Source organism: Labrus mixtus, chromosome 6, assembly GCF_963584025.1.
Source record: "Labrus mixtus chromosome 6, fLabMix1.1, whole genome shotgun sequence".
Classification (NCBI taxonomy): Eukaryota; Metazoa; Chordata; class Actinopteri; order Labriformes; family Labridae; genus Labrus; species Labrus mixtus.
Window position 1 is genome coordinate 16486901 of NC_083617.1, and position 144179 is coordinate 16631079.

Consider the following 144179-nt stretch of genomic DNA (forward strand, 5'->3'; position numbering starts at 1 on the left):
AGTTCCCCTCAAACACCTTAAAACTAACTTAATAGCAGTTTTCGATCCTTTTTTGTTTGTTCTAAGTACTCTATACTAAATAAATGATCGTCACATTACACTCATGGAAATGTATGCTCTGATTTACCTGGTGGCAGGGGCATGTCCAGAGGGGTGACCAGGGGTGGCATGGGCCCCCCTTCAAATCTGAGTTGCCAGATTACACTTCAAAGTCCTAAACTGTTGTTGGCTATTTGCCCTGTCAGGGTGACCCTTATGTTAAAATCAACTATTCAGTATAGCAAAACAGGCTAATAATTTTCTTAACATGCAAATTAAGCATTTTTTAGTACTTAAAACTGTCAATTAAAACTGTTCACATCTTTTTCACTAAAACTGTATGTGTAGAAGGATGAGTCCATATATTCTTGCAAACAAACTTCTGAACACTGTCTTCCTCACGATTTATTAATTTGCAAAAAAAACAACCTATTTTTACATTTTAAGTGTGACGGTGTGAAGTAGTTTGCATGCAAGTCATTTAAAATTGTAATTGACTTTAGACATGTGTCTTCTTTCCGGTTCTTAAAGAATCAAGTGAAGAAGATTTATATGTTGCCATTCCCTTGTGCTACTTAGAAGCAGACATGAATGCTGGAGATAGAAAGGGTTAAATACATGAAACTCATTCCTTTGTGTGTGCACACAAATCATAGGCTGTATATAAACATGGGCATAATCTCAATGAAATCTTCCATTGGTTTCTGAAGTGGAATTTTGAAGCTCATTAAAAGAATTTTAAAAAAGAAAAGAAAAAAGTGAAATAATGGAATTTCAAACAAGCAATAATCTTGATTAACTATTAATAATTACCTATAAATCCTGATTTAAATGTGTAATCGTTTGACAGCCCTAGTTATTATATTTCTGTATAAAATATATCTAATATTTAAATCAATGCCTTCTTTACTCTAAATGTAAGAGCCTATACTGAAAACCAGAAGAACAACTAACGATGCTACGGTAGTTATATAAACACTGTCAGTACATTCACATCTACTTAGCATGCTGTGCATTTTAGAGAAATTAGAAAATGTTTAAGATCTGGAAAATAGCAGATAATGCTGCTGTCACTATGTTGACATTATGAAAAGTTACATGAAGGTGACATGAAATGTGCAATGTTTTTTTCCCACTTGGAAGACTGTAGCCTCCATACATGGGGTGCACGCTCTAACCACTGCGCCACCAGCGCCACTATGAAAGATTTTCAGCCAGTCCCCATTATTTTAGGTCAGTTATGCCATTTACACTATTTGGTAAGTAAGTGGACACACTAAACTTCAGCTTTGTTTTTCTGAAACAGATTTTCTACCTTGCCTGAAATCGTTTACTGATTTCTCCCAAGTTAAAAACCATCTTCATTTACTCTAACCTTTCATTGCATCCCCATTATGCCTGTCTACAGGACACAAGCCATGTTTGTCTGTTTCGTATATATTTAGGCTGCAACCAGCCTCCCATTCAAAGGCCAGTGTGTGTAACAGAAGTGATTTGAGGACTTTAATGAGCGGAGCTTGTTGATGTGTGGGTGGAGTATCCCTCTGAAAAACAAACAGGTTTTTAAAGAGCTGCTGTGAAGAGGCAGTTTGCAGACGAGAGTCACTCTACTACTGCTTCAATGTCCACGTCTTTTTGTTTGTTCATGTGCCAGATTGAACTTGTGTGTCTGCACCCACTGAGGGGGATTTCCGTAGAAACATTACCTTCTTACAGGAAACCAAGTGGTTTCTCTGTAAGATAGAGTGGCTGTAAGGGCACATGCAGGTAAGAAATACGAAGCAAAATGCCTCTCAACAGCCTCCTGAGCTCCTTTTGACAAAAATAATAAAAAGTTTGAATTTTAGAAAGGGTTTTATCATACACTGTAAAAAAAAACAAAAAACCTAGTTGTTATAACTTAAAAAAGTTAGTGTCCGGGCTGCCTTAAAATTTGAAGTTAACTGAACTAAGATAAGTTGAGATTAATTTGTGTCCAAAGAAATACAATTTTCTAGTCAAATAAACTTGACATCAAGTCAGTTGTACTTAAATCTTTAAGTTAATTAAAGTTCCTGTGAAATGAACTAGTTAAGGTCAAATGGTCTTTTCAAAAATTCAAAATATTTTATCAAAAGTATAATCCACCTAAAATATTGAGTTAAATGAATCCATCAATTTAAATTGAATACATATATTTCTATTTTAACATTCAACTTCCTTTCAAATAAAAATTAAAAAAGGTATCATCTCTACTGTTGTCCTACAAAAAAAGCTGAGCTGAACTGTGACTTTGTGCAGCCACAACGCTCTCTAAGGCAGAGGACGGCCAAGCTTGTGATGACTGTTTACTCAGCCCCACTCTGACCGAACACTGGCACCATTCATCCTACGCCAACACTCCAGAGGACCAGCGGAAAACTGGACACACATACAGACGACTTACAGAAACATTTGATTCTCAACAATGGCATTCATCTGTGATGTTCATTGTGAAGGGTCCTTTATCTATCTGATTGAAAAGAAAAATATCTCAATACACAGTGGAGACACATTAACACTGCATTATAGTTACAGGCCTTTGTGTTTTAAGCATATATTTTTACCTAGACTGTTATTTGAACTGTTCGGTGTTCCCCTCTGTAAATCCTGCTCAACAGGTGTAATTTCTCTCTCTAATCTCTCTCACAAACACACACACACACACACAAACACACACACACATGCATAAACACACAAGACACGCACACACTAAAGTACACAAACACAAAGGGGAGTCTGTACCTGGTTGGCTGTGGTGGAAAACCGTTGAACTTCTAGAGCGCTAAAAATGGTAGAGGGTAAAAAATGACACACAACAAATGAAAAACTATTCAACAACACTTTTTCAGAGCTTGTCGGTTTGAATAAAGGTCAAATACTTTTACTGCGATTATTGTTGCATATCAAGGTATTCATTGAAAAAGTAACAATTTCCCTTCATGGCATTGTGCTATTTGAAAATAGGGTTGATATACTGTACATTAAATACAGTAAAATAGCAGAAAGCTTCTCATGTCAAAAAAATGAGAACAGCTCCACCATGTGGACCGATGTTGCATTGCACAAACTGCCTTTTAGTAAAGATCAGGAAAACTGTTATTTAGTATTAGTTCTGCTGTTGGACTATCTGGTCATGTCAGATATCAATATCCCTGATGCGAGTTCTTTAAAAAAAATAAGATAGAATGCCATGATACACAAGTTTGATTCATTTTTTGTTGGTAGATTCCAAAAATATCAGGTTGATATTGCAGATTTAAGTTTATATTTCAGACTGGGCGTGAAACTTTTATTGTCCTGAGGTGCTATTCGCAGTGAGACTTAAAATAAAGACGAAGCATTTTCAAGTCAAAAAAAGACATTGAGAAAAAAAGGGTTTTCAAAAGGAAGAAATGCATCCAAAATTAAAGTAAAACTGTTAAGCATATTACTGAATGTAAGTGCAAAGCCATGTTAAATAGCCCACCCAGTGATGTCATTATTAGAGCATGCGTGCCTGCGTGCACCATTAAGAGGTAATGTGAGCATGCGCAGAATAAAACGGTCAGAGAGAGAGTTCCCGGACCAAAAAGAGATGGTAGCGGACGTGTTTTTCTTCTGTTGATATTAGCCACTAGATGGTATTAGCTAACCACTTTGGATGACTGTAGGGACGCGATAGACTGCTGCAGAAATGTCTAACGTAACAGGTTATGGGCCCAGTCATGCAGGCCAAAAGTGGTTCAGACTTTTATTCGACGGTGATGAGAAAAACTACGAGCTCTGGGAAACGAGGTTCCTCGCGCACATGGAGTTACGCGGCCTCAGAGGAGTCATCATGGAGGACCCGCAGATAGATGAGGACGACGAAGAAGCCCTCGCGGAAGATGAGACAAAGAACGGAGAGGCATATGCAGAGTTGGTGCAATGTCTAGACAACAAGAGTTTGTCATTGGTAATGAGGGACGCGAAACGTGATGGAAGAAGAGCACTTGAGATTCTTCGCGGGCACTATGCGGGAAAGGACAAACCCCGCGTTGTGAGTTTGTATTGTGAACTTTCCTCGCTCCATAAGGCTAGCAATGAAACTGTAACTGACTACATAATTCGAGCAGAGACTATATTCACATCATTGAGAAGAGCAGACGAGCATATTAGTGATGGGCTTCAGATAGCAATGGTAGTAAAGGGGCTACCTGATTCATACAAGCCATTCGTCGTGCACATCACCCAGACAAATGACATTGTAACGTTCAGCGAGTTTAAAACAAAACTGCGAAGTTATGAGAGTACTGAAAAATATGGGAAGAGTGACGGAAATGTAGACGAAGACAACGTGATGAAGACTAGCGGGGCAACAAGGGCACGTGGAAGAGGAAGAGGAAAGAAAATTAACCTGGCTGATGTCGAGTGTTACACATGTGGTAAAAAGGGGCACATGGCAAGGACATGTCATGACGGATTCCAAGCGAGAAGGGAAGAACGAAAATGGGACACACCACAGCGAGGAAGGGGACGCGGCCGAGGACAAGACCGTGAATATGTAAAGAAAGCTGATGGAGAAACTGAGGCAGAGCCGACATCGTTCTGTTTCTTTAAAATAAGTGACTGTCCGACACAAAGAGGAAACAAGAAGGGTCTCATGGTGGACTGCGGCGCCACAACACACATGATCAACGACCCCAAAAAGTTCCAGACAGTTGATAAGAGCTTCAGACCCGAAGGCCACACGATCGAGCTTGCCGACGGAACAAAGGTGAGCGGGATGGCGAAGATGAGGGGAGACGCCGAAGTCTACTTGCTGGACAGCGAGGGACGACAAGTGAAAACAAGGCTCAAGCAAGCACTCTACATCCCATCTTTTCCTCAAAACATCTTTTCAGTAAAAGCAGCGACAGCCAACGGAGCCGAGGTCCGCTTTAAGAACAATGATGACTGGCTGATCCACAAAGATGGTACCAAGTTCAAAATGGATGTGTATGGTAGGCTGTATTACCTTAACACAGTAGAAGATGAAAATAGTGATGATGTGAACGGGTGCTATGACATTCAGACGTGGCATAAGATACTTGGTCATTGTAATTTTGATGATGTTTCAAAATTAGAAAAGGTGGTAGAAGGGATGGCGATAAAAGGGAAACATGACAAGTCTATTCAAAATTGTGAAATATGCACACAGGGCAAATTTACACAAAACAGAAACAGACAGACAGACACTAAAGCTACAACCGTACTAGAATTAGTACATACAGACCTATGCGGTCCAATAGAACCAGCAGATAAAGATGGGTACAGATATGCTATAGCATTTACTGATGATTACAGTGGGATGATTTTTCCATACTTTATCAAAGCAAAGAGTGACACGACAAAAGCTACTGAAAAATTCATAGCAGATGTAGCTCCATATGGAAAAGTAAAGTGCATAAGATCTGATAACGGTACAGAATTTACCGGGCAGGAGTTCCAGTCTTTACTTAGGAGTAACGGGATAAGGCACGAGACGAGTGCACCCTACTCACCTCATCAAAACGGTACGGCCGAGAGGGGTTGGAGAACCTTATTCGAGATGGCACGATGCATGCTATTGGAGAGTAACCTCCCAAAGCAATTATGGACATATGCTGTACAGACAGCAGCTCAGATTCGTAACAGGTGTTACAGTAAGAGACTAGAGCAGACACCTTACCGTGTTTTCACAGGAAAAACACCTAACCTATCTAACATGAAAATATTTGGCTCTGAATGCTACGTATATAAGCAGGATAAGAAGAAGCTGGATTCTAGGTGTGCAAAGGGAATTTTTGTTGGCTATGATAAATATAGTCCAGCATATAACGTGTACTATCCTGAGACAGGAAAAGTCCTAAAACATAGGCTGTTGAAATTTATCACCAAAGGTAATGCAGATAGCCAGACTCAGACAGACTATAACATGGGGGACGACATTGAGTGTTATGGAGATACACCACCAAAGATAGCCAACCAGGGTCAGGAACAGCCAAAGGGGTGTAAAGAGTCCAGTGTTGAGACTGCTGAGACAAGTCCTACTCAGACAGTTAGTACTCAGAAAGAACAGGAAGAAAGGAGGTATCCTACCAGGCAAAGAAAGGCTCCAGAATACTTAAAGGAGTACCAGTGTAAAGCTGAGTGTAACAATGATGAGAGTGAAAATGTAGATTATTTCTACAGAGTGACTTATGGTGTACCTAAAACACTTAAAGAGGCTATGGACTCTAAGAAGTCAAAAATGTGGGCTGACGCGATGAAAGAGGAGATTAACTCTTCAACAGAGAATGAGACTTTCACTCTAACCCCACTGCCACGGGGCAAGCAAGCAGTGGGAGGTCGCTGGGTATATGCAGTAAAAGAGAGCCCAGATGGATCTGAAACTTGTAAAGCCAGATATGTCGCAAAGGGGTATAGTCAAGTGGAAGGGATTGACTATAAAGAGACTTTTTCACCGACAGCCAACATGACCTCTGTCCGAGCATTGATGCAGGTGGCTGTACAAGAGGATCTTATCCTACACCAAATGGATGTGAAGACTGCTTACCTCCATGCTCCGATGGACTGTGAGGTATACATAGAACAACCGGAAGGTTTTGAAACCAAGTCAAAAACAGGAGAACACTTGGTATGTAAACTCAACAAGTCACTGTATGGTTTAAAACAGTCTGGGCGTAACTGGAACATGTTATTGCATGATCACCTTACAGAGAATGGTTTTGTACAAAATGATGCTGATCATTGTGTCTACAGCAGAGAATCTGAGAACGAGAAAGTGATTCTGTTAGTATGGGTAGATGACTTAATCATAGCTGCAAGTAACAACACCTCACTCAGTGATGTAAAAGAGATGTTGAAGAGAAGGTTTAAGATGAAAGATATGGGTCCACTTAGACACTTCCTGGGTATCGACTTTAGACAGAGTGAGGGAGAGATCAAAATGACTCAAAAGAGACACATAGAGAAGATGTTGACTAGGTTTGGAATGTCTGAATGCAAACCCAGATCAACCCCATGTGAGCAGAAGTTAAACTTTGATACTGAGGGTGAAGTTATTGACTCAACAGGGTACAGGGAGATAGTAGGTAGCTTCATATACATTATGACATGTACAAGACCTGACCTGAGCTGGGTTGTGAGTAAATTATCACAATACCTAGCAGAACCAAAGCAACAGCATTGGGCTACAGCAAAACACCTACTGAGGTACTTAAAAGGTAGTATAGATCAGGAACTACACTACAAGAAAAGTGAGGAAGACCTACAGCTTGAGGGATATAGTGATGCTGATTGGGCAGCCGATCAAAATGATAGGAGAAGCACAACTGGATACTGCTTCAGCTTAACTGAAAATGGTCCAGTTATATCATGGAAAAGTAGGAAACAGCCAACAGTGGCACTATCAACCTGCGAAGCTGAGTATATGGCACTAGCAGCCACTACTCAGGAGAGTATGTACCTTGTACAACTACTTAAAGGAATAGACAGCAGCAACCAGCATGTACCAGTGAAGATATACGAGGACAACCAGGGGGCGATAGCTTTATCCAAGAACCCAGTATGCAGACAGAGAAGCAAACATGTAGATATAAAGTATCACTTTGTACGGTCTGCACACACAGAAGGGAAAATAGCTATAGAATACTGTCCTACTGCAGACATGGTAGCTGATGTCCTTACCAAACCAGTGATGAAGGTTAAGGTTGAGAAGTTTAAGGGGTATTTGTTTGGAGAGTGAAGTGTACTGACAGATGTAAAGTTTTTATTTTTGTTATTAACACTGTCAATATGCAAAATGGTTATTTTAGAGTTCTGTAATTCTGTTTTTTTTGTTTACCGCTATAGAGAGCTATAAACATGTCTTTGAGTGGGAGTGTTAAGCATATTACTGAATGTAAGTGCAAAGCCATGTTAAATAGCCCACCCAGTGATGTCATTATTAGAGCATGCGTGCCTGCGTGCACCATTAAGAGGTAATGTGAGCATGCGCAGAATAAAACGGTCAGAGAGAGAGTTCCCGGACCAAAAAGAGATGGTAGCGGACGTGTTTTTCTTCTGTTGATATTAGCCACTAGATGGTATTAGCTAACCACTTTGGATGACTGTAGGGACGCGATAGACTGCTGCAGAAATGTCTAACGTAACAAAAACCAAAGCCACAAAAGCAGAGAAACATCTCTGTACTCACAAGATATCTTCAATTATCGTATAATATTAGAAAGGATACAATTACTAGTGAGCCTAAACTTTTCTGTGAAACATTTCAGTTCTTCAACATATTATATTCTTAATTGTGAAGGATTGCCCTTGAGCTCTTTCCTTTTTCTTCTCTTGTTTCTCAATGTTGTTTTTTTTCCTCCAACGATCCAATGTGTTTAACTCTTCCTTGTCTTGCAGTTTATCTCCATTCTCCTCGTTCTTTGTTACTCCTCATGTGTTTTTGTTGTTTTTCTTCCCTTCCTTCACACCCCTCTGTCTCACGCTCTCGAGTAGATGGATGGGAGATGAAATAAAGGGAGACAGGAGACAGATGGAGAGACAGAGAGTTGCTTTTAGCGTGCGCTGAGGACTTGAGAGGACTTGTAGTGACAGTGATGAGAAACTTCAGTAAACAGATTAGCACAGTGGGATCTGGAATGTCACCACCCATCAAATCCTCCAAAAAGAAACCTGCAGCTGAACTGAGGCCAGGCACTCCTCCCTGCAAGAGTGTTTAGAAGCTTAAGGACTGAGAGCTTGTATGTCACTGGAGCAGCTAGGTCAACAATGCACATGGTTTTTTTTTAATGATAAAATAAACTTCAAGTGTGATTACATTGAAAATTAAGAACATATTTTTTATTTTATTTCTAATTGATTTTTTGCTCTATGATTTATATACTTTGAGTCACCGGTGAGGTGCCCTTAAATGTCTCCACCTACGCTCATGCAAACATTTTGCAAGCTGCAACAGGTGCAGGGTACTGTTTGCAAACACTTTATCAAGAAATTTCCTATAACCTTACAGGCACTTCCTTTTTTTTTTTTTACTTACAATTGCATGCATCGATGCAGGCTCATGGTGTACCGTGGGCCACAGATCTTAATAATCACCCTCTTGAATTAATATTAGGCACAAGAGGTAAAAACAGTGGCATTGTCTCTGACCTTTATAAATATTTAACAGAGGCCTCCTTTAAACCGCTACCGCTTAACAACCTGTGGAAAAAGGACATTAACTTTTCTCAAGATCTGAACTGACCCTCTATTTGGCTGAACATATCTCTGTCTTCTAGGAATTTAAACCATCAAATGATTCATTACAAATTTGTTGACAGGTCATATTTCACTCCCCGAAGACTATATCAAATTAAATTCAGAGATAATCCATATTGTGACTTCTGTCCAGACAATGTAATTGGGACTTTCGTTCATATGGTCTGGCTTTGTCCGGATGTGGAGAAGTTTTGGTCAAATATCTCAAGTGCATTTCCTCTATTTTGGTTTGCTTCTGCTTAATGACGCCTCATCCTTGGAGTTTACCACAAGTGACAAACGCCTCTTGTAAGCTGGTCTAACAGCTGCTAAAAAAAATGGTTGCATGTTGTTGGAAGCAGCCGCATGCATTGATAATGAGGGAATGGCTCTCCACTTACCGAGATATTGCCCAAATGGAGCAGCTCGATTACATTGTGCCAAATCATTAAATATTACTTGTTGGTCAAAGCTACTACAAAACATCTGTGGTTTGCTATAGTTATCTGTAATTAATTATTTATATGAGTGTGAATGTGAATTCTATACTTATACTGTATATATTATGTGACCCTCTTTGTTCTGTCCCTTTGTCTCCTCTTATACAAACATGTTATGTACTATTTTCATCACTATTTCTGTGGATATCATCATCATGGATGATGGAGGAAATCTGAATAATAATCCTAGTAACTTTTGCTTGCTTTAATGGTCTTGTTCATGTTCAGATTTATTAGGGGATCCCTGGGCTGTGTGGTGATGGGGCTGGGAGATTTAGTCTGTCTGTTTTATCATTATTATTATTATTATTATTGTTTTTCTCCTCCATTTTATTTTGTCCTTTTACTGTGTTGTTATTTTTACTGTCTAGTTTTTAAATGTTTTTCTTTTCTTTTCGTAGGTACTTAGGTCCATGCCTTATCTATGGCATAGTATCTAGTATGCATGTATCATATGATTTATATACTTTGAGTCACCGGTGAGGTGTCCTTCAATGTCTTCACCTATGCTCATGCAAACCTTTTGCAAGCTGCAACAGGTGCAGGGTACTGTTTACGAGCACTTTATCAAGAAAGTTAATCTTTAAATCAGATTGGGAGAACCCACATGGACATCTTTCTGACTTTGAATGTTGTCCTCAGTGAAAAGCCTCTGGACCATATGGGCCATCTGTCCAACACTACCCCTGACAACAGTAAAGTCGCTTCTCCTCCTTATGGTAATAGGATAAAGTCTTCCGTATGTCTGTGCGTGAGTTAGTGTGTCAGTGCAGTGTCTGCTAATCTTTGCTGCTGTCCTGTTATCATTCACTAGGTCAGTGTGCAGACTGGGAGACTGCATCAGGCTGCTCGAGGAGAGACTTTTGTTTGGAAAAAAATAACTAGGAAGATTTCAGCCATGTACCGATCACCCTCTCTGGAAAACAAAGAATTAATAGCTTTGTATGGAGGGGATAGAGAGGATTTCTTTGTCGGGGACGAAAACTGTGGCATTGAGGTGAGGCTTTAAAAATAGGCTAGTTTGTTGCAACGAAGGGGGGGATTTAATATGTAATAATATTCAATATATTGGCATTTTAGTTGGAACTTTACTTCAGCAAGTTTCAGCAAAGTAAGTATTTTCCTCTGCAGACAACTTCCTCCAAGTCAGTGTGGTTCTTTCTTCGGAAAAGCCACAGTTTCTTTCAGTATCTTTTGAGGTTCCTGATATTTTATGACAATGTGAAGATGATGTGCCAAAAGCATGTGTAGTTTCATATCTGCATAAGTAAAGCCCCAACACAACTATTTGTGTCTGTTCTCTGTCTGCCTTGTTAAAGTGTCTCATGTGCAGAGCCAGTTTGTGTCCTGTTCATCATTTTACAGAAAAACAAAGTCTTGCAAGTTGAACTGTTTTTACCGACTACACAAGGAAGTAGCCTATTTCCTTATTAGGGAAACCTTTAGGACAAGATGCTGCATGTTTGTCATTTGAGAACAGGATGCTGCTGCTCTTCTGCTATAGACTAAAATAACAACTTTATTCTTTTATTCTTTAAAGACTTTAAGAGTTCTACTTTCATCATTTTCGCGCAGGCTGGTCTCGAACTCGTTCATTTACGAGATTAAACTCGTAAATATACGAGTTTATTCTCGTAAATGTACGAATTTAATCTCGTAAATATACGACTTTAATCTCGAAATAAAAAAAAAATATATTTTTTTAACGTGGCCCTAATCCTCCGTCGTAGTTATTACATCAAGGATGCAGGAAATCGTTTTGCAAATCCTACATAATGTCTTCAAAAAATACAAGAACATAGTTCTTTTCCTTTAGAATTCACAATCCCATTGAAGACAATAATATAGAAAAGATTGCTAAATTATATTTCTGCCTTATTTCTGGTTTATAGTGAATAATTACATTGTAATGTTTAATAACAATTGGGTATTTTAAAACTGAGAACTTTTTCTAAGGCTTAAAAAAATTCCTGTAAACCGCAGAATTAAAGTTAAAAACTCTATAAAATATGTACCAAAGTGAAATGAAACATTTTGAAGCGTTTTCTAAACCATTTTGTTGATTTTACCAATGATGTTTATTCTACTGATAGTTAAACAGCAAAGGGTTATAACTTATGATATAGGATGCTGATGACACTGGATGCATCCTCCAAATGTTAAGTGTATAAAACGTCCGCCTTTCAGAACTATGACCTGAGATCAGAGTGCAATGAGGAGGCAAAAGGGTGCAGGAGGGTTCGCAGGTCTCTGTCCCTGGAAATCTACGGCCTTCAGAGGGAGCAGCATGTGTTCTTCTCCAACCAGGAGTACTACAGACGACTAGAGGAGCTGAAAAGTGCTCACCTGAGGAACATGGCCGAGCTGGAGAGGATGTACATCAGCCAGGGCCGGGGGGAGAACGACGGGGGGGTCGTAAGAGGAGAGAACAGTGAGGCCAGACTGCCAGTAAGGTAGATAATGGCATACAGTCTCTAAATGCTGCCTTTACATGACCCACTATCAAGTGTTACATTATCAGTGTTACTTCAGAATGAATATATTAAGTTTATTATTTTTGGAAGGTTAAAATGTGTCTTTTTGCTTATGAGCACAGCCACTTTACAGAAGTGTAATTCTTGTATTTACTCCTAAAGTAGCGGCTCAGTGAGGAAACTCCAGAGGATCAACTCCCAGGAGGAGCTGGACTTCCACGAGACATCGAGCGGTTCTGACCAATCAGAATTCTGTGGGGCGGACAGCATGGGGGAACTAGAGCTGGACAATCCAAGAAGATCTCATGACTGGGACCAACCCTTTGGAAGGTTGGTGAAGTATATGAGACAAAAATACATCTGTTTATTAAGCATATTCACACAACAGCCATTTTCATCCGGCAACACTCTTCGTTTGAGAGGCTAAAACGCAGCTGCCATGTCATTGGGCTGTATTCAAGGTTGCACATGTCAGAAATGTATGGAATCTGACAAATTATCCATCAATAACTTTACTCTTTTATTTTTTCTTCCAGAGAGATCCTTCTGAGCCCTGAAGAATTGACAACACAGAAGCAGTTTCGGTTCCAGCCAAAGGCCTCCTTTTCCAATTTGCGGGAAAAAAAGTCCCGTCAAAGTGGGGTCAGGGTCCGCTCAAACTCCAAGGTCACCGTGCCCAAACCCTTTCAGATGATGCTGAGAGAGGAGGAGAGGAAGAGGCACCGGGTGCGGACCCGTTCTGAGGTCGAGCTAGAGAACACACTGCTAAGACAGGAGTTGGAAGAGCTCAGAGAATGCCAGAAACAGTTCAGGGCATCACCTGCACCAGCACACATACATGTTCCTCTCTTCAAAGTTGTCAGCCGCCGCTCCAGTCAGCGCTCTTGCCGAAGCAGAAGTGACAACAATAACAACAACACAGACAAAAGCAACCAGGGATCGAATTCTTCTTCGCCACAGCCTTTCCATTTCCTAGAAAGGGAGAGAAGAAAGAGGGAGGTGAAGATTGCAGCAGAGCTGGGGAAGCAGGGACCCAAAGAGGAACGGCAGGCGTTCAGGGCTCGGCCCATGCCCAGCTCAGTGTACGGCACCAGACACAAAGCGGACAGCAAAACAGCAAGCCGCCAGACCCAGTCTCCAGCCTGGACACAGGAGAAGGATGTCACTGAAAGTGATCCAAACTCTGACATGGAGCAAGACGTGCTCCACTCTATGTCAGATACCGATCCTGATTCTTGCAGGGCCGAGAGATGTCCATACTCCAAGCCGGTGAAAAAGCAGTTAGAGGTCTCCATTGAAATGGTTAAAGAAAGGGAGTGGTCGTACATCGATCCGCTATAAGCCACTACCAGCAACACTGTCTCGCCTCTGCAGACAAGTGGTGCTGAGTCCCTGCTGACTAACAACAGTGTCTACATTGTACATTATATAAAAAAGGTTCTATATAAAAAAATGAAGGAATAATGTCAAAACGAAGGGAACAATTACCCTTGTTTTAGGTTAGTCTGCTAATGAATAATGACTTATTGTACAGTCATTCTTTATCAAACATGTGGTTTAAATGGATAGATAAGGTTTTGTATATCCAGTAGCAAGATGTGTGTTGTTTTCATAACTGCTATGTTGAAATATTTTTGAGCTAATTAAGATAAGAGGACTGCATTTATAAAGCTCCTGAATCCAAAGTTGCAGCTTGACTTTTATTGAAAGAGTCACACACACACACACACACACACACACACACACACACACACACACACACACACACACACACACACACACACACACACACTGAGTTAGCATTGTTGTCATACTCCTTATCCAAACATATTTTAGTAGCCCGTATGCAACACCGAAACATAAATATTGAAAGGTGTGTGTTGGAAACCTAAAAAGAAAAAATCCTGGCAGTGTTTGTCTATGTTTCCTTTGTTGGTGCTTCATTTCTTGGCACATCACTGATGACAGAGTTCTCATCAAGAAACTGTGGAAGTTGTTTTGAACAACCAGGATTTAGATGTGTTATAAGTAATAAAAACTAACTGAATCATCCCACATAGTTATACTTAGTTTCTCAACTTTAACCACATATTCCTTGTGTTCAGGGAAACACTTTAGTTGTTTTGCTAGCAATGACAGTAAATATCTATTATATTCTATTCATCCTGCCTGTGCAGAATGTGTAATTATGAAGAGGCATTGAGTGACAGGGATTCTAATGATAAAGTAGGCTACTTAAGAGCTAAGCAGGGCACCTTAAAAATGTCACTTCAAGAGTCTAAAACACAGTTAAAGATGTATTTCCTGGATGGTAAAAAAAGATACTGGAAACTTATTATGGTAAGATTTGATCATGACTGTTATACCACTGTCAACCAACAGCTAAATACTTTATTAAAGGTTCAATAAATTAATAAATGCAGGGTTTATATCAGGTAAGAACTGTTCAATTTTCAATTGAAAATAAATTATTATAGGCTACCCTCTTCCAGTATAATATGGGGTGGCACCTTTAAAAATATCTTTTGAATGCCTTTGTTTTCAACACTTTTTGACATTTTTAACATTTTATGAAATGTAAATTATACCCTATGACATATTTTGTAGATTAATTAACGTTTATTTCACTATTACGGTTTTACTGCGTATATTCATAGATGGTATTAGCACCAAAAGGTTGTTACTGTAATTAAAGTGTAGGTATCACTAACTGCCGGTAGGTGGTAATGAGACACCATCTCATGATAACAACACAACCTGCAAAAAGTGGGTGATGTTTTCACAAACTGGGGGAATTCCATTGTATTAAGGCCCTCCCATAGGCCATATAAAACACCGTGAGCCTCTGTGTCCCGGCGTCTTCTGAGTATTTCAAGGTGATTGTCGTGTCAAGCACTGAGATGCGTGGACTTTACATGTGGATTCTGCTCCGTGAGTACCCTACATTTTTAATGAACTCATCAGCGGCACATTGGTTTTACAAAACCGACACCTCAGTGAAATCCCAGCAAGGTAGACTGCAAGCTCCCGGCAGCAGCCGGCTGTGGCTCGAATGACTGCGGTGAAGCCACACCAAAAAGGACGCGTATTTCGAAAACTTGTCATTGAATATGAAATGAAAATAAAATACAAATTTAATTACAGCAATTATAATAGCCCTTTACATTTTAAGATGTTTTTTTTTCTGAAAAGTTTTTGAGATAATCTAAGTTTAATTCTGTTCAAATTTCAATGAGAGCTTTGATATTTTAGTAATATTCAATATTTTATTTTAAAAAATCTGTGACAGGTGACAAATATCTTTCAATGGATTCTTGTTCCTCATGTCCCTGCCTGTCATAGTGAGAATTCTTTAGCAGATTTTACTGTATAGTTTTTGAGACAAATAAAGGTAAATTCTGCTCACATTATGCCTAAGAGTGTTTTAGCGAATAAAAATATCATCATCTGGAACATAATCTAAGCTCTGGTAATGGTTTTGTCTCTTTATCTCTCCAGTTGGATATCTAAAGCTCTGCAGTGGATATGAAGTTCCCTGTAATGTTTCTCGTGATGCTGGAGGGGTACTTTATAGTGTCCCAGAATTTGAGGCGACTGGTTGTAACTACAACTGGAGCAACAAAACTGTAAGTTAAACAAGTCAGAATTGCTCAGTTTGGTATTTTTAACCGTTTCTGGAGGACATGACACATGTTGCACACACATGAAAAGACTGCAGCTATTATTGCTTTATAAGTTTCACCTGTGTCTTACGTCAGATAAAATATGTATTGTTTAACTTAGCGTGAACCCTCTGTCATGTACAACGTGTTTTGAGGAAAATGCTGGTGGAGATATGTGCCTGAAAGTCAATGTTTAAAACACCTGGCAATCTCAACAAATGTTCCTATTCCATTTCTTTCTTCCTGTTTCAAATTCCCAATCCAGTACCATTAGGCTACTATAAAGAAGTACACATCATTATTTGTTTTTAACAGCTGGGTATCACTTACCTTGTATATGCCAGCTCCCAAAACTTTTATGCAAAATATAGCTAAATTAGTGTCATCATACTAGCTTTTGCTGTGGTTAAACTGGCCACTTACACTGCACCATTGTTGTTACTCAGATTGGCGTAAGGTTGTTGGTTACATAACAACTTGAGGAGAAATTCACTGAGAATATCTGTGTTGAAATGAATATAGACCTTTTCTATGTGGATTCATCTGAAACCATCTTTCTTCTGCTGGCTTGGAAGATCATTCAAACACTAATGGTGTCATTGTCGGTCTTATTTTAAATTAAGCACCACGTGCTAGCCAATCAGAGAGGGAAGATTGAAGAGCAGGTGGTGATGAAAACCAACCGGACTCTTCTCCTCAAAAAGTGCCAGGAGCTGATCTACTACTCGAGGAACTGTTTCTCTGAGGTAATGCAACCCTAGTGCACCCTGAGAAACATCACATGAAAGATTACAAAGAAGAGCCATACACTTTAGAATAGCAAGATACATTGTTCTAGACTATACAATCTTTATTTATATATTTGTGCTTCTCGGATGTCCTTGCTTAGGGTGGGCCACGCAGAGGGACCTGCAGTGGTACGTATGATCACCTGTTGGACTTAAATGGGAGGGGTACTTAACATCAAAGTTTCACATCAATGATCTGACTTTTGAATTTCCTCATTTTGCAGTATGCTGTACTCAAAGTTCTGACTGGGTTCCACTCGGTAAGTACAAGTGTAGTCAAGTGTGAATGAAACTTATTGTCAGTGTATTACTTTTTTTGCATTTAGAATCTTGGACGCAATTATTAAGAGGTTTCCTGGTGTGACTCAACCTGCTGTTCACTAGCGTGAATAACAACTTTCTTGTCGTCATACTAGAAAGCTATTAGTTTTCATGTCAGAAGTTTAAACTTAATGTTTTGCTAAGTCACTTCTACAGTATGAGGAACAAGTCCTTTGTGGTGATTTTGCACATTCAACCTCTCAGGCTTCCTCGAAGCTCTGCCTTGATGAGAAGACCTGCAGACACTGATCAACAATGTATATACTGTAAACACCACTGCACAAAAGAGGAAATAACAATGTTTCATATGCATGTCTTCATGTGGGAACAAGAAGTAGTACTCGGAGTGAACCCACACACGCACTGGGAGAAACTCCACACAGAGAGGCCCTGGTACGTTCTTGCTGTGAAGCAATAACCACTGCACCACTGGCAGCCTGCCATTGCTTTACTTCTACTAATTTATAAAAACAAGAATTAACTGGGTTAATAAAGGTTTGTAATAAAATAGAAAAAAACAGAGCAAAAAATAAGTTACGCTAAGAACTGTGCTATTAGTAGACACCACAGATGGCCAACAATTTTCAATTTGTGGATAATCTGTAAAATTACATTCTGTAACTACACAACATACAAACATGTCTTTCCTGTTACACATTGTCTACTGCTTTTGCTTTTAATAAAGCAAATTTAAGTTCAGACTGAACATGAGGCAAAATCCAGGCGTGGCGCAACTGCATACAATACCTAATAGGTGTAGGTGGGAACTTTGAGCAGCAGATTTGCCCCAGGCTGTGTGACTTAAGGGAAAGTGACATGACAGGATACTTTTCCCCAAGTCATGGGAAAAGTATCTTCAACAACATACAGAGACATGGGCTAAACGGTGAACACCTGGATGTAAGAAAAAATAAACAGAACAGAATGTGTCTGAGAACAATCAGGCAGGATACACACACACACACACACACACACACACACACACACACACACACACACACACAAACTCCTCTCACTGGGTTGGTGGGTCCATTTCTAACTAGCTTACAGTTTTGTCTGTGCAACTTTTTGGCTTTTGATGTTTAGGACTGCAGAAAAAGTCAAACTTGAGCCACTAGGAAACTCTAAACTTTTTACTCTTTCATGTAAGACATTACATCAACGGAGGAGAAGAAGTTGGAAAGGTTTGACACACAAGTCAAATAAATGACATGAGTGGAGTTCATTTTCTCATTGATCTCGGGGTAAAAAGGCGACTTTGAACCCTTTTGTTTGGATTTAAATTGTCTAAGAAGTGCAAACCAAACAATTGCTACTTTTGTTTTTCTTCGATGATAAGCCTTTAAACATCATTTGTGATAATACTTAAATTAACTGACTTTTAAAGGAAAAATTAAAATCTAATCAAGTGAGCTTGTCTCACAAGCAATTCAGTACTTATTCATGTCTGTAATATTTTGAAATGAGATGTTTATCTGGTCTTGTCTAGTCTTTGACTCCTACTAAGTGAAAGGAGAACCTTTTGACTAGAAATGATATAAACACTACAGTGTTTTCTTTTCTCTTAACAGCAAATCTGTCTCACAAGCTCAACTGGATACTGATTCCCATAATCATCACTCTCGTGCTGCTGCTCACTTCATGCATCATGTTCATGTTCAGAGATCGCATTTGCAGGTATTTTAAAATGACGGCCTTTTATAAAATAACAGTCACTTCCTATATCTGGTGCACGTTTTAATTCTCTGTTCTTGTTTTTGGGGTGTGACGCTGTAGAAATCCCAGTTGCTTCTACACTTCTGTGAAGATGCCGGAGGCTCCTGAAAGAAGGAGCAGCATGGACTTTGGCTGTACTTTCTCTACGGTGGATAGAGTTGATTCAGCTCATCTTCCCATTTAGCCAGCTGTAAGAGAAGACAACCCCTGTCTTGAACAGCTGGATTGGCTACCAGTTAGATTAAGATTTGACTGATTGCTGTTAAGGATACTGAAAGGGTCAGCACTAAGCTCTAATGCTGACCTTTTAACTGTTTATGAATGAGCTACAGCCTTAATACCATCAAGTACGTACTGGGAAACAGCGTGCCAAGGGAAGTTAGGCTAAAACAATATCAACCTGGTCTTCATACTGTTCTTTTTTCTTATGTACTGTATAGTGTCATACTTCAGTGTTTTGTGTCATGTAAATCCATTCAAGACGGTCCTGTGTATATTGACCTTATTTAGAGATGAACATTTGCTAACTTATAGGAGTTAAGAGTTCAGTTCAAAAACTCTTATATGACAGAGACAGATACAATAACAGGGATCCTCACACCTATACGCTTAATTTTGTTATTTCAAACAGAACAATCTTAATCAGGCTAGCTCTGCATCGCTGTCTAACTTAATGCTCACTGACAAAGACTCCTTTCTATGCACTTTCCTTATCCTATTTATTTAAGATGTGAGACTGCCACCAAAGATGTTTCGTCAAACTGAGCAGTTATTTTTTGGGAGTCTTTTTTTCTTTTCTTACCAGAGTCGGGAAAGCTAGTAGAGAAAATGAAGGTGGGGGAGATGAAGAAAGAAGATAGATATGTATTTGAGTGTCTGAGATGGAGATGGTGCCCTGCAGGACTCATCCTTAGTGCAATGGTGGGGTCAAATGTCCCCTGGTATTTTTCCTCGACTGATAGAAAGAATGAGGTGTTCAACGCAGGAGCATTTTGTCACGCCAGCTGTAAGCTTTTTCCAGCAAAGAAGCGAAGCAAGCATTTAAACAGTCTCATTTATGACGACAGTTGCACAACAAATCATTCCCTTTTAATAATAGGTGAAAAAAATAATTTATTTTAAGCTGTTAATGTCTAAGCTTCAGCTTCTGTAGCAATGTAGTAACTAAAACGTGTGTATGATGCAATAGGAGACACAATGTAGGTTTACTTTGTGATGTATTAGAATATTGAAGGTTTAAAGACAAGAAATGACCTTTCTCATTATATGCATCTATCATAAGTGTGTCTCTTAACCTTGTTTGCCTTATGAAATTTGTATGACCCAAATCCTGTATATTTGGTTTTGAGCTGTTTTAGCTCTTTCTATGTGATTTGCAATTGCAATTAGAGATTAAAGGTCTGCCTCTTGAAACCGAGTGTTTTTGTTTTTCTATCTGATTTATTGTCTCTGCATATACAGAGCAGTGGAAAGTGTGTTGTGTCATAGGAAGTGAGTCACGGGAAGCTCTCCATACTTACTGATCTTTAGAGAGATAAACAACAAATGCTTACGTGACATTTTGATAGTCTCATTCTGGCATATGAGCATAGAGGCAGTGATCAAACACAAAAAAAGAAGTGTATCAGTGTAAAGGATAATATGTCAAGATAAAAGGAATAGAGGGCTTTCTAACGCTATCTAAAAAGACTGAATGTTTTTTTTACTCACTGATAACAAAACAAAAAGTAAATGACAATTAAAAAATAAGCATTGTGCATTATTCTAAAAAACACGAGACAAGGTTTCAGAATCCAGCCTGAGTCATTCCATGTAAACGCCACATGTCATAGTCATAACCTTAAAGACAAAGAGGAAAGTCGTGTCAGCTTTCTAGTGTAACTGTAATCAGTGTGTATCTTAATATAGCGCAGCAGATATTCCCAGGGCGTGCCAAGAATACAGAAGTAGAGTAGAATGCAAGTGATCAACTTTGGTGGCACAGTTTTCTGTTAAAAACAATTACTTCACCATCTCTGTCCTAAACAGGAGTTGACTTTATGTTTTGAATTGAAACAGAAGAGAATTTTTGCTAAATGTCAGAGGTTCTTTGTTATTATTTTTTTAAACCTGTTCTGACTGCAGTGCAGCAGCTCTAATCAGTAGATTTTCTACAATAAGGCGGTTTTCAAAGTAAAAGTTCGCCCTGTTTTCAAACAAAGAAAGAAGCTGCAGCAGTGGTCGTGTTGTTTCTATGCTGCTCCACGAGATGCTAAAAAATGCCATGGATGCTATGGATTCTCTTTTTCTGATTATTTACTATCATTTTTAAGGTCAGCAATAGCAGATATAGCCAATTGGTGCTGTGAGGGACGTCTGCTTAGCCTGCTGCAACCGCAACCCGGCCCTGGATAAGAGCAAGATAATGGATGGATGGACAGTTAAAATTTTGTCCTGATAATGTTAGTGGAAAAGTCAAGAGATCATGAAATATTTTCATCCCGAGGAGGAAATGGAAGTCATGTTTCAAAGGGTTCTAAAAGTTGAAGAACATTTCACTCAACTGAAAATATGGACCTGCAGGTGGAACCGGATGACATCTTAGGGATCAAGACAATTTCTTGGCAAACCATTCACAAGTTGTCAAGACATTTAGGTGAACGAAACAAAACGTCTGCTGCGTTGTGGTGCTTTGTAAACAGTCAGAGAAACAACCTCAAGTGACAATCAATGGCTGTTCAAAATTTCCTGACAATCCATACAAAGGTTACTGACATAATGCCGTCAGTGGTCAAGTGACAGACTGAATGATATTAAGACTGGAGAGACTGGAGTCATAGGTGCAAAGAAGAAACCATTTAGCTTGTGGGCAGGGGCAAGTGTTCCAAGAACACCCTTATTATTTGTCAAAACACTGTGGCTCTCGTGACCAGTCACGTGTATGTGTGTTTGTGTGATAAAGATCTGAGCAGCTGTTGCTGAGTTCCTCCCTATATCCCTTGGAACAATGACTGGAATTCCTCTTTGAGCATCAGATGATCATGCTGTGTTGGTATGATAGTTTTGAAGGAGCAGAAACTCGCCATGATGGGAATATTATTCATTAATATGTTTTTATTCTGATTCAGAGTTGAGAAGATTTGTGTCATCTTCTGGCTATCGAAGTCTTCACCTCCTTTGCTTTGTTATTCATTCATCCATTTTTATTCACCTGCACAATCATGAGTTAACTTCCTGATTTACTGGCTAGACATGGCTTCATGTTAATCAATCTATCCTAAATTGTTTTCAAATCAATTAAAGAAATTAATAAAAAAATGTATAACAGGAAAACTTGCAGAGAATGTTTCAATGGGTCATATGTGGGAATATACTGAGCTCCTGATGGGCCATTGAGCAGAATACAATTGTTTAAAGCTGCACATTAGTGTTGTAGTCAAGACCACACTAACCGAAACCAAGACATACCTGAGTGCTCCGAAACCGAGACAAGACCAAGACATTTCCGGGTCGAGACCGAGTCAAGATGAAGACCAACGCAGTGCGAGACTGAGACAAAACATAGACCATAAATATCACTGAAAAATCATCATCTTGTGTGCAGCGGGTGTGTCCCTCACATAGACTGTAACACTGGGAAGGTTTTGGCCGTAACCGGGGGATAAAAATCAAACTACAAATTAATGATTTGTTCTTTTAGAAAGGGATGTTTTTCTTCTAATCAATCCTAGACGAGACTGAGACCTTCAAAAAGTGGTCTCTAGAATGGTCTTGAGATCGAGACTGATGGAGTACTACAACACTACTGCACATGTCCGACCATGTTAACATGGCAGACACTAAATGTCTTGATTGGAAGTGCTCACTGTGCTCTATTGTTTGAGACAGTTTGGCATTGATATAACTTCTGTTTGGATAGGACAGTGAATCTGACCTGCTGTCCTAAGTTGACATTCATCAAACTTCAGCAGCTAAGCTGGAACATTTCAATTCAAAGAAACTGTAGGCAGTCTTTTTGGCTGTAGAGAAATACAGCACTGCATTAAAGTTACGTAACGTTACAGCAGAAAGTCTTAGTCCAGATTCATCAGGCTGGAAGCTCTTAAACACACAGGCCCCCAAAGCTAACAGACCCTTATTTCACTGGTTGCAGCCAAATGTGCAGATACAAAGTAACTGATCTGCTGCAACGTGTAGACAATCACAAAGAAGAATTATTGCAAAAAATGGTTTCAAGGCTGGAACTAGTTTTACTGGTGGTGATGATTAAACAAACAACTAGTTTTTATCATTGCTGTTGTTACTCATATAACGTGTGAGTCCGATGTGTGGTGGATTTATCTCTCTACTTAAGAAAAACAGCAGCATGTAAACAGATAACTTCCTCATCAGCACTTTACTGGCAGCCACATTGATTCCGTTACACAACAATAACATAACTTCTTCATTTCTACGAGTTACTCGTCACATGTCTTGCCGTTAGCCGATCAGAGGCTAGGATGATTAAACTCAAGGCGTCATTAATACACATATTAACATATTCTACACATACCATACACCCTTCTCAATCCTTTCTTCTCCATCTCAAGTCCACCTTACAAAAGCATCATGTCTTCCTCCCCTTCTCTCTCTCTCTCTCTTGTCCCAAAAGGGAAATTCTTTTCCACAGCACCGTTACTGTCCACACAGACAAGTCCCACCAAAGAACATACATAAACAGAAAACAGAGTATAACACAGACAGAGTCAAGAGTTCCCACTCTGGCCTGTTCAGCGAGGCCTTTTGTTGAGGGCCGCTATAACCGCAGGGATCAGGCTCCTCCCTAGGCATGCCTTTCTGCACCTCATTGCTCTGTACCTCCATCCTGAGGGGAGTGGGTGAGGTGAGTGTTCAGTGGGTGTGTGATGTCAGGTTCTATTGAGGTTGCAATGCGTGTGATGGCCCTGTTATTGAGTTCTGTTAGGTTGGGTGTGGGGAGACCAATTATTCTGGCAGCTGTGGTTGTGATGCGTGTGAGTTTGGCCTTATTTTTTACAGACAACATATTAAAGAAGCAGGTGGAGCAGTGCAGTAAGATGGGCTGGATCATGCTCTGATAGAGCAGCAGGAGGAGATGGGGGGCAACATAGAGTCATTTCAGTTTGCGGATGGCTGACAGTCTTTGATGGCTCTTTTTTTGGATGACACTGGTGTGCTGTTCAAAACTGAGTTGGTTGTCTAATGTTACTCTGAGATATTTAAAACTGTTTACTATTTCCACTGCTTGGGTATTGATGAGAAGTGGGTGCTGAGGTGAGGGGGGACTGATTATTAATTATTTTGTCTTAGGGACATTGAGATGAAGATGGTTATTCTCACACCTCTGAGTGAAGTTTGTGATAGTGTTGTGGTAGTCCTGGACAGAGTTGTTGTCGATGTGCATGGCAATGATGGCTGTGTCGTCTGAGTATTTGAGGTATGTGGTGGTGGGTGATGGGCTGGTGCAGTCGTTGGTGTAGAGTGTGTACAGGAATGGGCTCAATACACATCTTTGTGGAGCTCCGTTGTTAGTGATTAGTGCAGGTGATGAGGTTGTGCCCACACGCACAGCTTGCAGCCTGTCACTGAGGAAGTTGTGAATGAGGTGGATCAGGCGGGAGGGGGTGTTGAGCTGGTGTAGTTTCTGGACCATCAGATGCCTTTGGATGGTGTTGAAAGCACTGCTGAAGTCCATGAAGAGGATTCTGACAAAGTGACCTGGGGAGTCTAGGTGCTGAAGGAGGAGGTGCAGCAGGCAGGCCACAGCTACCTCTGTGCCCCTCTTTGCCTTGTATGCAAATTGGAGGGGGTCCAGCTGTGGGGCAACAACTGGCAGAATGGTGTTCAGTAGCAGTTTCTCCAGGCACTTCATTATAATGGAGCTGAGAGCAACAGGGTGATAGTGGTTGAGTTCAGTGGGCCGGGGTTTTTTAGGTACAGGAATTATGGTTGCAGTTTTCCAGAGGGTGGGTATGGTGGCAGTCCGGTAGGATTCACAGAAGAGTGTGAAGAGTACTGGTGAGAGTTCGTGGGCACAGACCTTCAGCACCCTTGCTGGGATGCCGTCAGGCCCCGGAGCCTTGCCCACCTTGCATCAGCTGAGCTGGCGCTGTACATCCTCTACCATTAAGGGGGCTAACTAATATTATTCGGTTGCAGTTACTAGATGCTACTGAAAATATTATAACAAGTTAACTTTGTAAACTCAAATATGTAAATAGTTCACTGTATAAATGTTGTAAACTTATTTTTAACTCATAAACTTAAATACATGAATTAACTAAAATATATGAATTTACTTAACTTTTTAAGCTTACTTACTCATTTTATGTGCTGTTTGAAGACCTCTTGTATAAACTTATACCACGTTTACTTGAAATCAGAATGCGTTCATTATTTTCAGTTATTGAACCGTGTTGACAGTCAGTACAATATCACTCCTTCGTTGGGGTCCTGCTCAGTAACAAACAGCTCACTACTCACTGGCCATCGTTAAAGAAAATAGAAATATAATTTTAATGAAATAACATTTTGATGATTGAAATTAAATAATTTTATGAAACTTAAAAGGATTTAGGAACAACTCAAAACCACACTCAGGGTGCGGTCACACTGGCCATCCGTACCGTGCCCAAGCACGCTTCAAACCTGAAGTCCAGTTCGTTTTGGCGAGTGTGACCGCTCACTTCCTTGGCTTTGGCACACTTCGGAGAGGTGTGCTTCGGCACGGTACACTTCATGCACAAGCACAAGCACGCGGGTACACAACGCTGACAGCTGTCATTATCGAGAAATCCAGAGTTTCATGTCTGTATCTGACTAAAATGACACAATATAAGCCACAAAGTAGCTGTCATGTTCTCTGTGTTGTTCTCCGATGTGCGGCCGCGGACTCGGCTGCGAGTCTATTCTATTTTTGAATTTATTTATGGCTGTGTCTGATAAGAATGACTTAAATTAAGCCGCAAAGTCAGTAAAGTAGCTGTCATGCTCTCTGTGTTGTTCTCTGATGTGCAGACGCGGACTCGACTGTGCGTCCCTCTCTCGCTCTCTCTCTCTCTCTCTCTCTCTTGTCCGCCTGTTTGTCAACTGAGCACGCTTCACATAACGCATGCATGCGTTGTATTACGACGTTATGTACAAGAGGTAATTGTGCTTAGGCACGGATAGTCCTGTGTAGTGTGACCGCGGGCCGTGCCGGTCAGCGTGGGAATGGCGCTGCGGGGGCCAATCGTGCTTGAGTACGGCACGGTACAGATGGCCAGTGTGACAGCACCCTCAGATGCAGAGGAAAGTCCAGGGGCCTCATTCATCAACAGAGCCTAAACAGGAAAAATGATGTGTCGATGAATGTGATGTGTCCATGAACGTGATGTGTTGATGATTGGTCAACATTCATCTCTGGCCGTAACATCATGTTCACATGTGATTTTACTTCCTGTTTTCCTATTATGTGACTTGTCTAACCAATACATGGCATTCCTCCTTTTCTTGGAAATAAACCTAATCCAATAGTGTATTATTGTACAGAACTGTACACCAGAAAATATCCTTTGTACGTATTACTTTAATACAAAATCAGTGAGTCTTTCAGGTGCCCTCTTGACCCTCTGAGGTCTTGCCACTTTGAAAATCCTGTTTTGGTGTCTGAGTAATCATGGTAGGTGTGTCATCAGTTCCTAGTTTTTTCTTGTGTACGTTGTACTTCCTTGTAATTGTCCGTCTCGTATCTTTTTACATCTGTTGTATTCCTCCGATAGAGTGCTCAACGATTCTGTGTTGTTTTTTTTTAAACAGGGTTGTGAACTTGTCCACTTGATGTATGAGTACTGCGTCTCCAATATCCACATTTGGATACTGAGCTGCTCTGCGTTCATCTGCATACATCTGCTGTGCATACAATGTATACACAGCATCTCTGTTATGTACCTCCCATTATACTGTGCGTGACTCACAGATGTTTGGTAACTTTGCCCTTATTTTTCTGTCAAAGAGAAGTTCAGCAGGGCTTTTCCCAATAGAAGCATGATTTATGCTTCGATATACAGTCACATATTTCCTCATTTCACATTTCCAATCAAGTCCTTCTGCTTGAGCAATGTTTATTATTTTCATCAGTGATGCATTTTGGCGCTCAACTTCTTCTGTAACTTGAGTCAATTTTGGAGTTGTTCTGATGTGCTTGATTCCATTAGTTTCACAATAGTATTTGAATAATTCAGACTTGAATTGTGGTCCGTTATCTGACTTGCAGGTGATCCATGTCAATCCATGTCTGCTAAAGATTGTCTCCAGGCTGTCGATAACCTATTCTGCAGTTGTAGAAGTCAAAACATCAACCGCTGTAGCAGTCAACAACCACGAGTATTGAGTGACAGTGGTCCTAGCAGGACTATGGTAACATCCTGCCAGGGTTTGTCTGGTAGGGTTGTGGGTCTCAGTGGTTCTGGTGGGTCAGGTCTGGTACAATCTGACACCCGTGACATGCTTTACAAAATTTCTTAGCTGCTTTGTCCATGCCAGGCCACCACACTTAGGTTCTGAGATGTTTTTTGTTCCCACTATTCCTAAGTGTCCTTCTTGAGCTAACATGAGTGCTTGTGCAGCTTTTACAGCAGCACTATACAATATCCCTGTAATACTATGTATCCTATTACACACAGTTAATTTGCAGTGGGTCCATATGCTTTACGGTTTTCATAAAGTCCATCTTTAATTGCTCTGCGTACCTCCACTAGCTCCAGATCAGTAGCAGAGGCTTCCTCCACCTCTTTGGTTGTGAGAGCCCTTGTCGTTGCACTTACTGCCACAAATCTCACATATAGATTTGTGCTTTCGTGTCTCTTTTCGTGCTATCTTCCCCCCAACAATCGTGACAGTGGGTCTGCTATGTTTTGTTTTCCAGGAATGTGTACCACTCTGCAGTCATATGGCTGCAGTCTTAGGACCCATCGATCTGTGAGTCTTTCCGCTCACAATTGGTCAGGCTGTGATTCATATAACATATTATCTCCCCCTGCTGGTTCTACAATTCTATTCTACAATTCACTTTATCCAAAGCAACATACATCAGAGAGTAAGTACAACACAAGCAAGGATCTGTATGGAAGTGATTAGTGATCAAAATTCAAATGATAAAGCTAATTTGAAAATTCAAATGCATTAACAGAAATGCTTTTTAATTTTCAGAATATGAGTGTATTATTTGACTCAAAAATAAAATGATGATTAATTTATTTAATTTGAATTTTAGTTTTCGACTTCAAAAATGCACATTCTTTGACTAAATTAAAATGAAGAAGAACATTACATTTGCTTTATCATTTTCAAAAAATGCCCGGCTAAATTTGTATCATAATTCAAATGAAAAAGCTAATTTTAAAATGAAAATACAGTAAAAGAAACACGTTTTGAATTTCAGAATATAGGTGCATTATTTGACCTATATTTAAAATGAATATTTAGTCATCCAGTTTGCATTATACTTTTACTCTCTATGTATGCATATTGTATGACATAATTCAAATAAAAACGAAAAGGTCTTTGGCTTTTCGTTTTCAAACTTGCCGTGCTAAAAAGTGATCATAATTCAAACCAACTCTGGCGAGCTGGAAATGACGTTCGACTGCTTTTATGAATAGGACTTGCAACTGCTTTTACCTGGTTTGGAAGTTCTTTGTCAAAGTGCCTGCTTTGGCTTACTCATCTTTTAAAGCTTGAAATGCACGTTTTTGTTCTGATCCAAGTCTCATTACCTACCTACCTATGTGCGTACAATCGCTGTCCGCATGTTTGATAAATACGGGATTTTTGTATTTATGCGCATTCTAAATTTAATTCATAAGATAGAATTTATAACACTTTCAACACACTGTTGATAAACGAGGCCCTGGGACACAACAAGCTTTAGTTTAGTTTGATAACTTCTGTCTCCTCCCATCTTTTGCCATGAGCCGGGTTGTGCCATTCTGGAGATTGATATGATCCAGCGTCTGTAATGAGTCTATTGCCGCATTCCTAATAAAGGTTTTTTTGTAGAGATACAACAGACCTCGGAATGACCCTTAATTGACAAATCAGATTCAAGTGTTTAAGAAAGTCGCGTAATAATGCTTAAATAGGTTTAGATAGGAGGTGTTGTCATCTGGAGGATCAGTAGTGTGAGTTGTGCATTAGGGGAAAATAAAGGCTGCAGTCTGCTGCTGCCCAGGCCTGAGGGCCCAGGGTGTGGCCACTCTAGAATCACAGCAGACAGTCTGTTTTGGAGCCTAACAACATTTGGGACGCAACATTGGTTATCACATTACACCAGTGGCGTCACTAGGCTAAAGCCCCGGATATTATTTAATTAGCCCCGAATATAATTTTTTTGAAAAAAAGAAAAAAAATCAACTTTCCGACGGTCCTTGAACGCCCCTCGTTTAACAAAATCTCCGTATTCAACCACAGTCTATGATTCAACCGTGGAATTTCCGAGTGTCTCTGAACTGTCAAATTTACCGTCACAGTCTGTGGTCACAGCAGAGAAACCGCAGTTTAAATGTACGAGGAAAAACAATAGGTAAAGTGGAGAGTAATGGTTAAGACAGAGACACACTGTGCAAGATAAGAAATGAATGAAGAAAAACATGTAAAGAATACATACATGACTGTGTGCCTCATTAAACATCTCAATGTTTACGTTTGCTGAATGTTTACTGTTGGTGTTTCGTGAATGAGGCACTTTTGTGTTTGGGCAAAGGGAAGTTTGTGAATATTGGTATTTTTTACCATTGGTATTTATTGGTATATTTACTGGTAACCATGGAATGCATTCATTCAATTCAGTCTAGAAGTGATGAAATGATTCTAGTCACTAATGGTAGTTAGTTAGCCTATTTGTTGGATGTCCCGTGTGCTTTACACTAGAAAGAAACATGAGGATTCCAGGGGCATCTCAAAATAAAGTAGCCTAATCTTTCTGGCAAGAGAATAAACGGTTTAAAAACATAACCAGACTGTTTACCACCTCAAGTGAATTAACCTATCCTATCCCCAGTCAGATCCATATAGGGTGAATTCGCCTAATGTGGGACAATTTTTGCATTTAAGACTTCTGGGATGTATTAGCTATACATTAAAGCCACACCCAGTACCACTCTGAAATCCCCAGGATGTCCCCTAATCAAACCCAAAGAGAGAAAATCCAGTTATCACACTCATTAAAGAAATAGTAGACATATCAGTAGTCTCAGTGCCAAATTGTCTCGGACAATCTGCATTTCCTAACACAAAAAAAGGACAATAGTTTTGATGCATTTAGTAGAAAGACAATAGGCTATTATATCACCATATCTGACATACAGAGAAAGCAGAATGTAATGAACATTTTATGCATTCATTTATTTAAAGAATTGCAATGTTACTATGTTAAAATGTTAAAATATTTTCTATTCCATATGTCTGTCCTGTCCTGCTTAGCCAACTAACACCAATACTATTTTGTTGACTAGTTGATTAATTGATCGACAAGTCTTCAAAACTGTGTTTTTCCACATAGAAATATGCAACATAACCAATTTAATCATATCTTCACCAGAGATGTACTAAGGTGTCTTAAAAATATGTCATTCAGCATGGAAAAAATGACCAATAAGTCAACAAATAGCTCCACTAAACAGGAAACACATACAATCATAACAAGCATATTTGAATGCAAAAAACTGTCCCACATTAGGCAAATCATACTGTCCCACTTTAGGAAACATGTTTCCTAACATGTTGAAACATGTTGAAACATGTCAGGAAACATGTTTCAACATGTTGAAACATGTCAGGAAACATGTCCATCACAACTTGTGTTAACCCTTAGTTTTATTGACTTTCATTTGTTTTAGGAAGACCTACACCCACTTGAGCTTAGATGTCCCACATTTGGTGAATTCACCCTAGGTAATGTAAGGTCTGTCTCACTTGTCTCACTCATTTTACTCTGAAATAACTTGAATGGAACTTTAGATGTCTGGGGATAAGCAGCACAGCAGTCAGGTAGTTATTTAAAGCTATAATAAACTGTGTATTTTGTTTATTTAGGTAAAGCATTTTGAAAAATTTTGCATGCGCAATAAAGCATACAAAAAATTAGCAGCGCGCGCATTTGCCATTTCCATTTAGGCTAAGCCCCGGATGTTTCAGAAACCTAGAAACACCCCTGCATTACACTTTACTTGAGTAAATCCATTTTAGTTAATACTTCTGTTCTTCTACATTTCAAAGGCAATTATTGTCCTTTTCTATCACTTCGATTTTTCTTACATGATTAAAGATGAACGATTGACACATAATCTCCCCTACAATTTAAAGTACAGAGACATAGCTTTAATTGAGAAGACTGGTAAGAACATTATTAATCTCAAAGAAAGTTCTGGTGCACAATTGTGTTTAGTTTAATAACTGCTGTATGTACAAAGAGTTTTTGTGAGTAAGCTGATTGCAGCTTCAAAATTGACACACCTGACATTTCACTATTAGTGTTACGGCTAGAACTAAATCTGGACCCAAAAGCACGACTCAGACAGGCAGGATACGTGTACAAAGAGTTTATTCAAAAACGTGACTCAAAAATGTGCAAGGGGGAGGGGTAGAGTGAAGTCCCGAGGTCCCATGTGGCGGTGTCCAAAAATGCACAGAGCTGGATACCACACAAGCTGGTGAAACAAGGTGGTGGCGAGGTGAGGCAGAGGGAAGTCTTTGTAGCTGAGACCCTTGATCACCAACGAGCTGCACCTGGCGCCACCTGGGAAACGAAAGGAGTGCGTACTTTTCAGTCGGGAGTTTCAGTATACTGAACTTTTGTGGTCATTCAGTATGCATTTTTTGGGTCCGCCTCAGTATACTGAACATTTCAGCATGGATAGTAACTTCCGGGTTCTATGCAGTATGGATCGGATGCATCCTTTCAGCAAATGAATTTTATTTTACCACCCACAATGCTGTGCGAAGTTAAACGTAAAATGTCACTTCACGTGCGCCTCTAAATAAAAAAACAAACGAGCGTGGATTAACTGAATCAATATTTAATCTAGAGTTAAAGTCCCGACTGAAATCACTACTTTTAATTAACAACAGAAAATATAACAAATGTCTGCATTATTATAAAACCTTTCCCCCTCTATTTAAATAATGAAAATAATTTCTATATTTATGTAGGCTATGCGTCTTTATTGGTTTATTTGACTTTATATTCTGTATATTGCTGTTTTTCATTTGTACTTTCCGTTATGTACTGTATGCTATGTAGTTATTTAATCTGTCTTTTACTTGATTTACATCGTGATATATATTTTTTTACCTGACTGTATATGCGCATTACTCCTCTTGAATAAGAGTTAAAACATTTTTTTTTTTTTTAAAACGGGTGGATGCGGCCGGTTCGGGAAACGCAAATGACGCCACTTCCATACGGAATGAATCAGACGAAGTAGGAACAAATATCTGCCTACTGTGCGCGCCTACTGAATAGTAGGTACTAAACAGTATACACCACGGATAGTAGGTACTGTCTACTGACAGATTGAGTAGGTACTTGGCAATTCAAACACAACAAAAGGAGAAGGGAGGGCTACCATGATGTGAATCATGACAATTAGAGCTGTTTCAACATTGAATTGTAGTTCTAGTTCTTCTGCCTGCATGGTGTACTTCACTCAGCATTTCTGATGTACCCAACACAAAACAGTTGATGGAAAAGGTCTCAGGCATAGCAGCAACAAACATCTGCTGTGTTTGACTTTGTTATGATAAAAGCAAATGAATCAAAATTTAACGCATCAGCATCTTCAAAGTCAAAGTAATTTTTATAGTCAGTTATGCCATACGTACTGGACATACAGAAAAATCAAAAAAATGTTTCTCTCCGAGCCACGATGAAAACTGCTATAGTATAGAAAATATATAAATAGCAAATAAAAACACAGATATAGAAAAGTACAAGGTTAATATGCAAAAAGATGTTCATTCAAAACCAATAACAGCAACAACAACAGATGTGGCTTCGTTTGCATACTGGGGCCCGTTTCAGGAAGCAGGATTTATGCAAACCCTGAAATGACGGAAACTCTGGGTTATCCGTTTCAGAAGGGGAAGTCACTCAAATCCGAGAAAGAGCGGTAACACCAGTCCGTTCAAGAGAGAGTGGTAACTTTACCTCTGAGTTAGTTACTATGGTAACTGACTCAGCGGTAAAGTCAGGAGCAGGTTTTCTTCAGTGAACCCTGAATACTCACGGTCTCCTCCCTCTTTCAGAGCGCGAACACACACAACCCTACAGCGTGTAACAGTCGGTCTCTGCATTCTTTGAAGTGGCAGGTTATCTTTTTTGTGTATACCTTTGTTTGCTATCCTGATGCCATGGGAAAGGTTGGCCCTTGCTGTTCTCAGGCCAGTTGCATCTTGCACTCCACTCATCCAAAGAAAACCTTTAACAGCGTGGAGAACAACACGTGTGATTTACTGGAAACGCAGAGGATTCAGGGGAAGTTTGGGGGCCAGTTTGATGAAGTACTGAATCAGCAATATGTCTCTTCTCATGCAAACAAAATGCTGATTCAGCACTTTTTGTCAATGTGTCAAATTTGGCCAACTTCGTATAGCATACAATGTATCTGAACTCTGTGTTATATCGTATTCCCTGCTGACATTGTTAAAAATGTCAGGTCATCTCATGTCTAGTGTTCTATCAACTTTAGTTTTTCGTTGGGACATTCTTGGCCTCTACCGACTTTTCTTTTGTGATTTCATTTGCGTATGTGCACATTTTCTACGTTAATCAAGTACCAGGACAACTTTCAGATAAGGAGGACATTTGCATTGGCCTGTTGTGAGGTTCACAGTCTGAAACAAAGGACTGTTTAGACAATATAACCAAGCTGCTCTCAGAGGACAAAAGTACTTTGAATTAACCTTTTAGCTGACTTGGATCTGTGAAAGATTGCTTGTGTGTAGCTACAGTATGAACAGTTTCCTCTCACAGAAAAATGAAGCACTTGCTGTAGATTTCTAATAACCTACCTTTGTAGCAAAACTAGAATTATTTTGTGTGCGTTCATTTAAAAACACTAGAACTCTGGTGTGGACCCTTTAGTTAAGAGTTGAAGAGGTGCAAGGATGAAAAAAGTGTTTGAATGTTTTAGCAGTTCTTGAATTTATTAATACTAAAATTGATTTCAGACTTCTAGTTTTGGAAACGCTTTCAAAATATGCAGAAGCAGACTGAGGGCAACCTGGAGGAGCTAAAAGGGACTTGCCGGGCAGACAAGGAGAAGACAGGTATGCGTCTGTCATTGGGAATGGGAGCTTCCCCTTAGCATTATGGCATCTGGAATTCCCCAGCATAACACACAAGTTAATAAACACCACATCCCATAGTGATTGATTAGAGAGGGCAAATAACAAAGAAATTGTATAGAGCCAAAAGAACCTTCTAACCTACATAATGCACCGAAATTGAAGAACTAAACCACTGCTGCCAAGCAGCTGACTCAAAACTAAATTGTCCAGGAGACCCAGAAAACACTTAAAACCAAAGGCTGCCAGGTAGGCCTTAACAGTTAACACAAAAGGCCAGGGAATAGCAACAAAACTACCAAGAATCCCACGTTATTCACTCAGAGACTGCAATGGAAAACAAAAACACTGTAATTTCTTTGTTTGTGTTTATGTACACACAGACAACAAGAGAAAACACAGAGAGGAACCTAAAATAAATAAATAACCGAATTGCCCTCTGAGATGAATAAAGTTGTCTGAGTCTTAATCTCTGATAAATAGTCAGTCTTAATCAAAGCTTGATTAAAGGCCCTGACACACAAACGAGATCGTCGGCGGTGAGCAATTGTCGCCCTAGCTTTTGCGGTGTGTCCGGCTCCGTTGCTACCTGTCGGTTCGACATGTGTTTACCACAATATCTTTATACCAAAATGTATTCCCATACATTAAAAACATGTTATTGCTACTTTCATCATGTGTGATTTGATAGGTTGGAGGCCATGTTTAACACTGTTGAGGCTTATTGATGACTTCTCACTGCACATTGTTTACTTTAAAGACAGGGAATGAACACGGAAAGCAAGAGTGGAAGAACTGGTTTCAAATCAGAGGCTCTCAACAAACTGCTGAATTATCATGAATTTCCAATTCTGTTTAATGCACAATTAATCTGTTCATTTATTCTCTCTATGTAGGATTTCACGAGTCGAAGTCATCATGCTTTATCTCCTTTATCCTTAAAGTTTATAAAGACTGTTTTTTTATTTTGTCAAATAAGGTGCAAATTTAAGACCCACTTAACACACTTTTACAAGAGAAGTAGAGTTTCTCAAGAGCTGAACTATACTTTAGCTGCTGAACTCTTAAAAGAGATGGTTGGCAGTCATATTCTTTCTTCTCAGCTCTGTTACCTGTCAATCACCTGCAGCTCCAGAGGCAGCTCCAGCTGTCTGGCCCTTTTTCCACCAGCTCACCTGTCAGGTCCTTGCCTTAGGCAGTTAAACTAATCATTATCTGATAGAAAAACAGAGCTAACCATTACATTGTTGGTCTGGCCCCACCGTACCTCACCGACCTCCTCCATCCCTACAACCCGCCCTGACAGCTGCGGTCCTTAGCCACAAGCCTGCTCTCCACCCCCCTCACCAAACTGCGATCTTTTGTTTACACAGCTTTCAGTGCCTCAGCCCACACCCTCTGGATCTCTCTCCCCGCCGAAATCCGCCTCCTCAAACGCCACCTGTTCACCGAAGCATTCAGCCTCATCTAACACTCCCCCCAACTGAGCACCCATTTATTTTCTCCTTCATTTGTTTGTCTAGTGTTCCTATCCTTTCTTTTATCTGTTTGTGTTTTTCTATTCCTCTCTTGTTGTCTGCCTGAGGGAAGAGGAACAAAAAGACTGGCAGCAGGATGACACATGGGGTCCCTGGTAATGCTGAGGGCAGGTGACAGGAGTGACGGTGCGGACCAAATCTGGAAGTTGGTCTGGTAGCATGAGAGGCGCCAGGGCATTTCCCGAGCACTGTCGAGGTGCCCTTGAGCAAGGCACCGAACCCCCAACTGCTCTGGTGTGCTCTCTGCTTAGCAGCTTGTAGCAGCCCCACTCTGACATCTCTCCACCAATGCATGTTCACAGGTCCTGTTTGTGCATGCGTGTGATTCGGGCCTATGTGTGTGAGAAGCATGTCCCTATAAAACCGAATTTCCCTCAGGGATTAATAAAGGATATCAAAAAAAAAATCTAAATCAAAATGTCTCTTTGCAGCCTCGGGGTCATATGTATAGGGTCGTGCTCTGTCTGAGGGTGTGTCAACACGTAGCCTTTTATGGTGCGTGGTTCCAGTCTCTCCTGGAGCACAGTACACAATTTGGAGAGCTCTTCAGTTCAGCAAATGCAGGTCGTCCAGGCGGTTTTCGAAGAGGAGTTTCAGGGGTGGTGAAGGGGAGACGCCGTTGAGACATGTTCTTTAAGTTTAAAAAAACTGCGGCGCACTGCGGCGCACTGTGAAACTTATTTCACTCATATGACACATTCATGTGCAGAGTTCAGTCATTATGAGTAAATGTCTACATCTGCCCTTTCACTCTGAAAAAGACACAGTCATTTGCTGAGTACAGATTGGGTTGTTGATAAATCAGCTGTAGATTTCATATTACATTTCAGACTTATCAGAAAAAAGCTTAATAGCATTAGAGAGAGATTTCCTTAATTATGAACAACCATAATCTTACTTCTGAAATTATGTTTTACTCCTTTACTACTGTTTCTTGTTTGACTTGCAGACAAAATTAAAAATTAAAAATTTTAAATGAGTTAAGATTTTTATTTCCCTTCATAAATAAAGGCTTGAAAAAAACATTGAAACAATGTAAGTGTAAGTTAATATCTGACAGTGAAAATGCCATGTCACATCAATAACCCATATATAAATTAATTTAAATTTTAACTTCAAACTATGGCCTTTTTCCACAGCAGTATCTTTTACTCTAATATTGTACTTAATATTATAATGTGTGGTATTTTTGCTCTGCTTGTATTTTAGACATTATATAATCGTAATGCATTTGTACTTTACTATTGTTTGCAGGAGGACTCTGTGGCTGAGGGGGTCGACCAGGTAGAAAGCATTGAAGAGGGTCAAAGTGAGGACTATTCTAACATGGAAGATGTAGAGGAGCTCGGAAGTGAACCGTTCCCAGAAAAAACTGAACACTTACTGCTGAAAATTCTGGCCATGTTGATTTTGTCATGGCAAGCCACTTACAAAATTTCAGACAATGCTGTCACATCACTTCTTTTGTGCATCAAGCAGTTTTTGTGGATACTTGGTAATGTCCTTTGTGTTGATTCACTCACCACATTCTCAAGCAGTATCCCAAAGACTTTATTTTCATGCATGCATACATGCTATCTGAAATCTGTGCTCAGACGGGATGGTGAGAAGGTATGCAAGACGTCTAGCCACGTCCCATTCTACAAGCACCCACAGAAGAGGTCTGCTCTGAGGAGGCAGTGTGGCTCTGCCTTGCTACGGAGGGCAAAATCTTTGAGTGGCACAGAGTAGGTCTATCCAATACGATCTTACTGTTACAACAGTGTTATACAGTCTCTGACTTCACTCGTAAAGAGACCTGGATTTAGAGAAAGGTGTGAAGAATGGCGAAAGAGGGAAATACCAGTGAACGTGTTAGGAGATGTATATGATGGAAAGGTATGGCAGGATTATCAGTATGTTAATGGGGAGCCTTTTTTAGCAGAGCCATATAATTTGGGCTTGATGCTGAATATGGATTGGTTCCAACCCTTCAAAAAAATGCACCATATTCAGTTGGGGCCATGTACTTGGTAATTTTGAATTTACCTCGTAAAGATAGTTTTAAGGAGGAGAATATGATTCTTGTTGGACTGATACCTGGCCCAAAGGAGCCATCCTTAAACATAAATGTTTTCTTGGACCCCTTGGTCGATGAACTCCAACAACTTTGGCATGGCATCGTGTTTGAAGACGGCTCTCTCACGGGTTATCAGGTTTACAGAGCTGCTCTGCTTTGTCTGTCATCAGATATCCCAGCAACTTGAAGGAGAGGGGGGTGACTCACCAATCAGTTGACTGAAAGTAAAAATATGACAGAGTACAAACGCTGGTGAGCCTTTTTACACACCACGTCACAGTTAGCTTCACTAACTAGTTAGTTTCACTCTCTGGAAGAAGTCCGAAAATAACAGGCATGAGACCCATTACAGTCCGGATGTCTGGAAAGCATGTTAAGCATGAGTGACTGTAGCGCCCTGCACTCCTCTGTGAGGCCTATATGCAAACTGCATGGGATCCAACGCATGTTCGGTTAAACTCTGAATCTCAGACCTGACCAGTTCCTCCAAAGTTTTCATTAAAATTGAGGTCAGAGCAATTGGCTTGAAATCCTTCAGGGCTTTAGGGCAGCTGGGTGTAGGGACTTGGACAACCACAGCATCTTTCCAGAGATTGGGGACATGTTGTGTTTGCAAGGACTTATTAAAGATACCGTGAAATGCATGACTCAACTCTTTTGCACATGATTTCAGTAAACGTCCACAGATATTGTCTAGACCATGTTTTTTTTTTTCTTTCAACATCCATAAGGTTAATGTTAAAGTGCTGATCATCCTTATGGTTATGACTCAGTCCCTGAATTTCATTGCTAAATTCAAAGATATCAAAATGAAAGTAAAAGCAATGCAATAGCCAATTTAAACAGTGTTAAAAACTTCTAAAATGACAAGAGTGCTGTGTTCTGTATTTTGGAGGATCTGCTATGTTTTCATACTCGCCCTGGCTGAGCCAAGATTGTTTGCAGCCATCTTGTTTTCCAGTTCTGACTTGTAATTCTGCTTTACTTTTAAAATTTCAGCTACAAAAACAAAACAACAAAAACAGTCTCCAGCTCCTTAGTAGCTGAATGCAGATCGGATGCTGTTCCCGGTTTAAAAGCAAGTTTCTTTTTTTTTCAAGCAGGACTTAACAGATGTGGTTACCCAATGTTTGTTGTTGGGATTTATTTTTTGGCATTGCTTCAATTTTAATCAAATGGCGACCCATTTTGTGAGACAAGAGAAAGGTACTCTTGGCTTTTTTATAATAAAATAAAATTGAAGATTTGATTTACTGGATTGGTTAATATTAGATTTGTATCATATCATATCCAATTTCATTCCAGTGGGCCCTTTCTGACACCTTTTATTTTTCTATCACTGAACACTAAGGAGTATGACAGAGTACAAATGCTGGTGAGCCTTTTTACACACCACGTCACAGTTAGCTTCAAAGTTTGTATCAATGATACTCCCAAGGTCCGTATAAGATTGCACATACTCAATATATTCTGGGGCATCAGTCACGGGAGTTTTCTTTTTAAAAATCATTAATCATGTCTTTAGTTTTAGATATGTTCAGCTGGAGGTAAGACTCCTCACACCACTGGACAAACTGGTCAATTTCTGGGCCCTTTATGACACCTCTTATTTTTCTATCACTGAACACTAAGGAGGTTTGGCATTGCTTCAATTGTAATGAAATGGCGCTACCCTGTGTCTGAAGGAGGAAGGTACCCTTGGCTGTTGCAAAAAAAACAAAATTGGCTTAATGAAGTTAAATTGAAGATGACTCTTAGTTTATTGGATTGGTTAATTTTATATTATAAAATTATATTATATCTTTTAATGAAATCTATACTACAATGCAAACTCACCATTTTATTTAAAATATGTGCATTTAAAATACACTGCATAATAAAGTAGATGACCTTGTCTGGAACCTCAAACAACATATTTTCACCATTAATTCTCTTTAAAATATGCCTTTATTTTATATTAGTGAAGCTGACATTTAGAAATAGTTAGCAGTCTGATTGTATTCTACTGCTGGAGAAGTTACTTTTCCATTAAATTGGAATTATTCAGGGAGGATTTACTGCCTGTACTATCAAAATGAATCACTGGGGCTGCAAGAAGAACTGAATGGGCCTTTGCGCCTATACATGCACAACAGGGTGTGGTGCATGTTGGGATGAGGCGCGGACGCAGCAAAGTAAAAAGGCCATGAGTTGTCTTTTTTGCAGGTTTAGGCAAGATACATATGCCCACCATATTTCATAAATCTAGGTTTAATGTACTGCGGGGCTGTATTGAAGAAAAAAAATCGAATTTCTAATCCACTGGGCTCATGTCTGTACAAGTATTTTTAGCCCCTCAAAAAGTACTTCCTGTGTCATGGCGAACCATACATCACCATGGCAATATAGCATACCACACTTTTCAGGATTTGGTCAACTTAGTAGACTGGTAAGTGATATTACATAAGCAGCAACTTCCTGTTGTTTAGTGGGGATGCTGTAAGTATTGTGAACATTGTAAATATAGATGTTTTTTTGATAGGCAGTCTTGCATTTCACATGAAGTACAGTAAAGACATGATGATGTACAGCAGAGTTACAACAGAATATATTTAGATTTTGAGACACGGTGCTGAAACTAAAGTTTGCCATGCCGCTCCAGACACTCTCTGATGAAGCATCACTGATTCTGCTACAGAGCAAGAACAAGGTCTTAAGGGTTTGCCTTGCCCTTTGATTATTGTAGACAGATTTGATAACTTGATCATGAAGGCAAATGGCCAAAACAACACACTCACTTTAACTCATTTGTTCAAATTGATGGATTGGTGGAAACTCAATTTATAGACTATCAAGAGGCTGAGGAAATTTCTCTAGGTGGGTTGAAAATTAAGAGAAAGCAGCAATAAAGAGAGAGAGCGAGAGAGAGAGAGAGAATAAAATCAGAGTTGTCAAAGCAGACTAAAGGAAGAACACAAACCTTTTTGTGTCACCTTTGCTGTCTAAGCTGTCTGTCCTTCTCATCACAGCGCTCTTTCTTTTGAAATCATGAAAAATGAGAACGCCAACGCTGCTTTCAAAAGGTGACAGATGTTTGCAGCTACAACATTTCATTAGATGTGTGATGTCTAAAAGTTTAAAGGTAAAAATATGACACATTTCAAGCTTCAATGTCTTTTTCTGATGAGTAGATCCCCTCTGTCTTTGAACTCTTTACCACTGGCTCTAATCACTTCTGTCTGTCTTCACGCGGTCTTTCATGAATTCCTATGATACATTCAAGTTAATAATTAAAAGGTTGCTTTATTTCCAAAACAGATCACATCACTCAGAAGAAGCCTTATGTCAACTACTTAACTTTTCTATGTTACCAAAATAATTGCCAGAAATCAATGGATCAATTACCAATATGAACTTTCATACATGCTGCTGCTACCAATCCCAAACCAAGGCTCTAAGAACAATGATGGTAGTAATACTCTTCAAGGTAGCATGCACTGCACCCTTGTGGCCTGTATGGTGCACAACACTGAATATTAAAATACCTTATAATATAATAAATTTGTATTAAGATGCCTTAACCACAGGGACACAAAAAAAAAAGACAGTTTCTTCCATAAACGTCTGTGCTGAGCAGCAGAAGATGACACAATTTGTGCTTACTGTTTCCCATTTGTTAACTTCATTAGCTGTTAGCATGCATTGTGTGTCTCAGGTATAATACATTTTAAGGAGGTTTCAATATCTGTGTGAGAATAACAAGAACACTCTATGTGCAAATATGTAAAGACATCCTTAAAAATATGATTTTTGCTTGGTTTTGTTTGTACAGCATGAGTGTATGAACATCAGTACAGGCTGATACAGAAACCAATAAGGGTTTCTGATCATTTGCCTCCACGCTATCTTATAGTGTAGACAGGCATCACACAGTTACCGCACAGTCTCTATCGTATTTCTCTTCTGTATCAGCTTATCACTTGCTTATATCCCCACTAGAGGAAGAGCTCTCATCTGATTAATGGGGTTAATATTATTTTACATTTAACTTGGTGGAACAGATAGAAATTAGTCAGGGATCAATTCATCACCCTTAATTATGCTCATTTTTATCTCAATTAGTATTCCTGTCTTTGTATAGGCTCCAAACCACTACTATAAGCAAAATGTGAACACATTGGAGTACATTATCATACAAAAATTGCAATTAAGCAAGAAAGCAAATCAACCAAACAAGCAATGCAGTTTGTGTGCAAGATGTGCAGGATTAGTTAAGTCTACTGCTGCCTCTATTCAGCGCATGAGGCTTATTTATTCTGAACAAATACAAATGAAAATGAAAAGCTAGGTCATTATAAAGTATATGAGTGGTATACAAATGGTAAAACGGATACAGGTTTCACACTGAAACAAAGGAAGAAAACGGGCAAAAGACACAATGATAAGAGACTGAAAAAAGAAAAAGTTCTGAGAAGATGATGGTGGCTGTTTTTCCAGAACCTGTGCCATAACTCACCTGCTCTGATTGTTTTGACAGAAACATCGCTCTCTCCAGCTCTCCAAACAGACAGAGCACATCACTGCTATAACATACCAACAAGATCAAACACATATAGTGCCAGGAATTCATATTAGCAAGAGGGCAACACAGAATATGTTATGGAAGAGAGACCAGCAGCTAGCTTCAGCTGTAGAGAACAAAATAGACAAAGAAAAAAGCTTTCCCAGCTCTGTGATGCTCTACCTGTAGGCACAACTCTCTTAGATTTACATGCAGGCTAACATCCTATCCAAATGAAGCAATCCAAACAAGTGAATTTTAGATGAAAATAGCCTTACCTGTGCTATCTCACAAGCTATGGGACACACCCCTCACCTTATATTTATAATTATAATTTTATACTTTATTAATCCCGGGGGGGAAAATTCAGCTTTACACACACTTTTTCATTTACAATGAACATGAACACACACATAGGCTGAAATACACACACATGTACAAACAGGATCCTAAGGACATGCATTAATGGAGAGATGTCAGAGTGAGGGGGCTGCCCACAGCGAGTGCTCCAGAGCAGTTTTGGTGTTCGGTGCCTTGCTCAAGGGTAGCACCTCTTCAGCTACCAGGCCAATTTCTGGACTTGGTCCGTGCCATACTGAGCTACTGCCGCCTCATATTTGATGAGGTTTCAGGAGGAAATGAATAACAAAATATCTGTCCATTAGTTCAGATATATATTTTTTTTCAAGTATTGTCTATGAAGGAATCAGACTATTCAATAAACATCAACAATCAAATCATGTGTTGCCAGATGAAAATTTGCCTTCTTCCAACGGATTTGTGAATGGCTTTGACAAACCTTAAGCATAATCCCAGACTGTCACTCCAAATATATCCCTGACTTTTATTGCAATGAATGGTGCAGGTTTGTGATTGTATGCCTTTACTGTGTGACCCATCTAACTGGCACCAGTTTACCTGGATTTCCAAGGGAAACACACAGTTTTATCCTACTTTCAATTTAAAAGTTAGAAGGAGAGGGGCAAGCTGGTAGCCAAGGTTAGTGCGCACGCCCTTGTATGGAGGCTATTGTCATCCAAGGGGGCAGTCAGGTTCAAATCCTCTCTTTCCCAGATGTCTGCCTCTATCCACTGTCCTATCTCTAAAAAATACAAAAAACATCAACAAATGGACTACAACTAAGGAGAATTAGGAGCTGTGTCTGTACAAAAGTGTGAAAACATCTCTTTGAATAGATGTATTTTTATGAGAAGTGTGTGTGTGTTGCTGAGCGTCTGTGTGTTTGGATCTGAGCCCCTGTTTTCAAAATCAATGCATAACGTCCATGATCCCTGCTTCTCCCCTTAGTGAAGCGAAACGAGTGGAGAGGATAAAAGAGATGTGGATCTCCTTCTGTCAGCTCAAGCAGCACAAGATTTCTCTTCGTAGTTTGCATTTGTTATGTTCTTGCTGTTGTTTAGTTTAGCTTGCTTTTTTGCTGTTTTTCAAAGCACTTTGTAAACCTGTGTTTTTAAAAGGTGCTATATAAATAAAGTTATTATTATTATTATTGGCCATATAGATGTATCAGTTGGGAGCATTGGCTCAAAGCCACACAGACGTCCCACCATCTCTAACAGCAACTTTCAGAGGACCCCTCTGAGTGTGTAGTGAATCTTTTGGCCCTTGATTCATTTATCAAACACAGCAAAACTCCCTCTGGGTTTTTAAAATGGAATTTAGGGCTGCGGAGTTAATTGCCTTTGACTCAGGAAGATAGAGATGCTATCTTCTGCTTATACCTGTTTTAAACTGTTGCTTACTCTCTATGAATGCTCAGAAACTCTTAGCTGGTTGGAACATTTCCAACCTAAAGTCCTTTCTTGAAGACTGTGTTGAATAAAGTAGGTTACATTATGTGGAGGAAACTAATGTTAGTCAGAGTCAGTGGCTAGTTCAGTTAAGTTTGAATGAACTGTAAAGAGAGATGGTCACAGGGAGCTGTAGAAAAACGCGTTGAGTTGAGCGTAAATCAATATATATATTCATGGTTACAGGATGTAAAGACAAAAGGTCTTTCTCTGAAAGCACCAAGTGGCAATACACAAACACCAAAAAAGATATGTGTTATTCTCAAAGGGGGCTTCTGGTCAAGGTCAAAGTCTCACAGTTCGATAGATGATAACAAGTGTTTGAAAGGAGGCTTAATACAGGGGTTCCCTGGTAGTACATTTTCATCCTTGATTTTCACTTAACTGATATGAAAGAAGAATGAAATTGTGCTCTAAAATGACATGGGTTATGGCTGTGTGGATAACTGAAACTGAAAGTAGTACAACTGAATGAAAAGAGAATTTAAACACTAATACTAATATAGAATTGCAGCAATAACTCGTTTTCCACCATTTTATTCTTTCAACAATTACTTTTAATAATCCCACAATTATTAATGGTTATATCTTGACAATCAATCTTGCCTATTGGTCACTAATTGGAGTCAGTTCTGATCTCCTCGGTTAAAGTCCTTTGTTAAACCAGAAATTAGACTCGAGTGGTACTTCCCCCTACTGAATTCTGCCGAAGCTTCAAAAGAGACCCAACTGTTATACATTCCAGTGTTTGTATAGGTTCATTTAGACAATCAGTGGGGAAAAGCCATTACTGCTGAGTCCAGGCATACATGTTTACCTCAGCTGCAACTCATTAGACAAATGGGCAGAGGAAGAAATAAGGGGGGTTGATTGTGGCAGGGAGGGCAAAGTTTTCCTTTAACAGCCAAAAGATAGCAGTTTCCTCAAGGGGAGACACTTCATTTATCCTACAGGATGTTGAGAGTCCTCATCAGAGCACCACACTTAAGAAAGTTCTGAGGCTATTTATCCTTCAGGCACACTGCGCTGTCAATAAGGACTCATTTCTCGATTTGCTGAAATCTGTCACTGTCATGCAGAGTTCAAGACTCTGGAAAACAGTAATCCATCACTGCCTCTGGGCTCTGACCTTGAGCCATGAACAGCATCACTGATGTCTTAAAGCAACTGCGACTGAAGGGTTCCATCAGAGGACCTGGCCTGCTCATCGATGGCTCTAAATATGGATTGAGAGGTGTGATTTGAAACACAGCTTTCCACACAGAGCTGCCACCCTGAACCCCGACCTGTGTATAATAATTATGTACCTTCCTTGCAACAAATAAGAGGGGAGAAGCTCAGAAGGGATGACTTCTTGGGCGTGCTACAGTACAACCATGTTTCAGTTAGTCTGGTGATGTATACATTATGTTGGGTCAGAGACAGTGGTGTAGTGGCGCCTGAAGAACTGAGTCTACTCTTCATTTTTTAGCCCAAATGTCTTTTTTTATAATCTGACTGTTATAAACAGTGACATGTCAGACTACTCTTGCACATTTAGTTATTGTGTACTTACCAATTAGAGACAGAGTAGGGAGGCTCATCCCTTCACCATCCTTGGAAAAAAAATTGCAGCGCAGTACTGAATATTGTCAATCAATCAATGGTGTGAATCCAATGGGATTTAAAAGCTTATGGAGATGGAAAAATAAATGGGTATACTCCATATGTTGGCTACAGTAAGCCAATGCTCTGTTTTTAAATTGTTAGTTAGAAACGGAGAAGAAATCCGATTTTATTTTTAGTGACTGCAGAACAAACAATTCAAAGAATAACAGCTGATCAGTCTGTGTAGTTAGTAGTATACAGGCTTTTACTGTTTCTGTTACTCTGACCGTTGGTGGGACGTTGCTGTTGAATAGTTTTGGTTAATCAAAGAGGCTAAGAAAGCAACATCAAACACAAATGAGCAAAGGGTTAATCCGTGTATCAACATGAAATAGTGAAGGTTGATAATAAAGAAATGAACATCTTTACCTATTTATTTTAAGAGCATTTTAAGGATGACTTGTGCAAAATCCAAACCATGTCTGAACCATTTCAGTGAGTTTAAAGGGAAAAAAAAAGATTCATCACGATGCTGTATTCTTCAAGAATTTGACAACTCCCCTTCCCAAAAAAATTGCATTATTATCATCAGTGTTTAATACATTACATTGTGTATGTACAAATAAGGATTTTCCCACTTCTTAAAAAAGGGAGTTAAAAAGTGAGGGAGAAAGGTGTTGACAGTCAAACTGTCATAGTGTTGCACTCTTACTTTGAATGAAGTTTATGAAAAACAAAGCATCCAGTATTAAGAGCTAACACTGAAGGAACAACCTGATCCTGTGATTCTAGTGCTGTGTGGCCGGTCGCTCTGCCTCTGTTTCTTTCCCCAGCTGACATCTGCTGCTTGAAAAAAAAAAGGAACAGGTTGTCATGAACTGAATTTGAGTCAGTGGGAGTTTCGCACGAGTGGTCCAACCTGTGTCCTGTGTGCCGCTGACCCTTAACGATTGCACTGTCAGCGTGCACACTGAGGCAGTGCACATGCTGTCAGCAGGGCTTTTTAACAGCAACAGCCAGCTGACACAAGGGACAGCTGGAACTTTAATGTGACACAGTCGGCAGCAGCTTACGGTAGAGAGTTTTTTCAACATCAATAAAAGTCAAATTTACATTCTGGATGCATTTTCCTGAATGATTATGATGGATGAACAGTCAGTGCAGAACCAGAGCTGTGAACTGCTTATGTTACTGCAGACTCATGAGATTACTAATCAGAACACAGGCTACGGTTAATTATCCACACTGCACAGCATTTGTTGAAGAATGGACATACAATAAATTCTCCTCCTTTTTTTGTTGCTGTTTTAAAACCCGACAACTGTAAGTGAGTATATTTTTCAATTTATATCAGCAATTTACATCAATTTAAATGTAGCTGTGGCTTCTTAAAAGGCAATGTAATGCTTGTGTGCACAATCTTCAAAAAAAAAGAAGTCATGTACAAGCTTAACAAGCGTCAAAGAGTGACAAAAAAAAAACAAAAAAAAACTCTTGGTAAGTTAGCTCCACCGATAAAACATTCTGAAAATGACAAAACTTGACAAAATTGAGATTCAAATATCTTATCGAAGACTTTAAGAAATCAGGAACAACACAACCTGACACACTGAAGAATGTCTAATCACTTTTCTTGTCTTAAAGGTTTGTATTCTCCCTTTAGAAATAACCATTTAACACACACTCATGTGTTTGAATAAATGGGTTGGGGATGTGCAGGGAATGAAGAATGGTGCACAGAGTATGTTTCTGCCCATTTGCCTTATGCTGACTGCAGTGTCTCATTAAAATGGAGCCAAAACAAATCCCATTAATTTCATCATTCTTCCAACTTTTGTTGGAAGAGTTGTTCCTCATGTTCCTGATCGACTTATTGTCTCCCATTCTGGCTGCTGCAGCACACATCATCAAAACATGTTCCCGTGTTCTCTCTAATGAGGCGTTATTGGAGGCATTGATGCTTTCCTCTCCGTGTCTAACACCTGCTGACAACTACACAGTGAACTGGATCATCTGAGTCCTGCCGGTGTGTCTGTGTATGTGCAAGTAAAGGGGGCGGACAGCAGGCTGTTCAAGGCTTCATCACACCTCACGGCTCTGTGTTGTGTGTGTGATTATTTCATATCCAGAGAGCCGAGGCGTACCCGTGACAAGAATTAACCTGACAGCTGCAGCACTTGAATGCTTCGCAAAGCAGTGGACAGTGAAGCTGTCGCCTTTCCGCAGACAAAAGCAAGTTGATATCCCTTCAATAGCAGCTTTAAGGAGTAACATGCTCAATGTACAAATGTATGGTAATGACATCTGAGTTTGACTTTAATTGAACAAAGGTAAAATTGATCCATTTTCAGGTTTCTGGACTTCAAAATCTGTTGCTTTCTGCAAGTCTTTAAAAGTTGTTCTCTGATCATCTTCAAACGTTCATGTTCATTGAATCACAGACTTTTTGGATAGTGCTGTTGGATTAGCCTGTAATGGCTTCAATGAGAACAAAAAGGTTAATAGAACAATACACGTGCACGATTGTAAGGAATCTGACGGAAAAAAAAAAGCTCAGAAAAGAGTAGATGTTTTATTATCTCTGAACATAATTTTGTTTCTAACTGAAATATCTGTACAAATGTAAATCAGTGAAAGCGAGTCACTTAATTAATACAATTCTACACACTCTCATCAACATCTGTATAAAGTTCAAAGTCATGTACAACTGGAGGACAAACTAAACCTTTTTCACCTGACCCAAAAATAATTGAAAGTGACATTCAGTAAAGGAAACAGAATACACTTGCTCCATTGACTCACATGACAGGGCTTTGTCATAACATAGTTGATCACCAGGCCAATGTGATGCATGTATATGTGGTGGAGTCCATGTTTTCTAACAGTAGGGAACCTACAGGGATAAGCAGTACTGCAGGTGAGTTTTTGGACCCTACTGGACCACACTTTTATCATCCTGACAATCTGACATACTATTTTGTGACAGGTTAATATCAAATATTAAGCATGTTTGAACATGCTTAATATTTGGGAGTATTTGGTATTTGGAGACTGTGGTATGACAACAAAAACAAGAGCTTTACCGTTCTGTTAGCTTGTTTGTAATATACAAAGACGTAATAAATATTTACTTAGATATACAGCCTTTGTAACATTGGTTGGCTGGTGGATGGGAGCTGAAGACACAGGTTGCAGTGGAGATACATGCTGCAGTCTTCTAGTGTTGTAATCAGCTGAGTAAACACGTCCTCCTGCATCATTTCCTGATTGTAACTAGCCAATCTCTCGTGCAGCTTTAACGTCATTTTCTGCCTTTAGTCTTTCAAGCTCACGTTTCTGAGCCTCACGTTTTTGTTTCCTACCAATATATTAAAATGTGCTCTCATTATCGCGTTAAACAAAAAAAGTCTTCAACACTTGTTTTCCATTGTTCTCCTACTAAGAACTACATGAATTTTATTTGAGTAATTTATTAACTTTGTTTGTGTTTAAGACATGAAATGTTCATTTGGATCAGAGCGATATGAAGCATTAATACTTAAATATGAGTCAAGCATTTTGTTCAAGCCAAACAATGTAAAACAGTCCTTGAGAATTACACGCAGAGACTTGGAGAAAATTACAAACATTCAATGGGAACCTAGAAGAATGGTTTTCTCCATGTCACACAGTAGGCACAAAAAACAAAACATCAAACTAAAGCTATGAAGACAACTGCTATTCAATCAATCACTCACTAGCAGCTTGTCTTAACAGCATGTGAGCGTCAGATGTTGAAGGACACCCAGTGTCCACCCGGCACCCTTTAAACATTCAGTTCTCTGCTCTGTGAATTTCAGTTCCCCCCTTGTAATAATATGACACCTGGTGCTTTTATTTTGAAAGTAGAGAAACGGAAGTGTGGTGATTTGTGCTCACCAGCCTTTGATAGGAGTGAGCCGAATAAGTTTTAACCCAGTGTTAACAAAATTCAAAGAAAGACATTTTAACCACGGATATAGTTATAATCAATGCACCACTTTTATATCGCCACTTTGTAAAACAATCTAAGAAGCTCTATTGAGTGAGAAAAGCGCAAGAATATCAAGAAATATTTTCTCTGACACTCACCACGGCTTGTCCATCGCCCTCATTTCTCATCCTTCTCTACACGTGCCACTTAAATAAAAAAATAAAAGGTCAAAAACACCGCAGGCTGTTAGGACCATAAGACAATAAGAGACAGCTGATGCTCACTTGAGCTGCATGTTGTTATAACACGATGTAAGACGGTGTTAAAACTTATCTTTGTTTAAAGAAAATGCATTCAAACCTCCCCCAACAGACAAATGTATGTTTACTTCTAGAAAGTTTGTCTTTTATTCATTACCAACTATTCAATAGGAGAGAGGAAGGACTGGTTAATGTTATTATTGTAACATTAACATCATAAAATATTTACAGTAATTGTTCAACTCTATTGGCATATTATAAACTCAACGAGTTGATCTTGTGTATTTATATACAGATTTTACAAACACAACCACAGAGGCTAAAATAAAATGATTAGAAGTGTTCTGTTCTGTTTGTCCTCCTGTCTTGTAGAGTCTCTGCTCCGGCTCAGTTTTTTTGGGGGTGTAAAGCACTAAGGCTTGACAAGGCATCTGTCTCTCAGCAGCAGGTCAGACCTTCATCTAAATGAAATATTCCTTCTGGCTCTCTCTCAGACCGTTCTGTGTACTGGTTTGGCTGCTGAATGCGAGCTCCGGGCTGTCCTCAGGTTTGACTGTTTTTGTCTCCTGGCTCTGACACGTGCCTTTCCTCCTGTACAGGACTCGGGCCATTACGGCTAATGCAGACACAGTCACAAAGATCACCACTGCGATCACACCTACAAGGCGGAGAAAGGAAAAAAAGTGTTCATGTGTCAGCAGTGGGAATGATGGCCTCCTGTACTCACATTTTAAGACCCTACTAGGTGAATAAGCAACAGTAAGACACATTTTTTCATGCTTTACTGTTTCCCATTCATAAATTACTTGATTTGTGATTGATTTGTGATCTTTCGACACTAATTAACAAAATAAAACTTTACATTCACATTGTGAACAATATCCAGAAGAATAATAAATAAAATGTCCAAAAACATCTAAAAACAGGAACGCATCATAGTAGAAGTCAGGTGATGTAGTTAAAGAGGGGGGTTCGATGGGTGAAAACATCAAGTGACTTTCATCCAGGAGACCTGGGATTGTGTCCCATGTGAGAGTTCAAAGGTCATCTCTATTTACAGTACTCCTTGACCGGACCTGAGTGTGAGGAATGTTTGGGTTTCTGTTGTGTGGACTCATCAAGGGCTTCCCCTTTCTTACTTTGCTGATATTTCTGTAAAACCTTGACTTACTTTGGGACTGTTGTTTTCTCACTCGCCCCGCAAGATATCATTTTTTATCTTCAACATATCTATGTTTCCCTGCATTTTTTAACCCCCCCACCATTTATCAAATCCATACAGAATAAGAGCACGGCACCTCTCCTGGTTGAAATGAAATGCATGAATTAGGTTTTATGTTACGGAGACAAAGTGAACAAAGAAGTCATAAAATATGAGTATAATCTTGAGTATAGTCTATAATAACTTTGATGTGCTTTCCAATAGAAGCCTCCTCAAGAGCATAAATGTGTTTACTTTTATATTTGAAACACTTAAAAATATAATTTAGCATGAAGGTAAAAATATTACTGAATCTGCTGTTACTTTTCATGCCTTATTTTCAGACTGGATTATTTAGAACATTGTGAAGCGAGACATAACAAAAGGAAATAAAAATCCTACTTAAACTGGTCAGCGGCCCTATAGGCAGAGAGACAGCATTAGAATGCTTTTCTCAACATCATTAGAAGTGCAGTCAATTTATTAATCTACCGACTCCCCGGGCTATATCAGCAATTAGGAGGCCTCTGTTCCCATGTTAGCAATGAAAAGTTGTTTTACTGTTGTTTTAGACGAAGTGATATGCATTGTAATTAGTTCTGGTTTATTTATTACTTGGACACAGCCAAGCTGTTAAGGTGACATCTTTCATATTTAAGACTAGAAGTAATGCTGGAAAAAATCCTGGATGTATATATTCTCATTTTTAGTTTTGATTTTTTTAGTGCTTATTTACTTTGTATTTAATATTATATTGTGTTTATTTGCTAATATTGTGTGTTTGGATAACCTGCTGCTGTAACGCCACAATTTCCCAGTTTGGGATCAATAAAGTAATTCTATTCTATAACAAACAGTCTACATTTAAAGTGCTACACAGCAAGCTAGTTTGATGAAAAAGGACAACATACTGTATAACCCAATAGATTTGTCAAATAAACAATTCACATACATTCATTGAAATTTGAGTTAAACATTTTACCTCCAATCATGGCTGAGTCACTTCTGATTGCATTCACTAAAGGCTGACCCCTTCCCACTGATCCAGACTGGTCTAGAGTAAAGAGAGACAGGAGAAACAGAGTAAAGAAAGAGGAGCAGAATTAAAGGTATGAAGGAGAGAGAGGACAAAGGCGGAGGAGGGGAAAAAAGTTGGGAAAGCTGGTGAAAAGATAAGAATAAAAGAGAAAGGAGAGAAGCACAGAGGTGCTTTGCAACATGGAAAATATAAATGAAGAGCAGCGCTGCAGAGAAATGCTCAAAGGAGGCCAACAGATATCATATATAAGCACCATATAATACTCTGTATGCATGACCTCATGGGACAGATATGCCAAAAGAAACTCATCCCCGGTCTGAATTAATTGCTTCATGTTGTGTCCATTATCACAGTGTCCTTACATTATTAGATACCCATTGGTCCTATTGTGAAGTTTGAGAGGTAGCACCCACACAGAGCGATGGACACTACCGCCTACGATCACTTCAATAGTTTTAATTCATTTGGTCCCCTTGAGAGAGTGGGTGCTATAATTGCATGGTGCCATAATGTCTGTAAATACGTTTCTGAAGAAACATTAAAGGTCTTTGGGTTTGCCACTTTGCTTTCAACGTCCCTCTAACTTATTACAGTTATTTTTATAGATTGAGTCAGCGGTAGAGAACTACAGTTCTGTTAACAAGGTATAGTTTTCTCACTTATGACCATACTGCAGGTTTTTATGCCAACCTTTTTCACTCTTCCTGTTTGTTTTTCTTTAATATCTAGATCAGGGGTGGGCAACTGGTTGACCCCCATCAACCCTCAACGTGGCCCTCGGGTCAATTTTTACATATCCATTAATTGGAAACATGAAGAAAAGATGACAAAATCTGCCATGAAACAAATGAAAACCAGAAATAAGTCCATAATAATATTTGATCACTGGTATATGTTGAGTTTAATTTGAGACATAATTGACTGTAATTGTTTTTCTATACTACAATTTGGCCCTCTGACAGTGAGAATTAAATGAATGTGGCCCTTGCTGTGACCAAAGTTGCCCATCCCTGATATAGATAATACAAAAGAAAACAGGTTCCCAGTCTTAAGACTCTGTTGCCTTCCATATTGCCCAACTGTCTAGTAAAAGGTCATATTTTTAAGACTATGAGATTTCATACAGTCATACCCCTTTTTCAACACGCAAACATGTCATTGGATAAATACTATTAACCAAGAAGTCCTTACCTTTACAGTATTCAGTATTTGGAAGCACTATTCCCAAAGTACATTTAGTTTTAAACTCAGAATGTGGAGACAGTCTGTAAGTCATTATTCAGAGCTGACAAGTCTCACACGTTGACTGTGAGAGTCCCGATATTGAGCACCTTCACTCGGTCACACGCTAATCCTCCTATTTCACACAGTGAGAATAACACTTTTTATATTTCCTCCTCTAATATATTCCTCTGAGCAAATATTGTGATGCCCTGATGTCTGTCTCCAGCGACAAAAAGTCCCTTCCCCTGAAGTCTCACTCCAGACTTTTGCTGAAACTGTATTATTCTTTTAGTGTTGTGGCGGCTATATCAGTTTTATTTTTGTATTAGACACTGAAATGACAACTGTAAATGGAGCTCATTGTGGAAACAGTGCTAAAAAAAGAAAACGAGAACAACGTCTCTCTGACCTGACAGGTGGTGTGTGGTTTCAGCTGTGTAAGAATAGGCAGAAGAGGAGCCACACATGGACTGGATCAGCGGTCCAGTGACAGTAGCGGGGCTGGTGTCTGGATGGAGCAGAGCAGCTTTCAGAGGGCTGATGGTGTTAAAGAGGACACCAGACAGACAGCCTGTGAAACCAAGAGAGGCAAGTCGAGACAGCTCCTGGTCCAAATCAGCAGAGTCTGCAGAAACAGAGAATCATGTTTATAAGTATGTTTAAATAGTTCTGGGTTATCACTGGAGAAACAATCGCATAGACTTTTTTTGGATATAACATATATCCTAACCCTGGGACTGCGGCGGCCCAACTGGGAAACCGACTTATGTAGGGGTGGCATGAAGTTTGTGCACACACACACAAATGCATTTCACATGTTTACCCTTTCTGTCCCCACTAATGATCTGTACTCGCTTAATTAGTTGAGGACTCAAAAGAAATAGAATAAAGTCACAATTTCAAGTACTAAAATTGCATGCAAACTCTTGCTAGCTGAAAATTATTTTTATTGGCTAGTAAGTGCTTTGCAAGTTATCAGTGTGTAAGAGTTTGCATGTAAACAGCCAATCACAGTTTGGGATTTTAGGGTAGCACCTGGGGTGGCCAATCAGATTTCAGGGGGGGGGGGGGGGGGGCATGCAACCCCTGGCCACCCCTCTGGACACGCCCCTGTCCTAACCCATATTTTCAATGGCTGAATTTAATTTTGTTGTCATTTCTTTTGATACAAAGTTCATTTTCGTGGTTATATCTCTTTGTTCTATGTCTCATTTGTTAAACAGACACATATATTTAGAAAGAAAAATGAATGCTAGAAATCAGAAAATGCATTGACCAAATCAGCAGTATGACTTTTTTAATTTGTCCTTGTTCTCCAAACAAGATTTATAACCATAACCTAACATTCATTGGCAATATCAAATATCATTAATCAACATTAACGTCCTCATGTCATTTCCCAAAGGTGCCAACAAGTAAGGAAAATCCCTCTGCTCAGCTGAGTTGCAAAATGACCCACACATAGACATTATCAGCACATCTTGAAAGCATCCTTTATGTGTGATCAACACGACATAGAAGCTGTAACCGACACTTGACATACTATTTCTGTTATACTCTTTGACTATTGACTTAACTTGTGTTAACAGGTGGACTTTCTTAGATTCATTTCTATTGTATCTAGCCTCTAACATTTGGAGAAGGGTTGGTCTGCATTTTTGTTTGTATGTTTTTTACAACATGCTTTAGACACATCTAATTAAGGGCTTAGCTCTCTCGCTTACCTTGCACTCTGCCAAGAACAAGCGACCTGATGGCGTTAAATTCTACATCAGATGACAGGTTGAAGTCCTCTTTGGAGTTCCTGTCAATCTAAAAAGGAAATATTTGTTAGCTAAAAAAACAAAAAAGAAACTTGATAATTAACTTTTTGCAAAGAGCTTCACTTTTAATGAATGCAGAAAAAAGCAATTTTCAATTATTGTTCACATGATTGCTGATGTAAATTGAACTGAGCCTGTCAAAACAAAACCACATCAAAGCGAAAGGACTGAATATATTTAAATGAGTACACATTTTTTATAATTGCGCTGTGCTTTCAAAAAGTACTAGGATGTTCCATGGCGCTAGCTGATCATTTGAGCTAGCGCCATGGAACATCCTAGTCTTATATTTAAGTGATGAAGCTTTTTATTTTTTTTATTATGACAAGAGCACAAGTATAAGACAAAGGACTTCAAATAATGAAGTAATTCTGACCTTTTCTCTTTCCTTTTAACCGCAAACATTCATCTTTTTCTAAACCTAACCCAAACTTTAAGAACATAATGCTGACACATAGGAAAGAAGAAACACATCTGCAAACCTTAAGATGACAGTTCCTAAACCAAACATCAGCACCAAAGCGTTTTCTTTGAACGGTATTCTAAGATCTTTTAACATCAAGAAAAGAGTGACCATGTGTTTTTAAGTAGAAACATAATTAAAGGTACAGTTTGGAATCATAAACATGGACGTTATTGTTATGAAGAAAACATTTTTATTGAGCCACTTGATTTAAAGATGTCTTGCCTCAAGGTTAGAGTGAGCTATTGAACAGAACAATTCTGAAGCCGTTTGGATTTCAAGCAGAACAGATTGGTTACCCAAAGCTAGCAGGCGTCTTAAAGAAGGAAAAGGCCCTCTTGGAGGAGTCTATGACATATCTGTGAGAACTTATAACATCAGCTCAACCTTCAATATTTGGGGATATTTTCAACAAGCTGTTCCCTGCTGCATTCTTGTTGCTTACCCTCTTGGTCTTATAATCTCCTCCTGAAGTCGACTTACCGTGAGGAGACAAACTAACAGGCTGACTGCAGGTTTACTACTGACTGTTACCTGCAGAGAGACAGCATCTGCTAGTCTGCTGATGGTCACGGCATGCAGCTGTCCGTTTGCGAGGTTCCCCACTTTGCTCCTCAGGATCTCTGCTTCTTTACTCCTGTCAAGTCTGTACCTGACCTCCAGCCTGTCTGCAAACACAAATAAGCAGAAAAACACACATTGATAAATGCCTGTGTGCTTGAAACAGAAAAACTATGACCGCCAGATGAACAAAAAGAACATTTCAAATACAATCTTTTGGATGTGTTCTTTAAACTTACAGTTTACATTTATCTAAATCCTTTGTAATTTGAAATATAGGTTTCTCCAATTAACAACAAAAAGAAAATACATAAAATAAAGGTTTTAAGTTGTTCTTGGGCTCTATTTAGGCACGCTGTAGTACTATTAAAAATGTTGAAAAAGTTATCATCTGCCATTCATGAGTCTTAAATCTTGCAGTCACTTTAATAGCTGACTTGAATTAATCAAATAACCATTTCAGTTTCATAACATCCAATGACCCATCCAATTTCTTTAACAAACAAAACAGATACTTTGCCAAAGCTGTCCTTGTACCAGTGATCATCGTTAATACAAAACTTATTTCAGAAAGTATTAATCTGTATCCAGAGGGAGCAAGATGCGCCACGGCAACAACAGATCAATAATTAATACCAAATGAATAAATATTAAGAAGATAAGGGCCAAGTTCTGCCAATAACCATAACAAGAATCAAGTTCATTTACATCACAGGCTATGTGATATGAAAAGGAGGAAAAGGCTGCACAGCATATATTCCATATTTTACCTTTAAAATGAAAATTAAGTATTTGATTTAAAATTGTTTATCTCTATGAATTCATTTGAGCATAGATATTAACTGTGAATGTGATTTGAACTTTATGACCTACGTTTCTAAATTTACAGGAGAAGCAGAAAGAGAGGGAGACAGGGTGAGCGCAGGACAATTTTTCTCAAATCATGCATTATTCATATTTTCCAGCACTGGTAATCACTTTTAACACTCGCCTTCTGTATCACACTTACTAGACGAGAAGAGATGGAGAAAAGTGAGAGGCAGCGAGTCATGCGGTGCAAGTGGTCGCACTGTAAGGACCACGATTAACAAGTCCCAGGAGGTGACTGCAGAGCTGACATGGAGAATGTCAGGGCGTTTGTAGGTGTTGACAAGCTGGTGACGGCTGAACTTTTCACTCTTAAACAGTTGTTAACAACACAAGAATTCTTCCTGTTGTTTTCCGACAGAGACTTTTAGTTATAAGAGCGAGAGTCGAAAACAAATTAGGAATTTGATTTAAAGCATTTATCCTCCAACCTACTTTCTGCCCTAGTCTATCCTAGTTTTACATCGTTTCTGGTCTTGAAGCTTATTAGGAAAATGTTGAGGGTAGTTCGGGTAGAAGACGTTATATCTGAAAATGCACACAGCAACATGTTTGGGTTCAGGTTAGAAACACTTGATTTGTATAGCACAGAATATAAATTCAATCCAATCCATAGACTTAATATTTTAACTTTGTAACTTTGTCAACAACAGTTTACGCATGAAATATTCACATGGCAATTCAAATCAATGGGCAGTTTTGTGAGGGTTTATTATAAATACTGGTTGACTACAAATAAATACCATGAGGGCATCCTCTACATGGCCTACATTAAACCTCATGTGCTTAGCAATAAAGTAAATAAGACAAAATATAGCAGTTAAGGGAAACATTTACCCTTGAAGAAGAGTAGTTTTCCAATTAAATGTAAATTAAAGTATAAAAAAAGATAAATAAAAATCTATCTATTCTTAATGTAAAAGATAAGACACTAGATTTGTGTATCTGTGAGTAAGGAATTGGTTATTATTCACATCCACCACACTGTTTTTTTAATTTGTCTGGTCAGTCATGGCTATGTATGTGGGCACATTTTCAATCTCAAATAGAAATTCCTAAATCGGACAGTTGTCATGGTGATGAGAGTTTGAAGTCTTGATTTAGGAGGTCCCTGGAATTGGAGTGATGTTGTGAAAAACAACCCCACACCCTCCTTTTTAAGTAACTTTTTAAGTTTTCATTTTACTTGATGGAGAAATTAACAAGGTTTCATATCTCTTCTGGATTTAGACAAAAAACACCACAATGATACTTCAGAGTGCAGGTGGGCAAGATTTTCCATTGTTTAGAAATGTTTCGAAATCCCACAAAAGAACAAAACTTTCCAATGACTTTTATTCTCTTTTTCCTTTTTTTTCTGTTGCTCCAACCCCACTATGGCTGAAGATCTTCAATGAAAGGTAACAAATACTATGATAAACTCCAACAAAATGTAAATCATTTCAGAAAACACAAAAGTTTTTTTTTATCAAACCTCATGCCTACAAATGTATCAAAGCAGTGCTGATATTCAGTACATCACTCCCTCTCGTGTAAATATGGAGCTCTATGTAACAGAAAATGAGGACAACACTTAATATGAGTACAAAATTCTGAATGTTTTTGGCCTATTGTATGGTTTGCTGACGAGATAAATAAAAGATCTCTTAAAGTAATGAAGGAATTACAAGATCAGCAATTTATACAATGTTAAACGTCATAATGACATCATGTCTACACAGGTAAATTAACTCCTAATTTAATGTCTAAAAACACAGTAGAACATTATTTCGCTGGCTCAGTGTCCTCATTGAGTATAATCACAAAAACAGTTTTGATGAGGAGCTTTAGATTTTTGTTGTTGTTGTTTGATTTAGATCTAATTTTGTGCTTTTGCCTTTATTTTTAGACAGGATGGGGGAGTAGCAAACCGGGAAAGAGATCGGTGAATGACATGTGGGAAAGGAGCAGCAGGTCTGACTTGAACCAAGGCTGCAGGCTTGGAGAACCATAGTGTTTATACATTGGGTACAACCTAACCGCTAGGCTGTTGTCACCCAAGTAGCTTGAGTTCTAATGCAGCTACCTGCAGATGACATGATCATCATGGTATCTCTAATGACCTTAAACCCATCAACTTCCTGCAGTCTGGGTTACGAAAGCAGCCTTTTCATGGCCAATCTAAGTGGAATCCTACTTATAACAGATTTATCAGCCTTCTTTGTCCTTTACAACTTCATACCCCACTTGCTACGCCTCTGGCTTACCCACGACAACTTGGTTAATTAAATACTAATAAGAATGGCAGTCGAGGAGAAGAGAACTGAAAGAGAGGAATAACAAGCAGAGCTGAAAGGGGACAGAATGGAGTTAGAGAAGGAGACAGGAAATAGGCGAATAAGAAGAAGTATTCCTTGATACAAACATAATGAAGATAAGAGAAGATGGGAGTGCTCACCATGCTTGTTGAGCAGCACAGCCAGGTACTCTTTGTGAAAAGAGCCGACGTAGAGGAGCAGAGTGGGACTCTGGCTGGTCCTGAAGCTCAGGGAGACATTTTCTGCTCTCAGGGTCGTGTCAGTGTAGATGGAGGAGGGCAGAGTGCTGCTGCTGCTCCTGTTGAAACCACTCCACATCTGCTCCTTGAAGGTGTAGATGATAGATGTTTCTGACTTGAAGTTGGCTGAAACCTCTGCAAGGAGGGAGATAATGTCAGACGTTTGATAATGGTGGGCAGTTATATTGCACGTGTGATGCATTTAGTTTTTGTCTGTTGAAAAGTTTTGACCACAGGTAAAAATTAGGGTTTACAACTTCATATTAAAAAATCAAAATAAGTCATCCTGTGCATCACTAACTTCAGATTTCAAACACATCAACATTGTCTTCCAGAGACGGTATCATTTGCATTTAAATTTGATTGAGCCAATACTGTTTGTGTTCACGTTGTAGACACGTTACGGCTAATCTCACAATGGGGCTCTTATCAGTAAATCATACTGTGGATGAAAAGCGACCCAGCAGCACTGACAAAAAAACACTAATTAGTGAGCTTGAGGAAATAGAACTGCTGCAGAAAACCATCTGACTGGTGAAAAATAATTCATAATGTAAAAAAATGATGTTTGTGAGTGTTGGAAATTTCCATCTGACAAAGACAAAGCAGCCGGACTCATCAGTTTACAACACTCTGCTAGTGTGCTGTTGTGATGAACTGAAGTCTTAAAACCGAATTCCTTAGACATTATGGAAAAGTTGAGAGCAAAAATGTACACAGCTCCCCCCCCCACTTGATTAGTGAAATGCCAATTATATATTATTTTCCAGCACTCTACAGACAGTGATATCATTAATACATAACATTTCAGAATATTTTATTTCTGTTTATTTCCTAATTTTCCATCAGTACAGGAAGTGATTTACTTTCTGTAACTACCATTAATTAGGTTCCATTTTAACCATATTAAGGTAAGCAGTGAAATACAATGTTTGTTTCTCCAGTACCATGATGCCACATGTAGTGACAGAAACACAAGGTTTGACCAACCTCAGCTTAAAAAAAACTGTTAAAGTGGCAGAGGTAGTGTAAAAAACAGACTGACACCAGCTGATCTATGTTACATAATATTTATAACATAGGGTGAATATTGCAATAAATAGTCCTATGTAGCGTCCACTTCATTTGGTTCTGTGAATGTTTCTATTTTTATTTGTTTTTGGCGTATAACTTGTCAGTGTGTCTCCTCGAGGTGCAGCTGTGAGATTAGGGACAAAGCCTGTACCTCTCTTGCAGAAGGCTCCAGTGAAAGCGGACGGGCCACAGTCGCAAGAAAAGCTGTTGGGTCTCTCCACACAGCGACCTCGGTTCTGGCAGAGTGAGCCGTAGCTGCTGCAGTGGCCTGGACACCCTGCCTGAACCCCGGGGGTGATGTTTGCTCTCTCCTCCAAGTCCAGAGTGACACCGTTCATCTGCAGAGAGCGAATGCAACCCCGGAAGCCCTTCTGCCTGGATGCCGTGCCTCCTGAAGACACACAAAGGGTAAACTTCAGCATGTATCTTCACTTATGCTTCACTTATCTATGTGTGGGATATTTACATGTGACCCTTTAGTTTTTGATGCCATGTTTATCATTTAGTCCAAAAAATTATCAAAAGCATCATTCAGTGTGTGTTTTTTTTTTGTCTTTAACAATTACAATGGTGTAACGCACAATTGTTAAAGACAGATATTTTGAGACAGTACTCTTATTTTATTCCTCATTTGACTTCGACAATTTCAGAAAAAAAAACTTTTCTTCACACTTCAAATGAGGAGTTGAAAAGATGTTCAAAACTCCTGCATGTTCTTTTCAGCTGCAAATCATGACCGTTAAACTGCTGATGATCATTTAAAAAAATAAAATAAATTCAAGCCCAATCCCTACCTTCCTAATCAGAAAAACAATAGCAGATCTTCTCAGCATACAATATTGCAACCCGATAATCTTTCAACAAATGAATGAAAAGCATATCATCTCTTTGACCCTCCTGGGGAACAACACTGACTCATATCTGATTAGAACATCAACAGGCAGAAATGCTCTGTCCCCCCACCTTCATGAATTTACCACCACTCTCATACTAAAGTTTTAAAAGGATGGCGTGATGAAGTTCTGTGTAACACAAACTTTCAATGGGTGGACTTTTCATGGGTTCTCTGTTTGTCAGGCCAGCCCCATGCTGAATGCTGATACTTGGAAAGTTGGTGAGCTGTCAATCTGTCTGACAGTCTGCTTGTCCTTCCTGGCCGGCTGACCGTAACAGGTTTTCTTTTCCCCCCTCTTCCACAGCAGAACTTAAACTCAAAAACGTATTGTGTTTCTTTTTTTACCTTTTATAATACAACCTCCAACTGTTCTCAGCTTTCAGGCAACTGCAACATTATAATTGTCAAGACTCCTCAAGCCTGCTGTGCTGAGATAAACAGCTTTCCACCACTGCAGAGATGATGAGGTTCACATCAGGGCCTGACTTTTCTCACAGGATGTCATGAGAGGACTTCTTTAACTAACTGGGTTCAAAATCATTACCAAGTTTACTCTGCAAAGAAACTGGCCACTATGGTGCAAATGCAAATTTTCCCTTTATCCACCTGGACCTCGTTTAAAAGAAAAATCTATTCGGGAGGATTTTCTCACAGTCTTATATGTGTAGAACGATACTGAACAAGGACTTCTATAAGCTGACTGACCTCTCTCTAATCTTTCAATTTCAGCGTCGATTAATATCCAAGGACAGCTTCGCAATCTAACCTCCTGTACAGGATGAACAAGGATGGGAAGCAGAAATGTAGTTGTGAGTTTTGCTCCAGAGTTTTGTTTCTGTCACAACCCCATTCCCTCCTGAGCAAAACAGATAAAGATGTGAATTCACCAGCAACCCCACGGCCAATAAATATGAACCGTACAATTCATTCTCTGTGTGGTTTTTAGACAGAAACTTATAGAGTGAGAAAAAGTAATAGCAACATTTTATAGCAGCTTAAATGTTGCTGAGTTATACAATTAAAACAAATGTCACACTGACAGTAACTGTAACACAACTGCTTATGTGTTTGCACAAAGATGAAGCATTGAACTGCATGGCTTTGGGAGGAGTAGCTCTGTCAAATGAGAACACATTTGTGCGCACAGACACAAACAGACCTATAAACAACTGGCTGTTCAGCTGCAGGTGGATGTGCCCATCAGAAGGAGCCTCGCGTGTAGCAGCGGGGAGCTCGTCCAGACGTAGCGACGCCTCTTTTACGTTGCGCTCGGCTCGGATGCTGTGCCACCTGTTGTTGTCCAGCGGGAAACCAGCCGTCGCGCGAACCTCCAGCGGGCCGTTACCCACATCAAAGGAGAAGACTACCTCAGTGGAGGCTGTGTCAGGTAAGGAGAATGAAGTGAAGAGTTACAGTACATATCAACACACATTCCTCTTCCCTTCTGTATATCCATGCAGCCCACGCCTCTCTTGTTCCACCTCGTCACTCAAAGGTTTGCTCAGGCAGAAACACACTATGCTCATGCTCCTGCCACATTTCAGAGAGAATACGATTCAATTGTTGTCGCTATTTTTTCAATGTTCCTTAAATCTTCCATTTTTTTCCAACATTAATAAAGTCAAACAATGTCACAAAACAGAGCAAGAAAGGACAAAAATGCAATGTTTTGAGCACGTGTAGTTAAAGCCTACTCTTTGATTGCAACTCTCACATTTTTTAAGGTTGAGAAAGACCGGGGGTAGTTTTTCAGGCAGATGCGTCACCTCCTGCTGAGTTCACGCTGGTTCAAAACCTTATTCCAAAGATGATCCTCCTGCTCAGGATGTGTTCACTTCCAAGGAAAGTCAGGATTAGATCTATAAACCGAACGGTTTTACTTACAGCTCAGTTCAATCCGAATGAAGTCTTTGATGCCCAGGTTTTCCAGAAAGACACCAGAGGAGGACGTTGTTTTAAACAGGAAGGAGATGTCGGCGCTAAGCTCTCCTTGAAATGTGGGAAAGTGGAGGTACGACGTCTCTTTGTCAAAAAAAGCAGCGTTCCAGACGTTCTCTGAAAATAAATGCAATCCTATAAATCCTGTTTCTCGAAGTTTACCATCATTCAGCAGAGAAATTAGTTTATATTTCAGCTTTTACAAAAATATTCTTCTTGATATTGCTTGGCTCCGGGACTGGACTTACTGTCTCCATGGCAACGCAGATGCCCCACCCTGTAGGCGCTCTCAGAGTCAGGCCTCTGGACATCCCCCAGCACCAGGGATCTAACAGGGAGGGTCTCCTTATGGGTCAGCAGGCCTGAGTCACTAGCCCTGAAAATGTCAGGATGAAGCAAAGGAAGAGGAGAAAGAATTAATTGAAAGAGGAAGCCAAAGGGTAAAGACATCACCAGCTAAAGAATTGTTTCCACAAGTAGATTACCATATGGATACATGAGCTACTTATTAGTCCAGCTGTTATCTTACACTTGAAACGGGCATTTATCTCAAACCATACAAAAATTCTGTCTGTTTTCTTCCTTTTGGTTTGAAGGAAACAAACAGTACCATTCGTTGCTGTCAGCATCACAGTTGCAGTGGCGTTTAAGGTCCACACAGTTCTCCTGCAGACCGCAGGCACACTGCTGGCTGCCTGGTGAAGCCCCGCCCCAAAAGGTCTGCACCTGTCCTGCACCTGCACCTCCTACCCACCAGCTGAGAGGAGAGCCGTCTGCAACACATGAAGACACTCGTCTTTCAAAACCACAACTGCAAGCACCTTAACTCAACCTTAGGTATACCCATAATCTCACTTGCTCTATAAAATGTAATTTCAGTTTCTGATTCATTTTTTTGTTAAACGGCCACCTCGCTCTCATTGACATTTTTTTCACAATAAGGCAAATCATTTTCAGTACATATAGAATGTAATACCGCCATTTGTTTGACATTTTAACAACACAATTCACACTCACTCACAAGTCCAATTATTAGGTTCTATCAAGTGTATTTTCAGCACCCATAAAGCTTCTCGGGATTAAAGAAAAATAATGAACGTTTTTGTGTCTGTTGAACTGTATTTTTTTTAAACTAATAGTAAAAAAAAAAAAAAGAGATGGTTTTAGAGAATATCATCAAGCCTTACCCGGTGTGTTGAGGCGTGACTTTTTGCAGTGATAAATCAGTTCCTGTTCGCAGTGCTCTGATTGGCTTATGATGGCTGCCAGCTGCTCCTCTCTAGATGTGTACACAAAGTGAGCCGAGTGCTGAGTCTTTCCCAGTGTAGGTCGGACTCGGGTCAGCTCTGTGTTATTGTGCTGGATTTCAATCCAAGTGTTGTCCTCTGGTGGAGAGAGAAGCTATTATTCCTCTTTTCTATGAGTATGTGTATGTGTGTGTGTATGTGTGTGTGTGTGTGTGTGTGTGTGTGTGTGTGTGTGTGTGTGTGGGGGGGGGGGAGGGGGGGATGGGGGGGGGGGGGCCTTTCCTCAGAATTAGTACTGCAAAAAAATTAAAAAGTGAAAAACAAGAGAGAGACTGAATGGTCTGCATGGTGTGGAATGATATGTGGGTGTGTTTGATGTGTGTGTCATCCACCTGTCATGTTGCAGTATATCAGCTGTGGTCTGATTGGTCCGCTGCCGTCCACATCGATGAAATAATAACCTGATGAGTTGCCTTTGTGTTTGTATGCTTCACAGGACTGCTCGTATATTGCTGAGAAGAGAGAGAGGTTCATCATCATCATCATCATCATCATCATCATCGTCATGACATAACAGTTATTTATAATAACTATATTCTGACAATACCATTACTTTTATACATAGGCAAGAGATTTCTGTTAGTATTAAAAAAATCTTGACTCTTTGTTTGATTAAAGTGTTACAATTTTGACAGATTTGTGCAACGATGTAATTGATGGGCACTGCTTTCATATCTCCCTTACAACAACTGTCACTCATACTGTAACCGGCATTTGTATTTTCCTTAAAACATTGGATGATAAGGAGGGGGAAAAACTCAAAATATTCTCTCTAGAGTGAAGATGCTTTAGGGCTGAAATTTTAGACTAATAAGGAGCCTATTTCAAAAGAGTCATACTTTCTTATTTGGCCCTCTTTTCCATATATTTTTTCTCCATTATTTTATTTTGTTTCTACTCCTATCTTAAGTCTTTAAAGGCTACTACAATGATGGACAGATGTTTGAGTTTGACCTTCTGCTACAGCATGTCTGCAGGGACCTCAAGGTGAAAGCAGCAGGTTGTCTAATTACACCACCATATGACCACAAGTGCAAACATATACAAGTACACACTACACACACACGGAGTCCGTACTGTGTGTGTGTGACCTTTAAACACAACAGAGCTTGTTGCCCTTACAGCTGTGACAGGTGGCTCCACTGTAGCCGGTACTGGAGCAGTTACAGTGGAAGGTGCTCCATGATTGAGTGCAGCTGCCTCCGTGTTCACAGTGACTCGGAGAACACCTAGGAAACAGAAACAAGCACTGATCTATAATTCATCTCTATTTAAATGTATTCTTTCTGTTCAAACTACAGCGCAGTATTGAAATCATTTGGCTACACCTTTACCAGCTGCAAAATGAAATAAATGCAGGCAAAATGTACCTTTAATATCCATCCAAATAATAAATCTCTGTTTTAATGAATTAACAGACAATAACTTCCGAATGTTTGGAACATATACATGTTGCATGAATATAGTAAAAATAAAAACAGAAGGGTTACATTGTCTTCCTTTTTCCCATAACTGCAGTCATGATGCATTTGAGGCCGACACTTTCCACGAGAGTGAACATGTAAAATTACATTTTTTTGGAAGTGTGCGTGCTCAGAAACACTTCCCTGCATCAATACATGCTGAGGCGAAGGCTCTCAGAAATATTTGTGTCATCTAAAGCAACTTTCTGACAACAGGAAAAGGAACAAGGCTCTGTTTACACATTTATTCACAATACATTACACATTCAGGATTACATCTTTCTTTCCTGTTCATCAACAGCCTGTTTGTGGAAACTCTTTCGTGATATCTTGCCTTGCAGACTGTCAGCATAACATGAGAACAGCTGGTTTCCTGTGGATCAGCAGCTTGTTTTGCAGAAACTATTCAGTGATGCCTCTGACTGAAAATATAAACCTGCAGCTATTTTGTCCTCAAACTTCATATGACATTTCAAATAGACTGAGGCATCCAAAATGCATCCAGCAAAACATATTTGACCAACTTTGCTGCTTTTAACCGATACTCTTTACTTCTCTGTTTCAGGACTCAGCTTGGGTGGCAAGAAAAACAAGACAGAAAGGAGGAGGAGGAGAAGAAAAAAGGGGAAGCATGGTTGTAGGATACAATGAGAAGAAAATACAAATGCTGGTGTAATTGCAGGGAGGGTGACAGAAAATGATCTCCAAAAGAGGGAATCAAGGTCCAGAAACAGAAACGGAGGAGAGAAAAGAGGGAGGGAGCAACGAAGGGTGTAAAGTTTGGGATGAATGGAGCTCAGCAGCGACTGGCTGAACATAGTTGGAGGGGAAATGAGATCAGCAAAATGTGACTGCAGAGAAACTGAAGAAGAGAGCAGGAAAGCTGCATGTTTTTTTTAATCTCTTACTCAGTAGGAAATTTAGTGATTGAAAACGCCTTGCTCAGCAGGCTGTAGGTTTGCTCCTTAGTAACAATTGATTTGCTTCCTTTTATTGAAAAGCAGTTGGGATGGAGGCAGGTGCACTTTTTGATTTATTCCACACATTTGGCAGTCTCTGGATAGGATGGCAGGCTTATCTGGCTTTTCTGAAATGATAAATATCTTATTATTTACAGTCTATGATAAATATAGAGGTTATGTGAGCAGTCAAGCTTGAGGCTTATGTCAGTAAAGGACACTGCTGGTTGGAGGTGAAGGGCTGGAGAAGTCAAATCAATTCTTCAAGTTGCCAAACTACAGCTGCTCAGAGAATAATGTGGAAGTCATTAAATTCATGTACAAATAGAGATGTTTGATTAAATCAACAACGTGGAGAAAGTAAAGACAGTTTGTAATACAGAGAGACATATACTGTATTAAGCTACCTCAGTACATGATGATACAGAAATGTTCATAGTATTGATCATGTCCAATGCTTGTAATGGAATTTGTCAGTTTATTTTTCAGTGTATCTGTTTTGGTTCAACAGGGATTTAGTCCCTGTGTGTTCTAAATGTATTTTGTCCATCAAGGGACAAAGACTTTTTGTATTAAATTGTGTTTAACTGACACTGCCATCATACGGCCTTCTACTGCACTGTACATATGTGTACATATATCAACCCTGAGACACAGGGCCCTCATCTTTAAATGGGTGTGTGCATCCTCAACCTTTTTAAAATACATTATAACCTCTATGACATTTTTTTTTGAAGACACGAACAAGGAAAACCACAAGGAAGCTGCATGTCTCTATATGATGCCCATAAAGGCAAACAAGACAACAGCTGGATTCTTTTCTTATAAAGGAATCATTTTAGTACATGTTGAGACTCTAATGTTGATCCCATAAATCCCTCTGTCTGCAATTTGCTGCTGTCTAATAATCCATATGTAAGCCCATTTAATTGGAAACCAGCCTCAGAGAAGATTTGCAGGCTTCACAATGGAAAAGTGGCAAAAAAAATCAAACCATATAACAAAATATCCTCTGTAGTGTGTCTCTTACCAAACGCACATTCCAAGATAAAGAAACAAATCCAATTTAGCAGTGCCATTGCTTTGGTAAATATCCCATGCGTAGATATTCCAACGGTTTTGCTCTGACCTGTCGATGATGCCACACATGTCAATCTGCAGGTGACTGTAGTTTCCCATCAGCCTCTGCTGCACCACGATCAAATCCACAGGTTTGTTGTCGACAGTCAGTAGACGCATACATCCCTGGAACGTCTTGTAGGGGTTCACACACAGCTGGCTGCTCCCTTCAGGAGGACAACCTGCAGAGGACAGGAAACAAATCCAGTCAGCTAATCAAACAACAGAGGTAACCGTGACGACCACTCTTGACAGTCAGAATAATGCATGTGAATTTTTACGTGTCGTACCTCCAAAGAAAATTTGACCCCCTGCGGTGATAAGGAATGAGGGACTGGCGTGGGCAGTGGCTCCTTCATCTCCGTCTACAGTGACAGTCAGATGTCCTCGTCTGGAGATCAGCTCCACAGAGTGCCACTGACCATCACTCAGTGCTGAACCTAAGGACACAGATACATTACGCTGTGCACAAAGATACACGTGTTGACTACATTTTAATATCAGAAAGTTTAGGACTGCAAATATTGCTTATTTACTACTGCAGGGAGATTCTCTATGTTGCTTGAGCAATCAATAAATGGTGACAAAACTTGACCCTAATATGTCTTTTCTACTTTTTCACGTATAACCAGTGCTCATGGATAAGGGACTTCAGCCTTTGACGAGCTTTTCTATGCATTTCGATGTTTACAGTCTCAGCAACTTGAGAAGTAGGATTGGAGTCAATGTTTAGAGATGAGAAGTCTAAAAGCTGACTGTTAGCTGGACTGTCATGACAACAGATGTCTGTTTAAACACATTCAGTCAAGCTAAATCATCGTTAGATGATTGCCACTGGACTCGGAGGTTGTTTTACAGTGGGCGCGTTCTAACCCTCTTCAAACTGATCATTTTCCTTCATACACCCAAAAGCAGCTGAAATGCTAGTAGAAAGTACTACTAAGAAATGCAAAACAAGAACCATTATGATACCATAGTTTGGTCCATATGGTGCCTTCAGATTCCAAATGAATATGCAGAGTCTGTTAGAAGAGACCAAACCCCACACCAATGGAGGCAATAGCATTGAAAATATTCTGATTGAAGTCTGAAGCTTAAGGTCAAACTGACCTACATCTAGCTCCAATGGCGCCCTGCCAGCTTTGTGGATCTGCAGATGGAGCGTTGCTTCGCTCAGGTACAACCAGACTGCGCCCCCTTGCTTTGTGAGTTCAAAGGTCAGCAGCAGGCCCGCCTTGTTCCACGTCCTAAACTGAAGCTTCACAGACACGCCAGTCGATGATGGTTCCGTCACCCCTGGCAACCAGAGGAAGCTCTGGGGACTGGTAAACGTCACGGCAACAGAAAGAGGTTCAGTGCAGGAAAAGGTCACATCACCCTGAGACAGATGAAAGAGAAGAGAGGAGGGAGCATGCAGATGGAGTAAGTACTTTAGCAAAAGTGGGGAAACACAAAACAATGTAATTTTAATTCATTTTTAAGGCTGTTCCCCGTTGCAGAAGTTGTCATTACCATGGCTAATTAAAAAGCATTAATGCATAACCATGATGTTGATATCCAGACTTTAAATAAGCAGCTGCAACATCTTACTGTAGGTCATAGAGTAAGAGCAGAGAGGGGAAAAAAGAAAAGAGACTTTGATCAGTTGGTCGCTGAGCAAGGCACCGAACCCCCAACGACTCTGGTGCGGTTCCTGCGTAGCAGTGTGTAGCAGCCCCACTCTGACCACTCTCCACTAATACATGTCCACAGGTCCTGTTTGTTCACGATTCGTGATTCGGGCCTATGTGTGTGAGAAGCATGTCTCTCAATAACGGAGTGAATCGCCCTCAGGGATTAATAAAGTTTTTTTTTAATTTAAATAAAAAAATCAAAGGTGTAAATAATTGTGTAGGTCCCATCGCCAATGCAATGTGAAAAAACCCTGTGCTCCTCGACATCATCCAAGTTACCTTTCAAAACAAAGTGCCATTACAACCAGGTCTTTAGGCCTACCACGAGCTATAGGTGTGAGATATCATTTCAGCTGGACAGCTCGTTAAATGTAAGTAGTATGTAAACTTCATCCTGAATTGCGTGTGCATGGATTGTGTCCCATTGAATCTCAACAGCACTCTTCTCATTAGCCTGCATCACTATATAATGCTTTAACTACGTCACAAAGAGCTTTTCCATTTGATCAAGTGTCTGTGTGTTGCATACTCCTCTGGAGATAGAAACCCAATGGGGACAGAGATATCTCTGCTGGTTTCCCTGGCAGAGAACGCACTCCAATTGCAACCACTCAAAACTAAAATTCTATAATATTGTATAACTACTTTAACAAGCGAAATGTCAGAAAAAGGTATGTTGTGCTTACTATAGAGCATGCATGCTTTTGCTCATGCACTCCAACATTTTTGTCAAAACTTTTTTCCTGATCAAATTTCTGCGATGACAGTGCAGATGTCCTAATGTAGCCTGTAACCACACAAACAAGCTTCTCATCAGCACACTGTGAGCCAGTTTACCTTCACTGTGACCCGCTGGTCTTTCTGTTTGGCGAGGTCTATCAGGTTCACGCCGTTGTAAACAAGATTTTCCAAACAGCCATGAAAGTTTCTGTGTGACCCGACTGACCTCCGAGAGCCGAGAACCTGCTCTGCTCCCACACTCATCTGTGCAGGGAAACAAACATGAGCACAAATACAAGTCGAGTTGAGTTGATGGCAAGTGAATGTTTTTGAAACTTTTACACCTACACAGACACAAACCCACCTGGTCATGATCCCAGTGGGTTAATCTTTGAGGGATCTGCACCCACAGTGTGCTTTTATCTATGGTGAGGTTTAGGTGAGTGCTGTGATGCTCCACTGCGAGGTGGTGCCAGTGTTGGTCATCTAACAGGCTGCCAAGAGACACCAGATGCTGGCTGTCTGCTGAAGAACTCCTGCCTGGGGCGCAAGAAACGGAGAGAGTAAGAAAACATATGAAGTTGCTGAATTTACTTTCTCATAACTGTAATCTTGATATGAGAGCTGCATTATGATCCTTGTAGAAATTCTGTCTTTTGTTACTTTTAAAAGTGTCTTTTCAACTTTGCAACTCAGGGAAGGCTATCTACAGTAAAGTATCTTTGTATTTTCCTCAGCGTAATAGGAAATGCATCCTTCCTTTCTCTAAATCCTTGTCTGTGTACATAGTTTACTCCTCACAAACAGGCAGTAACAGCTGTTTCTTTACTGGTTCAGTAGTGGCACCGTTTTCTGTAGGGGATCACTTCCTAGAACCATCAAAATAAATCTACATCTACAACTGAGAAAAAGCAGGAAAGGTCAGAGATAATGCATAATTAACGCTCAAGGGTGCAGAAAAAAGGATGCAAAGGCATGAATAAATGACTAAGGATATGTGTCTGGTTTGATACATTCCCTGTGTTAGCAGAAACAGAGGTGAGGATGGAGCTAAGTGCATGCAGTCATTAATATTAATAAGACATTTTTTTAATGGAGATAATGAAGTCTGTGTGAAGAACAAATAAAAGGAGAAAGATAAAGAGTGATGAGAGAGCGAGACATTCAAGGGTTCAGTCATTAATCATCATTGACCTGACAGATGTGGAAGCAGAGACACTGAGAGAGGAGGAGACAGACAGAGACTTCACCAAGTGAAAAGAAGTAAATGTCTTCAGATTCTTTTACTGCACAACAATTCTGTCTATTACCAACCTGCTGTGCTGGGATTAACTAGAAAAGCTAGTATGTTAAAAACAAGACATTCACCTTGGAGACATGTATGGTGTACCTTGAGAAATTGTGACCTTTTTCCAAACCTAAACAATATTTTTGATACCTTAACATATCCAAGTCAAATAAATGCAGGACAATTTAATCCTCAAATTCTATGCAGCTAATCAATGTGGGTCAAACATGGCATCTGTGTAAGTGGAGCAAGTAAAATAAAAACATCACGGAGAAAAGCTAATCTGTTTATCTACAGCCCCGTTAGACTGAACACAGCAGGGAAACAGTCCTATAAATCAGCAAGGATTGAGGAGAACAACATTGTTTGTCAATACTATTGAACACGGCAAACACCTCACGATCTATGAGACAGCTGAGCTCACTCAATGATGAGTCAATGATGAGTTATTCAATGGGTCAATGACTCATTCTGTAACCAGAATGAGTCATTGACCCAGCATCTGCTTTTTTAATCTACTGTAGACAGGGGATCAAACACATTCACACTTCAGATTTAATAAAGCTTATTTGACTGCTAAAAACAGCCTCTGTGGCTGATGATCGATAATGTAATCATTTCAATTTTGTAGTAAAATATTAATGTAAAAAAACAAACAAAATGTCCTTTTTGAGTCCAGCACATAGATAAACTATACGCTCTTTCAGTCCCTTTCATCTGCCTCATTTTGGCACAACTGTAATTCCCATTATCGACTTAAATAAATAGCTTTACATCTTTAATGGAACTCAGAGAAAATGAAACACAATGATAGACAACATAATGTAGTAAAGCATTTATGTCATTCATGCTAACTGTAGTGCAAAGGACTTTTATATATATATATATATATATATATATATATTTGTTGTGCAAAATGAAAATCAGGCAGTTTAAAAGGGAAATAAACTGAAGTCTTAACCTGTCCTCTCTGAACCTTTCAGCTAGAAGGCACACGATCAGTGAACATTTAATGCCAGTATATTTACTTTCACAAAATATTCCAGAAAGAAACAGAGATTAATAATAAGCCAATGGGCTACAGAACAGTACAGACACATTGTTGTGTATAAATGTGGGGGCAATGCCTGGGAGAAAGAGATCATTTAAGAAGCCAGTGTATTAATTCAGACAGTTTGAGTGTCTTCTGTCAGGTCCTGCTGAAGGTTACTACGGGGCAGGCATGAGGAGGGGACAAAACGGCGTAGTATGGTTTGGACTGGAGCAGCACGCACTGATGAGAATCAAATGCAAAACTTTTGCCTTTTTCTTTAATCAAACTTAAGGAACGCTGAACTTTTGTACGTTAAGAAAAACGTAATTTTAATTTCTTAAAACATCGATTTTTCAGCAATCGAAACTTCACTAGATAGATAGTTATCGTTTTGGATATTATCTACAAAATAAATGTTAATCAGTCCTGCTTCAGTTAGGTCATTTATGGGATTTACAAGTGTTTCTTTTTCTGCTAAACTGAGGCATCAATGGCCAAGCAGTCTAAACAAGCAAATCTTTTCTCTAAAAAATCTAAAATTCAAGATTTTAAATAAATCTAACATTAAAGTCAATAGAATAAATAAATCAGACTTGGATGAGTACAGAGCGGATATTTGGTGTTTAGGCACTTAATTAATAATTTCCCACAACCATCACACCAAGCTGAGCAAAGCAGAGAAAAAAGAACCCCATAAAAACACAGAGGCATAAACCAGCTGTTCTACTGCCTCAGCTGCAAGGTCAAACCAAGATCTTTAGAGAAGAGAAAAGAGAATACTAGTTCTACTCCAACGCCTGTGAGTATGTTTATTTATAATTGCTTGTCCTACTCGTAGGTACTTTATTATCATGTAAATCAACATTCAAAAAATATATACAGTATGTGAAACAACACTGAAAGACTTTTAGTATCTAATATGTCAAGTAAAAGAAAAAATGGATCCTTGATTGCCCTGGATTGTGTCCCCTTAATCTCTCTGAGATGCTTTTGTTTCAAACCTGATGCCTCTTTTTATTTATAGGCTTCCTTTTAAAAATAGTTGCATAATTTATTTTAATTTTTTTTTTTTAAGACTTATGAAATCTCAGTCCTGACCTGAAGAGAGAAAAACATTTATTTAGGATGAGTAATAGAGCACTTTACAAGTCATCTCGACTCCATGTGCAAACTTTGCAGAACACCCGATTTAATACTACACAGGTCAACCACAGCAAACAAGTTCACATATGCACCTACATGCAGTAAACACTTGGCACTGTAACATAGTCTTTTGAATCTCTACTAAGGATAAATCATAAAAATCCAACTACCAGGTTTCTTTAATTCCTTGCAGCACCAGCCTGATTTAGAGCTATCAGTCTGTCATGACATCATGTGCACAAGGATTTCACAGTCTTACCTTGTCTGAGGAGCAGGAGGAGCTTTCCTTTCTCTAACTCGAGCGTGAGGCTGTGCTCGCTCTGTCCCTCTGCATGAAGCAGTATCCCAGAATTCTTCAGGGTTTTAAATGTCACAGAAATGCTTTCCCTCGTCATCTGTCTCGGTCGGGGAGTCAACCTGAAGAGAAGGCTGTTGTGACCATCGAAGCTCACCACGTCAGAGTCTGAAAAACCACAAACCAGAGAGTTTCACTATTGATATTATTCATAACGAAACATTTCTTAACTGTCCCATGACTCTGCTTGTTTTGATATTATTCTAAACAGAAAAAAATGAAAAAGTGTGACGTGCTATAACATATCTAAAGACATAAAACCATTACTGCTGTGTTTGGATCTATGGTTGTCATAATACATGACCGGAAGTATTGTTCCTTTAACTTTTGAAGGTTTTCTGGTTTTAAGACTTTATAAAAACAAATTATTAACAATAATAAAAATCTAAAAGAAGAAAACCCTTTCTAATTCATTTAAAAAAGGGTATTTGTTATTTTTATTTTATTTAATCTCTATTATATGTTTAGTATACAATGTATTTTGACATTTGACACAGACAACGTGGCTGTGTAAGTGATTCAAAAGAAAACAAAATGTGGAAACTTTATTGAAAGCGAGTATTTGAACTTATTTTTGAACAAGTGAAGCAGTTTAAAGACTACCAAGCATCAAATTAGAAACGTCTGCTCAGATACATCAACTGCATCCAGTGAATTTCAGCCGGTGCTGCAGGCAGCAACAATGAAAAAGTGACTCTGAATGAAGGGTAAAAAAAACCAGAAGTACGTTTACTCTTCCTTACTATGAAACAATTATGATATGTAAGCATCATAACAGTCAGTGAGTCCAGTTTCTTATAGCTGGGAGCCAGTTTTATCCATCTGTTCTAAACCAACAGATAAACACACAAACACATAGTTCACTTATTCGACCTCAAATCAACTTTCATAGATAAGTCAGCCCAAAACAAAGTGTTTCAAAGTAACATTTGATTTTTTAAATGACTGTGTTATATTATTTGGGTTGTTTTACACTCCTTTCATGTTTGGATATGAAAATGTTATTTTATTTCATTTTATTTTTTCAACCAATGTTTTGTTAATTGTGACCTGCCTAATTTTGATCCTTACTTTCCCCTTTCAATTAACAGTATTGTCATTTCCTCATGGCCTTTCTCTACGTTTCTATTTGACATTGTTTTATTCTACAGGACAAGAAATACAATTATTTGAAGGCAAAGAATAATTAATAATATTTCAAATTAGGTCTGACTTTTTACTAAATGTTCCACTTACATTCATGTACATCAAACAATGAATTCAATTAAATTCAAAAACGTTATTTGTCCCGTGGGGGGCAATTTAAAGGCACACAGAGCAGTAAATTAGCGACAGTGCAGGTAGACCGCTCATTGCCCATTCCTCACCTGTCCAGCAGGTGCCATGTTGGCTCCTGCTGTTTCGCAACCCTGCTGCTCATTCCTAATCAAACCCAATATGCTGCCTCCTCCCCATCTGCTGTTTTATCTGTGTGTAGGCTGATGTGTTTAATCCTTCTTTAATGAACATTTTGGCACATTAAAAACTTCAGTATGACATGCTGGTTTGAGAAAAAAAGATCAAACTTATACTGAAAGAAGTCTTTACGTTTGGGTTAGGTTGGAGTTTCAGTCTTTCTGTATTGTGAAGTTGTACTAAAATGATGATGGATTAATGGTTGAGCTGCTTCAATGCCTAAGTTCATAAAAAATAAACAGTGACATTACGGTTGATTTCAAAAGGAAGGGGAAACCAGAAGCATGCTCTATGTCACCCTCTGCTCCTTTGTGTCAGCCATAGCAGCAGATTAGAAATGCTAAATGATACGGATGAATGAGAGAAGAAAAATTAGGTCATTGTAGTAAAATTGCATGAATGTCATCCGGTTAATGGAAATACCACATTGTATAATGATTAGTCTAAACTTTTTCCAGAAAGTAGACTCAAGAGAAGTTAGACTCTTAATTCAATCTGACTTCAGACAAGTTTTTTTTAACTTCTTCTGGATGTTAAATGATTTCTTCTCAAACTAGTTCATCCAGAACAGCCTGAATTGTTTTGGTTAATCATTTAACGATTTAAAATATACATTTGCATTCAGTGTAATCCATACTGCCTCTTTCACAACTATTACAGTCTGAGATTTAAAAAAAGGACCCCAAACTTACTGTAAGGACATCCGTAGGTCTCCAGTCTGAGTCCAATCCGCCCATTGGGATTCCAGTCCAGAGGGATCAGGCGGACGTAGCGAGAGATCACTTGGTGCTGGAGCTTGTGCTGAACCACACTGTCTGCGTTATTGTTACCTGGAATGGCCTAAAAAAAAACAAAAAACACACACACACACCCGAAGCAGCAGGTCAGCTGGGTTTTCCATTCTTTCTATCTACACGTGTTCTTTCTTGACACCAAGGTAACTTTAAGTCTACTCCTGAATAACCAAGCAGGCTCCTGTGAGAAGTGATGTGACTGTTTGACTCCTATTTGACAAGCACTGGTCTCAGTTGAATATGTTTCACACACTTTGGTAAACACTTCCATAGAGAATTTCTTTTTTTTTTTAAACTCTGTGACTCAGGAATTCTTTGTGAATATAATTCTCTTCTGAAATTCAAGTCAGACATGGCTGGGACATTAGGCCATTCGACTACGACCTCAGATCAGACAAGACAACCTGCTGAATTTAAGCATATTACTAAGCGGAGGAAAATAAACTTCCTGTTTAACAGCCCTAGTTTAACTAAACCAACAAAGGTGAACGTATTCTATATCCATTACCTCAGCCTCGACGTCTACTTTTGGTCTTCACTTTCTTGCGGCACACAAGAGGCCATATTTGAATTTCAAGATGATGCTCATAATAGAATCTTCTTCTGTCCTTTTGAGAAATCTCTGCTATACTTCCACTATCTTTTACCTCCATAACCACGTAAGAAACTATATTCCCTGATTACGAGAACATATATTCCCAACACCGTCTGCTCTTTTACACCTTTGTGGTGGAAGTGAAAAGAGAAAAAGTGGAGGAGAGAAGATGAGAGAAGAGGGGGAAATTAAAGAACGAGAGCGCATTAGTCAGCTTTACAAAGGCTGGCCTCTAAGCTCACAAGAAAGAGATGTCCTGGAGGACTTGTGACCGATGAAGCAGCTCAGACTCTGTTCCTCGAAAGCCATAATAAAGTTGGCTGACTAATATGTTGAGCTTAGGAGCAACTTTTGAGACATGCTGCGGATTTATCCTGATTCATCCTGGGGGGTGAAATCAACAAGCTTTTAAGCCGCGAGAAGCCTTTTTCTGCTCGCTCTTTTTGTGAAGAAGCCTCAGTCTGACATTAGCTTAACCTTCCCTGTGAGTCTTATTTCTCAAGATCAACTTTAAATTGATGCTGCTTCTCACTACAACATTGTAAAAGAGAGAGTTTTCAGTCTACGGCAAGAGCTGCAAGGTAATGCTTGACTGCCTCTACCTACAATGCGTAATGAGGTTAACAGAGCGGGCGAGAGAGCCTCTAGGTGAAAAAATATGATGAGAACAAGGGAGCTGTATGAGCAAATGAGATGCTTATTCCTTTGAATTTGATTAATTGGATGGATTTCCTTGAGATACAGCTTGAATTTTTGGCCGGGCATAGTGCACAGTGGAGGAGCATGTATGGGAAGATGTGCCCGCTGTCTCACTTAAGTTAATATGGTTTTAGTTATCCCTTCTGATAAACCAAACTCACTTTGTAAGAAGAGAGAACTTATGACAACTGGTAATCCACCCATTCATTATCTATAGAGCTTGTACTCTTCAGTGTAGCAGGTTGGGGCTGGAGCCGATCCCAGCTGTCCTTGGGTGAGAGGCGGGGTACGCCCAGGATCAATCACAGGGCTGACATACAGAGACAAACAGTCACACTCACGTGGCCAATGAAGAGTCACGATTTAAACTAAGGAGCATGTCTTTGGTTTTGTGCGGTGAAGTCGGACTAACCAGAGAAAAACACACGCATGTAGGCGCGAACATTCTCCACACAAAGATTCAAACACTGAACTTTCTTGCTCTAAGCGGTGACAGTCCTGACCATTGTACCGCGTGGCGGATGTCGTTTTAATGTCTGTGTTTGGTGATTAAAAAAATTGTGAATGTGTAAATTGTATGGTCACATTGTAAACTGCTGCCCCCAGGAAGAATAGCTTCTCGCTAAGTTGAAGCTAATGGGGATCCAAATAAAGAAACAAACAAAAAAACGGATAATAAAGAGCAGATCATTGGATGGGTTGTGTTCTTGCGGTCCATTTCTTCTTTTTTTCAGGGCCCTTATAACTAACTCTTTAACCAGTGTTTAATTCTGTCCAACATTTCAAATAATCCTGCTTTTAGTCAGGATGTAGTACAAATCTTTGTTATTTCTCCATGAATTGTAATTATTATAAAATTCTCTTTTGTGATTTTTAAGTAAACTGATGAGCTCATATCCTCTGAGTTGTAAAAAATGTAAACAACGTGGAGGAGATTTAAAACTTGCCTTCTTTTAAATGGTCAAGAGGGGTTGACTGTGGGCAAAAAAAGAGGTCTGAGTGCGTATTCACTAAAGGATTTTGAGGCTGACAGACGATCTAAAAGTCAAAACACATAAAGGGTTAAGTACACCCCTGACTGCACTTCAGGGCAAATAGCGTTTGTTGGGAATGGTACCAAAATAACCGATCCATTCAGACCTTCCTCATTCAGGCAGGCAGGGTTCAAATCCACTTTCCAGGATCTGTTATTCAAATGTTTTGGTGTCTCGAGCGTCACAGCGTGGCACTGTTTTAAATTCTGTATCACATTGGTCGTGCTATCAGTGCAGTTCATCGCTTTCTTGTGATATTTGCACTTCGTTTCTGCTCATCTCTTGTCTACACTATCACTCAAGATGCATTCTAAAACCTCAGCAATTGATGTAGCAGATAGAAGCCTCTGCTGGTGTATTGCAATGTTTTCATGTGATTCATAAATTGTCCATTTCTAAGAGTATTACAAGGTATTGTTAAATACTTATTAAAGATAAGTTTAAAGTTTAAATAACATGCACTCACCCCTATACTGTCCTCCTGTCGATACTGTTTCCAGTTGTGCCCTGTGTCGCTGAACATAAGCAGGTAGGCCGTCAGCCAATCAGAGCTGCCATAGCGACCCTGTGTAGCAACAGCAGTGATTTGTGTCCGTTCACCGAGGTCTACCTCCAACCACTGATATCTGTCTAAATCCAGAGGAGACCAACCCCCGGCTCCTGGAAGAAGAAAGAAATACCTCATTGTCATCAAAAGAAGTGTCTTCTTTTTCTCATCATAAACATATAGAAACAAATGTATTTTACTGCTAACCATGACAGATGTTATGCTATTTCAAAAGAACCATCAATTTATTTTTTAAATCAGCAAATGCACATCCATACAGAGTTTTTAGTAATTTATTAGAAAATCATATTAAACTGATTACATCAGATACAGACTTTTCCCGATGGAGATAGAATTGTCTCAAAAAGATTTATACATATCGAAATGATATGTATAAATATGCATACATTTATAAATATACAAATACAAATATAAAAATGTGACATACAAATAAATCAACTAATTTGTATATATATTTTCGAGATTTGAAAATAAATATGCTTGACTTTGTGTGTGGATTCTGCATTTGTGGATCGCTTTTGGGCTTTTCTATCTCCATATTTCCCCAGTTTAAAATCCCTGAGTGCAAAAGCTTTATCAACATATTTCTTTGATGTTTAATTTGGAAGAGCCATAACAGTTTCATCAGTAGCTTTAGGACTGTTGTGTGCATAATAAAAGCTGCAGCTGTGCCATTTCTGGTCAACACTGCAATCCTTATACAATATTAAAGTGGGCAATTCACAGCAGACCTTCCTATAATCTGAGCACTAGGGCAGGGGAACATATGAAGACACACTGAATAATTAAAAAAACTGAAGCTGTGTGAGTGCTAAGCTACACCAAAGTTACATTTTGCTGACAGAGAACCATACAGCATGAATTAATTTTGCTTTCGCATGCATTTTGACTTTTATGACAAAATGCACTCTCTGAACACCATGACCCTTTCCCTGATCAGCATTTGTGGTTCTTTTCATTAAGACTTTTACGTTTTTTTGTTTTTTTAAGTGTGGGCTTTCCCTCACTTTGAACGTACTTGTATGTTAAATCTTCATCTTTCACTTTTTTTCCAAGCTGTAAGCAAAGCCTCACTCACGGCAGTTAGTGTAGAGTACAACTTGCGGAAGTGACTCAGATAATATACAATGCAAGAAAATTATTTCAAAATGCAAATATTACACAATGTGTCCAACATTGTAGTTGGACCTACAACACCCAAAAGAAAGTTATTCCAGCAAAAAGACTTGAACTATACATTTTGTTTCCAGGAAAACTTTACAATGCATATGCAATTATCCCTAAAGCATTTTATATACATGGTATACATGGTATTCACTTTTTTGCTCACCAGCCACTGTGGCTAGTAGTTTTCCTAAGTTACTAGCCACTCAGCATTTTCACTGGCCACAATTTTGTTCCTGGGAAAGCAAAGCTGAGGGAGAGGGAATAGGGAGAGAATCGGGAGTTCAGCAAGAGAAGGGTTAAAAATAGGGAGATTCCTGCTCAAATTGGGAGTGTTGGCTGGTCTGCAGATACCTTTTGAGACAACTACAATACAAGAATTTTTTCAACCTGCCAAAGTGGCTAGTGGGAGGAACTGTGTTATACACCACTGCTGAAATCCACCTGCATTTGGTGGGTGTTAGTGTCAAGCCCTGATAGTATCCCTCTTACAGATGGTCATCAGCTTTTTTTTTTTTTTCCAGCCAAACTCCATTAAATGATCATCTTATCCCTGTAGCCTCCCTGGATTTCAAAAACACCCTTATACCTTAAAGACAGAACAGTTCAATTGCTGATTTCACCAAATTATACATATTACCGTTGTCCAAACAACATGCAAAATGCTGTGAAATCGCTGCAGTTTGTTCAAGTTTAACCATCAACACACTTTGTTATGTTCAAGAAAAGATCATGGTTAGGGATAAAATAAGCATCATATGTTCCATCACATATATTATTTAAATCCTGCTAGGTACTTTTGGTTTACAGATGTACAGCAGTCTCCTGGATGAGAGTCTTGTTTTTGATCCATCCGTCACATCTACTATGAAAGACTTTGTACAGGGCAAGGTAATTCTCCTTTGCTCCGTCATAAATATTACAACTACTAGACATCCACACTCAACAGTTAACATTAAATGAATGCTTTTATAGCTCTTTGCACAGACGACCTTTACAGCCATACTTTTCGATTTGCCCTCCCTTCACCCATATCATCACATTTTTATTACATCTGGACTTATTCTCCTAGTGTCAAGTAGCTCAAATATAGTCTGGCAAAGCACAGGTAGTTGGACATAAAAAACTAAATCTTAAAGGTCCCATATTATGCTTTCTGGTTTTAAAAATTCAAACTATTCGGAAACACGGCTTCTCCTACGTCCTCCCGTTAGCTGCAGCATTAGCTGCATGTAACGCTCGGTTCTAGCCCCCCTCGATAAAAATTTGTCAGTGCAGCGTCATTGTCAGTGTGAGATCACTGATCTAAGCCTATTGGCTCGTTGTGGCAAGCCCTGCAGCTCATGTTGAAATTTCCGAGAAGCGTGCTGAGCAACTGACCAATAACGACAGAGCGGATCGGCAGACCAATCAGAGCAGACTTGGCCCACGTGGGGTCTAACAGTGTGGGCTCAACAGAGTGTAGCTGACAGACTCAGAGCGGAGAGGGAGCAAGGAGGAGCAGTACATGAAAACAGACACTTTTTTCGGACTTTAGCTATTGTGAACGTACAAAAGTAGGTATATAGATTAAATATACGCACCCCAAAAAGGGCATAATATGGCCTCTTTAAACTAAGTTTGAACCTCAAAGGGTCTTGTAAAGAAAGGACTAAATGTCTTTTGGGAATGGGTGCTCACAAAGACCACCTTAAAAAAATGATACCTCTTATGTGTTAAGAAGGCTAATAAGGCCATAAATCACATTGATAGAACAAGGGCTGAGACATTTACTGAAATTAAAACTTCCTCTATCCGAAAAACAGGTGACTGCTCTCCTCTTAGTGACATTGAAGATGAATCTCTCATTAATAATGATAACCACAAACCATATCAGTGTCATTTGTTCTGTCTCTATATTTTCTTTTGTTGCGCCAGTCAGATTGTCAAAAACATAACGATGTCTGAACAAAGTCATTTTAAGACAAACTTTTCAGTTTGGCTTGCTGCCTATTAAACCACGAGGTATAGAGGGCGGAATTAAAGCTTACATAAAGGTAAAGATATCCATGTGATTTAAAAAAAAAACATTCACAAAGCCAAGTTTTTTTTTAACCAGCTTCCTTCCTATTGTAACTCCCCCATTGAAGTCATAAATTGTAGTATTGGTTCCCAACTTGGATGACTTACTACAGAACTGTCCAGAGATGAGTGTTTTGTACTCAATGGCTGTACTCAAGTATCAGCATGCCCCTATTGAAAGGTGATGAAAAGAATTACCTATGAAGGTATTTCTTATGACTGTGTGAGAGAGGCAGAACAAAGCCATACTGTAACACAGAAATGGTCAAGCTGACAGCTTCACTTCGAGTAGACAAATATCAAAAAGGCCTGTCTGCCATTAATAATGCAATGTTGATCTGACACACAGGCAGGGAGAGAGAGAGAGACAGGGTAGAGACATGGTCAGGGTGATGTGAAAAAAGAGATTGAGTGCTGAAGTAGCATAGTATGAACTGTAGGTGGTGAGGAAAATGGACCATTGGAGATATTTATTTTCTTTGAGGATTTAAACTTCAAAGTATATGTGAAATCTTAATGACTTTGTAGGCAATGTCTTTTTGCCCCTTTCATTAGTCAGGGGTTACACTTTATTTGCTTCAACAAATGCCTTGTCAATTTATATCACACTGGAAAGCCTGTTATAAATTACATTATTTAATATTTAATTTTAATATTTAATATTTGAATGGTACTATCTGACTGTGCAGGAGAAGAAGCAGAACTGTTGTTATTAGAATTGTGATATGGTGACCATATTACCTTGTTACAAGAATATGAATAATAGAAAATATTGGAATCTGGTTTTGCGGAAAAAATCAAGGCAACTCTCTATCATACTTTATTTATACTTTACTAATTATCCCCGTTATTTAATTTCTGGTGAAGATATGTATGATCATTGTCTAGAAAGCTTAGTCTCATTGTCTTTTCTTCGGAAGTGGCTCTTTTTTCAGGTAAATTAGGGAGAACTATTGTAAGAGAAAATGTTTTTGGAGAGTTTTTCCTCAGTAATATCTTGTTGGTGGGATTGTACCTGTGTGCTTTCTTCCATGATAGCATTCTAGCTAATGTTAGCTGCAGGGTCTGGATTAAATGTCATGATTTGGTCTTATTTAGTTTTGTATTTCAGTATTTAGGTTTCCATGTTTTGCTTTCTCCTGTTCTTCCCTAGTGTTGCTGCTTTTTCCCTTGTGTGTTTCCTAGTTTAGTCTTCAGTGTTTCCTGTGTTCTTTTGTAATTTCAAATCCTTGTGTCCCTCTCGGTTCTAGTGTGTCTCCATGTTTAACAGTGTCTTCAGTGTTTCATGTATTTGTCATAGTTGTCCTCAGTGTTTCTTGTATTCCTGCCTCTGTGTGTTTCCCTCCAGTGTTGATTGCCCTGATTGTCTTCACCTGTGTCGTTAGTCTCACCTGTGTCTGATTAACCCTTGTCTATTTAGTCTCAGTGTTTCTTCCCGTCTGTGTCAGTTCATTGCATGTGTTTGTTGGTGGCGGTTGTCGTATGTCAGTTTACCCGTGGCTCCTTGTTTTCTCCTGTTTGGATTTTGGAAGTAAGTTTTTGTTTGTCTTTTTGTAGAATAAATAGTTTTTGTTGATTCCTCATCTGGGTCCTCCTCTTAGTTTTCTCATTCTGTGACATTAAATACAGAAACACAGTTGGTATGTTTCCTTTTATATGTCATGGGCTATGGTGGTGCATGCCATGTTTTTTTTATGATACCTAAGATATTATAGGGAGGAGCCCTAAAAAAGTCTGCAAGGTTAAAGATTAGATCTGTAAATCCCTCATACTAAATTCTGGGCCTAACAAGGGAATGACCAATAACACAAGCAGATAGTTCGAGTCTGGCCAGAAATTTCTAGAGCAGAAAAACATGGCTTTGTATTTTATGGGTGTAAAAAAGAGTAAGTAATGTAAGAGACAAGTTTCTAATTTGAAAGTATACATGTATCGCAAGTTAACATTGTTAGCAATGTTCTCTGATTGGTTCATTCAATTAAATAGTGCTTCAGTGTGTTTTGGGCAGAGAAGAAGAAAAAAACTCTTGAACACATCTGTGTTTCCTCAGAGACTCTCTGCTCATTTTGCTGGTAAATTAACTCTGAATGAGGCAGCTCCTCTGAGGATGACTTCAGAAGGTGAGGAGTGTTAGCAGCAGCTTGAGATGAAAATATGCTGAGGTTGGTAATTTATTCAGTTATGTTTCAGAGAAAAGCTTGGAGAGCAGAATTAGAGCAGTTTGCATTTTATACCTTTTTGGTATATTGTGGATCCCTTGAGACTTGTTTTGTGAATTGGATTATTGACTTAGTGACTTGGCACATGTAAGATCGTTTAAGACAAAACTTTATTGTCCGTTTGCACAGAAATTTGTCTTGCGTTACAAGCTCAGATATCCTCACGTCAAGTCATATTTATTTATAAAGCACATTTAAAAACAGCAACAGCTGACCGAAGTGCTGCACAATACATTAAAAAAGAAAAAACAACTTGAGATCACAACGTCCACAGGAAAGAGAGAAATATATACGTATATGTATACATCTATAAAGAAAGCAACAAAGGAACCTGAACGAAACGGTCTATTCAGGACCAGAGGACTCAAATGCTAAAATATAAAAGTATGTCTTGAGACGGGACTTCAGAGTCAACAGAGGGTGCAGACCTGATGGAATGAGGGAGGCTGTTCCACAGTTTAGGGGCTTTTACTGAAAAAGCCCGATCTCCCCTTTAGCTTGAGCCGTGAGTGGGGAACAGCCAGGAGGCCCCATGTCTGACGATCTCAGGCGCCTAGATGAGGTGTACAGCCTGAAGAGGTCGGTAATATAAAGGGGGGCCAGGCCATTCGGGGCTTTAAAAACAAACAACACAATCTTAAAATTGATTCTGAATCGTATTGGGAGCCAATGAAGGGACGCTAGGACAGGACTGATATGCTCCCTCTTCTTGGTTCCAGTCAGCAGCCTGCCAGCTGGCAGACGGGACAGGGACGACTGGCTTATCCCAGTATATAAAGAACTGCAGTAGTCAAGCCGGGATGAAATGAGCGCATGGGTTACTGTCTGTAAGTCACTGAATGAGAGGATAGGTTTTAGCTTGGAAATTGTACGGAGCTGAAACAAACTGGATTTGACAACTGTATTTACCTGCCGATCAAATGTAAAGCCTAAGTCGAAGATAAAGGGGCCTAATGTGGCTGTATAAGTGACCTAAGCTGTTTGATGATGTTGGGGGGGGGGGGGGGCAAAAAGAACAGATTCAGTTTTTGACTCATTTAATTGTAGGTAGGTAGGTTATGGGCCAACCAGTGTTTTATGCATCACAATCAAATCACATCACACTCAAAAGACCAAATGTAAAAACAGCATAAGTTACATTTAAAATCACAGTTCAGGAGTGACATAAATACATAAATAATGTTAGGAGATTGTCCATGAACAATGTTAAAGTGCTCACAGTCCATGTGCAGCCCAGGTCAGGTACATGAATGATTGGTAATGTGTGGGGTGTAGTTTGGCCTGCCTCTGCTTTACTGTTTCTTCAGCAGTGATATGGAGTGAGGAATGAAAGAGTGTTTGTACTTGTTCCTCTTACAGTTTGGCACCCTAAATCGCCTCCCAGAGGGCAGGAGCTGATACTCCTCATGTAGGGCATGCGAAAGTTCCAAGGCCATGTTCAAAGCCAGTCTGAGGGGGTGGCTAGTGCAGTTCAGGAGGAAAGAGTGCTCAATACAGTGACCCACCATCTCAGAGTAGATTCCCTATTTCAACAACATTTCCCTCTGACTTGGAACAAAAGTCTTGTTTATCCCATAATTAAAAATGGGGACAAATACGACCCCAGTAATTACAGAGGAATCTGTGTTAACAGTAACCTCAGTAAACTATTCTGTAGCATTCTTAACTCTAGAACATTATTATCATATCTCACTGGACAAAATGTCCTATCTAAAAGCCAGAGTGGCTTCTTCAACCAACCATCAAATAAAACCATATCTACACTTTACACACACTAGTCAGAAACCACAGATCTTTTGTTTTGTAGATCTGAAAAAGGCATTTAATACACTTTGGCAAGATGGACTGTTCTTTCAACTCATTCAGTGTAGCATTGGAGGCAAATTATATGACTTAATCAAATCAAAATACTCTACAAATAAATGCTGTATAAAAATAGGAAACGAAAGAACAGAATTCTTTAAACAACTAAGAGTGGTACAGTGTTTCCCATTAATTAACTAGACTGTGGCGGTCCGCCATAGTCTAAGAATGTGTAAATCAGTGTACTTCTTGTGATGAAAGATACAACAGAAAACTCAAAGTACTTGGTCTTTTTAGATTCTCTGATTATCAACTATAAGAACTTTTTTTTTTTCCAAGTACATTTAAAGAACAGTTTACCAAATGTGATGTGTGGCTGCAGTAGCCTACACCCGAATGTGTGATTGTTTTTATGTCCGTTCCCTAAAACGGTCCGTACCTTGTTTACCTCCTGCAGATTGTTACAACTCACAGCCGTTAGGAGCTTTTCAATCGCTGCGCAGGTTTCGGAGGTTTTAAATATAATCAAAGACGTTTCATCACCCCGTCAGACAAAGCAGCATAACTAGTTGTAAACCAAGATATCGAAATTGAAGCTGAATATTATTTTTGAACCTGCAAAACAACAAAGAGCTGAACAAATCCACTTCGGCTAAAGACGCTCCGCTGCTCACCTGTTGTCTTGAAAAACTGCACTTAAAGTTTACTTATAAGTCTAAACATTAGATCAGACCTTTTTCAAGAGGTTCTCTTCCTCATTATGTAAAAACGTGCATTTAAAGATAAAGGTGGGTCCGTGGACCACACTTGAGAGGCAGAGAGAGAGAGTTATACGGGCGAGTGAGAGTCTGGAACGTGCCATTGCACATGTAAGTGGACAGACAGGAAACAAAAAGTTAAATAGATCATCTGAACTACATTGCAGACTGCAGTCTCTGTAAACAGACTGATGGCGTCCAAACTGCTCAATGTGCGCTGAATGGTCCTCTGTCTGTGCGTCTGCACGTCACCCTCCCTGCTTATTAAAAACTATAAAAACTGGTCATAAGCCACATCTGAACGTTTTGATTTTGAAATGTTCTTAAATCGTTTGCGCTGCTGTTTATACTCTAAATATTTATAATACTGAACATTACAATTAATTTATAAATATGCTTTTGCGCAGTAAATTGTATGACGTCATCAAATAGAAGCATGTTGTAGAGATGTGATCCAAATTTGGACAAGAGGCTGGAAAGGAGCGATAATCATAACTGAAAGAGGAGTAGGAACAGTATGCCTGCTTGAGGGTCTCTATGGGCCAAGCCTAAAGCCATTTAACTTCCATGGGCATTGGATTTTATGTTTTGACAATTTGTGCACTAAAAGAGCACAAAATTGTTAGAAGAGAACAAAGTTTTTATACATTTAACCTCTTAATTTTGCACAAAATTGATGCATCTAACTTTAAAATGTACATATTCTTCTCCTTCACATTTTTTTGGTGCATGCCCCCAGAACCCCCATAGAGGGCTCGGTGTCCTTCCACCATAGTCTCATGAAAGTCCGTGGGAAACACTGGGGTACATCAGGGATGCAACTTGTCCCCTTACCCTCTTCAATATCTAAACTAATAAACTAGCTACAACTTTTGAGCATCAAGCCCTGGATTAGATCTTCAAGGCAAATAAATTAAAACTGTCATGTATGCAGATGATCTGCTTTTGCTGTCAAAAATAGTCTCGCTGCTTATTTAGAACGGAGCAGAGTGGCGCTGCTGGCACGCTCCAGAGACTGACTGCGACACGTGCAGTGGAAACACAATCATTGACTCTGTATTGCCGCTGACAGAGCGAATGTTTAGAGTCTTAGCTAAATATTTAGAGTCTTAGCTAAATATTTAGAAATCGTTGCTAAATATTTAGAAGTCTTAGCTAAATATTTAGAAATCGTTGCTAAATATTTAGTTTATATTCTATATATTTAGCTTTGATTATAAATATTTACAATCTTAGCTAAATATATAGGATTAAAGCTAAATATTTAGAATGTAAACTAAACCTTTTAGAAACGTAGCTCAATATTTAGAATCAGGACATGTATTTTTAACATTTATATATAACATTTAACATTTAGATAAAACATTCAACATTTAGATATAATATTTAACATTTGTATTTGCAAATGAAATTATCTTACATTTTTATTCACAAAAGTAAATATGACAAAGTTCACAAATATTTCTGTGTGAATAAAAAGTGATTTTTTTAGGGCTAAATGTGGAGAAATGTTGTTGTTATTTGTAGTGTGCGCAACTTTACAATCGGCGCCCCATACCTGAGGATCCACCCAGAAAAAGAATAAAGAACTGATGTGAAAATATTAACATTTGTTAATAAGTTAAAACCTGTTAATATTTAAGTTTTAATAATACAACTATTAACATATGCCAGCAGCATTTACCATCAAAACATAGCAGCCTCTGCCTGAATCCACCAGGCTCTGCTTCCACCTGCACAACGTTAAGACAGTAGCCTCCCACGCCTTGAAATCAAGGAGCACCAGACACCTGCCAAATTCAGCCAACAGCCGAACCCATCCAACGTTCGCCAAACGCCGCAGCATCCGAGATGGCAATTAGTAGCTGCTTCCTCGAGCAAAGGACCATCGGCTGACTAGACCTACAACTGCTGCTAAAGCCTTTTTGATATACTTTATTAAAAGTAAACTGGGCTGCTTACTTCTCATGTCCTCTCTGCTAATACCAGCAGCCAGTGCCTAAAAAAACTGGTGTACGCCACTTCCCACCAAAGTTTGGGACCAGTGACAGTAAAGTCTGCGGAAACTGCCTCATTTTTTTTTAGGCAGGGGGAATGAATGACAGACAGTGAGAATGTGAACTGAAGCAAGCCTCTCCTTGGGAGGCTCACTTGTTGTGATAATGAGGTTGTAAGGGAAACTTAAAACAATCGGGAGTATTGTTGCGTTGCGGGCAAGCGGCAACCTCTGGTGTAAAAAAAAAAAAAGGAAACCAATGCAGAAGTGCAAAATCCTGCAGACTGTTGAAGCTCCAGAAGTCACTTACACACCAATTTGAGAAAGCCAGTTTTTGTGCAGTAATTAACATGCTTACATTGGGGGAGCAGGACAGAAAAAGTTAGGTGTTTGCACTTCTATCACCCAACCCCCCCCCCCCCCCCCCCCATGGTTTTGGCCACTTGTTCTGCCCTGTCACTACACTGAACAGCTGGGTTAAACTGCCCCTTCCTTCCTATTTCTGTCTTGTTTCATTATTTCCTCATATCTTTGTTTTTCTCTTTTTCTTTTGGGCAGATAAATAACTTATTCCTCTCGGATGTGTCTGATCATCCCTCTCAAGCATCTAATCCTCCTTCGCGTGAGAAGGAGAAAAGAATCAGACTCAGATCCGTAAAGCAGGCAGAGCAGGCTGGATGAAGTGAAGAAACAGCAGGTGTGTTTGCGCACAGCCTTTGGCATCAAACACAGAGGAAACAGAATCATGCAGGCTCTGCTTCCTGCCATCTTCCAGGTGGTAAAAATCACTCTGATCTTTTGTTGTGTCCAAAAAAAAAAAAAAAATCACATATCACTTCCATTTCATTTCAACTCGTCACGCCAGATTTGGCAAAAAAAAAAACGCAGTGTGTTTTCTCTAAGCCTTTGCAACTGAACACTGGGTTTATTTTCTTCTGGTGACAACAAATTTGTAGTTTGTGCAGAGTGTGACTGTCAGTGTGTGTGAAGCTAGCTGACACTTGCCTTTGAAGTTGTGTCCTGTGTCCTGCAGACACAGCCACACGACAACTAAAACCAATGGGAACTTCATTTTACAAGCAATTTATCTGCACAACCAGCTAAAACACATCAGGGGGGAAAAACAGTAAGACTGAAGTGCAGACTTAAGTTATTGATGTTTAACTGCAAATTTTTTTAATGAGAGTAAGGATGTGTAAAGATGAGAAAGAGATACAAAATAACCTACAGCTGACGTGTCACAGGCTTCACAGGTTTTCTTGAGATAACATCCAGTCTCTTGTTAATCAGTTTAAAAACATGACGTCATTTTATTCATTAATTTAACTTGAACTAGATAACCTTTCTTTCAGTGTATAATTACACAGTTTGCAATGTCAGTCTCCTGTGTTTAGAAACAGAAGAATCTGTGTGTGACTGAGGTTTGTTTTAGCCATCGAGGTATCAAACTCTAAACTCCATGAGTGATGTTAGTCGAAGGCTATAGAACTTTTAGATGCAACTGTAAATTGTATAAATCTTGGGAGGAAAAGTGAAATATCCTGAATTGTTAAAATGTCTTGAAGATTAAAACACAGAAAATGACTGATAACCCCCTGAACATTAAACATGCCAAAGGGACATCCCATTGTAGTGTATACTGGCCTCATAGTCTTAGCTCCTCTGGCCTAAAAAACTCTGGTCATCCAAATCCAAAGAAGAAATATGAATTTCTTTAGCTACTTGCTTCTATTCTTCTGCACTGCTTTCTTATTTTGTCTGAAAGTAGTTCTTTGCTGTTAAGACACTGGTAGAAAAAGGCTAAAGCATTCGGTATTGTTACAGGAGATGTAGAGTCAAATGTTAGTTGGAAAGCTGTGGACCTGCAGTGCAAACCCTCTTCTGTGGATGCAGTTATTCGAAAAACACTTCAGACCCACGTGTGAGAGGTTTCCTTCCCTGGACCTCTCAACACTACACAATAAGGAAGAACACCATGTTTATTCTTGCTGTGAATGGCTTGACCCGTGTTCCTCACTCTGAATGTTAAGTTTGGTATATTAAGCTAAATTAATACATTGTGCCAACACAGCAAAGTAGCTGGAGAAACAAAATACTCTGAAACACCCGTTTGTGATTGGCCTAAATTGCATTCTTGCAACTCATTTCAAGTCATTTGTATGTTAAAGAACAGCACTCCAGCTCTACAACTTTGTGGATTTCTAATGTTTATGCAAGCTACAGTAGCTCTTCTACTTTGAGTTTAGAATCCTGTCCTCCCTACTTCATGCCCCCTCCTGGTGGTCTTTGGTCTGACTGAAATTTTAAGAAATGTGCAACCTAATAATCATTTTTGTAGTACTGTCAGTAGTGTTGTGAAAAATTTCACAATAAATATCAATTAAACAAAACACATTCGATATAGAGATTAGTCCTATAGATGGTTTGCAGTATTCTTGTCACTCACCTTCTCTGCGGTTCAGTTTAGCGAAGCCTGGCCCATGGCTGCCCGACAACTGAGAGGAGCTTCTGAAGGAGGACGGCAGGAGATTGTGTACCAGCGGGCTATGACACACCGCTGTGAATCATAGAACAGAAGAAACAGTACATTTAAACCATCATATAACTTGTAGGAAATAAGTTACAGCTGTGGACCCTCAGTCTGCTCACAGTAACCATGCTCACTTAGATTCCAGTGAGTAGATTTATAGACTCCAATTTCAAAGGACTCACATCAGTTTAGCATAAACGGCTTTTTGACCACGAGGACACCATGCTGAATTAAAAAAAAAAAAAAAAATTCATGACAGCAGGATCGGGCAGAGTCTGACATTTACCCACTTGTATTTTTCTCAGATAACATCAAGAGCTTGTAAAAAGAGTCATAGTTGGATGGTCAGCTCAAAGCTTATAGTTAAACAAATGTTTTGTTCATTAATGTTTGATCTAATTAATTTTTGGAGGGTTTTTTTAAGTCATAAGGAGTTCTGCAAACTTAATGACCCAGCGGAGCTCGAAAGCTGAATCCCCCTCTGTTAATGGATGTTTTCCATATCACTATATCTCTTAAAGATATCTCTTGGTGAGACTATATTAATGAAGGCTCTGGACTGTCTTTACTTTGTTTAACTGAGATTGTATCCGGCTTGGCCTTGCTACTTTGATATTGAATTTCTGTCAAGGAAACCTTCACTGAAAGTTTGACTTTGGGTTTCTCTTTCATGAGACTTTGATTTGGCGTCTGTTCTATGTTGTGCGGTATTTCCAAAATGCTACATAATTGATTAATGCTGCAGTCACGGGGCAACCCTAAATTAATGTACACACTTGTGCTAATATTAGCCAGCCACTCCAAAGTAACATCAAGCCGGCTGAGAGGCCCGTGTTAATGTTAGATTAGCATGACTATAGCAACAACTACTCAGTGAGTGACCTGTGACAAACCTTAAGTATAACTTCATTAAAAAGAACGTCAAAGAATGTATTTTCAAGCCGAATAAAACACACATGGCCTATTTTTTTTACGCTAAAACATTTAATTCATTCAAACATGTCAAATAAATCTATGTGAGTCACCTGTTGCTCCACAGCTGTGTACTCCACTTTCACAACCAAAAAATTTCAATCTGAACCAATTTACGCCATTGGCTCATAAGGAAGTGGAACAAGTGGAAGGCGCCAAGTTTGGTAGAGGTGGAGGGGTGTTAAGGTTGCTGAGACTTGAAATGTTATTATAATGGCAGTTTAAGTATTTACTAAGTGAAATGCATTCAGAGAGTACAGAGCTGCAAGGGCCAAGAGCGGCATTATATAGTCTTTTCTTGTTTTTCACTTTTTGGATTTGGTTATTAATATTTTCTTGCAATTATTTTCATTTTTACATGTTCTCCAGGGCCGTCACTTTATTGCATTACCATGCTCTTGTTGTTTTTTCACTGTGAATAAACTTAACAACACTTCAAATTCTTATTTTGCATTATCTCTGCCTCTGGATTTTGATCTTATTACCTTTATTAATGAATTTCTGCTTGCACAATTGACACATGGGAAATCAAAAGAGGAAAGTCTCTTTATCAACCATGCATAGCTTAAAGGGTTATGAAAGACAATATAAGGTGTCAAGAAATAATTATTACAAAATAAATATTATATGTAATCAAGGCAGTGAGAGGTTGTGAGGGGAGTTATGGTGTTCTGGGCATCTGTCCCAGTTGCCTCCAGTGAGCCTATGAAAAGTGACAGCCCTGAAATTACATTTACATGGATCTGCAAGAGAAAGAAAACAAATGCACACAAAAATAACCAAACTAAATGTAATTTGTAGCTGCAAATTGGACTTTTGTCGACAAGTGTGTCAACCCAAATACAGTATGAGAAGCTCATAACAGAAAGCAGAGAAAATTTATCAACCAGTTTTACTGTCTCCACTTCATGAAGATATATCAAGATCAAGTTTCAGTTCAAGGAAGGAACAAAACAGATTTAATTTACCAGAAATTCCCTTCATTACTCAAGTAATGTGTTTTGAGCTGCACTTCACATATGAAAACAGTCATTTTCTGCATGGACATTTTTTGTTTTATGTTTCCTACACCGGCTTAAAGCTATGACCCCGCACAACATGGCCTGACCCACTGTATCCCGCTGTACCGATAATAAATTATAATTTTTGACCTAGAAGTAATGTGAGCACTTTTTTGCTCACTGACAGACACAACAACATTTATTTATGCAAGAAAAAGATTGTGTGGAGGTTTACGAAAACACAAATCTAATTATCTCTGCTAAAGTTTGGGTCACTGACTGAAAGCAGCAGAGCACAAAATACCCTCACACATCGGCAGTGGAGATAAATGTTGAGTATGAAATGAACTGCAATTGGAAAACACTGACCCTGATAGAGAAAATAATCCTGTAAAAAGTTAGGATTGGATTTTTCTGACTGTCCTAGGGGCTTTGCTGGCGTCTTTCTTCTGGGATCTCATTCCTGAAAGTTCTGTAATGAGAAGTAGGCTTTGAATAGTTTTTTCAAAAATCAGGAAATATATATGCATTAGATTGAAAGTAGCAACTTGCTGAGAAAATGGCAGTCTAAACTTTAAAAACTTTATTTTTTGCTGTATGCCATCTTTAGAAAGAAGCTATGAAAAAATCCAACGTCTGATCTGATGGCTGGGGCTAATAGCCTATAATGGCTATCAGTCAGAGATAAACCAATCAGGTTTCCTTTTGTGGAAAAATAAATATCAACCATTTACTTTAGAGATGTGTATAGTTTAGGGCCCATGTTTACATAAACATACATTTTTACAATTTGGGTTCTTATATCTCTTTTTTTTCAGTGACACTTAGAGTAAAAGCTACACATATTGAATTTGTGTTGTTAGATTTACTTTACTTTTTCTCAAACTTGAGGTGTTTGGAATCTCAATGAAGATAGAACTTTTTCACCTTCATGTTATTCCAGTTAAAGCAAACATTTCTATACACTGTAAAATTGTTTCATTGGCAAAAACATGACTGAGTGTTAAGGAGCTTGGTCATCCTCGGCCTACACAGAGATGTGGTAAATAATTTGTCTCTTTCTCGTCAGTGCTTACATTCAGAGCACTTTGAGTCTGATAGCAATATTACCTGAAAGACATCTCAGGTCTCTTTGTGTCCTGCACATCCACGACATGTCTGTAACTGTTATTCACCCAGCCTGCTGAGCTCCAAGTGTCTTCTGTCATGCATCCTCGCTTCCACCTCCACATTTACAGTGCTGCTGAAATAGCACTGTCTCCACAACATGCATGATTATATCAAGCTGATGAGCATCTGCCTGACAACATTTACAGGTTCAGAGCTTTTTAGGGGGTTCTGAACACTCGTGGTTCAGTGATGTTACCTTTTCAGCCATGCATCTCTGAGCACAGTTACAACATTAGTGGATGTGTGTGCCCTCAAACATGAACTACAGTACTGTAAATCTTCTAAGAAAGAGAAAAATCCTGCAATTAAATATACATATTACTTCTAAGACTGTACATGCCCTTTCCCTTCCATTGATGCAGTCATTAAAGTTTAAATATTGTCAAGAGAGCGAGAGAGCAGCATCAATTGTTCATGGCATTTTACAGTTTTGGTTCTTTTATGTAAGTTTACTCATAGTGACACTCAGATAGCCTGAAAGCATGGTGACTCTCCTCTCTAGCAAAGAGAAAGTATAGGAGAATGTTTCGGTCATGGATTGAAGAAACAACAGTAATGACTTTATTAAAAATAACTTTAATTACGATGATGAAAGCTGCGTAGGCGCTGCATGGGTGGAAAAACAATACCTGATATAATTAATCTGTGAATGTTTCTTCCCACTCCTTCAGGCTGTTTGTAATCCCAGGATAATGACTGCTTATAGGGCAGTCATTTATGATGTTCAGCTAAATAAAATAAAAAAAGAAAAGAAGGATTGAATAGTAGAGACATCATCTTAAATTGTAAGAACTAATTAATTAAAATACTGAAAACCTATAAGAGAAAGGTTTTCTGCTCCACTCAAACAGAACGTCTGAGGTTATCATTTTACTGACAATCAAGAGACGCTTCATTTTACTATGTGGGTTTTGTGGAGCTGCTTTTTGTGTCCTCCTTCTGCCTTCCTCCAATGCCTCTCTGCTCTGTGGAACAGCAGCTGAGTTGTAAGGATCCGCTCATCCTCTGCACTGGATGCTGATGAACAGAGACCGTCACCTATCAGTCATAAACACACCAGGCACACCGGCCTTTTGTTCTGACTCCAGCCCCCTGAGGTTTATCCAGTCACAAAATGTCACTTAGTAGCCTCAATGCTATGTTTTTTGTAAAATGTACAATGTGCAAAAAGTGTTCAGAGTGGTGTATTCAACTATATTAGAAACTGCAAATGTAAGTACTACTTTGTGACCTGATCATTCTTCAGCTTATCCAGTCAGAAAATGTCAGCAGTTCCATATTGTCTGTCTACAATATACTCACAAGCGGTTCTCCAAGATATACATTTTTACATTTTATTATTATTATACATTTTACTTTGTGTATATTTTGACATTTTTCTAGGATAACAAAAGTGCAGATATGGCCAACTGTGCAATTTAACTTTTTGTTGTTGTTGTTGTTGTTGTTGTTGTTGTTGTTGTTGTTGTCTGTATGCCTTTATTGTAGAGACAAGACAGTGGACAGTCAGAAATCAGGGCGAGAGAGTGGGGAACGACGTTCGGGAAAGGTGCCACAGGCTGGATTCTAACCCGGGCCGCCCGCTTCGAGGACCACAGCCTCCATACATGAGGAGTGTGCCGTAACCACTGTCCCACCAGCACTGCAAAATGTGCAATTTAAAAAGCATGGATTAGAGAAATCTATAGGGAAACTTGTGAAATCATCAAATTAAAGGGTATATGTTGGGAGTTTTGTAAAGCCCATAATGTACCTGAATAGTTTTAAATTTAATTTGATTTTTGTATGGTCTGAATGAATGTCACGTAACTCCATTATATATTAAAATCTTCAGACACACTGATCGTATCGAACACGATCTTATGTTAACTTGTGTAATGATGGGCCATTAATCAAATAGATGACGTTTGGCTCTACTAGGCTGTAAACACTTCATCTAAATTACCTTTAAGAGGAAGCCATGAGTATTCTATCGACTTCTGGTATCGGCCTCATTCTGAAAGGAATATAAGGATATAAGAAGGCAGGGAAAACAGGCACTCATTGTTTCATGGCCCTCTGGTTAAAAAAAATTAATCAGCAAATGCGCTGATATTTAACAGGAATGGGAGCACTGTTGTGCAACTGTGTGTGTGTAACAAGTGGAAGTGCGTTGTTAAGTCATCCATCTTATTGATCATATTAACAGGATCATACTGCACCAAAGACTTTTTGACATTTTTTCTTTGCTCTTTTCTGCAGTCACTTTCTGTGTTTCAGTATAGCAACACAACTACTTCCAAATCAACACACACAAATGCATTGCAAAAACCATGACACTGAGAGAGCACACAGAGAAACCTAAAAGAGAAAAAAAAGGAGACAAACTAGCTCCCCATCACAGATTAATGATCCTCCGGGCTTCAGCAACTTTGAGCAGGATCTGTAGTCTGCTCTTCCGCTGGGAGGGCCTGACCCTCTGCATGGGGAAGAATCTTAAGTTTCAAAAGTGTCTGTTCTTCATGCAGGATGTGGTAAGGGACAGAAAAGTTAGATGTTTTCCTTGTGGGGGCAGCTCTTGTGATCACTGATGCATGTCTTAAGTGTACTCACTGCCTCAACCACATATAATTTAGGACAAGGGCATCAGAGGAATACAGTAAGTAGCAGTGCAGGAGGCACATTGAGAGATTTCTCTTACACCACCTGACTATAGAAGGAGTACATTCATGGCAGCCTTTCAACTAACTGTTTTGTCTTGATAACTTCTCTCTTTCTACTCTTTTAAATCAGCCATATATTTTAAACTTTTCACCAGCACAAAGCTTCCAACCATTTACTTTTAATTATTCCTGACACATCAGATACCCGATGTACTGACATCAACACATAAACTTCATAGGTATACAAAACCCATTGTTCAGACTTTTTAATGAAAAGTTCTCGGCTTTAGATCCTGTCCTGCTAAATTTGACATGGCTGAACTTGAGGGGTTTATAGGTATGTTAAAATATAGGATCTGAGTGTTTTTGTGTGTGGATGTTTTAGGGAGCTTTGAGACCTTTTTTAACTTGTTGAAAAAAAGAGTATACGGGTCCTTTTAGATGAGCAAACTGTATTTTTGAATGTTCAACTTGTAAATCTTAAATCAAAAATACATCCTGAAATTCTGTGGACAAATGTGTACAGTATGAACCCAAGTACTTCATGCTTATGTCTAGATTTTACAATTTGTATTTTTCCAAATCTGTTTTCACACTCCAGCTTTTGTATTTTTTTTATCAGTCATCACCAAATTTGGACAGAATATGACGAGATCACACCAGGAACTCTTATTTTTTAATGTTTTATAGTTTTACTGAAGCTTGTTCTCAAAGTTTGCTCAAGCCTTAGACCATCAAAACATTGTCATATGCTGTATGTTTGTCTATGTCATACTGTAACTTCAATTGGTAGAAATGTGATATCTTAGTTGCAATGACAAATTTGGTATTATTTTTCCAATTACACTGTCATTCTGTACGTATGTATGGTTTTTTGTGTGTATGGCTCTCATGCATCTCATGCTAGTCTTCCATCTGATCTACCTCTCACCAGCATGGGTCCTCAGGACGTTCCCTGCCCCACATGGGTGACAAACATAATCACCTGTTGAAAAGTTCTGCTCTGATAGTTAACAACACTTCATTTCTGAGGAATTAATTCACACAGGTGGATCAGTGCGCAAGCTAAGCTATACTGATCAGCACTTCTGGGGTTGGCAGGCATTCAGTGTCACACACATGCAGATTTTAAAAGAGAGGCTTGCTGACACTAGGAACTCAACCCAGGCTTTCTGTTTGAAAGGGCAGACTCCTAGAATTAACCCGACTGTCTCCAGCCCATGAAAAGTAATGCTTCAGTGACATCCAACTTTAAACATATTATGTACAACTAATACAATCTTGGTTTGCAATCAAGGTATTAAAATGGACACTGAATAATTTCAAGTAAATCAATGATTAATAAATGGACCAATAACAGCGATGATAATTATTTTTATTGGTCATGACACTCATTTAGTTAATACCATCATGACCAATGTGTGAGCTATATAAAAGAACCACTCTGTAATTGATATGTTTTAGCTCAGCATAACATTTCCACAAATATGCAAATATTTGCTTATACATATTTAAAAGTACTCTTTCTCTGTAGAGCTCATTGGATGCAATTACTCAGTCACATTTTTTCTAAATGTACCCTTTGATTTGTGGGAAACATAGAATTAAGGGGAAGAAAAATCCTTTTTAACATTTTCCATGATATTCCTTTTCTTTACAATTAGGATTTTATGTCATTACTCAACACATTAGATGCACCTGTAGTTCCTCATGAATGAGATGAAGAATGTTTATGACATACATTTATTTCTCACATTGCCATATCAGAGAGGAACATGTGGTGACAAGTTATTTCAGTAAGTGATTTGCTAATATGTCTGGGGGTGCTATGAAATCGTTTTGATCCCCGCTGTTTCTTCCTCCGTGTGACAAACATTTGGTATTCATTTGAAATAATTAAAGTAATGATAAATGAAAAAAATAAAGAAAAAACTAACCACTTATGAGTTAGGCTAATTATCCAAATGTTTTCTAAGTCAATTGGTTCTTCTGGCAGCAGCGGGCATGATGTTCTATATCAGACCATGAATCAAACTACCATAAACATGAGGTGAACGTTCAACACCATCATCACCACACACACTTTTATCAGCATACACACCTTCATCATCATCACCATACTGACCATCATCACCACACACACTTTTATCACCATACTGACCATCATCACCACACACACTTTTATCACCATACTGACCATCATCACCATACACACTTATCACCATGCACACCTTCATCCCCATACACACCATCATCATCACTATACACAAAATCATCATCATCATACACACCATCATCATCACTATACACACCATCATCATCATCATCATCACCATACACACCATCATCATCACTATACACACCATCATCATCACTATACACACCATCATCATCACTATACACACCATCATCATCACTATACACACCATCATCATCACTATACACAAAATCATCACCACTATGCACACCTCCATCACAATACACACTTATCACCATACACACCATCACCATCATCACCATACACACCATCACTGTACACATAATGACCATATATGACCATTGCTACAAATATCATCATAGCCATACACATCATCACCGTACATATCAAGACCAACATCAGCGCCATAATCATCATTGCCATAGAAATAATCATCACTTTACACATCATATTGCCATTACTGTAATATCATCATCAGTGCTATCATCATAGTCATAATCATACAAATCATTGTCTTCATCATCATGCTCATCAACGCCATCCTAATTATTGTCAAAGTCTTTTACACTATTGTCTTCTTCTACTATTCAGTTAATCACTATTTCCTCATTATTATTTTCCCGCTGTAATGTTCATCCAGCTCTTTCTTTTCCATCCCATCATCGTTATCACCATATCCTTAATCTCTATTAATTATATCAATGCCATCTCATCATTTTAACAATCTACACCATAAACACCATCTTTATCATCATCATGATCACCATCATGTCCGTCATCTCCATCTTCCATTTCATCCCTATCATGATTGGCTTGATCTATGTTTCTTTAGTTTAAGATAAGATAAACCTTAATTCAACAGTCAACGGAGAAATTTACAGTCTTACAGCAGCAAAGGGCAAGGACAGCCAAAAAAAAGAACACTCAGTGCACACAATGCACAATTAAATAGGAGCCAAAAACAGAGCTGCAGTAGTAACAAATGTAGCCTGTACATTCAGTTATAAGAAAAACACTATGATGCACACAGTGAACATGTTATTGCACGAAGTAGGTTCCACATTATTGCAAATAGCATCAGGTAGTAGTATGTGGTAAATATCGTAACGTAAAATTATTGCATGAGATGGAGGAGTGACTTGTGTCCGGCTTGTGTGTGTGTTTTGTGATCTCCTAGGAGGCTTGGTTGACTTGCAGCAGAAAGGAAGGACCTGCCGTATATGTCCTTCCCACACCGCAGGTGGCGAAGTCCATTGCTGTTACAGTGTCATGTGTGATAGGTGTAATTTATTTGAAATAACTGATAAGTTATAAATAAATTCATGGAGAAATAAATATGATTTTAGTGACACAAAACAGCGAATTCTTGCAAAAAATGTCATAAAACAATTGTAGAAGTTCATTTAACGTCAAAAATGTGTGAAAGATATCAGTGTTAAAAACAGATTCAGTCTGAAGGATTTAAAACACTTTAAAAACAAGTTTTTTGTTTCAAACCTTAGAAATATACAGATGTGTCTGCCAAGAGTTATGAATCTGTGATCTACCTGTACTTTCTATCAAGAGATAATGCATGTGATTGATTAGTTATGCCTGCCGAGGCCGGAAGTGGGAGCTCTCAGCCACGATGCCCTATTCTGCATGACGCTGACAGAGGAAGCGTCGTGTCTTGAGTCCATTTATTCATTTTACCCTTTTTCAGGTAAAAAGATAATATATATCTGTGTTTATTTACAAAGTGTTTCTAGAGGTGTTTTCGTGTTTATTGTTAGGAACTTACAGAAAGTTTGATGTTTAAAACGGTATTATTTACATTTTATGAAAGTTCAGTGAGACACTAAGCTAGTTTAGCTCTGTGTTGTCTGTCGTCCACACATCACCACACGAGGTCAGTGTTGGCATGTGTATGTCCGGGTGTGTGTGAAGATTAAGAATGAGTGTTTGAGAATATTCATGTATAGCATATGCATTAGCATATATTTGTTTGTTAGGATTGTTTAACAGAAGAACGAGAAATAAGGGAAAGAAATATGAAGTAAAGTGATAGACAGGATATTTTGTTTGTATTTTCAGCACTGTTGATAATTTAATTGTATTGTACTTACCTTTTGTGTTTCATATTTGCCTGTGAAAAGATATGTTAAAAGAAAGCACCATTGTGACTATGTGGATCATTTTGAAAAGATAAATTAAATCATTCTGCATGACGCTGACAGAGGAAGCATCGTGTCTTGAGTCCATTTATTAATTTGACCCTTTTTCAGGGCACAACACATGCAGAGGGTGAGAAACATTCTCCATCAGCGATAATGGCTTTGCCATCATCCTCCTGTCTCCCACCACCTCCACAGGGTCAAGGGGGCAGCCCAGAACAGAGCTGGCCTTCACCAGTTTGTTGAGTCTATTCCTGTCTGCAGCTGTAATGCTGCTGCTCCAGCAGATCTCTCCTAATCATGTTTTCTTCTTTCAACCGAGGGCAGCCAATGAATAATCAGTAATTATGAAGAGTCCTATAGCTATATGTCGGGTCTTTTGTCACATAAAATGTCCTGTGCCTTGTAGAACTTCTACTTCTACATGCTCAAAAACCTTTCCACTATTTGAATCCTTTCTTGGTGAAATGCAGTTAGTACTCACTACTCCGCCTACAGTCAGTTTGACACCAGTGTTGGACCAACTACAAGTCCTCTGAGGTGATGACAGTGCTGTTTGATGAATGAGTGTGTGTTTAGGGAGTCAGAGCTCTAGTGGGAATCAGCCTTCAGCAAATATCAATGTGTCTCAAACTCAGATGGATGAACTGCCCGTCTCAGTTTGATCACTTAACCACTTGTCCCTGGGTAAATAAATCTAGATTCCAAGCTGACGGACACAACGTTACACCTGATGGCTGCCACTGCTATTATGTAGCCTTGACTTCATCAGATCGCATTCATAGTTCCATTTCTCTGAACACACATTCTCATAAATGACACTAAAGAAGAAATATGAGCGAGGGTTTCTCCTCAGCTTCGTCTCACTTTTAACACAAACTCCAGAGTCTCATGAATCTTAAAGGACACAGAGGACTTGAAGTAAGTACGCCACAAACACACTAATTAGATCCCCTTCATCCTTTGTGGAGGTATCAAATGACTTTTTATTTTCAAAGTGCCAAATAAACAACAAAAGTTATCTCATGATATCTTAAACAGACATGACCTTAGCCCACCTTGAGTAAGACCAGAGTAAAACACTGGACGATAACATTTCCTTCAGAAAGGCCGAAACATCAAACAGACTTATATGTGAACAAACATCTAATGGCAGAATGGGCAAAATGATCAAGACATTTCTTACAGCTCCATTCCCTGAAGTTATATTTATCAAATCAAATGAAAGTCTTAGGTGGAACTACAGGTCCAGAACTAAAAGGAAAGATACTTATTTTATTATACTTATATTGCTCCTAACACTTTTCTAAGAACTTCATGTAAAATGTAACAAGGTCAAGGGAAGAGAATCCAAATGCACCTTCAGGAAGCAGCTATTAACATAAGTCTGCCATATAACTACACTGTTCAGAAGATGAACAACTAAAAGCCCATCTTATATTCTACCTCTGCCTGCATTTTAAACATGTTGTTTACTGTATTCTGTGAAAACTCGTTTTAAATATGACGTCTTAGGTCATTAAAATAATGCATAATGCTCCCCAGTCAAAATGTTTAACCAAAAGGATTTTCAGAATTTAACTGGTTACACAGGGTCACTCTCATCTTCACTCATCATTTTTAAAACAGGTCAGGACAATTTTACTGAACTTCAACACGTCCACAAATAGCTAACCCAGTGTGATCGCCGTTACCTAGCAACTATTGTTTATAACGCTCGAGCCAAGAAGGAAAGAAAGCTTACCTGCCTAAAACCATATAGAAAGAATAGAAGACATACATTTGAATTAATCAACATTGAAAAGGCAGAATAGAGTAAATTAGGATCTGATTTAGAACAGAATAGAAGGAAATGTCAGGAAGGAGGAGGATGACTACCACAGAGGCTTTAGCCATGCTCCAGAGCCTTGATGAAGCAGAGTCTGATGGAGGCGCAGGTTTGGATACGGAAAGTGATGTCTCCTGGTCTCTCGAAACTTCATCTGACACTGGCTCTGAGATTGAACCTGAGAATGATACAGAGATCATTCCCATTCGCAAAAAAACACCGGCTGCTGTTTCCGTGGTTGTCGATAAACTATTAAAATTTTGAATTCATTGGAATTGAATGTTTGTGTCCTGAAGTTTATTATACCTTTCACAACATAACAGATCCATTTGAAGGTTTCTTCACTTCCTTGGCCCTGGCACGATTTTTGAAGAGGTGGGCTTGGGCACGTTGCAGTTGCTCATACACTAACAGAAGCACAGGAACCAAACGTGGACATGACGTATAATCGACTGTCGACCTGCATTATTGAGAAATCCAGGATTGAAAGAGAGTTGTATCTGAAGAAAATGACTTAAAATAAGCCACTAAGTCATTCAAGTTGCAGTCATGTTCCCATGTGTTGACCTCCACTGTGAGAATAGATTAGAGAAAATTCACTATGCCACTATCTTACAGTTTATGGCAGCTATTTGACAGCTACCAGACATTTTAAGGTGGAGTGTTTACTTTCATGTTGCTCACTGCGTGAGTTGAAGTCGTAAATCAATCAAGCCACCTTAAATATCAAAATGAACTACCCTCTCCCACCTGCTCAACCTCATTTACAACAAGTGTGTCCCTGACATTTGCAGACCAAATATCTACGTATCTGTGTCATCTTATACAAAGCTGCATTTTGTATGACACATGTTTTTTTTAAAGGTGGTCTTACGTGAAGGATCAGATGTAAATTATGCAATTTCTTTTTACAAAACATCATATAAATAACACAAAATTATTGTAAATTAAATAACAGGTAACTTTACCAAACCTGACATTAGACATTAGCTGTCGATTAATGTTCTATAATAATCATCTACTCTTAACACTTTGTCTAAGCAACATCATGATAACTTCAATTGAGACCGGCTGATGCCAATTGACTGCAATGGAACCATACATTGATTATTGTGACATTTATTGATATATAACGACAGTAACTGTCAAACAGAAGAATTCTCAGTCTTCTTTTTTAGGCTTGATGCAGCAGTAGAAAGCTTTTCCAAACCATTCGAACCAGCTTTGAATTCCAGACTCTGGGATCTCCTCCTGCACCACATCATTGGAGATTGTAAGAGCTGGTCTTCTGCTGGGCTGCTTATTTATCACCTCACCCCCCAGGACTGACACCATATATACTGGAGGTTCATCTGGTGGGGTTACATGCCGTGATTGAGTTTGTACCTCAGCAGACTCTGGTGGAGGCTCTTCTTGTGTAGTCTGGGTGACAGCAGAGGTTTTGTCAACATCAGCATCGGTTACATTAGGTGGCAGGGCAGGCAAACTGGCGGTTTCTTGGATAGGCTGCTTTTTCCAAACCTGACCCCACAGCACTGAAACCTTGACTGGGGGTTCATCTGGTTGGGTGTCAGGAGGAGGTAGTTGGGACCACATCCCAGCAGCACAGTATGGTTCCTTGTCTGGTAAAGGATCTTGTAGTTTTGCCTCAGCAATTACGCAGAGTTCATCAGTATCATCTACAATAAGCGCTGGAGCTTGCACCACAGCAGGTTCTTGATCTTGGCTGGGCTGCTTATCATTAACCTCACACCCCAGGACTGAAATCATAACTGGAGGTTCAGCTGGCAGGGTATCAGGAGATAGTGGCAACAGTGTCTCAGCAGAGTTTGATTCCTGGCCTAGTCGAGGCTCTTCTTCGAAGGCCTGACTGAAGGCAGAAGGTTCATCTGCTTTGGCTGAAGGAAGTGGTAGAGAATCAGAGAAGAGAGTCATATTTGGTTCTGGTTCTTGGTTGGGCTGCTCATCAACAACCTCACTACCCAGGACTGAAGCATTAACAAATACTTCAGGGGACATGGTAACATGAAGTGATTGAGGTTGCACCTTTGCAGGCTCTGGTTCAGGACAAGGCATTGCCTGTTGTGATTGTTCATCCATGCTGATGATGCCAGGAAGTTCAGCATTGCTCAGAGGGAAAGCAGTTTTATCCCGAGGAGTCAAAAAAGAGGATGGAAGGGCAATGTTTGCAGAGTCTAGTTCTTGGAGAGGTTTCACATCCATTACCTTACCCTCCAAGACTGAAGCTGTGACATTAGCTACAGAAAGCAAGGTTACAGGTAGAGCTGGGCTTTGTGTAGCCTGGCTTCTATTCAATGACCCCTGGACAGCAGTGATGGCTGGAAGTTCGTCAGCAGGTATGTCAGAGTGAGTCTGAGGCTCAAATAGCACACAGATGTGTTCCACTGCAACACTTGTGATGCCTTTCAACACCTCTGCTTCAAAGCTGTTCAACTTCCTCCTCAGAGTATCTGGAGGATACATCTTCCTGACCCTTCCCTCAATACAGAGGACCATATCTTCTCTTTCTGATCGGGAATAGGTGACCTGATGGTGTGTGGTAGACATTAAGGTGGTGGAGACTCCATCCAGAACAGCTTTGGTGACGCTTACAGCCATTTCAGAGAGCTTCTGGGAGGGCATGTCGCTGGATGTGGTTTTTTTAGGCACCCAGAGGCCCTGCAGGACTCTTGGAACCAAATCCAGAACCACCTCCTGTGGGCTCAACAGTTTGGAGATGGGAGGATCCTGTTGCTGCTCCACCAGGATCCTGGCGTATTCGTGTGCCTGGCTGAGGATCTTCTGATGTTTATAGGAGGGAGGAATGTCCTCTGGAGAGTCAAGCAGTCTTTTTGCTTGAAACCCAACATCTCTCCTCTGCATGCTGGTGTTAACCTCCCACACCAGCTTGAGAAGAGGCTTCACCTCCTCTTCGTCAAAATCATCCATCTCAAACTCCCAGAGCTGCACCCTCAGGCACTTTTTACTCTCTTCCAGCAGCAGGTCAGTCATGTCTTCAACAGTAAGCTCAGATGGAAGCTGCTTCTTCTGTTGAAGGTTTAACAGTTCAGCCACCACTGCAACCTTCACTTTAAAGGATTGAATGTGCCAACAGATCTGTTTGGCACGTTCATAAATCGGTGTGTCAAACAGCACCCTGATAGACTTGTAGACTCCTCTACTTCCCTCAATGAAGTCCATGATAAACCTGTTTCTGTATTAAAATACAGAAAAGGATAACACAGAACAACACGGACAAAACAACAAACAAACAAACAAGACCAAATAACTTTCGAACGCTTTGAATAAAACAATTTCTCTAACCACTCTCTTTCACAACTATCTCTCACGCCTATCTCAAACCCACAAACTCCAAAGTAGACCAAAAGAGTTGAAGCTCCAGTCATCGGAACAGATTTCATGAGATGCTGTGATGTCATAATCAACAACATAGAACTCATCAATTAGAACTCTTATCGCCATGGTAACACAACACAGAAGATTAACAGCAGCTGGAGATGTTTCCAAGGGTCTACAATTACACATTTTTTTAATCCTCATCTATTCCCTCCTTAAATTAGAGCAATGCAAAAATAAAATGGCAGTTTTTTGTTGACATCATCCTCCAAGGCAAAGTTGCATCATCATTAATATCAGTTTATGCACCAAAACAAAACATGCTAGATAGAAATTATGAAAAAGTCAGATGAGGTTGTTAATGATGTCATTGGAGATCAAATCCAAAGGAATATCACATATACAATATAAATCTACATCCATTCAATAAAAAAATATTTTTCTGTGAGAATATGTTACACCACAAATTATTCCTGCACTTTAAAGTCTGTGTGTGTTAATGTAGGGGATGGAAAACTGAATTAAGAATATTTTAAGCAGATATGAAGATAGTTAAACTGGCCCTCATATTTGGATGTCTGCTCTCTGTGATGTTATAATCTTGATGACTTTAAAACTGTTTTTTTTACACATTCATAATCTCACACTCCCAATATTCCCCCGGAGTCTCCTATTTTCTGCAAGCTGATTTGAACAAGACTGCATGCTAAAGTTAATCAAATGGAAATGAGGGTAATGAAGTGATAATTAATTGATTCAGCCCTCTCCACACTGAGCACGGACCACACAACTGCAGAACAGCACTGCTGGAGCTGGTGGGGATTCAGAGATTCGCTCAAGAACTGTTGAAGCATAACAAGCTACTCTCTTTACTCACTTGAAGAAGAGAGCTCTGCTCCCACTGTGGCTTCTGTGAAGGTGGTTTTTGTCCTGTCCACTAACTTGTGAGCATGAAGTCTTGATATACTCTCATAAAAGGGAGTTAAATACTTTTTCCAAGTTACGGGACGATCACCAAGACAGTCAATAGTTTAACTTTGATATGGGATTCAAATAATCACTTAAACATCAAAAACATGATCTCCTGTTCTATTTCAATTTTTTTTTTGATTATGCTTTTTTTTATTGTGTTTTTTGATTTTAACATACAACACAAATTCACAAATTATATGCAAATTTCAAAGCAAGAAAATCAAGAAAGAAAAAACAGGCAACCAAACATGAAAACAAAACGAGAGAGAGAAAAAAAAATTCTCTCTTTCTATTTTCACTAGCAAATGTATTTAAAGCTATGAGTTTGCTGACAAGGATTGACTTTAATTCTAATCCTGTCACATACAGCGGCGACTGGGGCTCAGTTGGTGGAGTAGGTCGTCTCTCAACCAGAAGGTCGGGGGTTTCGATCCTCATCTCCTACACTACATGTCTGTTGTGTCCTTGGACAGACACTTAACCCCAAGTTGCTCCTTCTGCTTGGTCAGTGGCATATTAATGTAGTAATGGGATGAGTTAATACTGATAGATACTTTACATACATGTAGCAACCTGTGCCATCAGTGTGTGAATGGGTAGGTGTGACCTGTGGTGTAAAAAGCGCTTTGAGTAGCCAGAAGACTAGAAAAGCGCTTTACAAACTCAAGTCCATTTACCATTTCAAATCCGAACAAATCAATTGGATTTGAGGTTTTCTTTCTTTAATATACACTATATTACAGTGTGGGGGTGTATGGTAGGTGCTCACTGGTTGCATAGCCTACAAATTGCACTGTTAATGTCAACTAAGTGCAAAGACTATCTCGATTTTGATTTTACCATCAATAGCTGAACTTGGAAACTCATTTTCATTCATTTTGACTGTGAAATAAAATATAAAAATTATATATATTTATTTATTATATAAAAATAATATGATACTTTTCAATCTTCTTTTTAACGTCTTTTTATTTCAGTGTCATTCATTTGGTTGTACAGTACCGTCAAATGTTCAGTAATATTGCAGAGGTGTATGTCTTTCTATGCTGTCATGTTTGCAGTCCTTACTTTTCATTTATTTATTTCATTTATTTTATTTATTAGTGAACAGTGTGCAATGATTGATCATTTATACAAAGAAAAATGAAATGATTGTCGCACCATTTTGCTACATTTTCTGTAGTCACACATAAAAGTGACGCAAGACATATAATATATCTCCACTTAAAAGACGACAACGAAGAAACACCTGACAACACAAATACAATGTCCATCCATTGTTTCCACTCATTATCAGCAGCCTTAAAGGGATAGTGTGGTATTTTTGAAGTTGGGTTATATGTAAAAAAACAACATGTGTCCTACCATTTAGCTTTAAATGAAATAATATCAGTAGATGGATGTATCTGGTATCTTTTCTGCCTGACATCACGTGTTTGTACGATGCAGCTCCGAGGCCTTACATGAGTCTCATTTGCTCATTAAAAGTATAATATCATTCTTTGAGAGAAAAAAAAAACATTCACATGTTATTTTTAGTCTTCTATAAATAACTAAAACACACCAGAATCTTTCTTCGGCGTCTGCACCTCTTACCTTCATACAGCTTTGGGACAAAACAGCTGACTGTGACCTGACAGAAGACAAACAACACTTCCTCTGTCGTCTCTCGTTAGAAGCAGCATCCGCTGACACAATGGTTTTAAATTGAGATCCTGTCCTCTGAGACCAGTGACTGTGACTGGTGAGTCAGTCGTTATCTGAACACAACATGAGCGCACATACGCACACCAGCCACATTTGTAGGCATTTGGTGCAAACACAGACCATGATGCTGCTCAGTATTCCCTTGCTCTCACCACATGTGGTTATTTGTTTCTTATCTCAGCATGCACCCTCACACACTAACCCTTAAACTGATACATGTGCACTGGTACACAGGTTCAGAGAGCAGAGATATAATCTGTCATTACAGCGCGCACTCCACTGACTCTGAATCAGCTGAGAGGAGAGATAACAATTCCAAGGAGGTCTTATGCAACCACACTGAAGATATTTTTAAAGAAAGAGTGACACACACACACACACACACACACACACACACACACACACAGAACGAAAGTCTCCTGTGCCTCTTTTGTGTGTCAAATATTGTGTTTGAATTTTCTCTGACAGCTGCCCACAAGCATACTTTTTCCTCCGCAGAGGCACATTCTGTATGTCAGCAGCGAGGACAGCTTCAACTTACTGCGTATTTGAGGGGGCCTTGTGCATATACTTTAAGGAGATACTGGCCATATATCCACAGCTGGACTTACAAGGTTCACACAATTTGTAATTGCAAATTAAAAACGCCTTAAAAATAGGTGTAGTGTAAATAAGCCTGTGGAGGAAGTTAATTATAACTTTTAATTTTAAAGGAGCTATATGTAAAATACTGCGTTTGTAGTGACGCTGCTGTTAGGCGAACTGCACCATCTGCTGCAGCAAGTTGTTGATCGTCTCAAATGGCTTGTGGTTGCTTTGTGAAGTGACTAGATGTCTGGCTTGAAACACAAGTGCCAAGCATTTTGAAATGTCATGATGCTGCCAATCCTCAGCCATCCTCTGCCCTGCATTTTTAATGGCACACAGCTTTGCCTTGTGATATATTGCTTCCACTCCAGATGTCTCTGTTGAATGTCAGCTCATATGTGATGTGTGTAGCGGTCTCTCATGTGATTCCTCGATCAGAAAAGAGTTAGTATCCAGGAAAGGCTCAGCTCATTTCATGACTAGAAATGTAGTTTTTATTTCTATTTCATCTGTTCTAGATTTAAAAAAAATTGACATATGTGGGACCAAAGTTGCCATAAGCTAAACTTTATATACACCGAAAAACAACATCTCTGAAAATGTAGTAAAGACTTAAGTTCAAACAAAAGTAGAGTTTGTGTCTCGAAAGCCAATTTATGTACTTCTATGACAGCTGTCAGTCTGTCTCTGTGTATTTTGTAGATCATCATCCTCCGGTATCAAGCAATTGTGAAGGCCTTGACTCAGTAATGATTATTAGGAGCAATTGGACTCTTTTTTTTTTAATCCAGTGGTGAATTTTCTTACAAAATGACGACAACCACAGAATGGTGAATGTTCAGATAAGACCCGGATAAGTAGTCTTACAAATTAAAAATTAAAACGTGTACTCCAGTCTCCTTCATGAAAGTCAAATTTGGTTCTGGTCCCTTATGAACCCAACATTGGTACTCAGCGTTAATATTGGATCCCAGTGAGGTGTAGATTAGCCCATTATTAAAGTAATGGACAAATCTTCCATCACTTCCATTATTATTATTTCTTCATTTTCCCATCTCAAGGATTTTTAATGAATATAATAAGGCTGCTCATAACGGCCTGTCAGCCATCATAGGGCTCAATCATCATGTCACAGAAGGCTCCCTCTGGCCACTGCTTCCCCTCCATTTGCCTCTCACTGTTTTAATGCTGGGCAGGGTCACCGTGACCATCTGCAGAATCTGAAACATCTGCCCTCTCATGACAGTTTTACCACCTCTGTTCACTCTGACAAATAGTTGGAGTCAGACCTTGCCTGCGGCTCTGGCTCGGCACTAACACAAAGTCAAATAAAATGTAAGGAGGAGAGGGCACCTGAGATTATTAAGTGGGTGATGTACTGTTTGTTTGCACTTTTCAGGAGGGTAAAAAAAGCTTCTCCAGGACTTGTTATTGATTTGAGAGAGACAGCTACATGCTTTTCTTCTTCAAGTAATGGTTTCTAATTGAGCTGGATCCAAACTATTTTCTCTTAAGGTGAAAAAAAAAACCCTTTATCTCCTTGGTTTTACCCTTTGACGCCCAAAATGTCCAGCTGTCTCTCTCCAGCAGCTTTTTTTATGTCAGCAGGATTATAACCCCAACTTTATTGTGCTCACACTGAATCTTTAGTTGTATTTAATAATGTCAAATATTATGAAATCTTATTGGCCAAGGCATGTTGACTGAGAACACATTTGAAATACATAAACATTTACCCGCTGGTGCTGACTTCATTCATTTCAGTATTGTCACTGTTATACAACTGTTTGGCTCATATAAACAGCTCCAGTGTAACAGCATAGCTCTGTTGACATTGCAATTAACTGTGCGCAGCAGCTTTAATGGACTTATATAATATACATGTGGCTCAGTCTCAATATTTTAACCACAACTTGCTAATGAACAAGTAATTAAGATTTTACAACAACAGCTGATATTTCACCCTGTGCATAATCACCACCAATCCTTTGCAAAGTTAAGTATGCAGATATTTTATGGTATGATTACAAATTGGGGCCAAAACGAAATTGGGTCTTCTTCAGAATTATCGACACCAAATAGCAAACAGGTTTAATAAAAATCTGTCATGTAGTCAAATGCAATCCTGCTGACAAAAGGACAAAGCAACAGCAGAGAAAACCCAATTTGCTTCTTTGCATTTTTACATTCCAACTTTGAAGTGCATCCATAGACTTCTGCAGCCTGTGCAGCTCCAATGGAGCAAGTTCGGGTTGTGTGCCTTACTAAAGGGAAACTTTTCTATTCCCTGAGATTCAAGTTTTTCATGCTTTCTACACAGATTCCCATTGTGCCAATGAAGAACTGTGCCTGGACATCTGTGCATAGAATGAATAAGAGAATACATTAACACATCTGTCCATTGATATAAGTTATTCTAAATTATAGGGTACCTTTTAAAGATAATATTTAATTGTTCATTTATGATGTGCACTAGTAAAACGTTTGTACAAATAGTGAAAATTTGTGCATTAACCCCAATAGCAACACTTTGTTGAACATGTGAGACAGATGTGAACTCAGCATCAGATCCACAGCCTCACATCTGTCCCCCACTGTAACCTAAAAACAAAACTCTCCTACTCACCAGTTCCTGCTGCCACGAATGAGCAGAAAATTATCAGGGCGACCTGTGTAATAGTTCCCCAGACTTTTTTACTCCAGAAATCCATGAGGAAGCGTAGAGATGCTGCAGTAAAAGCAACGAGGTGAAGTACAGGGACAGTGTGCCTCTCCTCTCCTCTTTACTCCACTCCTCCACACGCTTACACTCTTCCTGATGAATATTACACTTGTGCGTCCGCAGCACTTGCCAACATTTGCCTGGCTCCACAGAGATGGCAGCGTAGAGCAGGAGGCTAGTTTCTGTTTGGCTGAGTGAGAGAGTGAGGGGACGGAAAAGAGGAGGGAGAGAGACACGGGGGGGGGGGGGGGGGGGGGGGATTTCAATGTTGTCACAGCTTCAGTGAAAGGCACTTTAGTCACTTTAGTTAAAAGGACTTGAAGATCATGTGTTGTGAAAAAATCCTCCAACAGTAATCCCCTTGCAGTCTTCACTATTGTGCTCAGACAATTTTTGAGAAGCAGCCTCCCCAGGTCTCATTAGGTTCTGAGCTGTTGCTCACAGCCTGTTTGTCATCATGTTAAGCATCTGTGCAGCTCTACTAGTCATAAGAGAGACTGAGTCACTACAAATCCATTGAAAGACTGTCGCTGAGAGAGGATACATGAATTAATAAGACTCTTCAAATATAATTAGGTATGTAGTTTAAGTTAATTGGTGGTTCATTTATGCTCTCACATGCAGTAATTCTCATTCATCTGTATGTTATGTTTGGTTAATTTACCTGGATAGAACTAGAAAATCTATTTATCAAGACCAAATCAAAAGCAGAATTAAAAAAAAATTCTGTTAATGATTGCAATACAAAAACACAGAAATCACTGATAAAACAGGCTTATAATGCCAGTGTGCATAAACATGCTAAACTGCAGGGGAAGGAAAAGAGGAGCATAAAATGTTTATTGATTTTCACTTTAATTCAAATCAATTGGAAAAAAAAAACATGTTCTTAAGATTGCTAATTAATATTGCTATAAATTTGACTTGAATTTAAGCCACTTGAATTTCATCTCATGTCAATCTTGAATCCCAGAGGACAAACCAGTACATATTGTCTCTTAACTGATGTTAAATGTATACAATTGATATTTCAGGGGCTTTCTGTAATTTGCCTCATCCAACAATGACACTGTGGAAGATTACTGGCATTAAAAAAAACATATTTATGTAGTTAATTATGGCACTGATGGTCTGGTTTGCTTTTGAAGATCATAAAGAAGCAGTGGGGTTTATGTCAGTCTTTTGAGTGATCCCCCTGTCCATGTAGAGTTGTTCCCCTGTCAGTCTTGTGTATTTTTTCTTTTTTAATGATGTGTGCCACAATTTTATGTCTTGGCCTGCTCTTCTCGGAGTAGAGTCAGATGTTTAGAGTTTTAATGGTATTTTTATACATGCATTCTTACCAGACGCCACAAAGTTTCGGTTAATCAAGCAGTTTTAATAGTTTGTCACATTTCTCACAGGCGCAAGGTTTTTCTGCACGTTGAGGGGAGGAGAGAGTGGGACTCAGAGGGTGAGTTAACCTGCGACAGACACGTCAAGGACTGTAGTGTTTGTATATTAGGCTCCAGGCTACTTAGATTAACTAACACCCCAAAGGAAAGACTTTCATCTTTTGAGACCAAAAGCCCTCGAGCAGCCTTATTAATGATCAGGAGCAACAAAGGAAGTCAGATGATGTTTACGCTGTTCTCCTTAACTGTTGGTAACTCATACCTACAAAAATTGACATGTAAAGCACAAAACAGAGAGCCAATTTGCAACCATCCAGAGTATTATTAAAGACCGCTGGTGACACCACCAAGTATGTGGGAATTCAGGAGAGGTGAAGGGAAAAATATAAAGTCTGCTGGGTGTGGCAGTTTTGGGCAAAGAAAAGGTATTTTTGCCTTGGTGTTTTATTTTCATTTCATTTCTTCATTGATTGACACATGTTTTTTGTGCCAAAGTCTAGACACCAAAACCCTTTTTCATATATCAGAGCTCAGGAAAACAGATGATGGGGTTGTCAAATCAGAAAATGTTCTGATATGTTGTTCTCAAATGTATTGAGAAACTATTATGAATGAATTGAAGTTATTTTTTATTTTTTTTAGAAAGGGGCATTTTCTTCTAATCACAGTAATGAAGAGGAAAAATAGCCTGTCAGTGGTGGTCTTGACTGGTCTTGATTTAAAATCCAGAGACCGCCCAGTCTGATACCGAGACTAGACCGAGTAAAAATGAGTTTCCAAGACGAGACCTTCAAAAAGTGGTCTTGAGACCAGTCTTGAAATCAAGACCGATTTTCAGTACTACAACACTACGTCTATAGAAAGAATATATTCTGCAGTTTTTTAGCTACACCTTCTGCTTTTGAGATAAAACCGAAAGACGTGAAAAGAGGACTGATGATATGTCTACCTTTGAAAGGACAAACATTTTTGTTACATCTGTTACCAGCATTTCACAATATCTGAAAGCCACTTCTCAATGGGAAGGTGCAAGATGTAATTTTCCGGTCTAATTGGCTTTTCACACACAATACTGTGCAAATATCTCTTCTTTTTTTTTGAAGGGCAGAAGAGATTTGTCTGTCTTTATCAGTTTTATCACAGTTTCTATTCCTGAATCACACAGTAATGCTTATTTTATCTGACATAATGTCTTTACTTTCAGCTACACAGGGGCGTTAGGCTTTTCAGCAGCGCTGAGGCAGGCGGCATGTGAATTAGGCAGGCTGGTGTGTGGAAAGGGAGGAGAAACACTGACCTATGGAGAGCAAGAGAGACAACAAAGGCAGAAAAATGTGTGTTTTGTGCATTTTTGTCTTGTAGGTGGATACAAATCAGAAAAAGAGGACAAGAACTGACAATATGCTAATAATGTCTTTCATCTCTGGATTTTTGCCCTTGGTTTATATGCACTGTTACAATTTTTAAATGTTTCTTTTCAGTAAACTTTGTCCAAATGATAGGAAGATTGTGCTACCTTAGCTTTATATCACAGCTTACAGTGCTATCAGCATTGACAATATTTATTCAGCATTTGCAAATAGCTCTGAAAAGAATCATTGTCTTAATGTTGATGTGTTATTTGGACCATCCAGGCGATTCAGTGATGTTCAGAACACAAATCTACCTTTCAAAAGACAAAATGACAGTCCATACTACGATCAATTACCATAACAAGAACTATGAACACGGGTAGCTTGGGAAAATTGATATTTTTCACCGGTTACTGTTATATATTGCATAAAAGGAACGAAGACAAATATCAAGCATACGATATGGTTTTACCTTATTCTTTAAAAACAGAATAATTCCACTCTGATGCAAGACTTAGTCAACAGCAATTTTGTGGTATCCTGGTGATCATCAAAGATGGTGGAAATCCTTCTTCCTACCATCAGAGCTCTTGGTCAGGCATTATCATACCTTCAAGAGCTCGTAGTGCCCTATCATTACACTCCAAGGATACATGCCTGCTGATTTCTGAAGCCTGTAAAAGTAGTATGGGAGGTAAAACTTTCAATAATCAGGTCTCTCTCCTTTGACAGTTTGGGTCCTGGAGGAAGATACCCTAATTACATTTAGGAATAGACCTGACCCTAGACCTTTCCTTTTGGACAATGCTAAGGGCTGGCTAAGGCTTGGACCAGCCCTTAGTTATGCTGCTGAAAGCTTAGACTGCGTAGCCCGCTTCAACGTCAACAGCCTCTGTACCAGGGGCGCACACACAAACCACTAGGCCAATGGCGCCATTGCAGGGTACATCTTCTCTCTTTGCTAATCTTGTCCTGTGGAAGATTAAGAAGTGTTGTCAGGCACGCAATCCCATCTAGCTTTCTTTGAACAGCCAAATATATAAATCATTGTGATCCCTGCTGTGGAAAATGTCAACAAATATTTTAAAGGCAGCAAATTACGACCTTATCTGGCTTGTTTTAAGTTAAACAACTGGTGTTGGTTTGACATTGTTTGGGAGGTAAATCACTTGTTTTGCTTCATCACTTTGCTCTGCAGCTGTATTTGAGTCCCTCCACAGCCTCCTACCAGGCACTGTTTTAACTCATTTTTATTTTGCATACCAAATGAGGCCAGCCAATGACTGATGCTCTCCTACTCTACTTTATATTCACTACACCTGCTACAGGCTGTGTACAAATTTTGGCTTTGGCCAGGGAGCTGGTGGGCCAAAACAGAAAAGACTCTTAAGTGTTTTAGAGGTGAGCAGAGATGATTCAAAAAAGAAAAAAAGTCCCCATATCTTCATAAAGGAGAAGATTATCTTGGGCTAAACCCCAATAATTTTTTGTAAGTAAGGTGAGGTAAGATTTTGCTATAAATTGGCTTTATTAAAAGCTCACAAATTAGTCTTAAAAACGTCTATATTTACTGTATATAAGATGTTTGCGGTTATTTTTAAGAAGTATATGACAAAATCTGTTCTAACAAAAATGCGTAGAGAAACAACAAACAATCTCATATTTATGGTGTAAGGCTTAATTCCCGTTTTCTATAACCTGTTGTAAGTCTCCAATTTAAAAGTTGTGCACTGAAATTCGGGGACTTGGGGGTGGGAGGTGAGTTATTCATACACTTGTACATGTACAATAAATGTTAATTGTAGCACTTCCAATAAACCTTGCAGAACAAAAGATGAGCAATGAAGGAATTTGCTTGCATGGTAAACAAGTGAATCTCCACGTCTGCTTCAGACAGATGTCAATATGACCCAACTGAGGTTGAGCCAATCACGGTTTAATATTGGTAAGGTTCAATAAGACATTAAGTACAGAGAAACACTGACACACATTCACATACAACAAGGTTGGCGGCCACTGATATGGAAATGTCTACTTCCATGTTCTAAACAAAGAACAAATGGTACTCACGGCTGCTTGATGTTTTTATGTTAAATGTCTAACAAAATAGTTCATATGATATTTTTTTTAAGTTTAGTCATGTAGAGTAATCTGTATCAGAGTGAAGCCATTTCCATATTTTGAATGGAAATTTGTAGTGTTAAAAAATCTTCTACCCAACATCCGGTCTTGAAAAATGAAGCCAATGCTGAAGTGCAAAATCCTGCAGTTCGTCGAGTGTCCACTTGAGGCTGGCGCCAGGAACACCGGAAGTCACATACAAATGACTGGCAAAAAAAAACGTTTTCACAGCATACATGAACATGTTTACAGCCTGGTACAAAAAACGAAATAGGTCTGATTAGTTATTGTCATCACTGGTAAACACTGTACGGGGGCTGATTTATTTTTTTAAACGGCTCCGTTTTGATTTTGAAAACGATACGTGTTATCCATACGTGTTATCTAATAGCTGACATGATTGACAGGTTGGCGCGATGTAACGGTTTGTCAAGAGGCTTAAACCCCGCCTCAGTTTCGGCTCTAAACCTGTTGTTAGGTTGACTGAAAGTTAGGGTGAGAGCATTTCCATCATGGCGGTGGCTGGCGATGAGCCTCCGGGCCCCCTGCTGTAACAGACGGCTGACGTCACTCAGACTTCATCCATTAATATTTATAGTCTATGGTTCTACTAAGCCTAGTGGGCAATTTAAAGTTTCGTCACATACAAACTTTTTTGACATTGAGCCATCTCATTACTACTATTGTGATGGTTATGCACTGACTTTTGCCCATTTCTTCGTCCACCTGGTAATATTCCCTGGTCACCTTGAACATGAATGAAAGATGATCCTGATGCTCACATACTGACTTGTTTATGAGGGGTCTCTGCACAGCACATACATGCCTTGATTATTGTGCTGGCTGAATAAGCTACCGGAAAGCAAAACAGTTTTTTATTGCTCAATAAAGTACAAACCCCTCTCTGAAACAATATGACAAACAACAGAGCTCCTCCCCAAAAAGACTTCAGGTTTATGTCAAGCTCAACCCGCTGCTGCTCACCTCACATGAAGCCTTGTTTCCATTATCGATTCCAGTTTGTTTTCCATTATTGATCACAAGAAATGTTTGTTTTCTTTGTGTTACAGCTGACCTTCAAAGAGCTACCTTGGATCTCTTCATGAATAATGTTCAGAATCATCAATGAAAAGGTGTGATCAGCCTTAGAAAATCATCCATGCCTGGAAACTCGTGTACATTGTTGCTGTAGGAATCATTCATTTTGTATGATCAAGATTTTCCCTCAGGCTGTCCTGAAAAGTGTTGGGATGAGGGATAGCATAAGCCTATAGGAATTTCAGGTTACAAGAACAGGCCGCAGCAGTGTTGTGTTGTGCGCAGGGCAGAGTTGATCAAACACAATAGATGCAGGATTTCAATTAGAAATTCCCCAGAGATGTGGTCATGTTGAATTCAGTTCTCTTTTTTTTGCAGCCAGTGAGGGAGTTTTTATCTCTCTGTCACTTCAACTGCCAAGCATTAATGGCTTTGCTCAGAAAATATAGCAGATTCATGGACTCATTGTCTTCTAATCTTTGGAACATTGAATCAAGCTCTGCTGATTTTTTTTCATGTAGAGTGAGGAGTAACATTTGTTTGAATAAAGTTGTACACTTACATAGGCCTATAGCAATTGCATTTTTGTGTAAAAAAAATACAAAAAACCTCTTGTCTTGTTTCCAAAGCCCCCGCTCTCAGCTTATCGTTTACATGACCAGCCAACAGGCTGTCTCTGTCTGACTGACCGCTCCTACATTTCCCTGTGGACTGACGACAGCTGATTTCTTCTCGGTGGCTTTGACCTGGGTGAACAGCAGGGTAGATGAATATGTCCCTTTGGTGTTGTGGGAGCATTTAGCCTGAGCTGGGCTTTCTCGCAGTGCTGCAGGGATATTGACAGGGCTGTGAAGCGTGATATTAAGTGCAGGTTTGCGCATCAGGACACCTAAACAGTCTTTTAGAGCATAACTGACCTGTCGGCAGTGACTGGCAGAAGCCGTTCAGCTGGAAGAAAAAGCTGCTTTGGGCCACTTCTTTCAATTAGACAACAAAAGAGGTGTCAGAGGGTAAAACTGCTGTTCGTATATCATGGGACATACAGTGTCAGTTTACACAAAATCAATCACATAGTGGCCCCTTATAGATAAATACTGATATGAGGTGGATCCGTCGGCAGCCTGCTGTCAAAGGATTACGTATAACATGTATAAGTCATGTTTAAAGCTTTGTTAAAGAATGGGATTCTTCTGGTTTATCTCCTCTAGAAACAATTGACACCCTTACACCCTTTCTTTTATTAAAAGGTTTGATTGAATTTGTTAGAGCTAGAATCTCCTTTTTGTTAACCCTTCCATATCCAAGCAGATGTGATTCTGAGATCAAGTGGAGCTGGTTCAATAGATAAGATAGTCGGAAACGTTGGTTACATTTTTAGGTAGGTTTTTGAATAATATTTCCAAATACAGCCTTCAAAGAAATTATTAAACATAGGTTGAACAGGGGCGCTGGTGGCGCAGTGGCGCAGTGGTTAGTGCGCGCCGCATGTATGGAGGCTATAGTCTTCCAAGCGGGCGGCCCGGGTTCGAGTCCGTCCTGTGGCTCCCTTCCCGCATGTCATTCCCCACTCTCTCTCTCTCCCTGATTTCCAGCTCTATCCACTGTCCCATCTCTCAATTAAAGGCGCAAAAAGCCAAAAAATAAATCTTAAAAAAAAACCTAGGTTGAACAAAAATAGTATAGCTGTGTAGGTGAGAAATCACTGTATAAGTGAGAACGGCAGTCCTACACAACTGTTCTTTACAGACTATTCTATGCATTTTCTGTTATAACAGACTCAAGCTTTTATGACTTACATCTGTAATTTGTTGGCAAATAGAAAGGTTGGCAAGCATTGGTTTCAGATCCTTTGTCCTCCAGCAACCCAGTATGATGCCAAAGCTTGTAATAGAGTTGACATTCTCCAAACACATCAACCACCCCATAGGGTCCAAGCGCCAATTTTCGCTTTGGATAAGGTTTACTATGTATTTTAGCTGGATGTGTACTCAAGTCTTAAGACTAGATATCATCAGTTGAAGAAAGAGTCAGACTGGCCATCTGGAACATGTGCTGACAGGATTTACAAGCGACACACAAACCTCCACATTTGCCTCCTCTACCCCCTCACTTCCCTCTGCCTGTGCTCGTGTTATACTCTTGTTAGCGTTTTACAATTTACATGACGAACAAGTGATCAGTTTTCATAAATACAACAAATAAGCTGCACAGTGAAATAGGTTTCAAGATTGATCTGCTCTGTCTGACCCGTATCTCTGTTAACAGCATTACATTCTGTCAGTAAATCAATCACTGCGGTGATCTCTGACCTCTGCAGTGGGCTTGTTCTGTGTGTAGTCATTCGTTGAATCTAACCCCCACTTGATTTTTCTTCCTTGTTTTCTCTTTGCCTGATGCAGCTGAACTATAAACATCTCACATCTCTGGCAGTTATTTCATTTCTCTGTGAGTGCCGCACTGAATTTATGAAAGCAGTAAAGATCTCTCTGCAGTCGCCCTGCAGATCTCTCCATGCAGCACATATGTCTGCCGAGCGGCACGGGAAACTTCAGGAAGAGGCGAATTTATAACATACACACAGATAACCTCTGCGCTCCAACCCAGTCACCATCCATTTTCTGGCTCACCAATCTTTCTCTGTTTGCTTCAATCCTCTGTTGTCCCTTCCTCTATGTCTCTGTTTCTTGGTTGTGTCCTTCTTGTCTTTATCTGTCGACACCTGTTACCTCTCCTGTCAGACAAGAGTCCGACTGAAGTAATCGGAGCAAACTGTTATCTCAAGGAATGGAGAGAGGAAAACAGCAGGACTTTATTTTTTTGTAGCCATCTAACTCCCTTTGTGATTATAAACTGCCTGACAAGATGAATACGTCTGTCACACACGAATGTAGTATTCAAGTTCAGAACTGGTTTTGTTGAATGGCCAAACATTATGGAATTACATTCAGACTCAAGACACCTTACACAAAATATATGAATACTATATTCTCAAATAATTTGAACATTTGGGGCCACAGCCATGTATAGATTTGTACACCGATAGGCTGACAAGCACCATGATGGCAGGTGTGGTCAAACATTAAAGCACGTTTGACATTTGAAAAGCTTTACATTTTTCTTCTTGTGACTTTAGCAAATAATTGAACAGCACAGTTTTTGTCAATTTGTTTTAAACACATTTACTAGCTAAGTAATGTTTTCTTTTCCCTAAATGTAGTAAATTCATGTAAAATTCTTCTCTTAAGACCAGGGGCCCTTCTAGGGTCTGATGGGGCCCTAGGCAAACATTCATTGGGGGCCCCTCCATTATTACCGTCAAGCAATAATGCATGCAACTCTTAGCTGGGCATTGAGAGTGAGTGCTGTCAGATGGGGCCCCATTAGGGAGGCTTCCTACTGTCGTTGCAAAGTTTTCACATTTTGAGGCAATGCTGCCTGGGGCCCCAAGCAGAGTCCTGCCTCGCCTATTGACAAGCAGCGCCTCTGCTTAAGACAGAACCATCCGCACAAATTCCGTCTTAATTGACAGTTATCCAGGACAGCTCAACCTTCCACTTGTGTTATTACCTGCACAGTCATCAACATCTCACAAATAAGCGGATAAATCAAATGACTCTACAGAGAAGCTTGGCAGTTTAATCTGGTGTATTCACGCCCCTGGTAGAAGAATACTGGTGTTATGAAATATTTTATTTTGCACTCTTTCTTATTACATTCCCTTATTAAATGTGAAGTGCACATACAATTATAAAAATTGATGCACAGCTGTACTTTTTAAATGAAGCACAGAACTAGATTAAAGACCTCAAATTGCTTCCTTCCAGTCAACACATTTCAAGCTCTCAGTGGTTCATTTAGCATTTTGATCCTTTGAAAGCAGCACAGCCTCTTGAAACTCACGCAGCAGAACCCGGTGTTGAGCTTATCTGAATATGTCTTTCGCAAATGGATCCATCTCACTCACTGAAGATGTGCACATTTAATCATGGAGCTGTTTGAAAATGCAGTTTATTGTGGTAAACCAGCAGAGTATGGAGGTGACGAATTAATGGAGAGCAGAATGGCTATACAGGACTGTAATGGAGCTCTTTGTGCATGAGAGGCTTTGAGTTCACAGGGTTAATGGGGTACAGCTCATCTAAAACCGTGATGGCAAGTGCTCTGCAATAGAGAGTATTGTCGAAAGGAGAGTGGAGTGCATGGAGGAGAGGAAAGTAGAGGAGCTGAGGAGCTAGCACATCAGTGACAGAAATCACAAACCAGATAGAGACATCTGCGAAGAGCTTGCAATTCTGAGGCCCCCGAACTGAATGACCTCCTCCCCCTGCTGTGCCTTGAGATCCTGTCCATCGAAAGACAAAACAAAATCAGTGATAAGGGACAACTCTTTCCGAGGGCAATACGCACCAGGCTCTGACTTTGTGCCCGGGATGCAGCCACAGCTCTCACTTTGATTACACCTGGAGCCCCTATTGGCACAGTGCCCCCTACATGACCCCCCAAGTGACAAAATCAAAGACCTTCTCCAAGTCCACAAAAAAAAAAACAAGTAGACTGGAAGAAACTCCCATGCCCCAGAAGCTTTTCACCCCTGCTGAAAACAGCCCGAGCCAATCGCTCTCTCATAAAGTCATCTTATGTGTGCAAGAACCTCTTCAAGGCCAAATTAAAGTCCTTCTCTATAGCGTCCCCATACTCCATAATCCAAGCCTCCACAACTGTTAAAGTTCAGCTTCATAACGTATTGATTTTCTTGATGCAAAAGATGTGAAACCTGTAAAACAACTTCATCATGGGACAAATATTGTTGACATTGAACTTTGACATTGCTGATACAAGTCATTGAAGGACTCATCATCATAAAAAACTTGGAGGATGGGGAGTTCTTGGACTTTGGTAATTTCCAAATTCAGACATTTTCAGTTGCTGTAGGTACCTGCTTACTTCTTTTTCAAGTAAGTTCTATTGGTGGGTTTCACTTCATATAACACTGTCTTCTCCAGCCAGCTCCCCGAGCTACACAGCCACACCTTCTTCAATACCTCCATATACGTCAGTGCTGAAAAATGGCGCATCGTTCCCACCTTGAACTCTGGTCTTCCTTACAACTGTAGACTTTAAATAATTGAATTCCTTCATCTGGTTAAAGGATACAGATAAGAAAGTCCAAGACCAGGGACGCTGATGGCCCGGATTCAAGTCCAACCTATGGCTTCTTTTCTGCATGTCATTCCCCACTCTCTCTCTCTCTCTCTCTCTCTCTCTCTCTCTCTGATTTCTTAGTTTATCCACTGTCCTTTCCAAATAAAGGCATAAAAAGCAAAACAAATAGATAAATCTAAAACAAAGAGATGAAAAACAACAACAAATGGTGACATTAGTTGAACCAGTCAAAAGTTAATCAACCATAAATGTTTTATGTCAGGCCATCTGGCCAACAGTTAGCAAATGTGATAAAAGTCAGTTCAAAATATAAAGAAGAATCAGTCAGTGTTTACTGAGTTTAATTATCTGCATGACAAGCAAGCTTAATTTCAAAATGATCCGCAGTAAAAGCATCCCTCTATACATCTTATCTGTCTGTATTCAAAGAAAGCAAAGTCTTATTTTACAAACCTTGTATTTGTCTCAGTCACAAACTTTCTAGGCTCGCAGTCGGGACAAAAAAACTCCTCTAAACACTCTTGAAAGTCTTACTTTCAGAGTGCAGCTGCTCCATTCTGCCATTTAGTATTCTGTTTATATCTTTGGAAACAGAAACGGTGTCATTTTGGCTACGCTGCACAATCAAAGCCAATCCAAGAGCTTTGATTGCATTTTATAAACAGAACTCACAGGATTTTTGTCAAGTTGCCAGAGGAATGGTTGAGCCTGCTCTATCTGGTTTTAGCTGCTTTTCTTTGTTCAATAGAAACTCTGATAGTTAAGTTTGCCTATCAGACACTTACTCAGACTCACACTCACACTGACCAACACACTTTGAAAGACACACAGCTCAAACCAATCAGACATGGAAGCAGCTGCTGCACTACTCCATTAGTGGACTATGAAATGAGAGTTAACAGATCTGAACCATGAAATATGGCCAGCAAAGGCCATCCATTATAAATCTGTACTGAATCACAACACTGCCAAAATGTCTCAGTCAAACTGAAATACCTGTGTAGCTCCCACATGCTGTGAGTCTCACATTTTCTCCATCGTGCATAATTAAAACAGTGATAGAGAAAGAGAAGAATAGCTGAAAGCACAGCCATTAACCAGCTGCAGCAGGGCTTTAGAGCCAGACTGAGAAATGACTTTAAATTAAGATTTAAAATAATAATGTGACTGGTTAATTGCATGGTCTCTACTTATTTTGTTGCCAGCCATGTGTTACACACAATGAATAATGAAAATGTGGCTCCATGTAATGCGTTGTCGTCACACGAATATGACAGAACAGCAGTGAATGTATATTATACTGACTTCTGTTGCTGCTAAAATGAACATTATGTATAAAAATCAGGCTTGCTTCCTGCTCAACCAAGTTTCAATCACAAATACTTCAGTCAACAATAAAGGGTAACGTTAACACTCACAATATACAGGGATACAAAGCATGCTGTATGAAGAATATTTCTTTACAAACTACTTCTTATACCTGCTCCTTGTACACATCTTCTAAACATCTTATATGTATATATAATATAACTTCTAAATGTACAAGAAATGCCTCACATGCCAATATTAGCTAATGCTACCACTAGTCAGCCTTCTTATTTTTTGAAATAAGTAAGGCAAGGCACGTTTATTTGTGTAGCACATTTCAGAAACAAGGCATTTCAAAGAGCTTCACGCAAAACATCAAAAACGTAATGACAAAGGAAAAAAGAAACATTAAAAATGGCTTTAATAATCTGTCAAATCTAAACGCAACTGTTTTATGTTGCCTATGACCTCCCCCTAAATGCAAACATAATAGAAAAGTTTGCAGTCTATGGTAATTCATTAATTTATAGACTTAATGAAACCAAGAGGGGAAATTCAGGTCGGTGTTGGTCAGATATTCAGGTGACATGCTACTCACACATAAAGGCCCAAAATACACACGTGCACAAACAAGACCTGTGGAGTTCATGGAGAGCTGTCAAAGAGAGGTGGCTACACGCCGGAGGTGCCCCCTTGGGAGTTCAGTGCCTTGCTCAAGGGCACCTCAGCAGTACTCTGGAAGTGAACTGGCACCTCTCCAGCTACCGAACAAATAGTAGAAAAAATATAAAGATGCTTCTTATAGCTAATAGTGAAAATGCATTACAGTGCAGCTATAAGTTATCCAGGGTAATCTTACCTTGTTTAAAGTAACACAGAGCATTTAAAAAATGATAATCAAGCAGCCATTTGTCCTTCAAAAACACTGCTAACATCATATCTCAACTATTAAAAGTCTGTGTCGATGCCTGACTTCTTCAGCTCTTTGGCGGGCTCCCAGAGGCGTGTCACTTTAGCTGCAGGTCTGATGCTGTTCAAGGCAGACAGCTCATCAAAATGACTGACAGGAGGGTTTTTGAGCTGCTGAGGTCAAGTATAAGTGGATTCATGCATTCTGTGGTTCAAGGCAAAGTGTTGCATAAAGCGGCTTTAATCATGAAGGAGAATTTTTCTTTACACTCGTCCTCGTCCAGGGCTTTCTCGGGTCATGGTCAACAGCAGAACATCACTGCCTGAGCTGCAAGAGTCTTGCTTAAAGACACTTCAGCAGCATGCATGCTTGGAAGCCTTCCAAAATATATACCTTGAGAAGCTCTGCATACAAGACCTCCATGTCCTCTGCAACCCTTCAGCTAACTTTAAGGTTTGATTCCTCGCTGCTAAATAAATAACTTAACATCCCCCAGTACTTCCAGCATCCTTTGGATCTATAATAAATCTTTCTTCTAGTGTTGAATCCAGATATCATTCTTCATCCATCACTTTGATTTCCACAGGCTGTAAAAATAAGTAGAATTTCAGTTATCATAACACCAGACTTACACTCTTTCTGCCTTTATTATTTACAGTTCCTACCATATGACCTCCTTGCTGTTTAGACTTAACTAAAGTTTCTTTAAATCACCTGCTGGCTTTACTCCAAAACCACCAGCACTATGGAGCTCCTGTACGTTTTACGGCTATTCTTAATGTATATGCTTCACGTCCGCTTTATATAGGCCCACCTGTCATCATCTTTGTATCTTTATTCAACCTTTTTCACTTCACTCTATTTTTTCTTTCAGGTGAAAAGGTTTAATTTTTGAGTGCTATCTGATCTCTCAGTTTGGCTTTGCAACCAGTCACATCTCATTAATTTTTTTCTTTCACAAATATTTGTAATGGTGTTAATGAAAGTGATGAATACACCTTATTGAAGCTCTGAAATCAGTAAAGATACCATTAACACCTTTCTCATCTCACAGAAAGTGTGATGAGAATAATGACCTATCATATTTATTTCAATACAAAATACCTGGAAAGATTGGTTCAGTTATTGTTAACTTTTGATTTTAACAAGTCACAAATGTCCAAAAATGACCAGAGACATACAAGACAGGATTAAAAATAGTATTTAAGCAGCGGTATTTTTCTTCTTCTGGAAAGAGCATGTTAGAAGCAGCTGCTTGATTGACTTTGATGTCTGCTGCCTCTCTTCCTAACTAAGCCCTGGAGATCCAATGCAGTTTAATTAATGATTTGATAACTGTTGAGGTGTTAAAGAGGTGCACAGGCATGAAATATGACAGAGGAGTGAAAGCATTGTGTAGGATTTATTTCCATCTGGCTCTCCATATGCTCTGTGTCTTGTTCTGTTTCCCCTCTCTGTCTCTGTCCTGCTTTGTCTGGTTGTCATCTGTTTTACTCAGTGTACCTCATGCTCTCTTGCTTTGTCACACAAACACACAAACACTTACACTTTGAGCAGAACCAGGACTGAAAATGTGTTACCAGCTTTGTACAAACTTTACCGTGTGAGAAACAAAAAAGGATATAGGAAGAAGATTTTGTTATTTTGTCTAAATTAAAAGCAGCAGTGGTTGCACTTATATTAGACCAGTGTCAACAGATTGTCAGTGATACAACTTGGATGAAATAATGTGTGGCCTTCACTGCGAGAGGTGATAACAGTGTCATGTTGAGAGGATGTAGATGTTGTGCGCAATAGCAGTTAGCCCAGTTAAAGTCAATATTCACACTGAGAAGATGGCAAAATAACTATCACATAACTTCTTAACTTTGCTGCGTAATGTAAAATGTTACTTGTCTGTAAACGTGAAAAAACATCCATGGAAATGCACATTGAAAACATACAGACATCTCTGAATACAGACTTGGAGTGAAATGAATCATAAATTATAACAAAAAATAATTATTAACACTATTTATTAAAATAAAAACATATTTGAATCAATTTTGTTTTTAAGTTTAAGGGAATCACTCATCACACTTTGTTAGAAGTTATGTCAGCTGTTAAAAAGTTGTATAGTTAGCTGTGATTTCAGATATGACTTGTCAAATGTATTCATAATTAAAATAATAAAGGTCCTTTCGTTGAGCCTTGGGGGATGCCACGTTCAATAAGAGCAGATGATGATCATACCTTTATTTCTGGAGAGTGATTCATTTTTTCACAAATGACAATTACTCTTGTTCTGCTCCGTGCTTAGTCCTCGTCTCGTTTCTCTTCTAAGATTCCTCTGTCAGCATCCTCTCTGGTTCCTCCCCCTCCACCATGTCAATGGTCTTATCAAACATTATATAAAATCACTATGAAATGAAGTAAAAGAATAGAGAATTCGAATATACTCACAAGGAAAAAAAGCTTGACATGAAGCAAATAAAAATGCACTGAAATACCAGGACAATTATTCACAGCAAACATTGCAGTAAGAAGTCCATGTGTTAGAAGCCAGGTGTGCTGCTGAGTGCAAGAGAGGAGAAAAATAGCAGCTGCTGTTTTGCTAATTGTATGAAATAACAACCAGATAAAAAGAAAAAGTCTCTCAGGGTCAGGATTACCAGTTTTTCAAAATGTTCAATATTTGTTGTGAAAACTTTCACCTTTCATCTTTGAATGGTTTGAAGATAGCCTCTCTTTTCAGTTCTGGCTTGGTTCCCTTATTGTATTCAATATTTCAAGGTGTGTCTAATTATACTTGAACAGGGAAGAGTTCACTGTTGCACTTTTTTCAGCTGTGGCTATGAGCCAGGTGCTGAGTTTACTTTGTTGATGTTGGACATGCGGGATAATCCTGAAAAAGTCTCCCACACTCACATTAAGCTCACACATAAAAACTAAAACCATCAGTATCCTCATCCCACTCATATTCAGCTGGATGCTGGACTCTTTGGCCTGATCTCCACTCTGCCCTCGTCTGCTTCTGTCTGTTTGGCTCGCAGTGGCAAACAACTGTTTGGGAGGAGCGTCTGTCCTTTGGCTGTCTCTTTGTTGTTGGAAAGACAGCATTCACAGCTTTTTCTTTTTTTGAGAATACTCAGATCCACCAGAACAGTTATTCAGCTAGTTAATGTTGTCATATTGTTAAACCAATGATATAACTCACAAACTTAGGAGGGGTGCCAAAGATCTCAGGGGGCGCAAGAGGCTTTGTCTAGTCTAAGGTTGTCGAAATTTGCACATATTCATTATACAAAATCATGATAACACAGTTACTGGATAGTTTGTAAGAACAAGATAAACTTCATTGCAATACTATACAGTTTGCACCACATGTGGAATGCTTGCTATGAAGCTTAATTTTTCTAATATGTTGATTCTTTGTATTCACCAACTTGACTGCTTTATTTTGAAAATCCAACTAGACGTTGCATATTTGACGCTATAGCCCCCAAAGAAGGTGCCGTATTTGTCAAGTAGGGAGTGGGAACATGTTTGAACTGCAGTAAGGAGAGAATTTTTAGATTTCATGCAAGTCTTATACTGCATTTTTTTTTAGAGACTGCTTGATAGTATCATTACTCATTTGTCAATTAATCTTTACACTCGTTTTACAAATTCCACATTTAGCAACTTCAGCAACAATTTGATTCTCATCAAACTGCTGAGCTGTTTGATCACTTTCTGAGCTCCTCATGATCTCTGCAGAGCGTCTCCATCCTTGACGCTGAGGAGGTAATTAGGATGCTTATATGCTAAATTATTATCCAGTCTTACCTCATTAGGATGATGTTTGACAATAAGAGCAAAGAGGTCATGACTGAAGTAATAAGACCCCAACACATTGTGATTTCTGCCTGATTTTCTCATTATTTGCTGGAGAGTTTTAAAATGTCTGAATAATGCCACACAGGACAAGTTGACCTGGATGGTGAGAGAAATACCAGCGTGACAGCTCTCTGCCTGCTGTGGATTGTGGGAGCACGTCCTGGCTTCCTCTGCTGTCAGTATAGTCATTAGATTAAAAACTTGCATCAAGTTGCTGTTAAAGTACTTCAGCATATAAACAGATAATTAACATAATGTGTCTTGATATGTTGATATCCTGTATCTATTCTATCTGTAATAGAAAAATCTAAATTGGCCTTGCCTCTATGCACGGCCTCCCAGCTCCTGTGTCCGTTAGCATTTACTGACGTTGTTTCCTCCTCTCTGGATCCTTGCTTGTGTTGTACTTACTCCTTGATGTACGTCACTTTGGACAAAAGCGTCTGCTAAATTAATTGTAGAATGATGTTTTTCACATCAACGGTTAATTGGAAAAAATGATGAACAAATTATAGTATTGTGATACGTATTGTATTCTGAGTTGACTGGATCTTTACATCCCTATTATCTGCACCTACTGAACCTTAAATGATTGGAAAATGCCCCTATATTAAAAGTAAATAAACGCACCATGTGATGGAAACAAAAGTCAGGTGAAGAACATAAGTACATGGTAATAGAGTGATATGTAGAACTTCAAGTTGAACAGCATTTCGAACAAAGCTGCTGTGTTTGGCATTTTAAATTAAGGCTGGAGTGGTTGATGAAATAGCATCAATCAAATCTTCTAACCCTGCTGTATTTTAAAACTACTTCATGCTAAGCTTCAGCATTTATAGACAATATTATTCAAATGAAAAGCGCTTTACCTCTTTTAAAAAATCTCTTTGGAGTAAAGTTTTGGGACTGGTTCATTTCCAATCTGTAAATCTGCAGAATGATACCAAGTACTACACTAGATGCAGATTTTGAACCTCTCCAACCCAAAATGATACTTTTTCCATGTCTTCCCATGTAGCTTTAAACCAATAAAATGCATCCAGTAGTACAACAGAGTGGGAGAAACCCGTCTGTATTTATGTTCAGAATACACAGTGGAAGTGGAATCAAATTTTCCCACCTTATTCATAATATAAGTTCCCTGAGTCTTCCAAATGGGAAACTAAGTGAGCTCCACCTAAAAACACAGCATTAAACCGTCACTGGCTGCCAGGAATTGCCTGCTTGGCAGCACGAGCGTGGATAGGCAGAACCAGCTAATCAGTTCCAAAACTAATCTCCTCTAAAATTACTTCACTTAAGCGCAGCGCTGCCTAGCCTCCAAGCCGTTAACATGCCTTACATGGAGCAAATTGATTTTTCTAGCCTGATTGAACTCACCTTGCCTGTGATTGGTGCTGTTGATTGACTGCTCAGTGATTTCCCAGGCTGATTCTGGTGGCTGTGATTGCTGGGGCCTGTTGTGCTGTTAGCAGGGACTTCATCTGAACACAGATTAGTAAAGGGGAGCATGGAGAATAGATGTCTTTACTCCAAGGAAAAGGAAACAGTCTGCTTTTCAATTTATAGCCTCTTCTATGCAATCACTAATGTGTTTATTTTCCTGTAAAGCTAGACAACACCATAACGATCAATAACAGGCTGATAACTCTGACTTTTCTGAATTGAAGTTATTATAGCATATCATATTCACCCAAATTGGGCTTTGGTGAACAAAAGAGAGAGTTTTCTGCAAACAGAGGCATCTTTCCTTTACTCATATTTTCGTGGAATACAACAACATACTGTACAAACACAGAAGACACACACTCACAAGGAGACAGAGAGGAGATTGCGTGGATGATTATAGAGAAAACATGTCTGCTCCTTCCCGCGGAGCCTGATGAAACTGACGAGAGGTGGGAAACTTCAGACATACACACACATAACAGACACACAGGCACAATAAGATGGCAGATGCTGTGGAGATTATTGGTATGAATTCAGTCTCTTAAGCAGGTTCTATCAAATAAATCATAAATAAAATAACACTTTCAAGAAATCACACTTGCGGGGGGGCGCCGATATCCTAGTGGTTAGCGCGCACACCCAATGTGCGGAGGCTATAGTCCTCAAGCGGGCTTGCAGTGATCAAATCTTACCTGTGGCTCCTATCCCACATGTTATTTCCCACCCTCTCTTTCCCCGCTTTCCACTTTGATAGAACAAAAGGAAATCCTCCTAGTAGTATTAATGCAGCAAATAGACCTCTATTTCTTTGGAAGCAAAGAGAAATGTTACATGAGCCAGCCAGAGCTCGGCCCCTCTTAGTATAAAGACCAAAACCTGCCCAGTAGATATCAACACACCGCACACGAGCGCGGGCTTTAACAAGAAATGAGAGCTGACATCCTGATTTGTTGATTTACCTTATACGTCCAAACACACCTATGCATAATCAAGCAACTAAATCCAACCTCTTTTTTTGCAACTTGTTTCTCATTCCGAATGGGAAAAAGTGGGAAACATAATGGATGGATGGATGGGGGTTCTGCTATGTTCTGAAATGTAGTCATTTAAAATGTTTTAAAAATGTTGTCCTTTTTATTTATCCAGTATACAATTTCACCTACAATCAATTCATGCTTTTCTTTTTAAAATGAAGTGTGCTGCCATGCATTCTGTTGGTTTCTTCATGTAGCATAAAAATGTAAACTTATTCTGAAGACATAGAAAAATAAGAGGATTTGTCCCAGTTCACATGTTGTTTGATCACTCATCTCACTCCAGGATCTAGGATGTTCCTGTCATTTTCAACAAGTCCTGTCATGTTGTTAGTCTTCATGTTTGCAGCACTCAGAAGAGCCAGCTCTTTACTGTAACTGTGAAATGAATATCCATCATTCCCAAGAGGTTCAGAAGTAGATTTAATGGAGTGAAGTGCATGTCTTGTCCTCTTGTTTAGCCTGTGGGGAAAGTCTGCTGTTCTGGCCACTAATTGATCAATCTAAAAGGGGAAGAAATGCCATTCGATCAGCGGATTGGCCTTTCTGGATAAATCTCATTAACCCAGAAACATGCCATTCCCCTGTCACTCATCAAGCCAAAATGTCACAGAAAATTGGCACCTTTGTTCTGGGTGCACAGAGAATTCATATGAGCCTGCTGAGCACCAAGAAACCTCCTGTTCACTGGCTTCAACGGCTGGGACATAAGACTGTATGCACACGACAATAGTCTTCCACTGAAAGGTGCATATGTGAACTGCCAGGTCAGGAGAATTTCAGGAGCAGTCCTCCTGAAATGATCTAGATATGTTCAGGAGTGCATATGTCAAAACAGCTTAAATTAGTTAATGCCCCCGTCTGCAGAGATGTACGGTATCGATAGATAGATAGATAGATAGAATCTTTATTATCATTGTATACAAGGACACAGCGAAACTTTAATAAATACAGAGACAGTTGTGGTGACTGAAATAATATATACAGTTATTATTGTGCAGTGACTGATTAGGTAAACAAATATATATAGAGCGATATAGTGCAAATAAGTGAAGTTATAGTGCAGTGAAAGAGTATATACAGTTGTTATTGTGCAGTGACTGGATGAGTAGATAAACAGTTTTAGTGCAATGAATGAATAAATAAATAAATAGACAGTTAAAGTTAAAGTGCAGTGACTGAGTAAATAAATAGACAATTATAAAGCAGTGAATTACAAAGTTATTGCACAAGTATAGCCTAGCTATACTATAGCCTAGCTATAATAGCCTAGCTTCCATGTCAGCACTGTGGCAGGATTCTCAGTACAGGCACTGAGCTGTATGGCATCTCCTGTGGGTAATACACTTACTACTGACTAGTACACCATACAACCCCACTTCAAAAATACCAAACTTTCACTTTAAAGCTTCAAAATTCACAAATGGGAAATTAACTGACATGTTTCACGTCTAAAACAAAATGCTTGTGTTACCAAAAGACTGTGCTTCAGGAGAAAAACACAAAGAACCTGAGGGAGCCAGAAGTGCAAAGATGATAACCAATGTACAGGTCTTATAGGACTCATTCCTGCAGCATTCTCTGTGAATGACGAAAGAAGTGGGAGAAACAGCAAAAACAAAGCAAATGTCTGAGAAGCCTCCTTGTATGAATAAATTGTTTTGTATTACATTAAGAATCAGATTCTACTTCTCTGACTGTCTGAATGAACCCGAGCAGAGAAGGATGAATGAGTAATGCTCACTATTCAGCAGGTATCATTATAATATCCTTGAGGTAGACATTCATCTTCAAATAAGAGAGTGCTTTGAGGAAGCAAGGTCGGCGCGGGTCTGAGGTCAGCTATTTAACTAAATCATTCATAAAATCCCAACACACCTCTTCACTGTTGAAAAGTGTGAATCATTATTCTGCCAAAACAACATAAGGTGATACTATAGGGTGGCAATTAAAAAATGCTCTTTTTTTTTTTTTTAATTCAGACACTCATAAATCTATCTTTGCTTGCAGTCAGGGTTATGGCAAATTAAGAGAAATGCTATCCGTCTCATGTACAGTAAATGACTGCTGAGGCTGTGTTTGACCAAGACCAAAACTTTTTGTCATTGAAGAAGGCTTTCAAAGAGGGGACCAATCTGTCATTGGTCTCCCATCACTGTGGCAAATTTTGATGAAAAAATGTCCACCTAATTGTTTCTCTCTGTTTTTCTCCTCTAATCCTGCTTTGTGTTACCTCACAGGTTTAACTTGTTTCATTGTCAGCTCTGAATATGAAGACAAAAGACTCTCACGTACCAAAAACCAGTACTTTTCCTCCCTTATCGGCATCCAGCAAAACCACCCCAGAATGCTATTCTCAACCATAAATCGCCTACTCCGCCCCGTTGAACCCCCTCACCTTTCAGATGACCTCTGCAACAGATTTCTGGACTTTTTCCAGGCCAAAGTGGACTCCATTCACCAGCAACTTCAGTCCACTGCCCCCACCCCCTCACATACACCACCCCCACTGGCCACTTCTTCCTCCACTCCACATCGGCCTCAGTGCCATTTCCCCTCCTTCGAACTTGTGGATACCCTTCAGGTAATCAATCTTGTCACCAGGGCCAAGGCTTCCACCTGTTCCCTGGACCCCATGCCCACTGCCCTTGTTAAGACCTGCCTACCCCTCTTGTGCTCCACCATTGTCAACATCATCAACTGCTCCTTGGAATCCAGCACCGTCCCCTCCAGCTTTAAAACGGCATCCTCAAAAAGACAGGTCTGAACCCAGAAGACCCAACTTCCACCTGATAGCACAGAAACCACCCTCATTAAAATCACCAATGACCTCCTCATCGCTGCAGACTCTGGCTCCATCAGCATCCTCATCCTCCTAGACCTCTCTGCAGCTTTCGACACAGTCTCCCATACCATCCTCCTCAACCATCTATCTGAACACCTTGGCGTCTCCGGTACAGCTCTCTCCTGGTTCCACTCCTACCTCTCCAACAGGCAACAGTTTGTCACCATCAACAACTCCAGCTCCTCCCTAGCCCCAGTTAACCAAGGAGTACCGCAAGGTTCTGTGCTTGGCCCTCTTCTCTTCACTATCTACATGCTCCTCCTCGGTCTGATAATCCGCCAACATGGTCTCAATTTCCACTCCTACGCTGATGACACACAACTCTACCTCAGCACCCTTCCTTCCACTAAGCTCCCCCCCGAGTCACTAGTCAACAGCCTGCAGGACATCAAAACTTGGATGTCTTCCAGCCTCCTCAAACTTAACAGCAGCAAGACTGAGCTCATGGTTGTGGCCCCCAAGGCACTGCTCAGGAAGGTTGGAGATCTCCTCCTCACTGTGGACGACTGCTCCATCCACCCTTCACCCGAGGTCCGTAACCTAGGCGTCATCCTGGACTCCAAATCCGCCTTCTTCCACCTCAAAAACATCTCTCAACTCCGGCCCTCACTCCTCGACCCCGTCGCAGAGACCCTCATTCACGCCTTAATCACTTCACGCCTGGACTACTGCAATGGAGTTCTGTTCGGCCTACCAAACACTGCCCTGAACAGACTCCAATATGTCCAGAACTCCGCTGCCAGGGTCCTTACACGCACCAAGCCCTGGCAGCACATCACCCCCACCCTCATTCACCTCCACTGGCTCCCGATCAAGTCCCGCATTCAATATAAACTCCTCCTACTCACCTACAAATCTCTCCATGGTCTAGCACCACCGTACCTCACCGACCTCCTCCATCCCTACACCCCGTCCCGACAGCTGCGGTCCTCAGCCACAGGCCTGCTCTTCACCCCCCACACCAAACTGTGATCTTTGGTGACAGAGCCTTCAGTTCCTCAGCCCCCACCCTCTGGAACTCTCTCCCCGCCGAAATCCGCACTGCTGCATCCCTGCTTTTTTCCTGAAGTGAGAATATTTTAACAAGATAAAACTGAAGAGGTTAATAGTGATAATGTAAAATAGAATAAGAAATGAAACTGCAAGAAAATAAAGATTATGTCTTTAAAAAAAACAAAATGCAGTGCATTGGGATACCTGGCTGCGTATAAGCATTAAAGTACAAAGAGGCAATGCTGAGGAGAGGGACCTTCTCCAGTAAACACAAATGAAATATATAAGTGTTGTGCCCTTTGTTCTAATGGAGTCCATAAATAGCCTATAAACAAAGGACATGAATTTGTAAAAAAAAAAAAAAAAGCCTCCCGGGCTTTCTTTTAGTTGAACCTTGTTTCTTCCATTACTTTCTGCAAGCGCTCAGCTCTTAAAGCCTGCAGATCACTCAGGCATATCTTAATAGAGATCTCCCCTCTCCCACTAAACTGTCAACTTCAGGCGCTTAAGAAACAGTTCCAATGGGGTAGAGGCGTGTTACTGTGAAGCCGTTTTCACATTCTGTATGGACTCCTGAAAATAAGGACTGTCCCTGAAATCCTCCTGACATGACTCAACAGTAGGAGACTATCCCTGTCGGACAGGAGGGGGGGCCGGGGATCTCTTGAAGCAAGAACTGATGTAAAAAGAACGACGTGGAAGTGGCGGACAAAGCAACAGAGTCTGGTTAATGACGCTAAAATGACAATATCCGTCTTTATATAAAATCTTTACGTGGTTCAACAGGATCACAATATAGCAGTTTAAGTATGTGCACAGAGATGGTACCAGCCATGTGCATGCACACTATTGACGCGCACTGATCCCTTTGAATAATAATTTGCCGTGATGGCTTTTTGGATGTACTTTTTCTTTTGTGTCTTGTTCCGCCTTGCCGCAAAACCAACCGCCCTGCGGGGACAAATAAAATCAAAGTTGATTTGAGTTGAGTTGATAAACCTCACCAACCCCTCCCACTGGTTGGAGGTGAATTCTCCTGATAATATCCTGCTGTAATCTCACATCAGCTCACTTGATGCTGCTTGATTTCACACATGAAGGTAGCCCCGAAAAACATTATCGTTTGTGTCAGTTAACCACTGAGCGTCGTGACCACCATGCGCCAAGGGTTTTCTTAGCTTCTTGATTATGATAAACAACTGCAGTTGCAGCCACAAATAGAATCTTATTAAACTAACACTCTCACCAGCTAATGAATTGGCCACGGGTGTTATGAATTTATAGCTATGATAACATGACAACCTCTTCCTCCTCTCCAGCACCACCCTCTCTCCTCTCCTCTGGCAAACCAATGTGGCAGTTACTCTCAGTTACTTACTGTGAGATTTTAAATAAAATATAACCTCTTCTGTTATGTAATTTTAGTGTTTGTGGACGATATAAACGGCTGATTCCGAGAAATGCACGGCTATGTATTGATATAATCTTCCCACCTGGTTACTGTAGTTTCCTGTAGTTTAAATGGATCCTGAACCTTGGAGCTCAAACTCCTTCGATCACTTTTCATGAAATATTGATGTAATACTTTATTGATCATATATTCCAGGTGAGTGCTCCTCTTCTGAAATGCTGCCAGAGTGTAAATTGATCTGAAAAACTAAAATGATTAGTGTAAGGGACCAGTACACCCTTACACTATATCTGTATAGGAATAACATTTCTAAAAAAAAATTTAAATACTTTTTGGAGCACAATCTTCAATTACCTTTGAAAAAAATACAAAGATAGTGTATCAGACAGAGGTGCTTTTCCTATAAAACCAGTGTGCTGCCCTGCTGCTTCTCTCCTCCAATTCTCCTGGATAAGACACCAGAGTGCCAGACCCTGCGGCCCTCATAGATCACAGAGCGACATCCCTGCTGTCCTTTAAAAAGCTTCTCTGTGATGGGGACTCATGTTGGAGCAAAATAGGTCAGAGCGCAGCAAGAAGTTTCCAGTGACCTGGAAAACTGGATAATGATTATAATATTAATGACAGGGAGAGAGAGATTAGACAGACAGACAGACAGGCAAGCAGACGGACAGACAGACAGACAGACAGACAGACAGGCAAGCAGACGGACAGACAGACAGACAGACAGACAGACAGACAGACAGACAAACAGACAGACAGACAGACAAGCAGACGGACAGACAGACAGACAGACAGACAAGCAGACGGACAGACAGACAGACAGACAGACAGACAGACTTGTTTGTATTTTAAAAACTCATCAGCGCAGACTTAATTCAGCAGTCAGTGGATTCACTCTGTGGAGCCAAATATGAATTAGAGAGCAGCACTAGCAGAACATAATTACAGTAAAAGGTCAGCACAGACCCAATCTGCTCTAATGACAGGAAAGAGAAAAGTTGGGCAGGAGAGCGTTTGGCAGTGTCAAAGACAGAGACGCTGGCTGTTACTAAGCTGTTTAATCAGGGCGTTCAAACAGGTGGGACGTTTATGTTGCTCTACAGAAGAGCAACATAACCTTTTTTACAGTAATGCACCACTCTGCCACTTCTACACATGATGATGCTAGTGTAAATAACAAGTTCTTAATATTTCTAGTGGCTAATTATTTCAGGTGCAAATGGATCTTTTGATCACCAAGTGTCTGTTGGTGGTGATTTTTTTTCTTATCCACGGTGCACCTGAAGGGACAAAAAACAAATGCATTATTTCAGACATTAATTGATCACGATTAACGAGTTAATGATGACAGCCCTAATTTTAATATACTGTTTTGTGTTTTAAAATACTTTTCGTACTGCTGCTGCGAGAAACATACAGTACACTTATACTTGATTTTCACAAAGAAGACACCATTGAGGGTCTGAAATAGTATTTATGAAATATTCATGGCGTGGGTGGAATCCCTGTTGTGTTTAATCACATCATGCGAGCAGCCCATTATAATTATCTTAATGGTAACTTGCACCACGGGGCCCACCTGCTCATGTGCACAAACATGCAGCATGAGCACAACAAATCAAATGCGCTCATATTCACATAAGTACACACGTGAGTACTGTAGCATCAATATTTTGTGCTGAGGGTATTGTTCTCTATTGTTGAAAACTACCTCAGCTCGCAGCTTCCAAACAAAGAACGGATGCTGTGTCTCTGTGTGGCTACCATGATGAATTTAGTGTTTGTATTCTCATATTTCTTTTAGTAAAATAAGATAGATACTCTATTCTAAAATAACCTCCACTGCACAATAGTTACATGGTCAAACAACTGAATTGCCATCAAGTCCATTTGAGCAGTTTTATGCCATTTTTTCTTTTTTCATTTTCACTTTCTGTCACACACCTTTTCTGTTTTAAAAGAGTCAAAACAGCTGCAAACTGCTGGTTTTGATCAAAAAGAATATTAACCTAACAACCATTAGAACCACTGGATTGAGGACTATAAAGGCAATCCAGCATTATATAACAAACCCGTTTAAAACACTCAAAAGCCTGAATCCTTTTCTGTTCCATTTGGATTTCACCCCTTTGTTGGGTTTAAGCTGCTCTGAGGAGTCTGGTTATAAAGCAGACTCAAATTCATACTGAAGCCAACAAAAGACTATCATTTTTACGTTATTTTTTATGCATGTTACCCCTGCACCACAGTCCGTTTCAGATAAAGCAATTAAAGACACTTAGACTGGAAGTGCCTTTATAAAAAATCTTCCACAGAAAACATTAAGCGATACATCTGACAAATAGAAGACAGTAGGAAGCGAGTACTACACAAACTCATGTACAGAAGAAGATCAAGAAAGAGGTAAGACATAAAGTTGGGTCTCCCAAAATCGACACAAAATTAAACTTTCTCACAGTAGCTTAAAGGAATCAACATTACGGTCACATGTGAAGATTGATGCTACAATCGTCCTTTGCATAGCTACAGGAGGTTAATTGTTAATAAAACCTGAGTATTAATATGTAGGCTTTTCACTTGCATGATCTTTCAGGTCAGGATTGTCTCAAATATTTCAGACCAATTGATATTGCAGAGCAGCCTGTCAGTGTAACCTTGCTAAAGCTGAACCCTGTGCGGCTCTGGAGACGGTGTAATAACAAGCTGTGATCTGTAGTATTGATGTAGCAGCAGGAGGGCAGGAGAGCGGTCTGATTCATCAGTAACCAAAAGATCATTTGTCACCACAGACAGGGTGGTTTCAGTGGAATGGAAAGATAAAAGTCCAGCCTGAGATTTATCAAAAAGCTCTTTTTAGATAAAAACAAGGCTGGCAGTTGTGCTGTTTTTTTGAAAGCAGATATATGTTTCAAAATTATGGAAAAGCTAAATCATTTTGATGTTTTTGCATTTGGTAAGTAAGTCACTGCCTGCACCCAGTCTACCACAGACCCTGTGATCCTTTTATTCCTGAAATCTGTACCAGAACACTTTCTCTCATTGTTTCTCCCTCATCGCTCCACAGACAGCAGGTACATTCATCATAGTCTTTCTTTTATTTGATTGAAAGAGAAAAAAACAAACCGATCGCCGTCACATAAAGCTGCCCTTAGAGGTTCACTGGTTGGCGTCTGTGTTGGCAGGTGTGTCTGTCTTATTGCCTGACAGCCTGTTTTTACAGTTGATCCCTTTTGTTTCTCTGCTTTTGGAAAATAAACAGATTTCCTGTCTTCTTCTTCAAACAAGATAATGTGTTTACATCTACCACTTTTCCTACAAGTGAAAACTTAAAAGTATACATTGTTAAAGATGCTAAAACTATTAACATTTAAAAACATGACTTTTGAGTCTCAATCTAACAACTGGTGTTAATTGGTACGCACTGCAGCTTGAGTGTCATTGGTATTTGGCAACCGGTACATTTGTAATTTTCAAGCCCAGCACAAGTAACACTTGTAAGGTGCGATCAAGCACAGTTGTGGTGAATTGCTTTTTTGAAGAAGCAGAAAGTGACTGAGCCATGATAGACCCACAATAATATGGTCTAAGGACCTAATAGTCTAGTTCTTGCTGGTATTAAAAGGACATTTTTGAAAGAGTCAGTGAGCATGCATTCGGAAGTTCACAACCTAGCTGCATATTACTTTTAAAGAGACGAGCATCAGCAGTCCAGGTCCTCAGTTAAATACTAGTGCTATTTCTGAGACAGTCAAACAGAGCTGTTGATCAGAAAGAGGGCTGGGAGGTGGCAAAGTTTATTTCCCGTCTCCTGACTTCACCAAAGACAGATTTCTACTAAAGCCTTTAACAGGTAAAAAAAGTTCTGCCTGAGATGGAGTACCAAGCTCTCCTTCATACATAGCCTCTCTCATACAAACATCAGACTGACACAGGCTACTTAGAAGTAAATGTATAATCGGTCTCAAACATAACTACCAGCACCTGCAAAGGTTAGGCCCAGAAGTAAACTGCATTGGCCAGATAGGCACGCCTTGTTTTTATATGGAATGGGAGATTAAACTCTGAAATACACAAAATTAAGATACTACACAACCCATGAGGTAACCGGAGGTAACTGTTAGAATGATCTAATTTGAATGGCCTTAAAAGATACATTTTAAAAACTGGCCTTTTTGAAGTTGTTTTACAAAAAGAAAGATACCTGAATTATTTGCAGATGGAAATCCGAAGTCTATAGCTATAGTGCAAAATGTCCTGATATTTTAAAGAAAAGCAGATGCATTTTGCAATCTTCAAAAACCTTTAAAAACCACAAGTCCAGATGAAATCTTAAGCAGTCATTCTAAAAAAAAAAAAAAAAAAAAAAAAAAAAACCCTCGAGGAAGAAGCAGCTTAGGAGAGTAAAAACACTGACTCTGTATCTCTTACATCTGAAATATTCACACAAAAAGAATAAAAACAGCTCATCTTTAAATCTTTCCAGCATAAATTTGGGCATCGTCTGTGTCTGGAAATGTATAACCTCTGAACATTCAGCCCACATCAAACTTCAAAACTGTAATCAAACTGAGCTCTGCAGGTTGTGTTGGGAATTTAATGAGCTGTTAGAGATTCTGCTCATGGTTGGGCATACCACAAAGAATAATTTAAAGATCTTTGTCTTTACGGCTGTCAGCATTAGTTAATTGTGATTAATTAAGGTCTGAAATGAATGCATACATTTTTTTAAATTGCTATTAATCGCATGCTGTTGTGTCCCTTAAGAAGCACCGTAGATAAGTCTCAGCAGCGTCTCCCCACAGGCACATGGAAAATAACAACACTTCGGCATCTTTGATTGTCTCATTTCACTTTACATTTTTTTTCCAGACATCTCAGTTTACCAAATGCCAAATAATGGAATTTTATACATTTATACAATTAAAATTGCTATTGAAACTATTGAAGTTTAGCAATTCATCGAGATTTAAAATTGTAAAAGTTTGACAGCCCTACTTTATTCCAAACATTTAAACCTTTATGTTAGAGTTGTTTTCACAGGGATCGCTGTACATTTTTGGGCCACCAACACCTGAATCTAAAAGTAAAGAAGTTTGTTAAATTATGAGTTATGAAAGGAGCCATGATGTTGAGTCATTGAGTTATGTGATTTACAGATCACTTTACAATAAATGTCTTTGAAGAGTTGCATTTTAGAGGTGTTTGTAAGGAGTTTTAGAATTTTTTATTGAACAGTTTTTCCCTGATTTCCGCAGCTGATTAAATCGTGTCTTTGTCCGATAATAATTAGGCTACTATTTTATGTCACCAAGGCATAACAGTATTACCACTAATGTGAATAAACCCTGCAAGGTGGCATCTTGGTATAGTGACTAGCACTGAGGCCTCACGGTAAACTTGCACTGGATTTCAGACCAGGAAGTCCCTTCCTGTGTTGAGCTGGAATGCTTTTTCTTCTGCCCACTTGAGTCTTGACCACAATTTAGAACTGCCGTTATGGAAAGCCTAATTGAAAACAGGCACTCCTGAGCTAAAATTGTCAGTGTCTGCCATCTGCAGGTCAGATAGTGAGTCACAGCTAAACAGTAAAGGGATGTTTAACACAAAAATACAAAAAATAGAGCAGGACCAAACTGATAAAACATTCAAACAAAGGTAAGGGAAGGAAAAACAAACAACTAAATATGTTATTAAAACAGGCAATAATTAGGCCTACTTGACACAGAGAACATGTTTCAATCATCTGTAACTAAAAGGACAAAAGCAGAATCTCTTCTACTTCCTGTACACGTGTAGGGCAGC

General features: G+C 39.4%; 2 protein-coding genes across 3 annotated transcripts; one reads left to right on the plus strand and one right to left on the minus strand.

Annotated features, from left to right (window-relative positions):
- The first annotated feature begins 10544 nt into the window (after positions 1-10544).
- On the plus strand, positions 10545-13813 carry LOC132975615 (protein FAM161A-like). 2 transcript variants are annotated; one of them, XM_061040297.1, is made up of 4 exons: positions 10545-10779; positions 11970-12235; positions 12419-12586; positions 12793-13813. In XM_061040297.1, the coding sequence occupies exons 1-4, from the start codon at positions 10681-10683 to the stop codon at positions 13595-13597; spliced, it is 1338 nt and encodes a 445-aa protein (XP_060896280.1). In that variant the 5' UTR covers positions 10545-10680; the 3' UTR covers positions 13598-13813. The 2 variants fall into 2 exon arrangements, with proteins under 2 accessions (XP_060896280.1, XP_060896281.1); XM_061040298.1 differs by having other exon boundaries at positions 12422-12586.
- Positions 13814-48742: 34929 nt separating this feature from the next.
- Positions 48743-113677, minus strand: LOC132975611 (contactin-associated protein-like 4). Its single transcript, XM_061040289.1, has 24 exons — positions 113403-113677; positions 92085-92195; positions 79536-79729; positions 76640-76787; positions 74397-74600; positions 71038-71213; positions 70791-70937; positions 69391-69658; positions 68571-68720; positions 68291-68462; positions 65862-65968; positions 65072-65191; positions 64620-64817; positions 64043-64205; positions 63681-63808; positions 63379-63549; positions 62654-62872; positions 60751-60990; positions 59427-59660; positions 56096-56229; positions 55000-55087; positions 53685-53900; positions 51995-52066; positions 48743-50469 (listed from the first exon to the last, which is right to left on the minus strand). The coding sequence occupies exons 1-24, from the start codon at positions 113485-113487 to the stop codon at positions 50273-50275; spliced, it is 3942 nt and encodes a 1313-aa protein (XP_060896272.1). The 5' UTR covers positions 113488-113677; the 3' UTR covers positions 48743-50272.
- Positions 113678-144179: the final 30502 nt, after the last annotated feature.

Bases quoted from the DNA above. Each gene is read 5' to 3' on its own strand.
- LOC132975615 (XM_061040297.1), top strand. From the start codon at position 10,681: ATGTACCGATCACCCTCTCTGGAAAACAAAGAATTAATAGCTTTGTAT. The intron at 10,780-11,969 runs GTGAGGCTTTAA...TCCGCCTTTCAG, and splicing joins ACGAAAACTGTGGCATTGAG to AACTATGACCTGAGATCAGA. The intron at 12,236-12,418 runs GTAGATAATGGC...TTACTCCTAAAG, and splicing joins GAGGCCAGACTGCCAGTAAG to TAGCGGCTCAGTGAGGAAAC.
- LOC132975611 (XM_061040289.1), bottom strand. From the start codon at position 113,487: ATGGATTTCTGGAGTAAAAAAGTCTGGGGAACTATTACACAGGTCGCC. The intron at 76,788-79,535 runs GTGAGTGCATGT...GTTTTTTTTTAG, and splicing joins GACAGGAGGACAGTATAGGG to GCCATTCCAGGTAACAATAA. The intron at 64,818-65,071 runs GTGGATGACACA...TCTCTCCACCAG, and splicing joins GATATACTGCAACATGACAG to AGGACAACACTTGGATTGAA.